This window comes from Oncorhynchus nerka, linkage group LG4 (assembly GCF_034236695.1).
Source record: "Oncorhynchus nerka isolate Pitt River linkage group LG4, Oner_Uvic_2.0, whole genome shotgun sequence".
Lineage (NCBI taxonomy): Eukaryota > Metazoa > Chordata > Actinopteri > Salmoniformes > Salmonidae > Oncorhynchus > Oncorhynchus nerka.
The window spans coordinates 39,358,934-39,503,112 of NC_088399.1; the positions used below are offsets into that span (position 1 = coordinate 39,358,934).

Sequence of the window (144,179 nt, forward strand, 5' to 3'; positions counted from 1 at the left end):
ACTGCAAATAATAATTCAATATACATACAATGAAAAATAATATTTTTAAATGTAGAAATTCAACAGAAGATGGAGCCTGCTGTTAATAAAAATGTCGTTATTTGTTACATTTGAATGTGTGTAAAACCTAGTAGTACTACCTGTTTCTCTGAGAGTGAGGTGGATATATAGCATTTTGCAAAAAAAACATGATTATTTGTCTCTCTGAAATGAAACCATCAAGTGATCGATTTTTAACAAATACGTGTCTGTCATCAAACAACCCCATGCTATGAAAATATCATTTTTAAATGAAATAATAAAAGCAAATTTACCAACATTTCTGAAAATGGAAATATAGCGTAAGGTAATGGAACTCTTCATGTGCTGTAGGATGCTTCTCGGCCTCCATTGGTCAAATAATTAATTCTGATAAACTGTCACCCCGAGATGATACATTTAAATCTGAATTTTAGAACATACATTTTGTTGCACTAAAGCCCAAGTACCTTCAAATGCATTGTATTCCTTGGTCTCATTCTATCTCTTAATTTGTTCAGTTTTGCGACACATTCGAAACTTTATCATGCAGACAACATCACAGTCACATTTTCTTTCATAGAGCAAAACCTAGGATGATTGGACTGTCACCATGACATACACATGTGATAACCAATGAAACACAGCTATGGACTATGTTAAACCAGACATTCATCCTATCTTTTGATTAGAGGATGTTTACAGGCTATCACATTACGGAGGTTTAGCCCAGAGAAAAGAGCACACATAAGAAATGGATGCACTCCTCAGGAGAAAATCAATGCACCCTTAATAACAGATCGTTAGTGACTCTGTAAGGGGAGCGCTTTTAATGTAAACAGCTCACTCTCACCTAAGGATGAAGACCGATATCACACCAGGCTACATGTACAGATATTGGATCTTCATTTTATCACCCTGTTACAGGAGAACTTTCTGGAAATGTTAAACTTGTAGTGTATTTGAGGTTTAAAAAAGGCTTCTGAAGTTTGTATTTTCCACTTAGAAATTTCAGACTGGATTTTCCCCTTAAGAAAAATATATCAACCCCTGCCAAAATGTCTATGAATTATAATCCACATAACAATTCACAGTTTCTGTTGCTGCAGGATTCATTTCCTGCTGTAGAAAGCTGGCTCAAAATAAGATCCTACATCTTCATACTGACCGATTGTCATGATCACCATCACTGATTCAACCGTCTGTATCTGCAGTATTTCTTCTACATGTTTTATAACCCGAAGTAGCAGTAGCAGGATATCCAAAGAGACGGCACAGCGTGATCAGATTCCCTTTTTTGTCTGTGCGTTTGCTTATTTAATGATGTGCGCTCAAAGGGTTAGTATACATGTATGTATTTTGTTTGGACACAGAGTTGTTTAATTCCATAGGGTTTCTAGAGAGCTGACTCCTTTGTTTAAACTTTTTGGAAGTGAACACCATAATTTACTCAGACCCTTAACCGCTCTGTTATGGGTCAATGTGTAGTGGCTAGATTCTAAATAGATACGCCTCTGGATTTGTATACACAATCGCCAGCTCCTGAATGTTCATTTGCTGTGTTTCAGCCTGCTTTTATGACATCTCTAGTTTTGGCTCAAGCACTGTGGCGGCTTGTGGGAAGACTCAATTCTGGTCGATTGCAGTTTAAAACCACAATTTTCTACACCATTTCCAACCAGATGGGTTGTTGTCAGACACTTTCAGTAAAAATATTTTTTCCTCTCTCTCTCTCTCTCTCTCTCTCTCTCTCTCTCTCTCTCTCTCTCTCTCTCTCTGTCCCTCTCTGCAGCCTCTGCCATGCGGCGCCGCTGGCTTATGGTGCCTCTGCTCATGCAGGTGTGGCTGGCAGCATCTCCGTCCCTCAGCGAGCGTCCATGCCCCAAGAGCTGTCGCTGCGATGGGAAAATTGTCTACTGTGAGTCCAGCGGTTTTCGCGATGTGCCCAAGAACCTCTCAGGGGGCTGCCAAGGCCTGTCCTTACGCTACAACAGTCTGGTCAGTCTCAGAGCTGGACAGTTTGTGGGCCTCAACCAGCTCATCTGGCTCTACTTAGACCACAACTACATTGCCTCTGTAGACGTACTGGCCTTCCAAGGCGTCCGAAGGCTCAAGGAGCTGATACTGAGCTCAAACAAGATCACAATGCTCCACAACACCACTTTCCACCCTGTACCCAACCTCCGCAACCTGGACCTGTCTTACAACAAACTGGCGTCTCTGCAGCCGGGCCAGTTCCAGGGCCTCCGCAAGCTCCTCAGCCTGCACATGCGCTCCAACTCCTTGAAAAGCATTCCTGTGCGTCTGTTCCAGGACTGCAGAAACCTGGAGTTCCTGGACCTGGGCTACAACCGCCTGCGCAGCATCACACGCAACGCCTTCTCAGGCCTGCTGAAGCTGACCGAGCTGCACCTGGAGCACAACCAGTTTTCCAAGATAAACTTTTCCCACTTCCCACGCCTCTACAACCTGCGGGCGCTGTACCTGCAGTGGAACCGCATCCGCTCCATGAGCCAGGGCCTGACCTGGACCTGGACCTCCCTGCAGAAGCTGGACCTGTCTGGCAATGATCTGCAAGAGGTGGATGCTACAGTCTACCAATGCTTGCCCAACCTTCAAACACTCAATCTGGATTCCAACAAGCTGACCAACGTGTCCCAGGAGACCGTGTCTGCCTGGATCTCTCTGATCACCATCAGCCTGGCGGGGAACGTGTGGGACTGTGGTCCTGTGGTCTGCCCCCTGGTGGTCTGGCTGAGGAACTTCAAGGGGAACAAGGAGAACAACATGATCTGCGCTGCCCCCAAGGAAGCGCAGGGAGAGAAGGTCATGGATGCTGTTGACACCCACAGTGTGTGTCGGGATAACGCAATCACACCCATCACGGCCAGCGCCCCACCCACACCATCTAATGACCCAGACCAGACAGAGCGCCGCCCAGTCTACCCCACACCACCCACGCAAGGTGGGAAGAGGGGGGAGGGATCCAAAGGAGGCCCTACGTCTCCAGCTGTTACCTCGGTTGTGGCGCCACCACCTGAACAGTTTGAGCCTGTGTCCTTTCACAAGATAGTGGCGGGGAGCGTTGCCCTGTTCTTGTCTGTGGTGATGATCCTGTTGGTGATCTACGTTTCGTGGAAGCGCTATCCCAGCAGTGTCAAGCAGCTGCAGGAGCACTCGGCCGCAGCTCGTAAGCGTCGGAAAAAAGCCAGAGAGACGGAGCGCACGCTGAGTTCCCCACTGCAGGAGTACTATGTGGACTACAAGCCCACCAATTCGGAGGCCATGGACGTGCTTGTCAATGGGACTGGCTCCTGCACCTACACCATCTCAGGCTCCAGGGAATGCGAGGTATGACCCACACCATCCGCCACCCCTCCTAATCAAATCTCTTCCACAGCGAGGCAACCTGAGGTAAATGTTTACTGCTTTTGATTGATATTACATCAGTGGCTTTATTTCCGTATCTCCCCTCTTGGATTGGCTGTAGCTTTGTTTTGGTAAGGAATGGTGTGCTCTTTGTGGGATGTCGCTATCCTTGCCTTGAGTAGTTTTCATTGTGATCAAAGAAGAGTTATGCTATTCACTTACACCCTTGTCTCTGTTAATAAGAGGAAAAACATTATTTGATGTAACATTGTGTTGAAATGCAATACGTACAACCGATTAGATTTCCTATCCTGAATAATTCCACTAGCTTGTTTGTGATAAGTTACAGTTTTTTACCCATGTATTCTGAGAGGTGGATTCAATTGCTTATTTAGGTGCAGTTTTTACCCACCAAAATGTCAAAGGCATTTTTTGTTTGTGTTTATCACATCTCAGTTCTGTTTTCAATTAGCCACTTTGTTTGTGGGGAGATTCATCCCTAGACACTTGGAATGATAATGGACACTGTTGTGACAGCAAGAAGATTCCCTCTCCACTGATGACTTTATCCTACAACTATTATAGCCCAGACTCACAATGGATGCCGGTAAAAAACGTCATACACAGCTTCCTCTGACTAGCTTACCATCTATGCCTCTCTGTCTTCCCTTCATATACCTACAGGTGTACAACAGACACACACACACATATACAAACAAACAAACACACACACACACACATGCATCACAATACATGTACTTCTACAAATATTCATTGTTTAAAACGTCCATAAGGAGTGCCACTGGGAATGTCTGAATTCACTGGACAAATGAATCATTAGACAAACAAAAAGATAAAACACACTGTGGGACAAAGTCCAGTGCTTCTCTTTCTTTTGGAATCACCTTGTTTTTGACAACATAGTAGAATCTCAACAGATAGAAGCTAAGCATACATTTCACGTCATTTAAACGTTTACATTTGCTCCTACTGTTTGTTTTGTCCTCTATGTTGGGTCACCCCCCCCCCCCCCCCAAAAAAAGGTTTGTTTATTTTCAGAACTGTATTTTATAAAGTGTTGTTTTCTTCAGATATCTTGTAAATGGTCTTCAATCAGGTCTGGTTAAACTGGTCTTGGATCAGTGTTTCAAGGCGTAGTATTCTCTGTGTTCACTGTGACCGTTTAGCTCTGATGCTGTTAAAAGTGTCTTTTTGTATTCTGACGTTTGCCTTTGAAGACAGTGTGTTTGTTTGTCTGTCTGGCTGTGGGTTTTATGACTTTGGTGATTTGGCAACACTCGTATGCTTTTTTTATACGCTGTGTTACGCAATACGTTACTCTTACAAGGTAGGGAATTGCTCAAATGGGTCTTCAACAAGTTCAAAGGAAAAGGATACACTAATATTCATCTGCAATTTCAGGTCATTTTTTCCTTGCTTCTTTTGGACAACTCTCATATTTATTCAGGCCTGAAAATGCGACAAGCAAAACCGTGTTTGCTAACAGGATACAAAAAAAAAGAAAAAAAATTGTCTTATGACATCACAGTGTTCCTGAGATAAATGTATGTTTATTTCCCATAAAAAGCCAGATCATTAAGTCAGATTGTTAATGGCTTGAACAGCATCACACCACAAAACACTCTGAGGATTGCCGGTGGCAAAAGAAATTGGTCTGCAATACAGCAGGCAAGCTGAATTTAGATGGTAGTGTCTTTAGTTGACAATTAGGCATGCGGGGGACTTCAAACACTCACCGTTAGTGAGAGAATATCTCTCTCATCCTCCTAATCCTGTATCTTACACACTGCGGTTCTGTGCCGTCGCTTTTCACAATGCCTTTTGATCCTTGCTTAATGAGGGTGTTAGATCACCAATATAGCAATCGGATTACCTGGAAAAGAAGCAAAGACTGCTCTCTTCCTTAACATTTTCCCCAAGGCAACCCAAGTGCATCTTTATTGGTACTCTCCACTTATATATTCCTTACCTAATTTGCTTTCTCTCCTTGTCCCTCTTCCTCATTTTATTATCTCTACAACATCCATTCTTGTTCTCTTCTCCCCGTCTGGCTTGGTGGTTACCATTTTCTCCCTTTATTTCCTTTTAAAATCCACTTTTCAAAGCCTTAAACTTATTTTATTGAAGCTTCTCGACTTATTTTACAACATGATGAGCCACTGGGCTTTTGCATTCATTGCATGTGTTTTAATTGTTTATGCAGTTATGTAGCTGTTTGCTTACACTAGTAGTGCAGGACTTTTTCTCCTCCGGACAAAAATAACCTTGTCAGGTTATTGTGGCTGACAGTGCCATTAGAGTCATCCTGGGCTGGAGGCACGGCAGCCTGAAGAGTTGTGAGACAGGCAGACAGGCAGTTGGCTGGCAGCGAGACAGGCAGAGAGACAGGTAGAACAGTAGACAGCCAGAGAGACAGGTAGAACAGTAGACTGGCAGAGAGACAGGTAGAACAGTAGACAGGCAGAGAGACAGGTAGAACAGTAGACTGGCAGCGAGACAGGCTGAGAGACAGGTAGAACAGTAGACTGGCAGAGAGACAGGTAGAACAGTAGATAGGCAGAGAGACAGGTAGAACAGTAGACTGGCAGCGAGACAGGCTGAGAGACAGGTAGAACAGTAGACTGGCAGCGAGACAGGCAGAGAGACAGGTAGAACAGTAGACTGGCAGCGAGACAGGCTGAGAGACAGGTAGAACAGTAGACTGGCAGAGAGACAGGTAGAACAGTAGACAGGCTGAGAGACAGGTAGAACAGTAGACTGGCAGCGAGACAGGCTGAGAGACAGGTAGAACAGTAGACTGGCAGCGAGACAGGCAGAGAGACAGGTAGAACAGTAGACTGGCAGCGAGACAGGCAGAGAGACAGGTAGAACAGTAGACTGGCAGCGAGACAGGCTGAGAGACAGGTAGAACAGTAGACTGGCAGCGAGACAGGCAGAGAGACAGGTAGAACAGTAGACTGGCAGCGAGACAGGTAGAGAGACAGGTAGAACAGTAGACAGGCAGAGAGACAGGTAGAACAGTAGACTGGCAGCGAGACAGGCTGAGAGACAGGTAGAACAGTAGACTGGCAGCGAGACAGGCAGAGAGACAGGTAGAACAGTAGACTGGCAGCGAGACAGGCTGAGAGACAGGTAGAACAGTAGACTGGCAGAGAGACAGGTAGAACAGTAGACAGGCAGAGAGACAGGTAGAACAGTAGACTGGCAGCAAGACAGGTAGAACAGTAGACAGGGAGAGAGACAGGTAGAACAGTAGACTGGCAGCGAGACAGGCTGAGAGACAGGTAGAACAGTAGACTGGCAGAGAGACAGGCAGAGAGACAGGTAGAACAGTAGACTGGCAGAGAGACAGGTAGAACAGTAGACAGGCAGAGAGACAGTTAGAACAGTAGACTGGCAGCGAGACAGGCTGAGAGACAGGTAGAACAGTAGACTGGCAGCGAGACAGGCAGAGAGACAGGTAGAACAGTAGACTGGCAGCGAGACAGGCTGAGAGACAGGTAGAACAGTAGACTGGCAGCGAGACAGGCAGAGAGACAGGTAGAACAGTAGACTGGCAGCGAGACAGGCAGAGAGACAGGTGAAACCAGGTAAGCTGGAAGGGCAGAATACATAGAAGGTAGGAAACTTGACACACAGACAGGAAAGGCAGTTAGGCAGGCCGAAAAATCAGCAGCCATCCAGACTAGACAGATAGATTGACAGTGCTGGGTCCACACATACACAAAGACAGCTCTCCACAGACAGCTGTCCATCCTGTGATCACCGCCAGCGCAAAGCTTCTTTTTTTTTTGCCAGATCAGAGGTCTTTAAAGAAAAGTCCAGCAGATTGGCATGTTTTCCTCTGTGGCTGGATCAAACTGCAAGGCAAAAGAGGAAACAACAGACAGAATTAAAGGACAGATCCTATCAAACCAATGTCAAATCCTTTTGCCCAATTCAGATCAGTAAGTATGTCTGTAACTTATTGAGGCCAGCTGTGCTGAATTTATCACGATCTGACACACTTTGGCCGCTTTTACACAATTGGGCTGCGTTTACATAGGCATTTACACAGACAGCCCAATTTTTCCACTAATTGGTCTTTGAAATGGGCTGCCTGTGTTAGCACAGGCTAACGTTACTATTCATAGATTCACTTTTGATGAATATATACAGTAGATAAATCCATGGTTTCCTGCTTATGGCGAAAGACACAGAGTGGCTGCGTTTACACAGGCAGCCAAATTCTGATATCTTTTGACCAATCACATCAGATCTTTTCACATTAAGATATTTTTCAGAGCTGATCTGATTGGTCAAAAGACCAATTTGTGAAAGAAAAACATCAGAATTAGGCTGCCTGTGTAAATACAGCCAGCTTCAGAGTTCAAAATACCTTCCTCCTGTGCGTAGGTGTGTGTCTCTGCTTGAGTGCCTGTGCAGGATATGCACACGTGGGCACATACAAGAAACCTTTCGCTCTCCTGCTTGGCTATTCTTAGAGGTCTCATATCTTTGTTTTTTCCACCCTTTTCCTATGCTTCTTCAAGCACACATTATTTTTTAGTGAATTACCTATCTATCATTCGCCCCAGTCAGGCTCCTGCTCTATGGCAAGTACTGCTGCTGCTACTGCTGCTGCATAGACTCTAATGCCATTTGGCTGCCTTCCACTGCAGGAAAATGCATGCCACTCACAATTGATGAGTTCTATTCTCCCTGCAAGGGTATAGTATTCTATCCTCACATGTCCAGTGTGTAGCTTTTTCACATCATAGGAACGGGATAGATTCAGACACACGTTTGAAGTCTCTTACCATCGCAAAAAAACTGTGTTTTCATCAATGTCATGCATCCCCAGGCATTGACTAGCATGGATGTGTGCAAGAGAGAGAGAGAGAGAGAGAGAGAGATGGGGTGGGAGAGGGAGGAAGAGAGAGAGCGGAAGAGAAGGGAGAGAGAGCAACAGAAGGGTGGCGAGAGAGATAAAGGGAGAGGGGGAGAAAGAGAGGGGGGAGAGAGAGACACGCTCACAAACACACATTCTCTAGAGATATGTGGCCTATGAAGCGACCCTGAGGGTGCTCCTTGCATACATGTCATATATTCGAAGGCTGTCTTTCACTATGAAAAATAATGGTGCCTTTTATCAATTGGATTAGCAAGGTAATAAAAGTTTTTTTTTTTTTGCAAAACCGACAATGGATTCATTTGGGATTGATTGTGCCATGAAGCCAGCAAGTACACTTAGGGATCAGAGCCCCACCATCCAACTCATTGATCGCCTCTTGAAATGTGAGGAAGATCATAGATAATGCTGATAATTAAAGAAGGGATACATAATGCAGAATTCCACTCAGGCCTTTTTTACTTGTATTTAATCATGTACTGTATATCATTAGGGGCCGGAAATTACAGTAATGGTACATCAACAACTGGTTAGAAGCAGCTATCTGTAACCAACTTGTGTGGGTGTATGTGGATATTTTCACAATAAGGCTCCATACCCACCAACCTCTATAGGGAGGGAAACTATCCCACAATGCCCCTCTCACAGTGTCATTTGGTACGTACTGATTGTTTTTGCAGCAATGGCCTATCAATCTTGCTTCATTTCCAGTGATTGAGATATAATACCGGCAGCTGTTTAGTCTTTGATGGCAGCGTCTGTAGAGGGTATTGAGTTTGTAGAGTCTGACTCTGAAAGGATGAGGCTTCTGCTTTCTCTTTTCAGACCATTCATCAGGCCATTCACTTTACTATGTCTTATTAAGATGAGTGGACATGTTCCTTTTTGCTCTGGGACGTTCCTATCTAAAGTGGGATGCTTTCCAAAATTTAGCGCAATCAGTGCAAAGGGAGCTGCGCTTTTAATCAGTCCACACCTTCATCTCTCTCTCTCTCTCTCTCTCTCTCTCTCTCTCTCTCTCTCTCTCTCTCTCTCTCTCTCTCTTTCTCTGTCTCTCTCTCTGTCTTCTCTCTCCCTCTCCCTCTGTCTCTCGCTCTCTGTCTCTCTCTCTCTCTCTCTGTCTCTGTCTCTCTGTCTCTCTCTCTCCTCTCTCTCTGTCTCTCTCTCTCCTCTCTCTCTCTCTCTCTCTCTCTCTCTCTCTCTCTCTCTCTCTCTCTCTGTCTGTCTCTCTCTCTCTCTCTCTCTCTCTCTCCCTCTCCCTCTCCCTCTCCCTCTGTCTCTCGCTCTCTGTCTCTCTCGCTCTCGCTCTCGCTCTGTCTCTCTGTCTCTCTGTCTCTCTGTCTCTCTGTCTCTCTGTCTCTCTGTCTCCTCTCTCTCTCTCTCTCTCTCTCTCTCTCTCTATCTCTCTTTCTCTCTCTCTCTTGCAGTCCCATGCATCTAATGCATTTCTGATTTGCTACCGTACCTTCTCAGCGCTGACACAAATGAGCTGGATGGGCTCCCACTTGACAGGGTAGTGAGGTCTCTATGGTCATAATACCTTGAGTTATGCCTTTGCACACTCAATAGTGTAACAAGGTCTATTTGCTAATGGAAACTGTGACTAGTGTGGGTGTCTTTGTGGTTTTGACCCACGGACGTGGCCTAGTGGCAGCTACACTGGCATTTCCATGTCGGAGCAGAGAGATAAACCACCCACCTTCACATTAAAGGATTCGCCTGATAATACTATTTATTTTTCTCTTCTGTTGTTTAAAAATCAAGGCTCACTATTTCCATGTGCACATAATAATGGACATGCTAAGGGCAGTAATCAACAGTCAGTGGACTATCCAGATGTAGGTTAACAAATTGATGTTTTGTACCTTTGACCGCTCTAGATGATGAAAGTGGATTAATCCATGCGGTAGACGGTAGAGATTATAACTGTTGGCTTGAACCTGTTTGTCAGTTGAAGCGTGAATTAGATCACCAGTTTCACAAAAACACCAGCAGACACTTATAGAAATGTTCAGGCTGTTATATCTGCACGTACGCAGACAAACAAAAAAGTCTGAACAGTTTCAAAGTGATTATGTTTACCTGCTCATTAATGCTACTTCAAAGAGGCGATAAGAAGTGGCGTTAGGTGGAAATACATGAGCTGAAAGACTCAACAATTGAAACAAAAGTTGGAAAGGAGACAGGAGAGGGGAGAGGAGCAGAGAGAGGAGCAGAGAGAGGAGCAGAGAGATGCAGAGGTAGAAAGGGAGACAGAGAGAGAGAGAGATGGATGGATAGTCGGAGGGAGAGAGAGGAGAGGGACAGGCTGTACATAGTTCTCACTGACCTGAGAGGCGCAGCCTGTTTGATTTAGTGCCAATCACAGTTTTTAATGACTGCGCGGTGCATCATCATTTATTGGGATTATCATAAACTTGTGCTGGGATCTGGTGCAAGGGCACTTGTGCCTCCCCCTCAAAATGAATTACTCGCTACCAGCCCGGCCGTCAATCAGGGCAGAAATAGCAGACTCCAGCTTTTTTCCACTTTGTTTTTCCTAAACCTTTCCCAGCATCTTGGCCAGGAATGTGATAAATATTCATTCCATCATACTCCACCATGGAGAGTATGGAGTGGACCAAGAATGTTAGATGGAGAAGGGCTGAGGGGGCTTGGCTGTTCTCTGTGTCTTTGTGACCAGTAAAATTAACCTATGGAACACTCAGCATCTCAAAAGCCTTCTCCCTCTGTTTTGAACATGCAGGGTGATCCAAGAGCCATTGAAAGTGTCATCTTGAATGCAGTGGGAGGCTTTATTCAGTCTTTCCAAGTAGGCCATTTTCCTCTCCCTGGCACTTAGCTGCAGGTAGACTAGCGGTTAAGAGCTTTGGGACAGAAGGTCGCTGATTCGAATCCCTGAGCCAGAAAGGTGGAAAAATGTGCTGTTCTGCCCTTGAGCAAGGCAGTTAACCCCCAACAACAACTGCTCCCCAGGCGCTGATGACATCGATTAAGGCAGCCCGGGGGCACCTCTCTGATTCAGAGGGGTTGGGTTAAATACGGAAGACACATTGCGCAGCTGACTAGGTATCCCCTTTTCCCACTTGCATAAACTGGGTTTTGATGAATTGATAATACATTAATTTACTAAGGGTTGGCAGTAGAGGGGGAACAGAGGGGGCAGGATTGTTGAAGAAGCTTTGTGACCCAAGAAGAACTTTCCGAGAGGCCTGAAGTGTCCTTGGAACACTTGAAGTTGGTTGCTTTATGGTTTCCATGTGGTTGATACCATTCCATTCACGCCATTCCAGCAATTACTATGAGCTGTCCTCCCCTCAGCAGCTTCCTGTGATACCCCTTCAGTGCTTAGTGTGTGAGGTCATGACTTCATCTATTTCCTGCCCCTATGATGGGTTCTGGCAGTGTATCTGGTGAGGAGAGAGTATTGCACTAGACGTTTTTCTCCTCGGTTCTCCTCTGAGTCTCAGACAGCCATGCATTTAGTGTTAGCTTGTTTTTCTCCTCAGATTATTGGCCTACAATGTATGTGTCTACCTGGTGTAAAGCTCCCATGGCCCCTGGTGCAGGCCAAGGCATGGCGGCAAACATGCACATTCCAATTGGTCCTGCCTCTCTTTAAATAGTACAAAGCAGTTTATTCAGTTGACGTTCCTATCAGTCCTAGACTATGGCGAAATCATCTATATGAACACAGCTGTGTTTGGGCCAAGGGGACCTGATGGGGGGGGCTGGTGCTGAGCACAGTGGGAGTATGAGAGGCAGGCAGACTCTAAGCCTAATTAATCTAGCCTCCCTTAATTAGCCTATGTCCCCTCTATTATGTTCTTTCTCTCCCATTACCCCTCTCTCTCTCTCTCTCTCGCTCTCTTTCTCTCTCTCTCTCTCTCTCTCTCTCTCTCTCTCTCTCTCTCTCTCTCTCTCCCCTCTGTCTCTGTCTGTCTGTTTTGCCATCCTTTTCCCTGTGAGGATGGTGACAATATGCTACGAGGTGATAAACAAGCTCTTTTCGCTGTGGAGGGCAACTTAAGCGGAGGGTGTAGGTGTATGAGCTGTCGCCTGTGTTGCCACGAGAGAATGAGACAAAAGCCCAGCTGTAGAGCTATGGGTGTTTTGGCCTTGCATTGTTTTGGGGGAGATCTTCGGCGTGTCATTGTGGTCATTGTGTGGCGTGATGGCACCGAGGCCCGAACACTGCACCTCCCGGCATGTTCGTGTCGATTACTAACGCGTCACTTCGGTGGTCCACAGCCCATGCCATTGGTGAACACAGAGAGTGGCCTCCAGCTAGACTGGAACGGCAGGCTGTTGCTGTGGCTCTAGCTGCTGCTGCTGGACCACGCCAGCTATGCTGGGAGGGAAGATGTCGGCATGAATGACATTTCCCTCTCCCAGGCCCGGGCGTTCTGTCTGTGCCGAGCATAATGATGGCTTTAGTCTGTTATTCCACAGCAGCCCTCCCGGACCAATCAGCCTGAGTGTACGTTGACTGCTGATCATGACTAACTGTTGACATTGTCTAGCGACATTCTGCATTTTTTATGAACTTCATGATTAATTGTGATCATGAGCTGGTTTTCTCCTTGTTAAATGTCTTCAGTGGAGTTTGATGCCCTATTAAGGATGTGGATGGAAATGAGACAAGTGTTGATATTTCAAGCTAAAATAAAAACACGATACACAGGTATAGTGCCCACTTTATGCCCGTTTTAACTTGAACGATATCAATATGAACTAATGTATCAACATAGCACTGGATAATATTCATGGTAACAACAGCATTATGATATTAACTTGCATGTCAATGCATTATTACACGTGCTAAATCAATAGCCAGTTCTTCATGGTTCTCATCGAAAGATCAGGCATTAGGAAAAGGTTGCGAGTGTAAATCTTGGCTATTTCTTGGTGTTTAATTGCCTACATGCATCTAAAAGACAGCTCCTAGCCCACCTCTGCCCCATTTGATATATAAAAAAGCCTAGATGAAAAATAGCGCTGAATAGATGATGATAATTAAATGAAGCAGAGGCGATCTACCTCACTGGCAATGGACCCTGATATGATAAATATCTTCAGGGAAGATGTATCCTCTTTTTAATGAAGATGGTCTATTTGCGTATCAAGGTCATCGTCCACTCCCGCTGCATTCCAACAGGACACTCTCTTTCTCTTTCCTCATCGCCCTCTCTTATTTCATCTGTGACCTGTCTTCTCCCTGGGGAAGGCCACATTGGGTTGGGTTATGGGTGATGGAGGAGTGGAGGTAAGGGTCAAGGGAGAGGTTAGAAGTGAAGCTCTCTCTTTGAGTCCTGAAATGTGAACATCTACTTTCTGACTGCCCTTGGCTAATGAGATCCAGGTCTCCTATGTGTTTGATCTCTCGCATGTCAAGTCAGAATCTAATCTAAGTACAGGTGCCACTGAAATGCTTATTAGCTAGTAATTCAACATGTATACCGTAGTAGTTATGTCTATGTTCGTACATGGGAATATTTCTGTTGTGAATACGTTTCAGGTACAACCTTGGACCACCCTTAATATTGGATTGAACAGTGTAATGTCATCCCCGCTACTATTCAGGCTTTGTGAAGTGTTGCCTCGTCAAGCAGAGATGTCCTGTGGTGAAGCATGGTCCTTCAAACATCCTCCTCCGGGCTCACCTGGAGCGAAGACAGGTCAGGATGGAACATATTGAAACACTGCACCTGTACGCTAGAGAACAACGTGTCATGCCAGAAATAGAGCTCTTGCTTTCAGAGGTGTTCCAGAGTTACTTAGTTGAGTTGGTTCGCTCTGGGTGGTCTGTAAAAGCCTTGTGAATTTGCATCTCCCTCTCCTACGCCAGCCTGTAATCCAGGCCTGTTCCCAGGCTGTGTGGGGCTGAGCTCTGCCCCTATGGAGGCTCTATGTGAGGCTCTTTGGCTCTGCGGTCAAGCTGGTGTCAACGGTGGTGACTCACCGTGAAGCGGCTGTAGACTTAACGACCGTAACCCTCAGGCACCACCATAAGTCTCTAGTTGGAGAACTGTCTCGTTCCTTTTCTCTTTCTTTCTCTATGTCTTCTGTACTTCACTCTCGTTCTCTCTCTCTCTCTCTCTCTCTCTCTCTCTCTCTCTCTCTCTCTCTCTCTCTCTCTCTCTCCCTCGGTTCTCCCACGTATTTACTTTTTGATGACTTGCATTTTACTTTGTATCACTGTATTGTGCAATTTCCTCTCGCTCCTCTTGCTCCCTTCTCTGAAACTCATGAACTCAATGCGTTAGTTCCTGTTCTTGCATGTTCCTTGTATTGTGTTGTTAGGTTGGATTAAGCTCTCAGCCTCCCTTCCTCTGCTCTGGTGAACAATTTCTTCCATGTGGTTCTGTTCTGCATGATTTGCAAGGCCTACCTTCTGTTCTGTGTGGGATTCGATTAATACCCCCATCGAGGGGCTCCTGAGTAGTAAAGACTTCACTTGTCATGAGTGCCAGCGGGCCCTCCCCAATGAAATGATCAACTTAAGGCCCATTTTGCCTGTGCCCTCCGCATCCTCAGGAGCCAAAATACTCTCACCCGTATCTCTCTGGGCAAATCACGCACCTCTGTGTGTCCAGATAACGCTTGGCTCTAACCCTGTGAGCAAGTCAATCACCAGTGTTGTTTAGAGCCAATCCTGTACCTAGGTCCTCGATATACAGTATAGCATATTAATTCCACAAATTCATTTCTAATTCAATCCCCTCTCCCTGTAAATGAAATGAAATGAAATTCAAATTCTAAGTCAGTCTTTGAATTCTGAGATACAAGTTCAAATATATATATTTTTAAATCCTACAGTTAATGTTTGATACTAAGTGGATTCATTCCATTAACTAGGACATGTACAAATATTGAATTGCAATTCAATTCAATTCCAAAGATGAAATGTTTCTAAAATTCCAATTCAATTGCCATTCAGACAGTCCAAGCAGTATGATTCTAATTCAATTGCCATTCAGACAGTCCAAGCAGTATGATTCTAATTCAATTGCCATTCAGACAGTCCAAGCAGTATGATTCTAATTCAATTGCCATTCAGACAGTCCAAGCAGTATGATTCTAATTCAATTGCCATTCAGACAGTCCAAGCAGTATAATTCTAATTCAATTCCAATTCCATAATTTAATTCAATGTAAATTCTCCTCTTCATAAGTATATTCAAGAATTGAATTGGAATTGACCCCAACCCTGGCTATAGGGTCTCTCTCTGGCTCTCTGTCTCTCTCTCTCTCTCTCCCTCTCACACACAACTCTCAACACTTTTCCCACCCATTGCTTTGATATAATTCTAATCACAAACAGTTACAGTTACACTCTCCCATTTCTGAAGAGTTCGTTTTATGTCAGTCTTCCATTATCTTTCTCTACACACTCCATTATTTAGGAAGGAATTGTGTGTATGCTTGTGTGCTCATCACGATCAAAGAATGTTGGAAAGTTAATATCCCTCTCGCATGGGAGCTGCGCTATGAAACGACTGTGCTATAAACACCGTCTCCAGGTTTTGTGTCTGATTTTGTTTTAGAGGTCAGAGGAGACACTGAACTTGGTCTAGATAGGGGAGGAGATACACATAATGAAACCCCCAAAAGAAAATGAAGAGTAGAGAGATGGTGCTTGCGACTTAACGGCAGACTGAAAAAGCAAGCCAAGAGACAGTTCTTGTTTCACCTGTCAATGGTGCCGGAGTGCCTGTTACAAAGAGGGCAATTTCACCACGACCTGGGTGTTGCCATGACAACACAGAGTCCTTTCCCTTGTCACGTTTTGCTGTTCCTATAGGGTCTTGAAGTCCTTGCTGGCCCTCGCTGAGCCAACTCGACTGAAGAGTGGAATATGGCCTCCTCGTTCACCCCATGCTTTGAGGATGATTTATTTATTTATTTTTTCATTCTTCTTGTCCCCCCTTCAGCTCATTCTTTTTTTGGTTTGCGTTATATCTTTGTCTAATGAAGCCGCGCCCCTTGATTGCCTTCCAATTTTATCCAACATCACATAATGCCGGAGGGTGTCAATTTATAACCAGGCGAGCTCCGCCCATCTAATGTAATGTTTTTCATCCTTACCAAAGTCAAAACAATCTAGTCATCACCTCTGAATGGCCAGGCTTTGCGAGCTGCCCACTGTGCCAGCAGACGGATGGCAGATAAAAAAATAACAAAGAGTTCACAGATTTAGATCCCAAGGCGGCTGTACCCTTAGGCAAGGTGCTTATGCTGGATCTCCTTAGTGATACTCTTTATCCACAGGCATTATTGGATACTGTGTGAACATTGAAATGACCTATGTGTATTGCATCATCCTACAGAGAATGTGTACGTTATTGTCTAGTGGAAGGCATTATATGTGTTGTGTAATAAACACCTAAATGTTGCCATGTCGCTATAGGTCACTTGACCATCAACACATTGACAATATCCACTAAAGCAGATTGGTATTTAGAAAAGTTGCATATTATACTGGATAAGAGTGTTGAGCACTTCTAAGCAGTGACATGATGAGCCACTCTCTCCCATGACTGTTGAGAGTGTCTAATGCTGACTGGTCTGTAGGCAGGACATTGAGGTGATGTTTGATGTGACCGTCTCTTCATTATGATAGGAGCAGGTGGGCGGCATTCTGGGCTGACTGACTGACTGTCCAAAATGCTCCAGACAACGGAGACATTCTCAGAGTCGTCACAACATATGAGTTACTAGTTTCAAAGTACCCGGGGTAAACATGAGTTAGTGTGTTGAGTTTATCTCTGTAGCAATGGACCCTAGTGTCTTAGATGCACTACCATGGGAGTGTGTCATCATCATGAATTGAACCCCTCAAGGGGCCTATTAAATGGCAACATGTCCATGTACGTTTCATGTGTCAAGTTACAATTGTGGAGACACATGGCTTTGCCTCTGAGTATAGGTGAACCACATAGAAAACATGGGATCCGACATAGGCCTTCAGAATTGGGGTTGGGGTGAAACATTACTCTAAATGAGGGAACATTAGCGCAGTGAGTCCCTCGGTTCAGCGTGATGGGAAGCGCATTAGAAGTGTACATTGATTTTCCCATCATGTGAGGAGTCCAAAGTCCTCCCCAGTCTCCCCCTATTAGCTTTTGGCCCGGGGAGCTCTGTCCATCCCCATCTGCTCATCTGCCTATCAGTGGTCTTCATTCAGTAAAAGAAGGGGACCGATGGAAGAGATAGAAAGAGGGAGTGAGGGATAAGTCTCTGTTTGGCTCTATGGCTGACAGACTTGGCAGAGAAGGGCCAGGGCCAGTAGTGGATGCCCTCCCTGTAACTGTTTATCAATGAAAACACAGTACTTTGTTTCCATACCCACTCTGCCAAGTTGGGATGCAGATTTTTTACCTCTCTCTCTCTCTGAGTTTGTATTTGGGGTGCAGATTTTAGCCTCTCTCTATGAGTTTGTATTTGTGTGTGTCTCTCCTTTGGGCTGTGATGTCACCACAGTGCCCTGGAGGTGAGAGATCCCAGGCCAGATAAGGGTCTTCACTGAAGGGATCCCATCCTAGTCCTCCAGAATCCCAGAAGGCCTTGTCGTCTCGACCAGCCAGAGCCAGATGGACTGTGTGTATGATCGCTGTGTTTTCTTCCCAGTCTCTTCTCCCCCTATTCCCCCTCTATATGAGATATGATGTACTTGGCCTATGTTTTTGGCTAGACGAGATAGGCCCCTCTCAATCACAGCTTATCCGTTCTACTCTAACCCTGTATGAATATAGCCCTTATACATAACTCAAATAGCCCAGAAAAGCCAGTAATGTCAACTGTGAAAAACAGAGTGAGAAATCCATAGTCAGTAGATGTCACATTTCATTTGACATCCAGTTTTCTCCTTCTGAGGTTCGCATCCACTCATTTTTCCATTCTTTCCTTTGTAATTTAATTTGTAAGGGATAGCTGTTATATGCCATCCCGAATGAGTGGCGTCATCCATCCGTAGTAGTGGGCCCGTGCTCCTGAGGAGGCTGAGTCCATGCATGGATGAATGAGTGGCGTCATCCATCCGTAGTAGTGGGCCCGTGCTCCTGAGGAGGCTGAGTCCATGGATGAATGAATGAGTGGCGTCATCCATCCGTAGTAGTGGGCCCGTGCTCCTGAGGAGGCTGAGTCCATGGATGGATGAATGAGTGGCGTCATCCATCCGTAGTAGTGGGCCCGTGCTCCTGAGGAGGCTGAGTCCATGCATGGATGAATGAGTGGCGTCATCCATCCGTAGTAGTGGGCCCGTGCTCCTGAAGAGGCTGAGTCCATGCATGGATGAATGAGTGGCGTCATCCATCCGTAGTAGTGGGCCCGTGCTCCTGAGGAGGCTGAGTTCATGGATGGATGAATGAGTGGCGTCATCCATCCGTAGTAGTGGGCCCGTGCTCCTGAGGAGGCTGAGTCCATGCATGGATGAATGAGTGGCGTCATCCATCCGTAGTAGTGGGCCCGTGCTCCTGAGGAGGCTGAGTCCATGGATGGATGAATGAGTGGCGTCATCCATCCGTAGTAGTGGGCCCGTGCTCCTGAGGAGGCTGAGTCCATGGATGGATGAATGAGTGGCGTCATCCATCCGTAGTAGTGGGCCCGTGCTCCTGAGGAGGCTGAGTCCATGCATGGATGAATGAGATTCTATGCTGTCATGGCTGCTTTGTTGTCCTCCCTCCCTGCCGTTCTCATTGGTATTCCTCTGTCAGGCTTTGTCCTGATGGGTGGTGTAATTACTGTACTAATCCACGGGCAGGCCAGGAAGGTTTGCAGGGGCTTGAGGGCCCGTTGGCCAATGTCCACTAGTGGGGAGGCAGGGAAGTACACTAACCTAACAGCCTTGCTACTCATAGTACAGAGAGCACATCAGATATCTGACACCTCCATGTAAAGACAAGGCATGCATGTGCATGGACACATGCATCAATGCATCAACGCAGACACACACAATACAGATACTAGGAAACGCATATATTCATCCTCACACAGCAGGGTATTTACACACACTGACACAATTAGGAGAGACATAGGAGAGACAGACAGAGATATAGGAGAGACAGAGACAGACAGAGATATAGGAGAGACAGACAGAGATATAGGAGAGACAGAGACATATATAGGAGAGACAGAGAGAGATATAGGAGAGAGAGACAGACAGAGAGATATGAGAGACAGAGAGATATATAGGAGAGACAGACAGAGAGATAGAATATAGAGATAGGAGAGAGAGAGAGATATATAGGGGTGACAGAGTGACAGAGAGATATATATAGGGGTGACCGAGTGACAGAGAGAGAGATATAGGAGAGACAGAGTGACAGTGAGAGCGATATAGAAGAGACAGAGATAGGAGAGAGAGAGAGAGAGAGAGAGAGAGAGAGAGGAATGACAGAGTGACAGAGAGATATATATAGGGGTGACAGAGCGACAGTGAGAGAGATATAGGAGAGACAGAGTGACAGAGAGAGAGATATAGGAGAGACAGAGTGACAGAGAGAGAGATATAGGAGAGACAGAGTGACAGAGAGAGAGATATAGGAGAGACAGAGTGACAGAGAGAGAGATATAGGAGAGACAGAGTGACAGATAGAGAGCGATAGGAGTGACAGAGAGAAAGGGATCTCCATTAGAGTGATGTGTGCTGTGTGTGTTTGCATGGGTGTGTGAGTATATCTAGATCCCCCAGCTTGCAGGTATAGACACTGACCGCAGGAAGGCTTATGTGGCGTGGTGGGGCACTGGAGTGTGCTGTGTGTGTGGTGTTGTGTTGTGCTGTATGTGTGGTTTGCCTGGCAGGTATCTAGCTTGTTGTGTTAAGAGAAAGTGTGAACAAATATCAATAACATCAGTAGCAGTAACAATAACAACAGCCTTCTGCTTGTACATAAAACCCCAGCAGTGGTCCCAGTAGAGATGAGGGGACTGCGTTCAAGAGCATGTGAGTGAGTCATTGGAGGAACATAATAACCACTGACGCCCATTAGCAAGGTGTGAGGTGAGCTTTGGTAAACTGTGAGGGCCCTGGGCTCCCAGCATTGTGGAGGTGTCCACTGCCCAGTTTTGACAGGTTCAAACCTGATGTTCATCTAATGAGCCCCCTGGTAAATGTTGCTGCTGTATCCTCACCTCCATGTCTGTAGGAGGTAGGAGGAAAACGGCTGCTGTAGAAAACCCCCCAGCATATACACATGACAATAACCTGCATAGGTGGTCTCACAAATCCATATTTCAGATATCCCCAATCAGCTTCCTCTTCTCAGGTACTCAGCTCCTCCCCCAGTACACGGGCGTAGTATAGCAATACTCTGTGATGTGAAGGGCTGCAAACTCACTTTGGAATACAGTTTACGCTGTATTTTACCATAAAGACATGTAAGGTAACACTTGTAGGAAGACGCTGCAGTTTCTGGCAGTTTATTTATTTCAAACACATACTGCACTGTAATTGCAGACGAGACAGTCTTGGGTCTACCTGTGGTTTCAGACAAACAATCCATCAGTTATACCCCCGGCCTCTCTTCCTCTTCCTATTCATCTCTCTCTCTCTCTCTCTCTCTCTCTCTCTCTCTCTCTCTCTCTCTCTCTCTCTCTCTCTCTCTCTCTCTCATCATCGTCTGTAATCCATTTGTATATCAAGCAGCATTTCCCTCTCCCTGTCATTCCCCTCTCCACCCTCCTCTCCCTCCACCTCTACCCTCCTCTCCCTCCTCCTCCACACTACCTGCCGTTATGCTTGGAGAGGTTCACTGCGCCACTCCGGCACGACGAGGCCTCCTTCGGCAGAGCTCTAATTCCTTCAGCGCTAGCTCTGTCTCTGTTTGACTGGAGGAAAAGCCACTAAGCCCCTCTCCTGGGGAAAGGGGAGACCAGAGTCTGGGGATTTGAGCCCCCCTTCCCCCCACCCCCTCTGTTTCTCTTCTTTTCTCTCCCACTCTAAGCTGGTTTAGATTCACCGCCATGTTCCATCACGACTAAGCTAAACAAATCCCCCAATATTTCCCTGGAAATTGCCTAGTGGAAGTAGGGGTGGCGAATCAGCTTCTTATTTAAAAAGGACGTTGTTGCAGAGGAGGAGACCACTATAGAGGAATGGGAAGTTAAAATGGTGTATTAATGTGTTTGTTTACCTTTATCTACATGGAGTGTTTCTCACACAGCCCAGATCAGTAGGACTTGCGGTCCTGTAGGCTCAGCAGGGGAGCTGTTGAGAGACAGAGAGAGTGTGTGTGTGTGTGTGTGTGTGTGTGTGTGTGTGTGTGTGTGTGTGTGTGTGTGTGTGTGTGTGTGTGTGTGTACTGTCTACAATAATTTTAATTTAAAACCTTTAGTTTTGCCATTTTATTTACCCAAAGCAGACATTTGTTTGTTTATCCTTTTTGTTAAATACAATCCATGTTTGCGAAACGTTTAAAGTAAACTTTCAAGTAGGTTTTCATAATGTCATACTCACATAATTTCAAAATCACTATAAACTCACATTCTTTGAATTATTTTATTGATCAGTAATCTTAGCCCGAGCAAGTGCTTCTCATCTCTGTGTGCCAGTTCCTGTGTGTTCTCTGTGGTTCTTCACGGTCCTGCACGGTGGATCAGGCGAATGATGGGGCAGCTTGAGTGGGCTCAGCTGGGGGCCATCTCCCAACCCTCTCTCTGCGAAGGCTGGACAGTGGGCAGGCTGAGGCAGCCTAAGGCAGGGACGCCTGCAGCGCGGCCGGAGATAATGGATGACAGGGTGACCAAATATAATATACGGGAGCTAACTGTAAATCAGCTGAGCTGTGGGCTATTGTGGGCTGTGGGTTGAGCCAGGGGGGAAACCAGGCATCACACCCCGGGTCCAGACATGCCGCCACTCCATTTCAGATCGGTCACGCTGGTTGAACCCAGCGGGGTGTCTTTTGGTACTTCTCTTCCTGTTTCATTGATTCCCTCTATGATTGACAGGTATCTGCATTGATTGATGTTTTGCCTCAGACCCTGTTGACAGTGTGGAGAGAGGGTAAGGTACAGGGGCTAATTGACTGTCCTCTGGCTGGACGATGGATGGCTGCGTTCATATGAAACTGCAGACCAGGGAGCGACCGACGACACAATGTAAAATGAATGTTGATTTTTGCACTACACACCCATGAACTGTGGCAGTCTATTCTCACGTTGTCTGTTTCAATAACATACGTGTGAATATGTAGTAGTGACTCATCGGTCCCAAGGTTTAGGGATTTTTGTTAGCCGTTATAAATACTGTCATTGTGACGCTCCATAGGCAGAAATTTGAATTAGACAGGGCCAGGGGGTCTACTAAATAAGGCATTTTGGGCAGTTGAATTATTGAACAAACAGAGATGTATACCTGCAGCAAAACAGCATTGCCTTATGGTCTTTCTGGGCACAGCAGCAGAGGCAGCCATGTATTAAATTGTGTGTTCCAATGCTGTGCTCCAAACTTCCCCACTGCACTGACGTGTTAGATTTTGCTGAACAAAGCTGTGATTTGTAAATAATGGATATGACTTATCTAGCTACCTAAAACAGAAGCTGCCTTAAAGCCCACGACCGATAGACTGGAGAGTTGACTGGAGAGTCCGCTGTGATGGTGAAAGTAGGCCAGTTCCACATGAACTCGTGGAGGGGCAACAACATCTACTGTAATGTATGATTTAATACTCATAAATAAACATGGAGACACACGCTCAGTTATTTAACTATGCACTCTAAAAAATGGTGGGTTGTTTGGATGATCCAACTGCTGGGTTGCATGCATTGGGTCACTTAGTTGGGTTGTTGTCTTTAAAAAAGAGCAAGGTTTGGTTGTTGATGCTGGGTTATTGATGCTGGGTTATTGAGATATGACCCAGCGGGTCAGATCAGAAGACTGGAGTTATGGTTTAGAAGGGGGGTAGCTTTCCGACACTTATTTTTGGCCACCCTTGAGAGTAAATGTTATTTCAGTTAATTTTTTCTGTTGTATTGTTATCGTATGTTCATGTTGAACGCTTTTGGATCTTAAATTATGCTTATACCACAGACAGTTGTTGGCACCTTAATTGGGGAGGATCGGCTCGTGGTAATGGATGGAGCGGAAAAAGTGGAATGGTATCAAATATATCAAACACATGGAAACCATTCGCCGTTGCGGCCATTATTATGAGCCGTCCTCCCCTCAGCAGCCTCCGCTAGCTTACACAAGTGTATGAGTTAATCAAGTGTATGCATATCCAAATGTTGGGATAGTCAACACTTTGTTACCACATGTAAATAATAATGTTATTCGTTGTCATATGTAATGCGCAAAAATATTCAAGAAAATTTGCACGGTACAAAGTTCACAGAAATGACATTTACTCTCACAGGTGGCCAAAAACAACTACCTGAAAAACCATACACCTAATTAGCCACGTCTCCTGGAAATAACCTATGGATTGCATTAAAAAAGACCCAGCTGCTGGGTCAACCCACATGAAAGTGAATAAAAACCCAACTGATGGTTAAATGAAACCATGTTTGCATAATCCAAACAAACCAACATGTTGGGTTATTCATGCAACTCAACTGGCTGTGTCAAAATAACCCAGCGTGTGTTCTGTGCAATATTTACCTAGTGATGGGTTACCAAATAACCCAAATTGGGTTGTTTTTAACAATAATATTTTTGGGTGTGGGTGCAAGCTAAAGTCCACATATTTACGTTTATCTATAATGCACACATACAGCCTAATTTACTGCCAAGGACATTGAGGTTATTTACTCTGTAGATTCTATTTTTTTCCATATACTGTTTTTCCATACACTAACGTTCAAAAGTTTGGGGTCACTTCGAAATGTTCTTGTTTTTGAAAGAAAATAACATCAAATTGATCAGAAATATTGTGTAGACATTATTAATGTTGTAAATGACTATTGTAGCTGGAAACAGCTGTTTTTTTAATGTTTTTTTAATGGGATATCTACATAGGCGTACAGAACAGTACAGAATCAGCAACCATCACTCCTGTGTTCCAATGGCACGTTGTGTTAGCTAATCCAAGTTTATCATTTTAAAAGGCTAATTGATCATTAGAAAACCCTTTTGCAATTATGTTAGTGTAACGGATGTGAAATGGATAGCTTAGTCAGCGGTGCGCACTAAATAGCGTTTCAATCGGTGACGTCACTTGCTCTGAGACCTTGAAGTAGTGGTTCCCCTTGCTCTGCAAGGGTCGCGACTTTTGTGGAGCGATGGGTAAAGATGCTTCGTGGGTGACTGTTGTTGATGTGTGCAGAGGGTCCCTGGTTCGCGCCTGGGTATGGGCGAGGGGACGGTCTAAAGTTATACTGTTACATTAGCACAGCTGAAAACTGTTGTCCTGTTTAAAGAAGCAATAAAACTGGCAATACACATCTATTGTTTTTATCAGTAAAAACGTCCCTACACTTGAAATGTCCCTACACATGATTTAACTGTTGCTATGAAAGGTCATGTGATGAGGTGAACAGCTGACCAACAATAGAATGGTCCTCATCAGCTCTTATGAGTGTCACTTGTCATTGTAATTATCAAGTCAAGAGTGGCAGGACCTTTACTGTAGGGTTTGCATACGGGAAAGTGGCCAGTGTGAAATGTAGATGGACTATTCCATTTTAGTAGATGTGTGGGTGTTCATGTCTGTTTAGGAGGTAAGGTTGATATGGGGGGGGGGGGGGGGTTAGTGGTTACACTGGACTGGAGAAACCCAGAGCTCTGAGCGAGTAGGGTAAATACAGAAATAAATATATAAATAAATAAATAGAGGTCCTGAGATTTAGAGTCAGGCACTGACGTGGGGAACCTAATGAAAGGAGTGTGGTGTTTCTCCAGAGCAAGGGCCCCCGGCCTCGGCATTGACAAGCTGTCCGCATTGCACTGTAATTTAGAGGCCTCCCCCCACAGAGCAGGAGTTATAACATTTCTTTCCCTCCTTCCTTCACTCTCCCATCCCTTACTCTCACCAACCTCCCTCTTTCCTCCCCCACCCACCCACTCACTCCATCACACCCTCTACCTTTTCTTCCTCTGCCGCTCTCAGATTTTCTGCTTACCCATTCCCCCTCATCCCTTACAGTATGTTCCCTTCTCTCTCATTCTCTCACCCATTCTATTTTTTTGCCATCTCTCCAGCTATTTCCCGTCTCCTGCCCTCCCTCCCAATCTCCCCACTCCCAATCTCCCTCTCTCTCCCTCTCATTCAGACTGATCATGACTCACCCCTTGCCTATATTACCCCTCTATATGGCCCATGGCTCCCTAGCTAGGAGCAGCCTACAGTGGGGCCTTTAGGGAGGCCGGCCACAGACACACAGAGCACGGAAGCCTAGCCTGTCACAGCACTAAGGCACGCAGGATATAGCCTCAGAGAACCTGCTCTGATCTGTATAGTATGGAGCCATATACACTATAGAGTATATACAAAAGTATGTGGACAGCCCTTCAAATGAGTGGATTCAGCTATTTCAGCCACACCCGTTGCTGACAGGTGTATAAAATCGAGCATACAGTCATGCAATCTCCATAGATAAACATTGGCAGTTGAATGGCTTGTACTGAAGAGCTCAGTGACTTTAAATGTGGCACTGTCATGGGATGCCACCTTTCCAACAAGTCAGTTTGTCAAATTTCCATGGCCAAGCAGCCGCACACAAGCCTAAGATCACCATGCGCAATGCCAAGCGTCTGCTGGAGTGGTGTAAAGCTTGCCGCCATTGGACTCTGGAGCAGTGGAAACGTGTTCTCTGGAGTGATGAATCACGCTTCCTCATCTGGCAGTCTGATGGAAGAATCTGGGTTTGGCGGATGCCAGGAGAACGCAACCTGCCCGAATGCATAGTGCCAACTGTAAAATTTGGTGGAGAAGGAATAATGGCCTGGGGCTGTTTTTCAGTGAAGGGAAATCTTAACACTACAGCATACAATGACATTCTAGATGTTTCTGTGCTTCCAACTTTGTGGCAACAGTTTGGGGAAGGCCCTTTCCTGTTTCAGCATGACAATGCCCCCGTGCACAAAGCGAGATCCATACAGAAGTGGTTTGTCAAGATCAGTGTGGAAGAACTTGATTGGCCTGCACAGAGCCTGACCTCAACCCCATCAAACATCTTTGGGATGATTTGGAACACCGACTGCGAGCCAGGCCTAATCGACCAACATTAGTGCCCGACCAAACTAAAGCTCTTGTGGCTGAATGGAAGAAAGTCCCCGCAGCAATGTTCCAACATCAAGTGGAAAGCCTTCCCAGAAGAGTGGGAGGTTGTTATAGCAGCAAAAGGGGTCCAACTCCATGATTTTGAAATGAGATGTTGAACGAGCAGGTGTCCACATACTTTGTCATGTAGTGTAGCTGTGTATTTATTAGAGGGAGTCTATATTATTATGTTCAACAGATGTACTGTACTGTATTCTTTGTTTTTATTGTGACTTGTATATGATTTGATTGCAACCCACCATATCCTCAAATAAGAGTGGTTTAGTCTGTTTATAACAAAGAGGGTGTATCCAATCAGAGCCAGTACTTGATCTGATGTCCCAGTAGAGTGGTTACCAGTTTGTTCCTCTATACACGAGTGAGAAACAATTACAGCCAATGAAATAGGCCATCCCTGTGGACATTCAAAAAGTAGTTTATCGCCCATCCAATTTTGCAGAGCCAAATTACACCGTGATCCTGGCCCCCTCGCACAACAGATGCTAGTGATTGGGCTTTAGAAAGAGGCTAAAATCTCAAAAATAGCCGAAGAGTGCTCACCGTACCAAAGGCAAGGCGATATCTCTAGAGGAGGGTCTTTTACCTCATCAATGTAGTTATTTCCCTCCAATTTGGGGAAATTAAGACTGCCTGCTTTAGATGCTAATTTAACGGCTTGGCTCATGATTTCCCTTTTCGACTGGAGCCGTCCTCTTCCCATAAACCTGTCGCTTTGAGTTCACTTCCTGCCCCCACTTAAATCAAAGAAGAACTCTCTACCCACTCTGATAGACACAACAGCCTTCATTAAGTTGGGTTTTAATGACTTCATTCCCCCTCTAATATAAAAGTAAAGAAATAAAACACATCTAAGTAAATGAATGGTTGGAGTCATTATGTAATAGCATGTAAAGCTTTCAAAGCTCGTAATTAGCTACTTTCTCCTCTGGGCTTGGGAAGCAAAAATCAGTGCGTTTAAAGCACGAGAGAGCGCTGGATCCACGCAGTCGCTGACTCAAATGAGGTGCCATGGAGAGAATTGGAGGGTTTGTTTGGTAGAGTTTTGTTAATCCATGTGTGCATCATAGTCCCGTTGCTCATGCGCAAATTAAGGAATAGATTCTATATATTATTTCCTTTGAAATTGGAGTTGATAATGTTTTTTTCAGTCCCATGAAATCGTTTCGATAATTTTTATTCTGCCACAGTCAGTCACGAAAAGCCACGTAAGAAGGATGCAGAAGATTAAGATACATGTATTAGTCAATTGTACACAAAGTCCAACCAAAATTAGATTTTTGCTCTACCCCAACCCCTTCAAAAGACACACATACTGTACATACAGGTTGGAGAGGTTGGAGCAGGGGGCAGCCACACTGGGTGCCCGTGGTTAACTGCCTTGCTCAAGGACACAGAGGCAGGCAATGGCATCTAGGATTTGATAAGAATCCATGACAACTGCAATGAAAAAGCTTCTCAATAGCAATCATGCTCTTTTATGACCTTGACTTCATCTACAGCACCAAGTCCATCTTTTCACTGCATCTGAAATCATCCATTTGAATTCAAACAATAAGGTCTGTTTAGCTGACTGACCGTCCCTGCATGGTTTCTAGGCAACAGGAAAATCCACATTCCAACAGCTATCCCTCTCTCTCTCTCACCCCCCTCCCCCCTCTCTCCCACCATCCCACCCTTAAATACATTCAACTGAGAATTAGTTTTGAAGATGTTTTTCAATACATATATTTTGCTTTGATCAACCTCTGTGATGAAGGGCCCTGAGCATCATCGCCTTTGGCCTGTCTGTGTTTTATGTGTCTCCTTGAAGAGTGATGGAGGGCTTGTCACTGGTGGAGGACAGGTAAGCAGGCTGCCTCACTCCCGCAGAGCAGGGATGGAGGGATGGAGACCGCAGAGGGGGGAGATATATTGAGGTTTAGTTCAGTGTCAGCTAGTCACCACCCCTTTTATATAAATTAAAGAAGGGAGTGAGGTTTGTTAGAGTGAGGTTTGTGTGTGTGTATGTGTGTGTGTGTGTGTGTGAGAGAGAGAGAGAGAGAGAGAGAGAGAGAGAGAGAGATTTATTGGGTGTAATTGGATTGCATGTTTGCATCATGTTCTGTATCTACTATAGTACAAACCCTGTCAATCACTTCTAAAGGTAAATGTTACCAGTCCACTCGTTTCATAGCATTACAGTTACACAACCTCAGTCTCTACAGTAACAGCTTGCAGCACGCAGGCTTGCCTCAGTTAAAGGCAGAGTGCCATTTTCTCTAACAAATAGTGACGAGGAAACTTTACAACCCACTAATTCTTCATTCAGTAGAGCAATTAGAAGTTCAGAATATATAATAGATAACCCTTTTAATACCTAATAGCCATACATTAGCAATTTGCCTTCTCAAAGTGGAATGGAAAGGGTGAGGATAATTACTCTTGAAGTCATGTATGCATTTAAATCATTTTCAATTCAACTGATGATTTATAGCTTTGCATTTTTTATTGAGGGCCATATCAACATTTGTCTTAATTAATACTCTTAAGAAGCAGTCTTTTCTGAACTCCAAAGATCAATGAAGACTTCATAACACATTAAAGCGTTATCGCTCTGGCTTCTGGCTTCTAAAAAAGATTGGATTTTCACAAACGCCTTAATCTATGCTTCCGGAGGAGGAGTTTATGGAATCTTATGAGCTGAGGCTGATCTCAGAAAATAAAATAAAGGTTAAAGAACATATTTTTCAGCACTAGTGTTTAATGGCCTTCTTTTAGGTGGGGGTTTCAAATTTTAAACAAATTGAGGCTTAATCTCAACCCTCAGCCCACATCATCCATTTTCTCTTGTGCTATAATCTGCTTTCAGGAATATTTTTTTTTAAAGCCATTTTAGCCTGATACTACAGTACAGACATGCCTTTAAAAGGTTCAAAGTTCTGCTTTGATGGAGAGGCACCATTTGGGGATTGCAGAATTAGTTGTAGTCAACTGTGGTCTGTCTTGACTTAGTTTTAGTTGATGTGATCCAACGGGGGTGTAGTTCAGAGCGGTCATCCGGGTCGGCCTAGTACTGTACGTTCAAATCCAACTGAGGGTGTAGTTCAGAGCGGTCATCAGGGTCGGCCTAGTACTGTACGTTCAAATCCAACTGAGGGTGTAGTTCAGAGCGGTCATCGGGGTCGGCCTAGTACTGTACGTTCAAATCCAACTGAGGGTGTAGTTCAGAGCGGTCATCGGGGTCGGCCTAGTACTGTACGTTCAAATCCAACTGAGGGTGTAGTTCAGAGCGGTCATCGGGTCGGCCTAGTACTGTACGTTCAAATCCAACTGAGGGTGTAGTTCAGAGCGGTCATCGGGGTCGGCCTAGTACTGTACGTTCAAATCCAACTGAGGGTGTAGTTCAGAGCGGTCATCAGGGTCGGCCTAGTACTGTACGTTCAAGTCCAACTGAGGGTGTAGTTCAGAGCGGTCATCGGGGTCGGCCTAGTACTGTACGTTCAAATCCAATTGAGGGTGTAGTTCAGAGCGGTCATCGGGGTCGGCCTAGTACTGTACGTTCAAATCCAACTGAGGGTGTAGTTCAGAGCGGTCATCGGGGTCGGCCTAGTACTGTACGTTCAAATCCAACTGAGGGTGTAGTTCAGAGCGGTCATCGGGGTCGGCCTAGTACTGTACGTTCAAATCCAACTGAGGGTGTAGTTCAGAGCGGTCATCGGGGTCGGCCTAGTACTGTACGTTCAAATCCAACTGAAACAGTACCACTATATTTCATCCCGTCAATCTGTTCCAGTCAAATTGGACTGGGACACACAGGGAAGCAACATAGGATCTAGTTTAGATAGCGTGACTCATGTATAGGTTGTTATAAGTGAGCATCACAAAAGCATCCCAGTAAGCATCCCAGGACACATATTTCCACACAATGGATTTGACGGAAGAGTAAACACTGTCATGACTTGCCATGAGTTGTCATGACACACCGAACATTATGTCAGAAGACATGCAAACCCAGGCAACAAACTGAGTCAGGAGAGTGAAAGTTCAGTATTGCTGGGTAACCCTATTGGCTATGTAGTCCCTCAGCTTCACCCATCTGGTTATGATGAACTGAGGCTGTAGATACCCCTTGGATGAACCAATGAACATGAATATAGCTGGAGAGTTGAGATATTGGAAACGGTTGATAGTTCCACGTCAGGACATGGACTCTACAAGGTTTCGAAAGCGTTCCACAGGGATGCTGGCCCATGTTGCCTCCAATGCTTCCCACAATTGTTGGCTGGATGTCTTTTGGGTGGTGGACCATTCTTGATACACATGGAAAACTTTTGAGGGCGAAAAACCCAGTAGCATTGCAGTTCTTCACGCGCTCAAACCGGTTCGCCTGGCACCTACTACCATACCCCGTTCAAAGGCACTGAAATATTTTGTCTTTCCCATCATATGCTGCTGCCACTCTGTTCTTTATTCTTACTCTTATTATTATCTATTCTGATGCCTAGTCACTTTATCCTGCCTTTATTTACATACAGTATCTAGCTCAAGTACCTTGTACACCTACCTGCACATTGATTTGGTCCTGGTACTCCCTGCATATAGCTTCATTCTTGTGTATTTTATTCCTATTGTGTTGCTATTTTAACTTTTATTATAATTTTTTTACTCTGCATCGTTGGTAAGTCTACACCTGTTGTATTCGGCACATTTTTACTTGAATTCGCAATGACAGCTCCGGTGACACAGTCCTGTTTCCTACACAGAGCCGTCAACCTCAAGTCCTCCACTAGAGATGCTGCTGCACTCAGCCATCTACGTCACACTACCACTTTCCCACCACCACTGTCACCACACAACTCAACAGTATGACTGCTTGATGAGTGGGAAGAATCTGAAAGGCCTCTTCCCCATGTGGGTTGGCCCATGGGTTCATTCCATTTCATTCTTGGTTGGTGGAGGGGAGCCCCTGGCAGGGTGTGAGAAGACAGAAGAGATGTGTTGCTGCTGCTGGGCCAGCTGTTAATGAAGTGCATGGAGAACGTCAGGGCGTCTGTGTGAGTCTGTATGAGCCTCTCAGAATCATTCCTAGTCAGAGCTGCACTCTAATCCACCAGCTTTATCTGAAGTGGAGTACTACTGTGCTGCACCTCATACCTTCGGTCAAACCAAAGGGAATTTTTTGTCATATACATTCTGCACTCTGATATTATTCACACCCACACTCTGACTCATAGCATAAGCTCACACACAGAGAACATATGGGCATATAGAATAGAACAATAGAATGATATGAGTTTTTAGCTTAATGCCTTTCTCCTCAGGGAGCAGAGAACACTGGGGCCCCAGAACATACAAGTCTTTAATACCTTTCTCTACTACCATTAAAGCCACAAAGCTAATTGCTTTTTTTTTCTTTCATGGAGCATGTGCAGGAAATCAAGCAGGGCAGTTCAATTTTCCCTTTTTCTCCTCATTCCAATATAATGGAAAATTAGAAGAAAGGGAGAGAGACAGAAAAAAAAGATAGGGAGAGGAGAGAGAGAAGTGGAATGAAATAGACAGAGAGAGAAAGCGCAAGACAGAAATAGAGAGAGAGCAGGAGAGAGTAAGAGAGAGAGAGGGAGAGAGAGAGAACGAGAGAGAGGGAGAGAGTAAGAGAGAGGGGGAGAGAGAGAGAGAACGGGAGAGAGAGAGAACGAGAGAGAGAGAGAGAGAGAGAGAACAGACGAAGAGTGAGAAAGATAAAAGGCATATCTGGATAGTTAGGTGAATATCCCTTAGGTTGAGGATTTTCATTTTGAGAAATTTCAGCTGTGCTCTGTGCCTTGTGAAATATATTTAGGATGTTTCTGTTTCATGTGAATGAATAGAGCGTAACATACAAAAGACAGTGTGATCTTCAGAGTGTTTATTAGACACAGAGTAAGAGATAAAAAGTTGGATATGAGCCATAATGTCTTTGTTCTATGTGGGGAAGAGATGTGAGGCTTTGTTTTTCTACTTAGAAATGGAGGAACTCAGCAAATTTCAAGATATCTGTATGATATATCACAAAGGCCGACAACAGTACACAAATAACCACAGACGCACATACACACTCAAGGGAGGGGATTTAAAGAATGGGAAGAGACAATTCAGTGGTGCTCGGGGAAGAAGGAATTGCAGTGGTGAACTTCATGGTACAAATGGATTTGTCAGCAGGAGAGGGAATCGTCTCTACCCAGAGACATGGAGTACAAACAAGGGGGCACAACCCAGACCGCATCCCGGAGCCAACAAATAAATAGCAGAGGCTCAGAGGGATGAGTAAATAGCAGTCTCCTCTGTGTGGAGGGCTCTGTCGGAAAACACTAGTCAGGAAACAGTCATGCAGTGTCATGGACACGTCAGTCAACACTTTAAGCCCTCCAATTAGCCTGTCACTGTGTTTGTATGGTGGAATAGCCTTGACACTTTAAAGCCTGATAAACTGTACTATATGAGCAAAGTATGTGGATACCCGCTTGTCGAACATCTCATTCCAAAATCATGGGCATTAATATGGAATTCCCCTTTGCTGCTATAACAGCCTCCACTCTTCATGGAAGGCTTTCCGCTAGATGTTGGGACATTGCTGCAGGGACTTGCTTCCACTCAGCCACAAGCATTAGTGAGATTGGGCAGTGATGTTGGGTGATTAGGCCTGGTTTGCAGTCCGCATTCCAATTCATCCCAAACGTGTTCGATGGGGTTGAGGTCTGGGATCTGTGCAGGCCAGTCAAGTTCTTCCACACTGATCTTTACAAACCATTTCTGTATGGACCTCGCTTTGTGCACGGGAGCAATGTCATGCTGAAACAGCAAAGGGCCTTTCCCAAACTGTTGCCCCAAAGTTGGATGTACAGAATCATCTAGAATGTCATTGTATGCTGTAGCGTTAAGATTTCCCTTCACTGGATCTAAGGGGCGTAGCTCAAACCATGAAAAACAGCCCCAGAACATTTTTCCTCCCCCACCAAACTTTACAGTTGGCACTATGCATTCGGGCAGTTAGCATTCTCCTGGCATCCGCCAAACCCAGATTCATCAGTCGGACTGCCAGATGGTGAATCGTAATTCATCACTCCAGAGAACGCGTTTCCACTGATCCAGAGTCCAATGGTGTCGAGCTTTACACCACTCCAGCCAACGATTGGCATTGAGCATGGTGATCTTAGGCTTGTGTGCGGCTGCTCGGCCATGGAAACCCATTTCATGAAGCTCCCAACGAACAGTTCTTGTGCTGACGTTGCTCCAGAGGCAATTAGGAACTCGGTAGTGAGTGTTGCAACTGAGGACAGACGATTGTTACTCGCTACGCGTTTCAGCACTCTGTGGTCCCGTTCTGTGAGCTTGTGTGGCCTACCACTTCGTGGCTGAGCTGTTGTTTCTCCTAGACGTTTCCACTTCACAATAACAGACGATTGACCGGGGCTTTTCTAGCAGGGCAGACATTTTACAAACTGATTTGTTCGAAAGGTGGCGTCCTATGACGGTGCCATGTTGAAAGTCACTGAGCTCTTCAGTAAGGCCATTCTACTGACAATGTTTTTCTATGGAGATTGCATGGCTGTGTGCTCAATTTGATACACCTGCCAAATCCACAAATTTGAAGGGGTGTCCATTTATTATTACTTCTTCCATTGACACTGATGAATTTATAAATACCCAAATACAATACGGTATGCTACACTGAGTGTACAAAACATTAGGAACACCTGCTCTTTACATGACGTAGGCTAACCAGGTGAAGCAAAGTGAAAACTATGATATTTTATTGACGTCACCTGTTAAATCCACTTCGATCAGTGTAGATGAAGGGGAGGAGTAAGGTTAAATAAGGATTGTTAAGCCTTGAGACAATTGAGACATGGATTGTGTACACTGAGTGTACAAAACATTAACAACACTGTGTACACTGTTGAGTTGCACCCCCTCATATGGAGTCCACATGGGCCAGCATCCCTGTGGAATGCTTTTGACACCTTGTAGAGTCCATGCCCTGACGAATTGAGGCTGTTCTGAGGGCAAAAGGCCGGTGCAACTCAATATTAGGAGGTGTTCCTAATGTTTTGTACAGTCAGAGCATTTAAAATGACACAGTGGACTGCTGCATCTGACCGTGGTGGCTGTGTAATTATATAAAGTCCATCCTTCTAGTCTACCCCATCCTGTCTTTAAACAGCCTACACAAAGGATGGGTACGGGGGGAGAGATGAGAGACAGAGAGACATGGACGGCGAGAGAAACAGGGGTGTGAAAGAGCAAGAAAGAGAGATGCAGGGAGAGAGAGGGAGAGTTCAGCAGGCCTTGGGCAGCAGCTCAAGGGGGTAGACGAGAATCAAGGACAGCTATCTCCGCCTTCTCTCCATGACTCTGTGCAACCAGGTCAGGACTGGCATTTTAATAAGGCCTTGTGAATACCACTGCTTCATCCCACAGGGAAAGGCCATACAACCACGCACACACACGCAGACACTCAAACACACACACATACAGACAAACAAACACACTCACTCACTCACATACACGCACACACAAAATGTCAGGAGATGTACCCACCCATATCTCTGTTTCATACACATACTCTATAGTCACATAGGCAGGGACACACATACGTAGAGGCCTGACAGAGATGTTTCTGTGGGCTGAAGATTAAATTACTGCTGCGGTGAAACTATAAACGGCAAATGAAGTGGCTGGCAGAGGCTGCCACAAAGGAAGGCCCTCTCCAGCATCCTAATGCCATTCCTGTCCAGGCCCAAGCAGGAGCAGCCCCAGAGGGCAAAGAGGAGCGTACAGGAGTAGAGAGGAGCGGAGCAGACAGCAGGGGAGAGGAGCATACAGGAGTAGAGGGGAGCGTACAGGAGAGGAGAGTAGAGAGGAGCGTACAGGAGTAGAGAGGAGAGGAGCATACAGGAGTAGAGAGGAGCGTACAGGAGAGGAGAGTAGAGAGGAGCATACAGGAGTAGAGAGGAGAGTAGAGAGGAGCGTACAGGAGTAGAGAGGAGAGGAGCATACAGGAGTAGAGAGGAGCGTACAGGAGAGGAGAGTAGAGAGGAGCATACAGGAGTAGAGAGGAGCGTACAGGAGTAGAGAGGAGCGTACAGGAGAGGAGAGTAGAGAGGAGCGTACAGGAGTAGAGAGGAGAGGAGCATACAGGAGTAGAGAGGAGCGTACAGGAGAGGAGAGTAGAGAGGAGCATACAGCAGGGGAGAGGAGCATACAGGAGTAGAGAGGAGCGTACAGGAGAGGAGAGTAGAGAGGAGCGTACAGGAGTAGAGAGGAGCGTACAGGAGAGGAGAGTAGAGAGGAGCGTACAGGAGTAGAGAGGAGCGTACAGGAGAGGAGTAGTAGAGAGGAGCGTACAGGAGTAGAGAGGAGAGGAGCAAACAGCAGGGGAGAGGAGCATACAGGAGTAGAGAGGAGAGGAGAGTAGAGAGGAGCGTACAGGAGAGGAGAGGAGAGTAGAGAGGAACGTACAGGAGTAGAGAGGAGAGGAGCATACAGGAGTAGAGAGGAGAGGAGCATACAGGAGTAGAGAGGAGAGGAGCAAACAGCAGGGGAGAGGAGCGTACAGGAGAGGAGAGGATGGGAGAGTAGAGAGGAGAGGAGCGTACAGGAGAGGAGAGGAGAGTAGAGAGGAGCGTACAGGAGAGGAGAGTAGAGAGGAGCGGAGCGTAAAGCAGGGAGAGGAGCGTACAGGAGAGGAGAGGATGGGAGAGTAGAGAGGAGCGTACAGGAGAGGAGAGTAGAGAGGAGCGTACAGGAGAGGAGAGTAGAGAGGAGAGGAGCGTACAGCAGGGGAGAGGAGCGTACAGGAGAGGATGGGAGAGTAGAGAGGAGCGTACAGCAGGGGAGAGGAGGGAAGACTACAGAAGAGGAGAGGCGTCACATCCCATCAAGCCAAGCAGCTACACAGGCGGGTGACAATGACAAGTAGGAGGGAATCGTGGGATTGCAGTGATTGCAAAACACTGCATTCGAATATGAATTATTCTCTGCCTATAAGCCATAGTGATGCATAGTGATGTGTCATGCAGAGCTAGCTAGTGCCGCAGAGACTGGAGAGAATCTGAACTGATTTAGATAGATGGGAGCTGCTAGCAACTCATTTTGACCAATGCAGATGGAGGTGGACTTGCAATGCACACAGGCACAAACAGTGCAGGCTTAAGTTATTAACCCAATCTCTCTGGGTGGATGCAGTCAAGTAGATCAGTGTGGTTGCAGTCAAGTGTCCTCCTTCCTCGCTCTGTGTTGGATGGTTGAAGTCCCAATTCCTCATTCTCACCCACTCTCTGTGTTTTGGTTTCTCACATTGGTCTGCGGCTCTCCGCTCGGATGCATATATCCCTATTATAATATCATCCTCTACTCATTTTCACTGAGACCACAGGGGATAAAGAGAGGAAGTAAAATGTCATCCACTAGATTATAGAATACACTGACACTTCTCCTCTCCATTGGTCCTCTTTCCTCTTCAGAGAAATATTAAGTTCTTTTTTTTCTCCATTCTGTAACAACAAAATAAATAATGTGTTTGCAGATGAGGCAAGTATAGAAACAGCAGTTGGAGAGGGGACTAACCTAATATGTTGACCTTTTAAGCTGACAAGTGTGTAATGTGATTGCATACACAGAGGCCCGTCGTTTTCTCGAGATTCTTTCTTCAGACTGCAGGATAAGGCCTTGAGCCTTGAGAGGGGGATCATGACGATTTGGATATCTCTCGCCCTTTAAGCAGGCCGGAGATTGAACAGTCCGATGTCAGATTGCAGATACATCTGTTCTGATTAGCTTTGCTGTCTGTGGAAGATTTTCACGTATTTCCTGTTTCTGTTTTAGGATCTCTGTTGCCATCCTCTCTGCAGTGTATGTAATAATAGTTTGCCGGTTGTTTGGTTGAGACGGTGTGTGGAATTGATTTACTTATGATTTACCGTGGTTCAGTGGTGTAAAGTACTTAAGTAAAAATACTTTAAAGTACTACTTAATTCATTTTCGGGGTATCTGTACTTTACTTTACTATTTATATTTTTGACTACTTTTACTTTTACTTCACTACTTTCCTGAAGAAAATATTGTGCTTTTTACTCTATTAATTTTCCTTGACCACCAAAAGTACAAAAGTATTAAACAAAAGTTTAATTTTGAATGCTTAGCAGGACAGGAAAATGGGCCAATTCAAGCACTCAAGAGAACACGTGGTCATCCCTACTGCCTCTGGCCTGGCGGATTCACTAAACACATGCATCTTTTGTAAATACTGTCTGAGTGTTGGAGTGTGCCCCTGGCTATCCATATATTTTAAAAAAAAGCAAATGGTGCTGTCTGCTTTGCTTAATATAAGACATTTTAAATGATTCATACTTTTACTTTTGATACTTAGTAGTATTTTACTGGCTGACTTTCACTTTTATGTGAGTAACTTTCTATTAAGGTATCTATTATTTTAATCAAGTATGACAATTGGGTACTTTTCCCACCACTGCAATGGTTGTATGTGCTTCAACTGCACCTTTGATTTAAAAGCTTCTACCCTTGGCTCACCAAAGGAAATGTGATTAGCCTCTATGTATTCATTTAGTGCGTCATCTCATCATACACCTCCACAAGAGCTTACGGATGCACACACACACACACACACACACACACACACACACACACACACACACACATAAACATTCAACCACACACACACACACACACAGACACACACACACACACACATAAACATTCAACCACACACTCACACACAGAAACACACCATTTATTTATCATCGCCTAGTCCGTCGTCACCATTGGCATTTGACAAGCATAAGGTTTAGAAAAGCCCTAGTACAGTTATATCATTATACATAGTCATTATCAAAAAGGCATTATATGCTTACACCAAACTGTAACTGTCCCAAATAATTATTGACCTTGTTCAAAACCGAATGAATGGATTCATTTGTTCCAGAAAGATCTCTAAGGAGTACCTAGCTATCCCTATTCACTGTACATTTAACCACTGATACAATACAGTATACTGTATTCATGTCTCAGGACACACCTATACATTAAACCACTTTATGTATTAACTCTGACTCGTCCCCTTACATTATTGGGCTCCCAGGTGGCTCGGTGTTCTAATGCACTGCATCTCAGTGCTAGAGGCGTCACTACAGACCATGGTTCGCAACCGTATCGTGATTGGGAGTCCCATAGGGTGGAGCACAATCGTCCCAGCGTCATCCGGGTTTGGCCGGGGTAGGCCGTCATTGTAAATAAGAATTTGTTCTTAACTAACTTGCCTAGTTAAATAAAGGTTCAATAAAAAATAGAAAATAAAACAAACGGCCATTGACAGAGGGGATTTAATGAATTAATTTAATGAATTCATAGCTGACTCAGTGCGATCGATACTTGGTCCCCCCGCGGAGCCCTCTACTCACCGTGCCTGCAGGAGCAGGAGAGAGAGATGAGAAGAGAGAGGGGTAAAGGGAGAGGCAGCTGAGAGGAGATGAATGAGAAGAGGGGTTTGAAGAAGAAAACAAGTGGGGAAATGAGACCAAGGAAATGAAAGGGTGACGAGGAGAGACGGGGAGAGGAGTAGTAGTTAACCACCCCTATGACCGATGGGGGTTATACTCTGGGATGTTCTATAGATCCCGGGGGATCCTCACAGATAACACAGGATCCTATTTGCCTGGAAAATAAGATCTTATTTGAACTTAGTGCCATAAACAATAAGGCTTTCAAGACACATGGCCCTATTCAATCTAAGCCGAATATAAATAATACTCCAAGGGGTAATTTGTGAGTTATAATGTTGTCTTATACCATAAACCCTGTTTTAATTGATCGCTTGAATCCAAACATGCACAGTACATGAACATTCTCACAGTACTCTGAAGAGCATTATTTGTTTCTTATTCCCCCAGAAACACAGTAAATGGTTTGAAGAGAACCGGGGCCAGAGTTTATGGAAAATACTGAGGAAGATCAGCATCTCAAGGCTCCATGCCCTAAATGCATTCCCTTTCTCTAAATACAGTGTTGTTATGGGGAACGGGGATCCTTCCACTGATGCGATATACATCCCTTGGCGGTTTGCATCAAATTGTCTAGATGTATATCAAACGATGGTCAACAGAAAGTCAATCCTATGAGCCTAATCCACATTTTCCTCATGACTTTTAGCTTTACTAAACGTTGACCACAGAGCCATGGTGTAGAAACATGAGGTCAGTATATTGCTGAGATATGCTGAGGCCAAAGCTTCCTTCCAGTGGGGGCTGGTGAGCCTGGTCAAGGTTACAACTCCCTGCTCCATTTGACGCAAGTCTGCAGTGGAGCGAGGGTTCATCGTGATGATGGTTGTCATGTAATGCTGTTCTCTCTGGTTTATCCCTCTATCCAACTCTCTCTCTCTCTTTACCCCTTCTAGCCCACCCAACCCACTACCTCGTCTCCGTCTTTTTGCCGAGGCGAGGAGATCTGTTTTAGCTGTCGTGTCACACTAGTGTCTGCGTGTGTGATGGATGTTACTATATGCAGGTTTACATTCGCTTTTGTTTAAGGCGCACGGCATGGCTCTGTCTCGTCGTCGCCCCCCCCCTGCCTGTCACCCGTCTCACCATCACCGTGTTTACGTCTGCCTGCATTACCAAGTCTATTCCTCCCTCTTTTTATCTCGTCCTCTTCAGCCCACAACCTCCCCATGTTTTGCTTCCTTGCCCTCTTTCTTTTCACTTTGTTTCCCTCTATCTCTCTGTACTCTCCTTTACAGTGTCCTCTTTTCGTACTTCTCTCAGCCCTCCGTTTCAGTCATGCAACCAATAACAAACCTGAAATGTTGTGTTCACTGCATGTGAGAAAATAAAGCATGATTTAGGCTTTCTATTGAAAGTGTACTTTGTAGAATTTCTGAAGGCCTTTGCTTTTAACATGCCATTCACTTCCTTCCATACCTTACTGCATCTTTGCATTTAGACAAGGGCGTTGTAATGTAATGATGCTACTACTCTCCCTCTTTCTCTCTCCATCCTACATCTCCCTCCCCCTCATTCTCTTTCTCCCTGCAGCCCCCTTTCACTTAGCAGACTAATCACACTCTGTGCCAATGACAAAGTGTTGAAATTGTGTTATGCTAAAAAGGAAGAGGAAGGAAAAAGCAGTCATTTTTGGAAAAGTTTCCGTAATGGGCCACTGATTGATTGACAGGCTCGTTCTCTGCCTCCTCTGAGTGACAAGTCCACAGTCGCCGCGGCGACTTGGGAAATGAGAGTGGAATTACAATACCAACCCCGTCACCTCCTCAGGGGACAGGAGAAAAGGAAAATACAATCACTCTCCATCAAACACACTCTCTCTCTCATCCACACACACACACACACACATGCACACACACATGCGCTCATGCACACAGACACACATTCGGGCTCTCCATTTTGCACCTCACGTCAGTGAAGAAAGAAAAACATGCACACACACGTACACACACTCTGCCGCAGCATTTGTACCTGCTATTTTACCGCTGCCTCCATCTGGCTTTAATCTGTCGTGTTACATGATGTCCAAAGCACCTATTATGGAAATTCAACAAAGGGCATGTGCAATTGAATGCCTCAGCGTAGGAAATAACTGAATGCTGCTTTTTGGCAGTGAACCTCAAGCTCGTGAGTCAAGACTGGTTTTATTCACTTTGCGGAAGAAAGCTTCCGTACACTTAGAGTCCATGTGAATTCAGATTTATTGTGCGAAGCACAGTGAGAGGCTGCATAACAGGCCAGAGTGTATAGGTGCAATTATAAACCAGGTGGTTCGAGCCCTGAATGCTGATTGGCTGAAAGCCTTGGTATATATCAGACCATATACCACTGGTATGACCAAAGATGACCTTTTGCTGTTCTAATTACGTTGGTAACCCGTTTATAATAGCAATACGGCACCTTGAGCCAAATTACCACACCGAATGGCTATATGCGTCGTGCATAAGAACGGCCCTTAGCCGTGGTACATTGGCCATATACCACACCCCCTCAGGCCTTATTGCTTAATTATAGCACAGAACATACAGGTGCATGCCTATGTGTCTGGGTGGGTGGGCATGTCTACACACGTGAGTGTATGTGTTGAGGTGGAAGCACTCTTTGTTTTCTCAGGAGATTAGTCTGACCCTGGCCTGTAGAAAGGGGACAGCATCCACACAATTCATCTTACCCCAAATGAACCAGTAGCCACCAACAGCACTGCCATTGGCCAAGCTCAACACCACACCACCTTCTTCCTCTATACCACATGTCTTCGGTCCTCGCGATCATTACCAGGCCTGGGTAATAGGATGCTAGGATAGATTAAGGTCTAAGAGGGGACATTTTCCATTAAAACACTTCTATTACGTGTGTTTTACATGCAGACAGCCAGTGTTCCAGCTTGCGTTTGCTCTGCGTTTATTGCCACCATTCACCTCATTCCAGCCTTCTTTTTACTGCTCAATGTGCTAGTGGGGGTGTTTACGAGTTTATAAAGACTCAGAACGCATCATCACACTTTTAGAAATCCAGGTATGAAACCGCCCCTACGCCCACGACCCCATCCCACCACCGCCGCTTCACACCCATTTAACCTTGTTAAACCCTTTAAAGCGGGCCGTTCAAGGGCTGTTACACGCCACAGTAATCCCTAACAGGAGATTCATTTCCTGTGCCATTAAAGGCAAAAGGTTTACATCAGCCCTATATAGTTTTCAGAGCCCTTGGATCCATTGTGGTGGTGTTTGTGGAGGCTGTGGCCTGAAGGGGGAAGAGTCAGAGGCACAGAGGCAACCAGGCTGAGGCTGCTTAGAGATGTAGGCAGAATACGTGGCAGTGGATAATGTTAGCAGTAGCCCAGGTTGTAGTAGTATCAGCAGAACACAAAAAGAGGCCAGGTGGTTAGGCCTGTAGGATAGCAGGGGACATGGCACTGAGGGCAAAGGAGACATCCAGCTCCATGTCTTTAAGTTTGAAGAGGGAAGCAGCTGGGGCACTGCCACTCGGATAAATTCTATTGAAGGTGTGCATGAAGGGAGGCAGGTGGCTGGTGGCTGGCCATTCACAAGTGGCTCAAAGGCAATCAGCTCTGTGGCTTTGTGTGAACGCGTGTATTTATAGTTGGTGGAAGGGAATCAGTTGGAGGATGGAATTTGGAGTGACGCTTTCTAGAGGGTTGGAGTCCTGCTGGTTTGGATTGGATGGTATTGTACAATGGGCTTTGCAGAAATGATTTGAAAAGCCCCCACTGTGTTAGAATAGGGCTTTAGTTTTGAGTTGAGAGCCTTTTTTAAAATAATTCCGTCCTGAGAATTGACGACTTTGAAATCCAGGTAATCTTTGCAATATCATACGCCCATGGTTGAGGGGAAATTAGTTTCCAATCCAAGACCACAGTATACTTCTCTTTCATTGCATTCAGCAAAACCAACTGTCCCGGAGAGAATAAATACTGGTTTAGCTGTCCAACTCGATGAATAAGGAGTGTGAGTCTCTTTTACATGCTGTTTAGGAGTATAATGTAAGAGTAAAAGGGAAAAGTGATGGTTTCACCTAGAGATGTACTCCTACACACTCCCAGCACGCAATCTGTTTTCCAGGTAAAGCTCCTGACATTTCATCATCGTAAAAAACAGAGACACATCTTCTTAAAAGCAGCAACAACAGAGGAGGCTAGCATGAGAGCACAGTCAAATAGCACTTTGTAATGGTACCCCACGATTTCGCTATCTTAACAAGCCACATTGATTATTCCCCTTCCCCTCTCTCTCCACCCCCTAATTCCATATCCCACTCACTTTCACCTCCTATCGCAGGCAGCTATATTTTAAACTGTGTTGCTTCCCAGTGCTAATGCATTTACTATCAGTGGCTAATTAGAACTGCGAGATCGCTTTGGCAAAACATCTGTTCCACTCTAAACAGGCAGGGTTGGCTTGAAGCGATTGCGTTAAGTGACATTAAGTACTGATCAAACGATGCTGGCTGGTCAATGGCGGTAAACGCCACTGACTGCTCTAGGAGTGTGTGCCCTGAATGGTAATACATCCACAAACAACACACACACCATCCCATTACCCATCATCCACCAGCAGAATCCAACGACCGCCTGTCTTTTCGACCTTTTTCTTTTTTCGACTTCTGTCTTCCACTATCAAATCCAACTGGCTGTTGCACTTATCGGTCCCGCTTTAAATTATGTTCAGCTTATAATGCCTTCATAAGCACTACGTAAATGTATTACAAAGCATCTATAACTATTTCATGCTTTATAAAGGGTTCATAAATGTGGCATAACTATGTGTCATAATCACCAATGTCAGATGTGACATAACCCACTATGTCGAATATGAAATAAACATGTGTTTTATATTTATTATTATTTTATTTTTATTTATTTTTTCCACCTTTATTTAACCAGGTAGGCCAGTTGAGAACAAGTTCTCATTTACAACTGCGCCCTGGCCATAAAGCAGAGCAGAGTTACACATGGGATAAACAAACGTACAGTCAATAACACAATATACATTCTATATACAGTGTTTGCAAATGTAGAAAGATTAGGGAGGTAAGGCAATAAATAGGCCATAGTGGTGAAATAATTACAATTTAGCATTAACACTGGAGTGATAGATGTGCAGAAGATGAATGTGCAAGTAGAGATACTGGAGTGCAAAGGAGAGAAAAAATTATAAATGGGGATGAGGTAGTTGGGTGAGCTATTTACAGATGGGCTGTTTACAGGTGCAATGATCGGTAAGCTGCTCTGATAGCTGATGCTTAAAGTTAGTGAGGGAGCTATAAGCTTAAGTAATTTTTGCAATTCGTTCCAGTCATTGGCAGCAGAGAACTGGAAGGAAAGGCGGCCAAAGGAGGAGTTGGCTTTGGGGATGACCAGTGAAATATACCTGCTGGAGCGCGTGCTACGGGTGGGTGCTGCTGTGGTGACTAGAGATTTGAGATAAGGTGGGGCTTTACCTAGCAAAGACTTATAGATGATCTGGAGCCAGTGGGTTTGGCGACGACTATGAAGCGAGGCCCAGCCAACGAGAGCATACAGGTCGCAGTGGTTGGTGGTATATGGGGCTTTGGTGACAAAACGGATGGCACTGTGATAGACTACATCCAATTTGCTGTGTAGAGTGTTGGAGGCTATTTTGTAAATGACATCGCCGAAGTCAAGGATCGGTAGGATAATCAGTTTTATGAGGGTATGTTTGGCGGCATAAGTGAAGGATGCTTTGTTGCGAAATAGGAAGCCGATTCTAGATTTAATTTAGGATTGGATTGTAGTTGTCCACATATTCACATAGTCAGAACCGTCCAGAGTAGTGATGCTAGACGGGCGGGTATGGGCAGCGATCGGTTGAAGAGCATGCATTTAGTTTTACTTGCATTTAAGAGCAGTTGGAGGCCACGGAAGGAGTGTTGTATGGCATTGAAGCTTGTCTGTAGGTTTGTTAACACAGTGTCCAAAGAAGGGCCATATGTATACAGAATGGTTGTCATCATTGTAACAGGCTGTAATCAAGCCCTGGTCTCAAGCATGGGAACAGAAGAGGAATACCTGGTGCAGTAGTCGAAGGTTGGACTCCAAGTCATCTTGGTTCTGCCACACACACACACAAATGCATTTAAATACCTTTCACACCCTACAGTATCCTGTGGTTCTCACGAGAGAACCTTCATAAATCAGCAGAACGTTAATAACCTATTTATTGACTCTTTGTGTAGTGTCCTGTACTACGTAGTTTGAAGTGAGAGACCTTCGGACATTCATAACACATCCACAAAGACTCTTATATCCCATGATGCTGTAGCCTTTGGTCATTCATAACACATACATAAAGAATGATGTAAACACAAATGCAATGGCAATGCAGTTACATTGAATAGAGCAGCTTGTCCCTGACCTGGAGGACTAATGGTTCTTGCCTCTCTTGTTGTTCTTTTACCCCTTTTTCATGGTATCAAATTGGTAGTTACAGTCTTGTCTCATCGCTGCAACTCCCGTACGGACTCAGGAGAGGCGAAGGTCAAGAGCCATGCGTCCTCCAAAGCCCGACCCAACCAAGCTCCACTGCTTCTTGACACAATGCCCACTTAACCCAGAAGCCAGCCACACCAATTTGTCGGAGGAAACACTGTACACCTGGCGACTGTGTCAACGTGCATGCGCCCAGCCCACCACAGGAGTCACTAGAGCACGATGGGACAAGAACATCCCTGCCGGCCAAACACTCCCCTAACCCAGACGACACTGGGCCAATTGTGCACCGCCCTGCGACAGAGCCTGGACTTGAACTAGGATCTCTAGTGGCACAGCTAGCAACTGTGATGCAGTGCCTTAGACCACTGCGCCACTCAGGAGGCCCTGTTGGTTCTCAGGAGGCCCTGTTAGGAAATGCCTTTGTCACACCATCTGGATAAAGGCATTTCTGTCCTGCGCCAGAAACTCTAAATGGGAAGAAGACTCCATTCAATTCGTATTATTATATTCCTCTTTAATTAATTTACAAATGTACATGATTTGACTATGAGACGTGGCTGTGTCTAGAGGGATTTTGTAGATTTTAGCTGAGCCTGCTACCTTGCTAAACTTTGGATAGCTAGAAATTGCTGTGAAGTCACTGAAATTATATGAAATAACAATTGAGGTAGCAACAGTATGTCATCTAACTCAACACTTACTGTAACTACTACAAACTGTTGTCATGATTCAAAGGAGAGAGACTTTTTTATTTCTTCAAACAATCATTCTTTAATATCGATTAATTATTGCAATAATGAAGCTGGTCGATCCCACACTCTGAAGTGTGATGCCGAGAGCTCAAATAAGCAGGGTTAGGTTACCACTCTTTATAGTCCTCCTGCGTTTCTGTGACAAAGAAAAGATATGTAGAATTATACAAAAGTACATTGTGATATCAAGCAACAGACAGCAAGGTGTACATTGTGCCAGGTTTCTGTCTCTAGGTCATTTACTGCTTGTTTATACAGGGTTAGCTTCTCAGTTTCGGACCCCTTAACACACATATGCTAGTCATTCAATGGAATGTAGGCTGTAGGTTCTATCACCAAGCCATCATAAATCAATTGTCAGCCCCAAGCCCCAGAGGCCCAACTCAGTCCCACAGACACAGATGACAGAGTACTCATCAAAGCTATCCGATGCATAAACAGTATTATAACATAATCTTGTCATTTTTCTACCATACTGTACTGAACAAAAATATAAACACAACGTGTAAAGTATTGGTCCCATGTTTCATGATCTGAAATAAAATATCCCAGAAATCTTCCATGTGCACAAAAAGCTAATTTCTCTCATTGTGTGCACAAATGTGTTTACATCCCTGTTAGTGAGCATTTCTCTTTTGTCAAGATCCACCAGATGGGTGTGGCAAATCAAGAAGCTGATTACAGTTTTGTCACATGACACAATACCACAGTGTGCAATTGGCATGCTGACTTTAGGAATGTCCAACAGGTCTGTTGCCAGATAATGTAATGTTCATTTCTCTACCATAAGCCGCCTGTTTTCTGTAGTGCAGTAAGCGCACATGGGATGTTGTTTTAGAGAATTTAGCAGTATATCCAACCGGCCACACAACCGCAGACCATGTAACCACACCAGCCCAGGGCCTCCACATCCGGCTTCTTCACATGCGGGATCGTCTGAGACCAGCCCCCTGGGCAGCTGATGAAACTGAGGAGTATTTCTGTCTGTAATAAAGCCATTTTGTGGGGAAAAACTCATTCTGAATGGCTAGGCCTGACTCCCCAGTGGGTCCCAGGTATTGTATGGAATACTCAGTAGGATCTGTAGAATGTATATATGGTGTCATTTCATGGGGCTCTGAATAATACGAAGTGCTGCTGGCATTTTACTCCACCCATTACATTGCCGGCCGAATCACATCCCATGTGCGCTTACTGCATTACAGAAAACACGCTAACCAAACAACAAGGCATGCTCACCGAATAAAAGGGCAACTACAGTCAAAATCTATGTTTCTTAGATTTTTTTCCAGACCTCAAAAAGTCATCTCCTGATGTGGTTTAAGCATTGCTATTAACACAGAAATTCCAATGTATTTATTTTTCTTATAAAAAAAAGTGTGAATAAATTATTGGGACAGCTGAAAAGTGGAAAAACAAAACCAAGAAAATGGAATTAAAAATCAAAAACAAAACAGAAGTAAGCAAAAATTTTAACTGATTTTAAAAGGCCCTACCATGTTTTAGTTGTGCATGACTGCACTTTAGAGTTTGTGTCATCCTGCAACTCAGTATTTTGGGGAAGGTTGAGGTCAAGTCCAATATTGACTATGCACCCAAGAGGGAAAGCGGTTGGGCCATCCTGGAAATGTTTTAGTAAAATATAATATAATACAGTATAGAAAATTTAGCAGAGGCTTTTAGCCAAAGCAACTCAGTCATGCATGAATAAATTTCTACGTATGCAATGCGCTACCAAGATGCATGACATGGTTGTAAATGCTTTGTGAAGACTCAATTTAATATGATTTATAAGGCCTTTATTAAGCAGTGCTTATAAACAACATGTTTATATCATATTTGACTTAGTGGGTTATGTCACATTTGACATCGGTGGTTATGTCACACAGTTAGGCCACATTTATGATCCCTTTATAAAGCATGACATACGGTTATATATGATTTGTAACACATTTATGTAGTGTTTATGAAGGCTTTATGAAGCCTTTTTAAGCTGCACAGAATTTAAAGCGGGATCCATTTGTTGTTTAATAATTTATTTTATGGCACAATGTAAGCCGATAAAGAGGATTAATGTTGTATTAAACACTTTGTGCATGATTTGGACATATAAAATGACAGGTTCTACATAACACATTATATCTGTTTATCTGAATTACTCCTTAAATGGAAAAACTTAGAATTGTTACAAAGTTGCGTTAGCTTTGTAAGTCCGTATCTGCAGATGCAGCAGCATTGGCTGTAGTGGCTTTTCTCCTTGTTAACTAGGGCGTCCATTTATCTACAGACAAAATGGAGGGAGAGGAAAGAGAGAGAGAGAAATTGAAATGATTATTTTTAAAGTCAGAAAAAGGACATAAAAGAGCCTTGAGAGGGAGGTGAATTGAAAGTGTGGCGCAGGATAGTTAAGAAGACTGATAGCATGTTCCTTAACTAGGTCAGAGAGAGCAAGCATAGAGATCGGACTTACCTTAAAAGAGCATTCGTTAGCCTCATAGAGAACACTTCAAACTTTACAGAGCACTCTTGATAGTCGGCTCAGGAGCCCCGTAACGATAGGAATCAAAGGAAGTAGGGAGAGGGGATGTGGAGTCACAGGACTCAAAGTTGACAAATTGCCCACGCCAGCAACCTCACCAGGGTTATACGACATGATGGACGACACCAGTCAATGCTGTGGCCACAACGCTAGGCTAGACAGTAGGCTACACAGTGCTTTTCTGGACAGCATTACTGCCTCTTTCGACTTCGAATGTAATCATACACTTGTGACACAGGAATGCCTCTTGTGAACATGTTGAATACATAGACAAAATTATCTGAAGAATCTTTCCATAGCTGTGAGGTTGTATGTTGAGTAATGGTCTCTGTGCATAGGGGAGCATTAGTCCAATGGCCTCTGAGTTGCCTCAGCTTCCAGAGAAGCGTTGAGAAACAAAATCAATATTTGATACATATGATTATCCGTTCAGATAACTTTGCCTCTACAGAGCGCCTGGAAGCTAGCTTTATGCCCTTTGTTTGATAATAAAAACTAGAGACCATTTTGTCAATATATATGGAGTCCATGCCAAGTTTACTAGCCTTACAATGGTCCTTAATTTAAACTTAATGGGTTTGGCTTGGCCAGATGAATCTCGCTAAGGTTTCTGTTTCAAATCATTTTCTCTTTTCTACTCTAGACATTTTAGTTTTTCCTTCTTCCCTTTACCATCTGTCATCTTTCTGGCTCCCCATTCCTTTCACTTACTTATTTCTAGTCTATATTTTTGTTGTCGTTCGTCCTCACATCTAGTCCAAAAAGGAATTCTCACCAGTTATATTGAGTAAAGCATTGGTGTGCCTTGCTGAACTAAGAGCTTTTAAGATGTCAAAAGGAAATGTAGCGAATGGAAAATAAGGAAACTCCTTGGCCTCTTTGGGTTTTCAACTGGAATAGCGTCGTTTTTTTGTAGAATGCTGGATGACTGACATTGACAGCACTATGACCTTTCTCTGTTCTCTCAGAGGGTAGTTATTAGCAGACACCTGCATTGTCCACTCAGGTGTGTACATAGCATTTTAAGCCTATATGAGCAGAGCCTCTGAGACACACCCATGGCCACACACAGTACATGCATGCACTACATACATGACACATCATTTATTCACATCACTTGTCATCCATTTCCATCTACACATTTAACTGTCTTTGTATGTTTTACTCTTCGGTGACTTGACCAGGTGTGTCTGCCTGTGAAATTGCCGCAGCAGCAGGGTAGCATCTTGGCCTATTATTCTCTGTGTGCCTCATAAATGGATCCCACTCTATTCTTAGGTGTGGAAGGACATTTGTTATTATGAAAATAAGTAAGTTGTCTCATATACAATGTCACTTTGCTCAAGCAATATTTTAAACCGTTAATAAACATTTGGATTTTAATTGTATCATTTTATGTGTCTGTTATAAGAAGATGTGGAGAGTGGCTGTGGTGTATGTCCATGCTCCGACTGTGTTGTCTGCCGACTCTGTCTGCTGTTGCTATGGACAGCACAACACGTAGAGCCTATCTCAGCCTGGTGTCATAGACTAGACATAACATAGTAAACGTTGATCCGAGACACCCAAATTAGTATGATATGTTACGTTTGATATGGTTATATAAGACAGAAGGTTACAAAAGCAAAAGGAGGGTAGTAGGTTGGGGTGGTTGGGTATAACGTGAACATTGGGCAAACCAAAGATTCTGTGTTTGAATCTCATCACAGACAACTTTGGCATTTTAGCTAATTAGCAACTTTGAAACTACTTACTACTTTTTAGCTACTTTGAAACTACTTAGCATGTTAGCTAACCCTTCCCCTAACCATATCCCTAACCTAGCTAATGTTAGCCACAACAAGTTGTAATTTGTAATATATCATACATTTTGCTAAATTTGTAACATGTCATAACATTTGTAACATTTGTAACACAAATTGTAATTTGTAACATATCATATGAAATGGGTGATGGACATCACATATTAATACCATACAAAATGTAACATATCATACTAAATGGAGTGTTATGGATTTACATACAGAATAATACCAAATGCTCTGAGACCAGGTTGCCATTCTGAATGCGTCCTCTCCTATGGAGCAGGATGAGAGCGGTTATCAGATGTAGTTGAACGCATTGGAGTATTACCCTCTCATAGATTCAGACAGAATAAGACGTCTGCCAAACTGCTTAGAGAGTCACTTCTCTCTCTGGTACTTCACAGGAGATTGGAAGCTATTTGATGCCTAGATTGGTACGGTTATGAAGTTACTGTTGTCAAGCTCTTATCAGAGCATTGTAGTGAAATGGGTTACAGTTGTACGATTAAGTCATTCACAGAGGCAACTGAGGTTAAGGGGCTAGGGGAAAAGCACTCTGGCAGGTTTGGTTCTATAAGTAAGTAAAGGACTCAAACTCTGTTGTTCAGGTTATAAAGTCACAAAGGCTAGAGGTTAATGAAATATTCCTTTATTCAGGAAAAACAAACATTAATAATAGTGTCTAGTGGTGGTGCTAAAGGCCATTTACAAAAAAAAGTGTGCATGAGTGTTGCATGATTTGGGCATGAGTCAATGAGCTACGGGCTTCTCTTCTTCATCAAAGTGTTAATGATTCAACTAAGTACCTCTCACGTGCATGACTTGCGTGTAAATGATTCAACTATGTTCTCCTACACGCAGTACTGTACTCACTAATCACAGTGTGATTAAACTCTTCTCTTAAATTCACTTGACATTATCGTTGTTATAAAAAGTGGCTCGTTGTTATACCTGTGTTATTAGTGTTGTTAAGGTAATTCTCTTCTGGACCCGTGGCTCTGCTTTTTCAAAAGATGTCCTTCAGTCGACCATATGCTAATGAAGTTCATTTTGCAAATCAACCTGCAGGCTTTGACGCTCTCCTCCCTCCATTTCGTGTGCTTTGTTTGTTTGTTTGCCTTGTTTTTGTCAGCGTCTTTGGTGAGATGTTTCCTGGAGCTTTCTCTTTTTTTCTCACCTCCTATTTCCCCAGACATTGCGGCTGTAAATAGCTTTACCTTTCCCAGATGCAAAGTCCTTCCTGCGTCTTTTCCCTCTCCACATTCCACCCTTTCATCCGGGACTTTAGTTCTCTCTCTTCACACCCCAATGTCAACTCTGCAGATGGGACGGATTGATTCAGGTGTGATGTTAATAATCCCCCACTGCCATTTCCATGGTGTCGCCAATAAGCTAGCTTCATTCTTTTATTCTTCCCAAATCAGCCTGCATAAGGCATCTTGTTTTCTTTGTCCCTAGTCAATTGCTCAGTCTTCATCTTATAGAAAAGACATAAATCAATGTTAAATGTGTCCTTGGGCAGAATATTACAACTAGCTGCAGTAGAGAATATCTGTTTTGTCCCGTGCTACAGGCCATCTACAAGCTAAAACAACCCATCTTGCCGGGTCTACAGTACATAACATCTTGTGTCCCTCCCTAGCAACCCAAGTGTGTTTGTTTATATCCTCCTCCCTGTGACCCCTTCACAAAAATGCCATGTGACATATTAGAAGGAGGAGCTAGATGGTGAAATCAACAGTAGGTACAGTAATAAATCCTCTCAGTGATTGCTCTAACCACCACAGTGTTTTCACTGCCGGTGACAGGCAACATGACGCGTTGTGACAGATGTCATAAGTCATCATTGTCGGCCGTTGTGAGATGTTATGCATCTTTAATGATGTTTCCGTCAGGCTTCATGAAACCCAATGTCGCTCGCTCTACCACAATGTCTCTCCAAAACAGATACAACATCCCTTCCATGCTGAGCAAAAGCTGCAGGTCTGGAACTAAAGGAACATCCCATCCGGAAGAGCTATTAGAGCAGACCCCGGAGCCACCTGGGAACAGAAAGGCATGGCAGTGCTCCTCAAATAAGATTCAAATGGAGGTCATCTCACAGGGGGAAGTTAAGCAGAGAAGATGTATGTTGTCTGCTCTAAGAGCCTGAGGACCTGGCTTATAATAAATGAAGCTAGTGATGTTAGATCTTACAATAAACCTTGCTACCCCAACTTCTCCTTCTCTCTCTCTCTCATCTTCGTCCAGCTAGTTGTTATTCCACTGTGGTAGGTTGTGTCTGTAGTGCTCCGTCATAGATATTTAGGTCTTATATCTGATACAGGCATAGGGTGACTAAACTTAACATGTTTAATTTTTCGTCTTTTAAATCAACTCATTGATATTCAAACTCAGTCTCCTTCAAAACAGCAAAGCCCTCTAGTATCTCACACATACCCACCAGTGTCTGGTTCACTCTGGCTAAATGCCAATCTCCAACACTCCCACCCTCTGTGTTCAGGGTGATGTCTCACACTGTGCCACGTTACCCACGGTTACCCCGCTCCATGTCCGGCGGTGGGCGTGAAAACCCATGGTGCGATCGTCCACAGTGTATCCTTTTCCACATGGTTTCTGCCGAGCCGCTGAGACATAATCCCATGCCTTCCTCACCAGGGCACTGCGAGCGCTGACACTCCTGCCAAACAGCCCAGAAGGGGGGGGGGAAAGGACGACAAGGGAAAGTAATTCTCTTTGAGAATGAACTAGCTTCTGAACTCGCTGAGCAAATATCAGCTGCCAAAAAATCACAAAAATGTAATGCAGCCTAATGAATGGGAATAGAGAACGAGGGACTGGCATATACAAACACAGGCCGTCTGAATTATTCCATTAGAAAATGGTCGATGTTCATTTGGACTGTAATTAGGGCCTCTCTTCCAAAGACATGCTGAAGTGATTGATAGTCATGTTGGATATGCTCTTTCATCCTGTCTCGCATTCTTTGCAGGTTTTTCTCTTGTCCTCTCTTTCATTCTACTCCTCCTCCCCCCATCGTCCCTTTCATTATGATTCAACCAACAGAATGGCTGGAGGTTGAATCTTCTGAACAGGAAACACAATTACCGTAAACTCAAGGTACGGTACACCTCTCCAAAGAAAGTGTGAAGTGGCAGTGGAGGATGTGTCTTGTCATGCTGGCAGCATGCCCAAACATGTTTGACTTAACACCGTGTTTGTCTGTAAAAGGGATAGTGAAAGTGAGAGTAGGAAAGACCGTATGAGAGCATTTGTCTGTGCACTGTGTCAACTATGTATCAGTGTATGGTGGGGAATAGGAAGACTGAGGCAGAGAAACTTGACAGTATAGTAGTCGCCCTGGCAGGCGTGAGGAATCCTACAGCATCGGCAGCTCCTGCAGTAATTACTTAATATCAGTCCTCCCATGGCCTGGCAGATGACAGCACAGGTGTGGAGTGTGTCCCCTGTCGAGTCAAGCTGCAAGGCCCACACACACGCCAGTCATCATGAGCTCATTGACAGTCAGGCCATACAAACAGATTCACATGGACACTCACACATGCATAGATACATATGTGTGTTCACTGTCCTTATGTGAGTCATGTTCAGCTCTTCGGCATATAGGGCATGGTGCGACACGCTGCCTCCCAGGCACTGAGACTTGTCGCAATTGGCTACCATCAGTCAAAGACTTGTAAACACACACACACAGATTCTGTAAACCACACACTCTCAGAGCCATCACTTGAGAGTGGAGTGGATAGAAGTGAGGGCCAGTGATTGGGATATGCCTTGGCATCAGTCTGATCTGATGTCACCCCAGCTGTCCAGAACACAGCAGACGTCCAGCTGATGCTTCTCCTGCTGCCGCATGGCACAGCGCTCAGGCACAGGGTCACAGGCCTCCATCCCCTGCATTTCATTAACCTCCCTCCTGACTCACCACACTGCAATCGTACATGGGTATACAAGGAGCTGTTGTGTGGTCAGCAACCTGAAGAGGGCACCTTTCCCCTTTGTCACATACAGTACAACAAAGTCATGCTGCATAGATCTCAGAACTGCACCTTCAGTTCAGGAAGTAGAATAGAAACATCACAATGACCATTTTTGACCCCTAACAATTTAATAAGATTAGTATGCTTTTTTAAATATGCTTTATTTAACGATTGAGGTTGAAATTAATAAGACATCTGTCCCATAGACATCAATAAGCATCGAACTATCAACAACCAGCTGTCATCATCAGAGTCAGACCAATTGCTCCCGGTCTTAAATGAGTCGCGAAAGAGACGTCAGCCTCACAGAGCATCAGTGATAAGAGACACATAGTTAGTACGACCCTGTTCGGTCTCCAATCCCTCAAACACCCTATTAGATCAGTGTTGCTGCTTAATTGACTTGGCCCCAACCGGAATAACTCCTCTGTGTTTCTGCGACCAAAGCTGCTTGTCAGTGTCATGAGTGCGCCCGTGAGACCTCGGGATGTAACAATGTTCCCAGACAATTCCTCTCCCGAGTCTTTATTGTTCCAGGGAGCTGACTCCCATTCCCAGCGCAGCAGAGCCATTGGCAGAAGAGGAAACATTTGGATGATTAAAGGGATTTGGTGCGCTGTGTCATGTTCCTCTAATCTCTCAGTCAGATAAAGGATTAGAGGTTTGCCATGTCATACTCCCTTAATCTGCCGGGATGGGATGATGTCTACATGAGGAGCCCCTGCCCCAACCCGGTATAGCCGCCCACGCCGCCTTCCCAGCAGCCCTGCTGCCCCCTGACGAGAGGCAGTGGCAGATTGACCCAGTCAACCATGTCCCACTACAGTGGAGGGCCACAAGCTACCAACTGTCACAGAGCATCTCAGTCTAGAGCATTTATCTCAGCCAGCCATGTGCCGATGTTAATATAATAGCAATGTTCGTCAAAACTGATAAAAGGTGAAAAATACAGTTCAAATAAAACAGCTGCATAATGGAGTAAGATACTCAACCATTTCTGTATTTTAATAAAGCCATCAAATATTGACTATTATAGCACATAAACAATTGTATAATGAGAGACAGAAAATCTATGGAATAGTCCCGACATTTTGGTGGGACTTCAGGTATTCGATTGAATGTCAAATATTACATTTTTCTTCTTCAAAATGCTACGTGCCAGCGTTTTTAAACCATATATGGCACTCTTCCTGACAGGCTGCTGACTTCCTGACATGCCACCCCCAGGTGGTGAGGGTAAGTAGCAACACATCTGCCACGCGGATCCTCAATACTGGAGCTCCCCAGGGGTGCGTGCTCAGTCCCCTCCTGTACTTCCTGTTCACCCACGACTGCATGGCCAGGCACGACTCCAACACCATCATTAAGTTTGCTGATGACACAACAGTGGTAGGCCTGATCACCGAGAATGGTGGTGCCAGAATAACAACCTATCCCTCAACGTAACCAAGACTAAGGAGATGATTGTGGAATACAGGAAAAGGAACACAGAGCACGTCCCCATTCTTATTGACGGGGCTGTAGTGGAGCAAGTTGAGAGCTTCAAATTCCTTGGTGTCCACATCAATAACAAACTAGATTGGTCCAAACACACCGAGACAGTCGTGAAGAGGGCCTATTCCCCCTCAGGAAACTAAGAAGGTTTGGCATGGGTCCTGAGATCCTCAAAAGGTTCTACAGCTACAACATCGAGAGCCTGGTAAGGCAATGGTAAGGCAATTGCTCGGAAGGCAAGGCACTTCAGAGGGAAGTGCGTACGGCCCAGTACCTCACTGAGGCAAAGGTGCCTGCCATCCAGGACCTCTACACCAGGCGGTGTCAGAGGAAAGCGATACAAATTGTCAAAGACACCAGCCACCCCAGTCATAGACTGTTCTCTCTACTACCGCATGGCAAGCAGGACCGGAGTGCCTAGCACAAAAAGGCTTCTCAACAGTTTTTACCCCCAAGCCATAAGACTCCTGAACAGGTAACCAAATGATTATCCGGACTATCTGCATTGTGTGCCCCCCCCAACCCCTCTTTTACGCTGCTGCTACTCTCTGTTTATCTTATATGCATAGTCACTTTAACTATACATTTATGTACATACTACCTAAATTGGCCCGACCAACCAGTGCTCCCGCACATTGGCTAACCGGGCTATCTGCATTGTGTCCCACCACCCGCCAACCCCTCTTTATACGCTTCTGCTACTCTCTGTTCATCATATATGCATAGTCACTTTAATGATACCTACATGTACATACTACCTCAATAAGCCTAACTAACAGGTGTCTGTATATAGCCTTGCTACTCTTTTTTCAAATTTACTGTTGTTTTATTTCTTTACTTAACTACACACACACACACACATATACCTTTTTTCCCCACACCATTGGTTAGAGCCTGTAAGTAAGCATTTCACTGTAACGTCTACACCTGTTGTATTCGGCGCACGTGACAAATAAACTTTGATTTAATTTGGTGTGATTTGACTTGATTTTTATGTGTTTTGTTATTATATAAACAGTTTTGGGGACCAACTTTTTATTTTGTTTAGTCTTTTTTTGGGGGGTACAGGTACAAATAACAATTGTTCAAAGAGAACCCCAATCCATCCTCCCCAGTACCCATCCACCGCATCCTCCCACCCCGCTCTGAAACCATGCCTCCTATCTCTGCCTAGTAATGTGTATGTATCTTTCAAATCTTGGAATGTTTTCAAACTGTTAGTGTCCATGATATCGGTAGGGGTACGGATTCCACATTTGGACCATTGGGGGATGCAAAAGGCCGCCCTCCAGATTGCAAGTCATTATTGTGAAATATTGGAGTCTGGGCATGCCATTTTGATTCCCAATTACATTGTTTGAAAATATTGCTTCAAATAGAAATTGTGTGAGCAATTAATAGGACCAAAGCGTAGTTTACACTGTTTAAGGGATATATCAGTGAAGACCACCTCTTCCAGGGAAATAGGATACATCATATGTATCTCTATATTTAGCAAGGGGGCAGAAGAAAAATGTCTACACCAATTTTAGGTTGGGGTGAAGTGCTAGTGCCTGGAAATACAATTTTAAGTTGGTACGGGTAGTCCTCCTATGTCTTTCCCTCTTTGTAAATGTTTTCATTTTATCTGGGATCGTTTACCTTGCCATATGCATTTTGAAACCACGCTATGATTTTTATCCTAGTAGCCAGAAGGGGGAGCCATGGGAAGCATTGCTCTGCACATTTATTCATTTTGACAATAGTTATTCTGACGGTTAACGCAACTGGGATATTATTCAATTTACTGAGGTCAGATTGAATTGATTTGAGAATTCTGTTAAAGTTTCTGGCAATGGTTTTAACTAAGGAAGAAAATATACTGTATCTACTCCCAAATACAGGTATTTAAAATGGGAAACGGTTGGCTGGAATGGAAAGCTGCCTATTTACCTATTTGCTGAACAAACACCCGACCCAGCACACCCCTCTTCCATTACACACATCTGCAGCATACAGAGTGACATTTATCACAACCAATCAGGAGGTATGGAGATACCGAGGGCCAACGGCACAGAGGCTAGCAAGTAAAAAGTAGTCCATCAGGGTCTTGAGAGGCAGTAGGGCTGATTTGTTTATATACATTTTACAACTTGGGTTTAAGCTGAAAATATCTATGTTTTTCTATCATATAACAACTAATTTGCATATGCTGTACACATGGGCATAATGAAGGAAAATAGCATGAAATTACTCTCTATCCAAACAGCTCTTTCTAAGGTACCACCCCAAAGATAATGTTTTATTACATACATGCAGTGCCTTCAGAAAGTTTTCTGTTGTTGTGTTATAGCCTGAATTTAAAATGGATTGAATTGAGATTGTGTCACTGGCCTACACACAATACCCCACTATGTCAAAGTGGAATATATACAGTATATATTTTTTATTAATGAAAAATAAAAAGTGGAAAGTCAGTAAGTATTCAACCCCTTTGTTATGGCAAGCCTAAATAAGTTCAGGAGTGCAAATTTGCTTAACAAGTCACATGATAAGTTGCATGGAGTCACTCTGAGTGCAATAATAGTTTTTAAATAATATGCTTTTTTAATAGCTACCTCATCTCTGTACCCCACACATACAATTATCTGTAAGAAACCTCATTCGAGCAGGGAAATTCAAACACATATTCAACCACAAAAACCAGGGAGGTTTTCCAATGCCTCGCAAAGAAGGAGACCTACAGTATTGGTAGATAAAATAAACAAAAACAAAAAATAGACAATGAATATCCCTTTGAGCATGGTGGAGTTATTCATTACACTTTGGATGGTGTATCAATACACTCAGTCACTACAAAGATAGAGGCTAACTCAGTTGCCGGAGAGGAAGGATACCGCTCAGGGATTTCACCATGAGGCCAATGATGGCTTTAAAACAGTTAGAGTTTAATGGCTGTGATAGGAGAAAACTGAGGATGGATCAAGAACATTGTAGTTACTCCACAAAACTAACCTACTGTAATTGATTGAGTGAAAAGAAGGATGCCTGTACAGAATCCAAAATATTCCAAAACATGTTTGCATCAAGGCACTAAAGTAATACTGCAAATAATGTGGGAAAGCAATACACTTTTTGTCCTGAATACAAAGTGTTATGTTTTGGGGCAAATCCAATACAACACATAACTGAGTACCACCTTTCATATTTTGAAGCATAGTGGTGGCTGCATCATGTTATGGCTATGCTTGTAATTGTTAAGGACTGGGGAGTTTTTCAGGATAAAAAAATGTACAGAATGGAGCTAAGCACAAGCTAAATACTAGATGATAACCTGGTTCAGTCTGCTTTCCACCAGACACTGGAATAATTCACCTTTCATCAGGACAATAACCTAAAACCCAAGGCCAAATCTACACTGGAGTTGCTTACCAAGAAGACAGTGAATTATCCCGAGTGGCCGAGTTACAGTTTTTACTTAAATCTGCTTGAAAATCTATATGGCAAGACATGAAAATGGTTGTCTAGCAATGATCAACAATCAATTTGACAAAGCTTGAAGAATTTTGAAAAGAATACTGGGAATAACGAATAATTGTACAATCCAGGTGTGCAAAACTCTTAGAGACTTACCCAGAAAGACTCTGTAATCGCTGCCAAAGGTGATTCTAACATGTATTGACTCAGAGGTGTGAATTCGTATGTAAATTAGCTATTTCTGTATTTCATGTTCAATATATTTAAAAACATTTCTAAAAACATATTTTCACTTTGTCATTATGGGGTATTGTGCTGGATTTTTGAAAATGAATTTTGATTTCAGGCTGTAACAACAACATTTGAATAAGTTAAGGGGTATGAAAATGTCCTGAAGACACTCTATTTATCTGGCAGTAGGGGAAAGCAACAACAAAACAGTTGCACAATTGAATTAGATATGTGGATTCTTCGTGTCGGCTTTCTTTTCTGAGTGGCAACTTTGTTTACATTATCATCTAATCAAACATCAAAAACGGTATAGCCCACGATGGTGAACACTTACTCTCAGTACTAAGTATACCGTTTTCTCTTCTCTGTTGTCATGTAGTTGTCATGTCAGTGCGTTTAATCCCCATCAATATATCAACTTTTATCAACACCTAGGTCAAATCCTTTTAGTCCCAAGTCTACGATTTCTGACGATACCCTCATCCTCGTGAGACATTATTTCACACTTTTCCCCAATAGTAAAAATCCACGAGGTAACAGGTAACAGTATGAATATTGTATGTTTCTATTTTGAAAGAAATCAGTGAAGTGACAATTAGTTGAGAAATGGATGATTCACTTCAACAAATGAATGAAAGCTAAAGAGAGATGTATTCACAGGTGGGCATGGTTTGAGCCTTGCTATACACAATAAGGCCTCTGAGGTTTGAATTGATGTATTTGCACTTGTTGTCAATCTCCTGGGAAATGCCTACTCTTTCATATGTAAATGAGCACCGGTGTTAAAGACAGTGCGTTTTTATAAGGCCCCAGAAATATGCACCTGGATTTTTCACTTATACTCTTCATTTGTAGAGGATCATGCTATCTATTTCCCCAGATAATGAGTTTCTTTTACAGTGTGGGAGGTGTGTGGGGGTGCAATGAGGTACCACATTGTTGCCGGGCTCATTATAAGCAGCGGAATGAGGATATGCGGATGGAAAGAGAAGAGTTGCGTATATGTGGGGGGAATTAAGAGTTCTGTATTCCAGGGACACATACTTTAGAGCCTAACAGATTTGTCATCCTTAATATCTGACAAAATTCACATTCACACCTGCCATCCGCACCACCATGCTTGTCTCACATTAGCTTGTGAGATGTGGAATATATTGAAGTTTGGATATTGCAATTATACTATTAGGAAAGGTGAAAAGAGAAACAGTGTGTTCCTTGCAGATTTATCCATGGCCTGGATAGCAGGAATAGCAAGGGGTCGCTTTGACTCGGCACTTGAGAGAAAGTGACACCTGTCTTTAGCTAGCTGTCTTCATGCAAATAACAAAGAGCAAAAAGGTACAAAGGGGCCAGAGAGGCACTGTCGACGGGCACCCAACAATAGTCCTGTCACCTCCCTGAAAAGAGCAGACAGCCTAGGGGCCTGGTGACATCTCAAGAGGAAATGTCAGGGGGAAAATAATTTGTCCCTCTATTTTGTGAGGAAGGTGAACAATACACTTGCTCTCGATAGCAAAGGGGAATGGAAAATCACTGGCAGGTCTACGTGGAGATTTTCTTTCATACCTCCTTGACATGACATTTTTATTCACTGGTCTTGGAGGATGCACCGAATCAGGGGGAAAAGACAGGAAACAAACCAGCCCGTGAGAATATCCTTTGGAAAAGTGTAAAATGTAACATTTTACAACCCAGCTCAGAGGTCTGCTCATCAGCTCGCTGCGTTTTGAGGCAGGATTCTATTAGGATTCTAATTCTAAGGGCAGCTGTAAATACTCCTGTGAGCGGCTGCAACAGAAAGCTGCATTACCTGTTTGCTAAACAAACACTCGACCCGGCACACCCCTCTTCCATTACACACATCTGCAGCATACAGAGTGACAGTTACCATAACCAATCAGGAGGTATGGAGACACTGAGGGCCAACGGCACAGAGGCTAGCAAATTAGTAGTGATGGTCAAGGTTGCTGCTCTACTGTTAGTCACTGAAATCAATGCACCAGTTGCTGTACAAGCCATCAAGTCACCCTGTACGTCATGTTCTTACGCTGTAATACCAGCTCCGTAGGCACTAGGAAGCTGTTGTTGACGAGTACTAAAATGACCCAAGGATATAAAAAACACATCTTTTTGAAAACATAATGATTCAGGCAATCAAGCGCCTGTTCATATCAGATGCTTACATTAAGCACCTCTCCTTTTATATACCCCTAAAAGGCATGGTGATGTAGGCAGGTAATGTAGCCAGGCACAGAGCATATGGGATCCAGCGCATGTGTCACCTATTGATGTTTCTCTTAATGCCAAATTAAGCCATTAACACCCTTCACAGGACCTGAAATCCAACACAAGCAATTACTGCTGAGCAGGAGAGGAAGACCTCAGAGAGCCTCCACATCTAGACTGCCTCACACACTTATCCATGTCTGCTGTCTCTCTCCCTGTGTGTGTGTGTGTGTGTGTGTGTGTGTGTGTGTGTGTGTGTGTGTGTGTGTGTGTGTGTGTGTGTGTGTGTGTGTGTGTGTGTGTGTGTGTGTGTGTGTGTGTGTGTGTGTGTGTGTGTGCGTGTGTGTGTGTGCGTGCGTGCGTGCTTGCGTGAGTGCGTGCTTGTGTGCGTGCATTTGTGTGTGTAATTGGGAGGTGCAGTGCTGTTAGACAGCATTTAAAGCCTTGTCATTTATTTGCTTGTATTTATACCTGAGGGGTTCACAATGGAAGGAGGGATTAACTACTTGTTTCATTGCTAGCTGACCCCATTCTGATTACTTGTAGACAGTGGATGGAAGCTGTGATACTTAGCGTGCAAACAGTCTTTGTATAAGTTAAATGAAATGTTAAATCAGTATACATACTCTATATACTGTATAACATTTTGTTTAATTTTAAAAGTATGCATGGGACTTAAGACGCAGCTTTATAACAGAGGTTCAAAGTTCAGAGGTCCATGTGTTGTAGATAGGTCTGTTATGGTGACCATATTACCGCCACACCGGCGGTCACGAGTCATGATGGCAGTTAAATTCCACTTGACCGTTTTGTCAGGGTAATTAGGCTTCTCCAAGCTTTGATGCTGCTGATGGTCATTAGTAGCCTACCAAACTTGCTAACTGCCTGGTACTCAGCACTCTATTGTCCCTTTAATCACTCAATGCAAATGTTATCAGAAATCTAATCAAACACTTCATAAGAGCCCATGAGCTTAGGCTATGCAATTGCGTGAGAAAATAGTTTGGATGGCCTCTATTAAAAAGAGGAGCTTTCTATAGGCTAGGCCTACTATTTATGAACTTTACTAATATTAAGCACATTGCTTCACTTTACAACAGGAGTATAGGCTACCTGGCTGGCATGTAAATGAACCATGGGGAAAGCGTCCTCCATTCGCTTTTTAAGTGCATATATGACACATATCTTTTCCCCTTGCTCCTGTTCAGAGACAGGTGCATGATAATGGTCCATTCTACATCAAAACTAATTTCACACATATTATTTAATATGTGTAAAGACAACATTCAATTAAGAGTAGCTGATGGGTGACAATATTAGCCTATCACTTGTGGATGATGTGTTATCACTTGTGAATGATGCTCAGCTTGTGCAGTAAGGCGAGGAACAGCACATGCCTTTCTGTTGTGACTTTTTCAAATCATAGTCGCACACCTCATGTAGCCTAGCAATAAGGCCTATATGTTATGATAAGGTCTGTATCACAACTAAAGTGGCCAAATACTTCCTTAAAATGAAGCATATTCATCCGCTTTACAAAGGGTGTAGAGCCTAACTGGCACACATAAGCAGCGAGTGAGTTTCAAGTTTGGGAAAGATCATTTTCACCATAAAAACGCACATTCTTAATAAAGCATTACATGCATAATCGCATTTGCCTTCACTTTCGAGAACATTGTTTTTCCACTAATTGATTGCATTTTGGAACATTCGGCTTACACTGCCGTGTCCGCATTGCTGCGCTTATAATGTTAAGAAATAGCCTAATAGTTGATGAACATTTTTAAGCTAAACGTTCTGATCTGTTGCATCAGCCTCATTGCTTTTAAAAGGTTATTTGATGTGAGTGGTTGTATTAATTTGGATCTATCACATCCTACAACAGTCCCAGAGTAGGTTTGGAATATGTATTTATTGCACGGAAGGACAAGTTGACCAATAGCATAAGTCAACTTTTGTACCATGGGGGATAGTAGATTGGCATAGGCTAGTGCTTATGCTGTTCGCTAGGCCTATTGATCTTGTTGGCAGACGAAATGTAGGCTAAATGTGGACATTTCTAACCTCTTCAATATGTGCCTTGGAATTCCATAAGTGCATAAGTGCAAGAGGTATCCTACTTCTTATCTGAAATGGCTGTGAGATGGACCTGATCACGTGATGGGAAGTGGCTGAGAGAGACACGTGAGTGAGAAGTGCTTCAGAACAGGGCAGCTTGGAGAAGGGAATTATAATTATTATATTCAGCCCAAGGGCACAACGGCCCACAACGGCCACACAAGGTGGATTTGAGGCCTGGTGTGGATATTATCAAGTGCTTGTCAAATTATGAATGAGAGACAGGAAGTGTGTGCAGCTTGTGACTTTTTTCAAATACCTTCATGAGTCCCTTCATGCAGCCTTAGAATGTATTAAATATTGAATATATAGCCCAACGTTTGTATCATAACTGAAGTTGAATAAATAACTTTAAATTAAACATATAGGAGGACCAGTTTCTTTGTTAACCGCTCAACACAAAATATCCGCATGAACGCACTTCTTTTGAAAGTTATGTATATTTTATTAACCTATGTTCAATTGTATTCTTCATACTATAAAAAAAAAAAAAAGAATTCCACAGAGTTCTAAGCTAATCTTGTCTGTTAAATGAACAAGTGTAGCCCACAGCCATATGACGTAGCCAGATCAGGGCCTAACATAAGGACAACTCAGAGTGTGCTATTCTGTTATTCTGAAATAGGCTACATTTTCTTCATATCGTGTTTCTTTAGACCTGTCTAAAATAAATAATGGATTTAATGTGACAGTGTAGGCTATATTAAATTGATTTATTAGATTTTTTTAAATGTAGATGTTCCAAAGGACTGCATCAGTGGCTTGTAGGCTATACGGCTGGTTGCCGGACAGAGTTCAAGTCTATTTCTGTCTGTGTTGTTGCACTGCGTTTTGGGCTCTGTCCTCAGCATGATTACAGCCATGGCTGGCTTGTGTTGGACAGCAGCTATGGCGGCAGCTGCCAGGGCTTATAGCAGGCAGCCTATTCTCTTCAGTCTAATGAAAGCCACATCACCTACCTGCACCAACTCAGCACACCGAGCGTCATCCCTATGCCAATAAAACATAAGGTGGCATCACTATGTACAAATGTTATGCTGTCCCTGCAACTAAGACAACATTATTATGTGCATATCATTCACTAAGAAGTGATACTGATGTATTCTCTTCATCTCTCACCCTGTAATATTGTTATCTTTTTTTATACCAGGGGATAGAACCGGTTCAGGGAACAGAACAGAAAACCGAGGAACAGAATCAGAACCAAGAACGAAAGTACTGTTCCAGAATGGAACCGATTATTAATGTTCTTTTACGTTCCGGGCATTTTTTTCCAGTCACACAAAAGGACTCAACAAAGCTGCTATGCAAAGTCCTCACTCTGTCACTCAGAAACTTATTCCAGTGCCTGCCAGCTGCAAATCTTTGCCAGTGTGTGCGTAGGCTACCTGCCCCTTCCCCTCTGAAGCATAGTATAGTAGTTTACTGACGTTACAAGCATGATTCAGATATTATGGAGAGAGATTTCTACTTAGAAAAGAATGGATTAACCTTTACAATGCCAGTTAAGGATGCTATAGTTATCACGTATTACGTTGGATTTATTGAGTAGGAAAATGTAAGATTTGTTTTTATTTTAATTCTGGTGCCGCTCTGCACACACAAGCTTGTTGGCTAGCTAGGTCCAGAAAGATTGCCTTTCAAGACGTTTCCTCTTAATGTCTCCTCCCTACATGGCATCTTAACCATTTCAATTCCAATTTATCTCAGAGAACTAATAGGATGTCCAGCTTGTACAAAATGAACAGCAACCAGATTATTTTGTCTCACCTGTCCGTATATTGCTGCAGTGCTCACTGATCCGTATCTTAAGGCTTCTAAACGTTTTCCCTATGTGAGACAGACCACAAGGAAATTTCAACATGTAAATAGCATTGGTGGACATGCAGGTAATCAGGCCCTTGATCTTAAATCTTTGTCCTGTGCTGGGATGGGTAAATGAATTGCATTTGTATGTGAAGATGCATTGAGCACTTTGGCCATATTTGTAATTACCCTCCAGAACCTTGTCCAAGAAAGTTTCCCTTTTCTCTGGTGGGTAATCAGATTTAACTACAATGTCTCTCACGTTGAGTCTTTTAAAGACCATACATGGGGGATATTTAAAAATGGGTTTCAATTGTGGGTCAGTATCAACAATGTACCAGTGCTTCCTGATAATGTCCTTAAATGCCTTCCCCAATGGTGAGTATTGGGTGAAGCATGAGGGGACATGTTCTGCTTTTTCTTAAACTTTTGGTTGAAGGCTTTCTTTACACTGTGTGTAACGTCTGCTTCCAACTCACACTCTCAAACACGTAGATCCCCTGAACGCAGCTCACTCTCCAGATCACAATCACCTGAATTCTGATCACACACCTGTATGTCATTATCACGCACTATTTAGTTCAGTTCTTTGCACCCCATCATTGAGAGGTATTGTTTGTTTTGGGACACTTCTATTCTGAGCTCTGTTTTGTCCATAATTTACTCCTCCCGTGTATGATTGTTTTTGCCTGCCTCACTAACGACGCCTTTTGTCTATTCCCTGCCTGTACTTTAGCCTGTCGGATTTCCTGTTACCATCTATTTCCTGATCTCCCGGACAACGTTACTAGCCTTTTCCCTGCCTGTACTGTTGCCTTTTTGGACCCCCTGTGTATGACCTTCTGCCTGCCCCTGGACCCAGCTACCTGCCTCCTCCCTTCGTCCTTTACAATAAACACCTGCTGCGCCCTGCGCTTGAAACAAGCTCTGTCTCCCATCATGTTCATTACGCTGTGTTAGTCCTTCAAAACGATCATTGGCATGTTTTACCCAATTTTCTTTGTACCCCCTTTCCTTAAACCTTTGTGTGAGGTCCGTGGTCTGTTCCTGATAAGAAGCATCAGAGCTGCATATTCTTCTGATGTGACTGAATTGACTTTTAATAAGTGGACGTGGATGAAAGCTGTCACCTAAGGAGGGTATTCCTGTCTATAGGTTTCCTATAGAGATCTGTAGAGAGGGAGGTTGTGTCCTTAATAACCATCACATCAAGAAAACTGATTTGTGATTGGTCATAGTTAATGGTGAAATGGTGTTCATTCATAGAGTTTTGGTAAACATGGAATTCCAAAAGTTCTTCTTGGGTCCCTGTATAGATCACGAAAATGTCATCCAAATATCTCAGAATTTGGATGATATTGGAGAGAAAAGGTTAAGGTCTGGATTCAGCACCACCTGTTTTCAAACATTCCTAGATATAGGTTAACATAATTAGGAGCCACAGTGCTCCCCATCGCTGCCCCTTTGGTCTGGAGGAAAAAGTATTCTCTGAAGAGAAAATAGTTTAGGTTAGTACCAGTTCAGTCAAGTCCACAATACAATTGGTGCTGGGTAGAGCATTAGGGGGATGTTCATTGAAGTAGAACTTGAAGGCCTGTAGGCCGCCCTGATGGGGGATGTTAGTATATAGACTGGTAACATCAAAAGCACACAGAATATACTTTTCAGGTATATGGTCCACAGATTTCAAAGGTAAGAAAATCAATACAGTCTCTAGTATACGTGGGGAGGGAGATCGCCCAGGGTTTCACAAAATAGTCTACTAAGGTAGAGATATTCTGTCAGAGATCCATTACTACTCACAATGGGCCTGCCTGGTATCGGTGGTGTCATGCTCTTGTGAATTTTATGTAGAGCATATATGTCAGGTGTGGTTGGGCAGTCAACTTTCATATACTCATATTCTGTCTTTGTAATTTCCCTTTCATTCAACTTTTTTTTAAACATTTTTTACAATTTATCATGGATCTGAGACTTGAATTGATTAGTAGGGTCCTTTGGGAGACTTTTGTCAAATTCATCACCACTAATTTGTCTCAGAATCTCATTTTCATAGTCTGCTGCATTTAGTATCACTATTGCACCTCCTTTGTCGGCAGGTTTTATAATGATACCGGAGTCATTTTTCGGTTCCATAAGAGATTCTTTCTCTGCTTTGGCCATATTGTGGAATAACTTGTATTCTTTTTTTCTTAGCCAGGAGATTATGCACATCTTTCTCAACTAGGCGGCAATATGTTTCAAGAAAGGGATTTCCTTTGGGTTGTAAAAATGTATTTTCCCTTGTTATGTCCTCAGGGCATTGTCATTCAGGTTATCAATGGGGAAATCATTAGCACTATTTCCTGTCTGGTTACTAATATCGTTCAATATATTAACATCTGCAGGTACATAGGCAGCAAGCCCATTACCAATAAACCCAGTCAATCTCAAACTGCAAAAAAACTTTTGAAAGTCTATAACTGCATCAAAGTCATTGGCCTGTGATGTTGGGACAAATGATAGTCCCTTACCTAGGCCAGATGAACATGTATCAGATTGTTGGACAAGTTCATTACCATATCCGTGTATGTAGCGGGAACTTTGGGTGTTGCCGTCTTCCTACATAGTCCTCTCCTGCATTTCTTGTGGGGAAGCAGGGTGGACGGTGGTTGTGATGATGGCCTAGTCGATGACGTCGTCCGTCGGGATTCCCCCCAAAAATAGACGCCCCGGCTCTAGATTGGTCACTGGAGTCAGATGTGAGGGATTTGGTTAAGCGCCACATTAGTGGCCCTCTAGGATTACGGCTGGGCTGGCGTTTACCCTTCCAGCGTTCTCGTGTGGGGAGTGCCAATTGGCTGTCTCCGGCCATCCCTCCAGAAATATTCCTTCTGCTCCTTGTAGTCCGAAAGTATCACGCTCAAACTTTTTCCGCTTGTTTGTCTTTGTCTCCTCCGCAAGTTTATCACGAATATTTTCCACACTGGTCATGCATTCAGCTCAAAGAGTTCAATATTGGTTTCATCAGACCAGAGAATCTTGTTTCTCATGGTCTGAGTCCTTTAGCTGCCTTTTGGTAAACTCCAAGTGGGCTGTCATGTGCCTTTTACTGAAGAGTGGCTTCCATCTGGCCACTCTACCATAAAGGTCTGAATGCTTGAGTGCTGCAGAGATGGTTGTACTTCTGGAAGGTTCTCCCATCTCCACAGAGGAACTCTGGAGCTCTGTCAGAGAGAGTGGTGGTCCCTTGTGGGGCCCCCATGTTGAGGATCAGTGTGGCGGAGGTGTTAATGCCTACCTTCACCACCTGGTATCGGCCTGTCAGGACCCAGTTGCACATGATGGGGTTCAGACCCAGGGCCCCGAGCTTAGTATTGTGTGTGTGCGTGTCCTTGTGTGCGTCCTTGCATGCGTGCATGCATGTAGCCTATGTAGCAACGGTGGGCCCAGGCTCTCCTGATCTTGCCATGGGCTGGCTGCCTGGGTGTGAGGATGCAGTGATGCTGTCGCCCATTGTTCTGAGATAATGTCATAACGGGGGGGACAGCTGGCAGCTTCGTTTCCTGTCGGCGCACATTTTCTGCCACATCAATAATGAGCACCTCAGCCCAGCCATGATGGCCACGGCTCACTGCTCACATGGCTCCATACTCTCACTCTCTCTTTCTTTGTCTGTTCTTTCTCTATCTTTCTCTTTATGTTATTTCCTCTATCGCTCTTCATCTCTCGCTCTATTTCTTTCTGCCAATCCCTTTCTCTCGCTGTCTGAATGTTTTTTGGGGGGGTGAATATCCTCTTTCCTTACTTTTGTCTGCATTCCTCTGTCTTATTTAAAAGAAAATCCTTTGTATATGCTAAATGAAGTATAAAATGATCAGAACGTTCATTGAGAAGACACTGTTCCTTATTTTCCTTTTAGTTTGACGTGACAAAGACACTTGAGGGACTGTGTCATATCAGTAAGGAGTGAAGCACATATCTGCACATCCCCTTTAGTTCCCCATTGATGAACCTGTTTGCAGTGAAGTGTTGAGCGTTGTGGTGTTTCGTTGTACGGGCTTTAGATTGAGACAAACAGTCATCATGAGCACAGGTAGACATTGCTAAGGAAATAAAGGAAATTGGTGATGTCGGGCAGGCGCGGAGGGGTGGGGGGTTGGCCCTGGGGACTGATGGATGGCGTGACGGCGTGACACTCAGATGCAGCTGGGGATTTCATGAAGTCGCAGCAAAAGCTCAGTGGCACGTCACCGTAACTGGCTTTGAAAGACTGGGATTGACACTGCCTGTGGGCTGCCAGACACAGAGAGCGAGAGAGAGAGAGAGAGAGAGAGAGACTGCTGAGCCTCACCGTATGTTAGCCTCACAGAGAGTGGAAAGGCTGGTTAGTAATTCAGTCACTTCAGTTCCTCCCAATTGAAATCACGATGAAAAACCCCATCAACGCTCACTTGACAATCCACGTCACTGGTCCTAACGACAGTTCATTTATGGTGTGTCGATTACTCTATAGGCTCAACATGCAAGCTGGCAAAGCATGCGTTCCTACATGAAAAGATACTACAGTTTAGTACTACACAGTGGCGTAGTACAGTTTCACGGACCCCCCCACTCAAGGTTCGAGCAAGGCCCCCCCCCCCTGCCTTGGAGGGGTGTGTGCTACGCCAGTGAAACTACAGTACTTACTATAGAATACTGTAGTAAACTGTTGTATACTGTAGAATATTATGCTGCACACCGTAGTATACATCTATCATGTGTAGTACTAACTATAGAATGTTGTAGTATACTGTAAATTACTATAGTAAATACTACAGTATAGTAAAAACCACAAAAACACTACAGTCAATAGTACAGTAATGTTCGCAAAAGCACTACAGTCCGCAAAAACACTACAGTTAACACTACAGTCTGCAAAAACACTACAGTCTGCAAAACACTACAGTCTTCAAAAACACTACAGTTAACACTACAGTCTGCAAAACACTACAGTCTTCAAAAACACTACAGTTAACACTACAGTCTGCAAAAACACTAGTTAACACTACAGTCTGCAAAAACACTAGTTAACACTACAGTTAACACTACAGTTAACACTACAGACTAGTTAACACTACAGACTGCAACAGACTGCAAAAACACTACAGTTAACACTACAGTCTGCAAAAACACTACAGTCTGCAAAAACACTACAGTTAACACTACAGTCTGCAAAAACACTAGTTAACACTACAGTCTGCAAAACACTACAGTCTGCAAAAACACTAGTTAACACTACAGTCTGCAAAAACACTACAGTTAACACTACAGTCTGCAAAACACTATAGTTAACACTACAGTCTGCAAAACACTACAGTCTGCAAAAAGACTACATTTATTACTATAGTGTGTACTACCATATTTCATTTGCATATACCCTGCCCATTCCCCTCCCCCATATTCCAATTTGTACCACCCATAAGTGAGAAACTTACATGTCAAATACAGACCATACAGTACATATAAATATATGGATGAGCAATGACTGAGCGGCATAGGCAAGATGTAATAGATGGTATAAAATACAGTATATACATATGAGATGAGTATGTAAGATATGTAAACATTATTAGTGGCATTTTTAAAGTGACTAGTGATCCATTTATTAAAGTAGCCAATGATTTTGAGTCTGTATGTTGATTTTGAGTATGTATGTCTGTGTTAGTGATGGCTGTTTAACAGTCTGATGGCCTTGAGATAGAAGCTGTTTTTCAGTCTCTCAGTCCCAGCTTTGATGCATCTGTACTGACCTCACCTTCTGGATGGTAGCGGGGTGAACAGGCAGTAGCTTGGGTGGTTGTTGTCCTGGTGTCCTGGAGGGCAGGTAGTTTTCCTCCGTTGATGCGTTGTGCAGACTGCACCACCCTCTGGATAGCCTTACCAGGCAGTGATGCAGCCACACAGGATGCTCTCAATTGTGCATCTGTAAAAGTTTGTGAGGGTTTTAGGTGACAAGCCAAATTTCTTCAGCCTCCTGAGGTTAAAGAGGCGCTGTTGCACCTTCTTCACCATACTGTCTGTGTGGGTGGACCATTTCAGTTTGTCCGTGATGTGTACGCCGAGGAACTTTACACCTTCTCCACTGCTGTCCCATTGATGTGGATAGGGGGCTGCTCCCTCTTCTGTTTCCTGAAGTCCACGATCATCTCCTTTGTTTTGTTGATGTTGAGTGAGAGGTTGTTTTCCAGACACCACTCTCTGAGTGCCTTCACCTCCTCCCTGTAGGCTGTCACATTGTTGTTGGTAATCAAGCCCACTACTGTTGTGTCGTGACAAGGGCACGAAAATGCCTCTTCCCCCTCAGAAAGTTAAAAAGATTTGGCATGGGCCCTCAGATCCTTAAACAGTTCTACAACTGCATGATTGAGAGCATCTTGACTGGCTGCATCGCTGCTTGTATGGCAACTGGACTCCTGAGTGGCGCAGTGGTCTAAGGCACTGCATATCAGTGCAAGAGGCGTCACTACAGACACCCTGGTTTGAATCCAGGCTGTATCACATCCGGCCGTGATTGGGAGTGCCATAGGGTGGCACACAATTGGGCTGGGGTAGGCCGTCATTTTAAATAAGAATTTGTTCTTAACTGACTTGCCTAGTTAAATAAAGGTTTAATAAATGTATTATAAAGAATAAGAAACTGCTTGGCATCCAACCGCATTGCGTTACAGAGAGTGGTGCGGTCAGCCCAGTACATAAGTATAGCCAAGCTCCCTGCCATCCAGGACCTCTATTCCAGGCGGTGTCAGAGGAATGCCCTAAAAATGGTTAAAGACTCCAGCCACCCAAGTCATAGAATGTTCTCTCTGCTACCGCATTGCAAGCGGTACCAATGCACCAAGTCAGGAACCAACAGGACCCTGAACAGCTTCTACCCTCAAGCCATAAGACTGCTAAATAGTTAGTCTACGTAGCTATTTGGTTAACTTTAACTATCTGCATAGACCCCTTTTTGCACGAACTGTTTTGACTCATCACATACACTGCTGCTACTGTTCTACTGTCTGTCACTTTATTCCTAGTTATATGTACATGCCTACCTCAATTACCTCGTATCCCTGCACATTGACTTGGTACTGGTACCACTTGTATATATATATATATAAGTTATCATTACTCATTATGTATCTATTACTACTTTTATTATTACGTGTTTTACTTTTCTATTACTTCTCAATTTTCTTTCTCTTTGCATTGTTGGGACGGGCCGTAAGTAAGCATTTCACTGTTATTCCTGTTGTTTACCAAGCATGTGACATGTGATAAAAAATATATACATTTGATTTGATTCAGTATTTTTTCATGTAGTTTGTTTACGATACAGATATCAGTATCAAAGCAATATACAAAAAGGAAACCGTTCGCACATTCGGCTTGCAGCATAATGATATTGTTCTGCTATTGTTCTCCCCCTAGCCTGTAACAGAACACTAATTTCAGCTCACCTCTTACTGCTGAGTGACTTCTGTTCTGCAGCCGCGGAACTCTTGGCACCACACAGTCTTGGGCACAGACTTCTCTGATTAGGCCTGCACCTTGAGTCACAGTTAAATTAAAATGATTATAGAGTCAGCCTTGAAAACCGTCTGGAGAAGCCATTCAATTATGCACCAATCAGCCCTGCTTTTAGCCAAGCTGATTTGGGCCTGGCCCCACTAGCAGGAAGTATAGAAGCCAGTAGACACATACCCCTTTCATCTAACAAAGAGTTTCCCTGCTTCTCTGGCACTGCTATTGTTAGTGTGGATGGTTTAGGGCATTCAACTCTTACCCTACAAGGTCCGGAGCCTGCTGGGTTTCTGTTCTACCTGATACTTAATTTCACCCACCTGATGTCCCAGGTCTAAATCAGTCCCTGGTTAGAGGGGAATAATAAAGAAACACAGTGGAACTGGCTCTGAGGTCCAGAGTTGAGTTTGAGGGGTTTAGGGCATTTTACAGTACAACTGTACAAGGCCATTTTGAATTGTGGTTGGACAGAAAAACACAGCAAACTACTCTGAAGATTAACAAGATGGCGCTGGAGAACAAGGCTGACGTTTTACATATTCCTAACCAATTGTGTTTTTTTGATCATTTCTTTGCGTTGTTTGTAACTTTTTTTTAAACGTATTTTGTACTTAATGTTGCTGCTACCGTCTCTTATGACCGAAAATAACTTCTGGACATTAGAACTGTGATTACTCACTACGGACTGGCAGAATCCTTTTTTTACTTTAACGAGTCCAAACGAGCCCGATGTGAATGATATACTGCTTTCCCGGGAACAGGCCCAGATCCCCGTCATTTGCGTGAAGAGAGGGCAGACTGCCTTCTGAGAATTCGTAGGCGAACCAAATAAACCCCCACTTCCTTCCATTCAAACATTCAACCTTTGGAAAATAAAATCGATGACCTACGCAGAAGATTAAACTACCAATTGGACATTCAAAACTGTAATATCTTGTGCTTCACGGAGTCGTGGCTGAACGACGACATTATCAACATACAGCTGGCTGGTTATACACTGTATCGACAGGATAGAACAGCGGCGTCTGGTAAGACAAGGGACGGCGGACTATGTATTTTTGTAAATAACAGCTGGTGTGCAATATCTAAGGAAGTCTCAAGGTTTTCCTCGCTTGAGGTAGAGTATCTCATTATAAGCTGTAGACCACACTATCTACCTAGAGAGTTTTCATCTGTATTTTTCGTAGCTGTCAACATACCACCACAGACTGATGCTGGCACTAAGACCGCAGTGAATGAGCTGTATTCTGCCATAAGCAAACAGGAAAATGCTCACTCAGAGTTGGTGCTCCTAGGAGCCGGAGACTTTGATGCAGGGAAACTTAAATCCCTCTTACCAAATTTCTATCAGCATGTTAAATGTGCAACCAAAGGGGGAAAAACTCTGGGCCACCTTTACTCCACACACAGAGGCACATACAAAGCTCTCCCTCGCCCTGCATTTGGCAAATCTGATCATAATTCTATCCTCCTGATTCTTGCTTACAAGCAAAAATTCAAGCAGGAAGCACCAGTGACTCGATCAATAAAAAAGTGGTCAGATGAAGCAGATGCTAAGATGCTATGAATTACAGGCAACATCCGCACTGAGCAAAAGGCTAGCGCTGCCGCTTTCAAGGAGCGGGACTCTAACCCAGAAGCTGATAAGAAATCCTGCTATGCTCTCAGACGCACCATCAAACAGGCAAAGCGTCAATACAGGACTAAGATTGAATCATACTACACCAGCTCTCACGCTTGTTGTATGTGGCAGGGCTTGCAAACCATTACACACTACAAAGGGAAGCACAGTCAAGAGTTTCCCAGTGACACAAGCCTACCAGATGAGCTAAACTACTTCTATGCTCCCTTCGAGGCAAATAACATTGAAACATGCATGAGAGCATCAGCTGTTCCGGAAGACTGTGTGATCATGCTCTCTGCAGGTGATGTGAGTAAGACCTTTAAACAGGTCAACATTCACAAGGCTGCAGGGCCAGACGGATTACCAGGATGTGTACTGCGAGCATGCACTGACCAACTGGCAAGTGTCTTCACTGACATTTTCAACCTCTCCCTGTCCGAGTCTGTAATACCAACATGTTTTAAGCAGACCACCATAGTCCCTGTGCCCAAGAACACTACCCACCCGTAGCACTCACGTCTGTAGCCATGAAGTGCTTTGAAAGGCTGGTCATGACTCACATCAACACCATTATCCTAGAAACCCTAGACTCACTCCAATTTGCATACTGCCCTAACAGATCCACAGATGATGCCCTCTCTATTGTACTCCACACTGCCCTTTCCCACATGGACAAAATGAACACCTATGTGAGAAAGCTATTCATTGACTATAACTGTGTTCATCACCATAGTGCCCACAAAGCTCATCAATAAGCTAAGGACCCTGGGACTAAACCCCTCCCCCTGCAACTGGATCCTGGACTTCCTGACGGGCCACCCCCATGGTGGTAAGGGTAGGTAAAAACACATCTGCCTCGCTGATCCTCAACACAGGGGCCGATCAGGGTGCGTGCTCAGTCCCTTCTTGTACTCCCTGTTCACTCATGGCTACATGGCCAGGCACGACTCCAACACCATCATTAAGTTTGCCGATGACACAAACATCGGCAACATTTTTATGTTGGTTGTTGATCACTGACAACACCGAGACAGCCTATAGGGAGGTGGTCAGACACCTGGCCATGTGGTACAACAACCTCTCCCACAACATGATCAAGATTGTGATTGCGGACTACAGGAAAAAGAGGAACGAGCATTCTCATCGACGGGGATGTAGTGGAGCAGGTTGAGAGCTTCAAGTTCCTTGGTGTCCACATCACCAACAAACTAAGCACACCAAGACAGTCATGAAGAAGGCACGACAAAACCTATTCCCCCTCAGGAGACTGAAAAGATTTGGCATGGGTCCTCAGATCCTCAAAAGGTTCTACAGCTGCACTATCGAGAGCATCACCGCCTGGTATGGCAACCGCTCGGCCTCCGACCGCAAGGCACTACAGAGGGGAGTGCGTACGGCCCAGTTCATCACTGGGGCCAAGCTTCCGCCCATCCAGGACCTCTATACCAGGCGGTGTCAGAGGAAGGCCCTAAAAATGGTCAAAAACTCCAATCACCCTAATCATAGACTGTTGTCTCTGATAACGCACGGCAAACGGTACCAAAGCTCCAAGTCAAGGTCCAAGAGGCTTCTAAAACAGCTTCTACCCCCCCCCCACCCCCCACCACCACCACTTTTTACACCACTGCTACTCTCTGTTGTTATCATCTATGCATAGTCACTTTAATAACTCTACCTACATGTACATATTACCTCAACTACCCGGCACAATGACTCTGTGCCGGTATCCCCCTGTATAAAGTCTCGCTATTGTTATTTTACTGCTGCTCTTTAATTACTTGTTACATTTATTTATTATTCATATTTTTATGTTGGTTGTTGGAATTGTTGGTTAGGGGCTCGTCAGTAAGCATTTCCATGTAAGGTCTACACCTGTTGTTGTCACATTCTGACCTTTATTTCCTTTGTTTTGTCGTTATTTAGTATGGTCAGGGCGTGAGTTGGGGTGGGCAGTCTATGTTTGTTTTTCTATGATTTTGGGATTTCTATGTTTCGGCCTAGTATGTTCTCAATCAGAGGCAGGTGTCATTAGTTGTCTCTGATTGAGAATCATACTTAGGTAGCCTGGGTTTCACCGTTTATTTGTGGGTGATTGTCTATGTTAGTTGCTTGTGTCAGCACAGTTCTTATGATAGCTTCACGGTCGTTATTTGTTTATTGTTTTTGTACAGTTTACTTCGTGTTTTTCGTCATCTATTAAATGATGTATTCACACCACACTGCGCTTTGGTCCGCTTCTTACGACTATCGTGACAGTTGTATTCGGCGCTTGTGACTAACACAAATTTGATTTGATTCCATTTTTGATTTGATAAGACGTAGGATCTTAATGGCGATATTACATTTGATCAAACCTGTCTCATAGGTGTTTATCCAGTATAAGACTGACCATAGCTAATCTGCTAGGAAATATCATAGCATTCACCTTGATACATGTACCAAACAGTGCTTGTTAGAAGGAAAAAAATGACATTCTAAAATAGGCCTAGTGTGACACACAGGAACAGTTGTGTCCTTTCAGACATCTGACTTGCTGTGAATAAACAGTGATAATGACTCCTTCCCCTGTGAGCCTTCCTCATTGACTCCAAATAGGACACAACAGCCACAAAGGAGGTGCATCAACTTAGCATAATGGAAGTAAAAGGCAACTTTAGCTCCACGATAGGAGCAGGACAACGAGACAATTTGTAAGGGCTATAATGAGAAAACACGTATAGAATATTTTTCTATTCTACCTCCAGCTGAACTTCACAAGGCATGCGCAGCCTGCTGATTATAGTCTCACTGTCCTGCCACTTAAAATATCATGACGTCTTATGACATTTATTGTTATGTTTACAACAATATATTATGGCACTGTTATGATGTATAATTGAAGTGTTTTATAACTAAGCATCCCCTCTGTGAGATAGTTTTGAACCAGTCATTGTCAGTTGAGGCCTGTTTCGATTTGACAGTAGCACTTCTCCAGTAACAGGTAGTGTGATGTTCACAGTGTAATAATATATTCAGATCACTTATACCAGGGAGCACACTGGATTACTGTGATTCCAGGCGTCCTTTAATATCAGCCTTTTCTTATTATATAGACAGTGCTGCTTCGGGTTACCTCAAGGAAGTCATTTAGCACGTCAGACAGTCTACCTGAGGTATCACAGACACCGGGAAACAGCAATTACAGCAACAGGGGAGAACCACCGGCCCACTTTTAAGTCGAAACTGAAAGTGAATGAATCCTACATGATTGGAAGGGAGGAGTAAGGATAAGAGTAGCACCACTGTATATCTCTCCTTCTCATCCTCCCCAGAGAATGCTCTGTGCAGTGAGGCATTCAGACATGTCAAGAGTTTTGTGTGATTGATCCAGAAGAGAGAATCCATAGCCGGTAAGACTGAATCAGCATCAGCCCGTTGTGAAGTCTTACTTAACTATACATCTTAATAGAAAGATGTATAGTTATGGTTATATTCTTTTTCTCTAAGCATTTCACTGTTAGGCTACACCTGTTATTTACGAAGCATGTGATCATCACATCAGAGAATATCAAACAGGGCTGTACTGTTGGCTGTGGTAAGGACTTGGTCGAAAAACAGATGTATCTTAGCCTCAATAACTGCCTTGGTATTGATCTGACACAGACAGGGCTGTACCGTAGAGGCTGTGGACGTGGTGAGAGACGCTGTCAGTCAGATGTGTACAGTGCCTTCAGAAAGTTTTCACACCCCTTGACTTTTTCCACATTGTGTTGTGTTACAGCCTGAATTTAAAATGGATTAAATTGAGAAGTTGTGTCACTGGCCTATACACAATATCCATAATGTCAATGTGGAATTATGTTTTTGACATTTTTGCAAATTAATTACAAATGAAACATCGAAGTCAAGTATTATAATAATAAGTATTATTATTAAGTATTATTGAGTCAATATACAAATACAACATGTATTGACTCAGGGGTGTGAATACATATATTTCTGTATTTCTGTATTTCATATTTTTGTATTTCATATTCAATGCATTTGCAAAAAAACACATTCTCACTTTGTCATTATGGTGTATTGTGTGTAAATGGGTGAGATAGAAAATGTATATAATCCATTTCGAATTCAGGTTGTAACACAATTAATGTGGAATAAGTCAAGGGGTATGAATACTTTCTGAAGGCACTGTATGTGTAGAAGAGGAATCCAATCTCCAGGGTCTCCAAACTCTCAATTTTCAGAAGAATTCAGATCTTCAGATATTTTACAATTGAAGAATTCCCAGTTCTTGTCCTCATATTCCAATATTCACTTCATCTGATATCGTATTCCAAGTATTCACAGGGATTGGGTGGGTTGTGTGTGTGCATGTTGCTATACAGCCAGCAAGGTTGTTGTTGGAAACAAGGCCATTGATTACCAATTTGTGAAAACATCTTTCTGAGTATGTGCCTGCGTGTGCACGTGTGTGTTTAGTATGTAGTATTTTACTAGGGTCCCCAATTACCCCCTTCCTGGGGTCCAAACAGGAAACAAAACACACCAAATAGAATATATATATAATATACATAAACCTACATAATACAATATACACTGCTCAAAAAAATAAAGAATTAAAAAATAAACACTTAAACAACACAATGTAACTCCAAGTCAATCACACTTCTGTGAAATCAAACTGTCCACTTAGAAAGCAACACTGATTGACAATAAATTTCACATGCATTTACATTTACATTTAAGTCGTTTAGCAGACGCTCTTATCCAGAGCGACTTACAAATTGGTGCGTTCACCTTAAGACATCCAGTGGAACAGCCACTTTACAATAGTGCATCTAAATCTTTTAAGGGGGGTGAGAAGGATTACTTTATCCTATCCTAGGTATTCCTGAAAGAGGTGGGGTTTCAGGTGTCTCCGGAAGGTGGTGATTGACTCCGCTGTCCTGGCGTCGTGAGGGAGTTTGTTCCACCATTGGGGGGCCAGAGCAGCGAACAGTTTTGACTGGGCTGCGCGGGAACTGTACTTCCTCAGTGGTAGGGAGGCGAGCAGGCCAGAGGTGGATGAACGCAGTGCCCTTGTTTGGGTGTAGGGCCTGATCAGAGCCTGGAGGTACTGAGGTGCCGTTCCCCTCACAGCTCCGTAGGCAAGCACCATGGTCTTGTAGCGGATGCGAGCTTCAACTGGAAGCCAGTGGAGAGAGCGGAGGAGCGGGGTGACGTGAGAGAACTTGGGAAGGTTGAACACCAGACGGGCTGCGGCGTTCTGGATGAGTTGTATATTGTACATGCTGTTGAGCAAATGGAATAGACAACAGGTGGAAATTATAGGCAATTAGCAAGACACCCCCAATAAAGGAGTGGTTCTTGCAGGTGGTGACCACACACCACTTCTCAGTTCCTATGCTTCCTGGCTGATGTTTTGGTCACTTTTGAATGCTGGCGGTGCTTTCACTCTAGTGGTAGCATGAGACGGAGTCTACAACCCACACAAGTTGCTCAGGTAGTGCAGCCCAGGATGGCACATCAATGCGAGCTGTGGCAAGAAGGTTTGCTGTGTCTGTCAGCGTGTCCAGAGCATGGAGGCGCTACCAGAAGACAGGCCAGTACATCAGGAGACGTGGAGGAGGCCGTAGGAGGGCAACAAACCAGCAGCAGGACCGCTACCGCCGCCTTTGTGCAAGGAGGAGCAGGAGGAGCACTGCCTGCAAAATGACCTCCAGCAGGACACAAATGTGCATGTGTCTGCTCAAACGGTCAGAAACAGACTCCATGAGGGTGGTTTGAGGGCCCAACGTCCACAGGTGGGGGTTGTGCTTACAGCCCAACACCGTGCAGGACGTTTGGCATTTGCCAGAGAACACCAAGATTGGCAAATTCGCCACTGGCGCCCTGTGCTCTTCACAGATGAAAGCAGGTTCACACTGAGCACATGTGACAGACGTGACAGAGTCTGGAGACGCCGTGGAGAACGTTCTGCTGCCTGCAACATCCTCCAGCATGACTGGTTTGGCGGTGGGTCAGTCATGGTGTGGGGTGACATTTCTTTGGGGGGCCACACAGCCCTCCATGTGCTCACCAGAGGTAGCCTGACTGCCATTAGGTACCGAGATGAGATCCTCAGTCCCCTTGTGAGACCATATGCTTGTGCGGTTGGCCCTGGGTTCCTCCTAATGCAAGACAATGCTAGACCTCATGTGGCTGGAGTGTGTCAGCAGTTCCTGCAAGAGGAAGGCATTGATGCTATGGACTGGCCCGCCCGTTCCCCAGACCTGAATCCAATTGAGCACATCTGGGACATCATGTCTCGCTCCATCCACCAACGTCACGTTGCACCACAGACTGTCCAGGAGTTGGCGGATGCTTTAGTCCAGGTCTGTGAGGAGATCCCTCAGGAGACCATCCGCCACCTCATCAGGAGCATTCCCAGGCGTTGTAGGGAGGTCATACAGGCACATGGAGGCCACACACACTACTGAGCCTCATTTTGACTTGTTTTAAGGACATTACATCAAAGTTGGATCAGCCTGTAGTGTGGTTTTCCACTTTAATTTTGAGTGTGACTCCAAATCCAGACCTCCATGGGTTGATCAATTTGATTTCCATTGATAATTTTTGTGTGATTTTGTTGTCAACACATTCAACTATGTAAAGAAAAAAGTATTTAATAAGAATATTTCATTCATTCAGATCTAGGATGTGTTATTTTAGTGTTCCCTTTATTTTTTTGAGCAGTGTGTAATACAATGCAAATTACAATACCAAATATATACAAATGTCTGTGTGTCTCTTCACAGTCCCTGTTGTGCAGTAAGGTGTTCTTTTTTCAGTTTTTTTCAATCTGGTTTTATTGCTAGCTTGAGTTACCTCCGCTACAAGACCATGGTGCTTGCCTACGGAGCTGTGAGGGGAACGGCACCTCAGTACCTCCAGGCTCTGATCAGGCCCTACACCCAAACAAGGGCACTGCGTTCATCCACCTCTGGCCTGCTCGCCTCCCTACCACTGAGGAAGTACAGTTCCCGCTCAGCCCAGTCAAAACTGTTCGCTGCTCTGGCCCCCCAATGGTGGAACAAACTCCCTCACGACGCCAGGACAGCGGAGTCAATCACCACCTTCCGGAGACACCTGAAACCCCACCTCTTTAAGGAATACCTAGGATAGGATAAAGTAATCCTTCTCACCCCCCCCCCCCTTAAAAGACCTAGATGCACTATTGTAAAGTGGCTGTTCCACTGGATGTCATAAGGTGAAAGCACCAATTTGTAAGTCGCTCTGGATAAGAGCGTCTGCTAAATGACTTAAATGTAAATGTTACCTGGGGTGGCAGAGAGTTCCATGTAATCACAGCTCCATTTAATACTGTGCATTTCCCAGCCTCTGTTCTGGACCTGGGACCTGTGAAGAGACCTCTGGTTGCATGTCTTGTGTGGTACCGATTAGTGTCCGAACTGCTTGAACAGACAGTTCGGTACCTTCAACACATGAACACCTCGCACAAAGACCAATAGTGAGGAGAAATTGACATGCATGTCATTGACATTTGCCCTCCGTGTTCATCTAAGTGCAATATGTGCAGCACTGTTCTGGACCAACGGAAATTTGCCTTGGTCCTTCTTTGCCACACATGACTGCACAACTGGGCAGTCGTCCAGGTGTGACAAACCTAGGGCCTGTAGGACCTGTCTGGTTGATTGAGACGTCAAGAAAGCAGAGCAACGCCTTATCATGGACAGACCTCTTACCATTTTAGCAACCATTGAGTCTATATGTTTTGACCATGACAGCTTGCTATCTTGGGTTACACCCAGCAGTTTAGTCTTCTAAACTTGCTCAATCACCACATTATTCAATAATATATCTAGATGAGGTTTAGGGTTGAGTGTGTGATTTATCCCAAAAACTATGTTTTTACTTTTTGAGATATTTCCAGCCTAATGCTAGTTACCCATTCTAAAACTGACTGAAGCTCTATGTTAAGGGTGTCAGTTATTCATTTTACTGTTGTAGCCGGCATGTATACTGTTGAGGCTTTTTTCAAGGTCTGTGGAAGGTCATTAGTAAAAACAGAAACAATAATGACCCAAGCCGGCTACCCTGCGGTACACCACAGTCAACCAAATTTGCATTAGATAGGCTTCAATTAAAGAAAACCCTCTGTGTTCTATTAGATAGGTAATTCTCAATCATGATAAGGCAGAGGGTGTAAATCCATAACACCTACGTTTTTTCAGCAATAGGCTATGATCAATGATATCAAAAGCAGCACGGAAGTCTAACAAAACAGCTCACACAATCTTCTTATTCTCAATTTCTTTCAGCAAATCATTAGTAATTTGTGTTAGTGTCAAGCATGTTGTGTGTCCTTCCCTATAAGCATGCTCAATTTTCTTTCTATAAAATAACATTGTATTTGATCAAACACCATTTAAAAATGTTTTTTGCTAAGCATCGGTAACAGGCTGATTGGTCGTCTGTTTGAACCATTAACGGGTGCTTTACTATTCTTGGGCAGCAGAATGACCTTTGCCTCCCCCCAGGCCTGAGGGCACACACCATCCTCTAGGCTTAAACTGAAGATGTGGCAAACAGGAGTCGCAATGTATTCCACTACTAACCTCGGCATTTTACCATTCCGGTTGTCTGTGCCAGGTGACTTGTCCTTATTAATAGATAGCAAAATGTATTTACCTCTTTTACACCAACTTTTTGGAACTCAAAACTACTGATATGTTGTTATGTGAATTTACTGTTATGAGCAAGTATTACGTATATTAATATATCTAGGATTTTTGTTATTTGTGTGTGAGTAGGTGATGTCCCTGTGGGTGCAATAATTTCTAAAGGCCATTGTAAATATTGTTGTGCTGTCAACAATAGCATCCACCAAGAGCCACCTAATGAAATATTTATCAGGGATTTGAGGATCCAAGCTGTTTTAATTACCATTTGCAAAGCAGGCATCTAACCACGTTTAGTAGAGAAACACTGGTCTTGTCACTCAGTATTTGCATGTGTCTCTGTGTGCACCTGTGCTGCTGGGTGCATGTTGTGTTGTTGTTATCTGTGTGCACGTTTCAAAGAGCAAGCAAGTGATTGAGAGCAAGCGAAACAGAGAGACAGAGAGAAAGAGAAATTGTTAGGAAAAGTTTATAGGGGAAGCAGCTGTGCCATTTCCGTCTCTTGCAGTGCTGCATCAAGGTCTAGGAATGTGCCAAGTCGTTACACTAATTACCTGGCCCTACACTGTCTGAATCGTGCCTAGCTTCCTGCCTAGCAGTCCTAACCTGTATCCATTACCTCTGATTGATATTCAGTTCTGTGATGCACCAGCCTCAGAGGTGCAGCCTGGTCAAGGTTTCTCAGTGAAATGTTCTCTTTGATTGTGAAGAGTGATCACGATGTACGCTGCGTGTATGAAAACAACATATCTCTTTAGGGGCTGTTTCCAACAACCTGGATTCTTTTTCCCCCATCACTTTAGCCCACATGGTTAATTATTTTTTACAGTTTAAAACGTACACCCCCTCATTAATTCAGCAGTCCACAATCTATCATAATTACTACCAAATAAGTGGTTGTTGCTTTAATTAAAATTAGTGGCTGTGATGCTCACTCATTAGAATACGCAGTATCACACACACACTCACGCAAACACACACATAAACACACACTTAATCACATAAAGAAAACAGTCAAACTAAGCGATGGCACACTCAAATAAGCTACCCAGCATTGCACCGAGGCTGCTTCTCACACTGCTGTACCTTCTCGCTAATGCAATCACACAAAGAGTGGTGGGCGAGGAGAGAGGAGCGGCATTACACCACACTATAATTACAGCCTGACATTTCACAGCAAACTCCCCTTTTCAGCTGTGTAAGCCCTAAATGAAATTCTATTGAAACGGGAAATCAACTTTATGAGTAAAACCCCTTTGTCCAGATAGCATTTTTGTGCTGTTGAACCTGCTGCACCTGTATTATATATATACCTTCCTTTGTTTGGTACTTACAGTACAAGAAAAATAACTCCCAGTGCTTTTACTGTCTTAGAGCGATACGGCCGAGGAGGATGAGATCATGAGGAAATTGAGTGACCTCATAGTGCTGCCTACCATTTAGAGATGCATCTCTTACCTATATCATGTTTATTTCTATTACAAGCAAATACCTTTGGAGAAAGGACAATACAAGTGAGTCAGAGAGTGGGCGAGAAAGGCAGAGACAGTGACAGAGATAGCTAGGTAAGTTAAAATGTTATGTACATTAGAGAGTGGGAGAGACAGGAAGAGACAGGGACGGAGATAGCTAGGTAAGTTAAAGTTCGGTATAATAGAGAGTGGGAGAGACAGGAAGAGACAGGGACGGAGATAGCTAGGTAAGTTAAAGTTCTGTATATTAGAGAGTGGGAGAGACAGGAAGAGACAGGGACGGAGATAGCTAAGTAAGTTAAAGTTCTGTATATTAGAGAGTGGGAGAGACAGGAAGAGACAGGGACGGAGATAGCTAGCTAAGTTAAAGCTCTGTATATTTTTATTTTATTTTTTATTTCACCTTTATTTAACCAGGTAGGCAAGTTGATAACAAGTTCTCATTTATAATTGCAACCTGGCCACAGAGTTACACATGGAGTAAACAAACATACAGTCAATAATACAGTAGAAAAATAAGTCTATATACAATGTGAGCAAGTGAGGTGAGATAAGGGCAGTAAAAGCAAAAAAGGCCATGGTGGCAAAGTAAATACAATATAGCAAGTAAAACACTGGAATGGTTGATTTGCAGTAGAAGAATGTGCAAAGTAGAGATAGAAATAATGTGGTGCAAAGGAGCAAAATAAATAAATAAATACAGTAGGGAAAGAGGTAGTTGTTTGGGCTAAATTATAGATGGGCTATGTACAGGTGCAGTAATCTGTGAGCTGCTCTGACAGCTGGTGCTTAAAGCTAGTGAGGGAGATAAGTGTTTCCAGTTTCAGAGATTTTTGTAGTTCGTTCCAGTATTGGCAGCAGAGAACTGGAAGGAGAGGCGGCCAAAGGAAGAATTGGCTTTGGGGGTGACTAGAGAGATATACCTTCTGGAGGGCGTGCTACTGGTGGGTGCTGCTATGGTGACCAGCGAGCTGAGATAAGGGGGGACTTTCCCTAGCAGGGTCTTGTAGATGACCTGGAGCCAGTGGGTTTGGCGATGAGTATGAAGTGAGGGCCAGCCAACGAGAGCGTACAGGTCGCAGTGGTGGGTAGTATATGGGGCTTTGTTGACAAAACGATGGCACTGTGATAGACTGCATCCAATTTATTGAGTAGGGTATTGGAGGCTATTTTGTAAATGACATCGCCGAAGTCGAGGATTGGTAGGATGGTCAGTTTTACAAGGGTATGTTTGGCAGCATGAATGAAGGATGCTTTGTTGCGAAATAGGAAGCCAATTCTAGATTTAACTTTGGATTGGAGATGTTTGATGTGAGTCTGGAAGGAGAGTTTACAGTCTAACCCTAGGTATTTGTAGTTGTCCACATATTCAGAGCCGTCCAGAGTAGTGATGTTGGACAGGTGGGCAGGTGCAGGCAGCGATCGGTTGAAGAGCATGCATTTAGTTTTACTTGTATTTAAGAGCAATTGGAGGCCACGGAAGGAGAATTGTATGACATTGAAGCTCGCCTGAAGGGTTGTTTACACAGTGTCCAAAGAAGGGCCAGAAGTATACAGAATGGTGTCGTCTGCGTAGAGGTGTATCAAAGACTCACCAGCAGCAAGAGCGACATCATTGATGTATACAGAGAAGAGAGTCGGTCCAAGAATTGAACCCTGTGGCACCCCCACAGAGACTACCAGAGGCCCAGATAACAGACCCTCCGATTTGACACACTGAACTCTATCAGAGAAGTAGTTGGTGAACCAGGTGAGGCAATAATTTGAGAAACCAAGGCTGTCGAGTCTGCCGATGAGGATGTGGTGATTGACAGAGTCGAAAGCCTTGGCCAGATCAATGAATACGGCTGCACAGTATTGTTTCTTATCGATGGCGGTTAAAATGTCGTTTAGGACCTTGAGCGTGGCTGAGGTGCACCCATGACCAGCTCTGAAACCAGATTGCATAGCGGAGAAGGTATGGTGGGATTCGAAATGATCAGTAATCTGTTTGTTGACTTGGCTTTCGAAGACCTTAGAAAGGCAGGGTAGGATAGATATAGGTCTGTAGCAGTTTTGGTCAAGAGTGTCCCCCCCTTTGAAGAGGGGGATGACCGCAGCTGCTTCCAATCTTTGGGAATCTCAGACGACACGAAAGAGAGGTTGAACAGGCTAGTAATAGGGGTGGCAACAATTTCGGCAGATAATTTTAGAAAGAAAGGGCCCAGATTGTCTAGCCCGGCTGATTTGTAGGGTTCCAGATTTTGCAGCTCTTTCAGAACATCAGCTGACTGTATTTGGGAGAAGGAGAAATGGGGAAGGCTTGGGCGAGTTGCTGTGGGGGGTGCAGTGCTGTTAACCGGGGTAGGGGTAGCCAGGTCGAAAGCATGGCCAGCCGTAGAAAAATGCTTATTGAAATTCTCAATTATAGTTGATTTATCGGTGGTGACAGTGTTTCCTATCTTCAGTGCAGTCGGCAGCTGGGAGGTGTTCTTATTCTCCATGGACTTTACAGTTTCCCAGAACTTTTTAGAGTTTGTGTTGCAGGAAGCAAATTTCTTCTTGAAAAAGCTAGCCTTGGCTTTTCTAACTGCCTGTGTATATTGGTTTCTAGCTTCCCTGAAAAGTTGCATATCACGGCGGCTGTTCGATGCTAATGCAGAATGCCATAGGTTGTTTTTGTGTCGGTTAAGGGCAGTCAGGTCTGGAGAGAACCAAGGGCTATATCTGTTCCGGGTTCTAAATTTCTTGAATGGGGCAAGCTTATTTAAGATGGTGAGGAAGGCAATTTTTTTAAATAACCAGGCATCCTCTACTGACGGGATGAGATCAATATCCTTCCAGGATACCCCGGCCAGGTCGATTAGAAAGGCCTGCTCGCTGAAGTGTTTCAGGGAGCGTTTGACAGTGATAAGTGGAGGTCGTTTGACCGCTGACCCATTACGGAGCAGGCAATGAGGCAGTGATCGCTGAGATCTTGGTAGCAGAGGTGTATTTAGAGGGCAAGTTGGTTAGGATGATATCTATGAGGGTGCCCGTGTTTACGGCTTTGGGGTGGTACCTGGTAGTTTCATTGATAATTTGTGTGAGATTGAGGGCATCAAGCTTAGATTGTAGGATGACTGGGGTGTTAAGCATGTTCCAGTTTAGGTCGCCTAGCAGCACGAGCTTTGAAGATATATGGGGGGCAATCAGTTCACATATGGTGTCCAGAGCACAGCTGGGGGCAGAGGGTGGTCTATAGCAGGCGGCAACAGTGAGAGACTTGTTTATATTTAAAGAGTGGGAGAGACAGGAAGAGACAGGGACGGAGATAGCTAGGTAAGTTAAAGTTCTGTATATTAGAGAGTGGGAGAGACAGGAAGAGACAGGGACAGAGATAGCTAGCTAAGTTAAAGTTCTGTATATTAGAGAGTGGGAGAGACAGGAAGAGACAGGGACAGAGATAGCTAGGTAAGTTAAAGTTCTGTATTTTAGAGAGTGGGAGAGACAGGAAGAGACAGGGATGGAGATAGCTAGGTAAGTTAAAGTTCTGTATATTGGGATGGCGGTCACCTAGGTCATCCTGACATGTCTTATTAGTCAGGTCTTTAGCCTGTACAACGTCAGGCTCACTCCTTCCCAATATCTCTGATTAAATTCAGACAGACACAGCCTAGCGTCGAGCCAAGACTGGCCACACAGTCCTTATTTTGCCCTGTGGTCATCACTTGGACAGAGCACCCAGGGTTCAGGCCAAGTAATCTGGAAAGTTTAAATTCACAAAGAATAGCAGAAAAATATTAAACAAATGGTATCCCTTTGACACAAATAACACCTCACCATAACTTCCTTTAAACCCGTTTTTCTTTTTATCTTTTTAGACAGGGTAGCCTAGTGGTTAGAGTGTTGGACTACTAACCGGAAGGTTGCAAGTTCAAACCCCCAAGCTGACAAGGTACAAATCTGTTGTTCTGCCCCTGAACAGGCAGTTAACCCACTGTTCCTAAGCCATCATTGAAAATAAGAAATTGTTCTTAACTGACTTGCCTAGTTAAATAAAGGTAAAAAAATAATTGCACTTGTTTAATAAGAGTGAATGTTCTAGCAGTTGTGGTTTGAGTGTTTGCATTAGTCAGACTGTGTAGAGGACAGCTTTTTACTCATTATTACAGTATGTATTTTCGGTCAACCCGGCATTACCATGATGAACTATAGATGACTCACTCTAGAACTTATAGCCCCATGCTGACTTAGACTAAATGAAAGCCATGTGAAGTACCTACAAGGACACCCTGTTGTCTTTTTACATTAATTCTCATCCCATTTGTTTGAGTTAACTGAATAAGCCCCATCCTTATTCATGGGGGACACTTGTGATGATTTGAATGAGCAAACACACTAAGCCTTTCTATTGAATAAAAAACAACAACATATAAGAGTCTACGGACAGATTCCCTAATGAATGAATCTAAGGTCGTTGACCCCTGTGTCAGTGCAGGACAGTGCAGACACAGATTTATCCTTGAGCGATGCAAGGAACTGTGGACTAAAAGAGCAGTACATGAAATGTCACGACAGAATCTCTTGTTCCCACTCTGAGTGGAGAAGCAAGTGTTTTATATTCCCAGTAGCAGCTACAGAGCCTGTCAAACTCTGAGAGGTTCGAGTTGTTGGCCATTTTAGCCGTACTACTTTTCCATGCAGCCGCAGAAACGCAGCAGAGAAATCAACAGCAGTGGTAATAATGCTCTGTGTTGAATGTGAAAGACTAGGGCATGGAGTACAAGAGAAAAACTTGGGAATGCAGTACAGGGGGACCCGTGTTGAGCATTGACTAACATTTCAAGGCCCATTTGCTGTGATCTGTCCTTAGAACCTCCTCTAGTGTCTGTACAGCTGAGGACACCGTGCATCAACGGTGGGCAGATGCTGGTGCGTGAAGGGGGCAGCGAACATTTGATTTAGCTCTGTATGTGTGTGTGTATGTCAATGCGTGTGTGTGTGTGTGTGTGTGTGTGCTTATATGTGGAGTGAAGCCGGTTAATTTGTGTGGTGTCAGAGACCTGTAATCAATACTGCAGTGCACATAAAGGGAGTGGTGTGCATTAAGGAATTAGCAGGAGGGTAACAGCTTGTTTAGAGAAACACTTAGATTTAAATACACACATGTGGATAACACACCTGGATAACACACCCATAAAGGAAAACTCTGCCCCACTTCCAGGGCTATCTGCCAAATTATGACTGAGGACAGAGGGTGTCAGAGCTCTGTAGACAGGGCCAAAAGCCTGGGTGAAGAGTTTTGTGACAAAGCTGACTCGGTAGCTCTGGTCACAAACGCGCATTAACTCCCCTTATAAGCTGTTTAGGGAGTTCATGTTTCCCCACATACTTTATGTAGTAATTCATTTATCCTAAATATATATACTTTTGTCAGTATCATGGGTATTTACTGTGCGCAAGGCTATTTATGTGTAGTGGAAATGTTTGGTCAAGTTGCATTGTGACGTATTTCAGTTTCACATTTAAATGCAGTAATTTACCACTTTGCAATCCTCCCAGTGGATGTGATGTTTAGGTGCACATGAGCACTTGCTACACTGACAAGAAAAGTGTGTTTATTTAAATATTGTAATGCATCCTGTGTTTGAAGTTCGCGTTTCTCGAAGCTTCATGTCTTGTCTGTCATGTCCGGGCAAAATGGGTGCGTGGCTCCATAAGGAGCACGTTTTCCCACCTGTTGGCCTGCAGAACTATTATTATGAAATGTGTATTCATTCATGGAAAGTATTCTCACTTTGAGGATAAGCTAGGAATGTTTCAGATGTTTATTTAGAAGGAATATGTAAATGTGGGTATAATGTAGATGTCTGTTACATGATTTGATATGCCATATTTGGGTAAAGAGCTCCATGGTTAATGGTTTGGTCCATAGGGAAGGGCCATAGATATAAAGGTACCTGTTTCACCTATGAGCAGGAGTTATGTTCAGCTCTGGTATGTGAGCTGGAGTTATGTTCAGCTCTGATGTTGGAGTTATGTTCAGCTCTGGTGTGAGCTGGAGTTATGTTCAGCTCTGGTGTGAGCTGGAGTTATGTTCAGCTCTGGTGTGAGCTGGAGTTATGTTCAGCTCTGGTATGTGAGCTGGAGTTATGTTCAGCTCTGAGCTGGAGTTATGTTCAGCTCTGTGAGCTGGAGTTATGTTCAGCTCTGGTATTGAGCTGGAGTTATGTTCAGCTCTGGTATGTGAGCTGGAGTTATGTTCAGCTGGTATGTGAGCTGGGAGTTATGTTCAGCTCTGGTATGTGAGCAGGAGTTATGTTCAGCTCTGGTATGTGAGCTGGAGTTATGTTCAGCTCTGGTATGTGAGCTGGAGTTATGTTCAGCTCTGGTATGTGAGCTGGAGTTATGGTGTGAGCTGGAGTTATGTTCAGCTCTGGTATGTGAGCTGGAGTTATGTTCAGCTCTGGTATGTGAGCTGGAGTTATGTTCAGCTCTGGTATGTGAGCTGGAGTTATGTTCAGCTCTGGTATGTGAGCTGGAGTTATGTTCAGCTCTGGTATGTGAGCTGGAGTTATGTTCAGCTCTGGTATGTGAGCTGGAGTTATGTTCAGCTCTGGTGAGCTGGAGTTATGTTCAGCTCTGGTATGTGAGCTGGAGTTATGTTCAGCTGAGCTGGAGTGTGAGCTGGAGTTATGTTCAGCTCTGGTATGTGAGCTGGAGTTATGTTCAGCTCTGGTATGTGAGCTGGAGTTATGTTCAGCTCTGGTATGTGAGCTGGAGTTATGTTCAGCTCTGGTATGAGCTGAGCAGGAGTTATGGAGTTATGTTCAGCTCTGGTATGTGAGCTGGAGTTATGTTCAGCTCTGGTATGTGAGCTGGAGTTATGTTCAGCTCTGGTATGTGAGCTGGAGTTATGTTCAGCTCTGGTATGTGAGCTGGAGTTATGTTCAGCTCTGGTATGTGAGCTGGAGTTATGTTCAGCTCTGGTATGTGAGCTGGAGTTATGTTCAGCTCTGGTATGTGAGCTGTATGTGAGCTGGAGTTATGTTCAGCTCTGGTATGTGAGCTGGAGTTATGTTCAGCTCTGGTATGTGAGTTCAGCTCTGCTGGAGTTATGTTCAGCTCTGGTATGTGAGCTGGAGTTATGTTCAGCTCTGGTATGTGAGCTGGAGTTATGTTCAGCTCTGGTATGTGAGCTGGAGTTATGTTCAGCTCTGGTATGTGAGCTGGAGTTATGTTCAGCTCTGGTATGTGAGCTGGAGTTATGTTCAGCTCTGGTATGTGAGCTGGAGTTATGTTCAGCTCTGGTATGTGAGCTGGAGTTATGTTCAGCTCTGGTATGTGAGCTGGAGTTATGTTCAGCTCTGGTATGTGAGCTGGAGTTATGTTCAGTATGTGAGCTGGAGTTATGTTCAGCTCTGTATGTGAGCAGGAGTTATGTTCAGCTCTGGTATGTGAGCTGGAGTTATGTTCAGCTCTGGTATGTGAGCTGGAGTTATGTTCAGCTCTGGTATGTGAGCTGGAGTTATGTTCAGCTCTGGTATGTGAGCTGGAGTTATGTTCAGCTCTGTATGTGAGCTGGAGTTATGTTCAGCTCTGGTATGGAGCTGGAGTTATGTTCAGCTCTGGTATGTGAGCTGGAGTTATGTTCAGCTCTGGTATGTGAGCTGGAGTTATGTTCAGCTCTGGTATGTGAGCTGGAGTTATGTTCAGCTCTGGTATGTGAGCTGGAGTTATGTTCAGCTCTGGTATGTGAGCTGGAGTTATGTTCAGCTCTGGTATGTGAGCTGGAGTTATGTTCAGCTCTGGTATGTGAGCTGGAGTTATGTTCAGCTCTGGTATGTGAGCTGGAGTTATGTTCAGCTCTGGTATGTGAGCTGGAGTTATGTTCAGCTCTGGTATGTGAGCTGGAGTTATGTTCAGCTCTGGTATGTGAGCTGGAGTTATGTTCAGCTCTGGTATGTGAGCTGGAGTTATGTTCAGCTCTGGTATGTGAGCTGGAGTTATGTTCAGCTCTGGTATGTGAGCTGGAGTTAGCTCTGGTATGTGAGCTGGAGTTATGTTGTTGTGAGCTGGAGTTATGTTCAGCTCTGGCTGGAGTTATGTTCAGCTCTGGTATGTGAGCTGGAGTTATGTTCAGCTCTGGTATGTGAGCTGGAGTTATGTTCAGCTCTGGTATGTGAGCTGGAGTTATGTTCAGCTCTGGTATGTGAGCTGGAGTTATGTTCAGCTCTGGTATGTGAGCTGGAGTTATGTTCAGCTCTGGTATGTGAGCTGGAGTTATGTTCAGCTCTGGTATGTGAGCTGGAGTTATGTTCAGCTCTGGTATGTGAGCTGGAGTTATGTTCAGCTCTGGTATGTGAGCTGGAGTTATGTTCAGCTCTGGTATGTGAGCTGGAGTTATGTTCAGCTCTGGAGTTATGTTCAGTATGTTATGTTCAGCTCTGGTATGTGAGCTGGAGTTATGTTCAGCTCTGGTATGTGAGCTGGAGTTATGTTCAGCTCTGGTATGTGAGCTGGAGTTATGTTCAGCTCTGGTATGTGAGCTGGAGTTATGTTCAGCTCTGGTATGTGAGCTGGAGTTATGTTCAGCTCTGGTATGTGAGCTGGAGTTATGTTCAGCTCTGTATGTGAGCTGGAGTTATGTTCAGCTCTGGAGTTATGTTCAGTGTGAGCTGGAGTTATTCAGCTCTGGTATGTGAGCTGGAGTTATGTTCAGCTCTGGTATGTGAGCTGGAGTTATGTTCAGCTCTGGTATGTGAGCTGGAGTTATGTTCAGCTCTGGATGTGAGCTGGAGTTTGGTATGTGAGCTGGAGTTATGTTCAGCTCTGGTATGTGAGCTGGAGTTATGTTCAGCTCTGGTATGTGAGCTGGAGTTATGTTCAGCTCTGGTATGTGAGCTGGAGTTATGTTCAGCTCTGTATGTGAGCTGGAGTTATGTTCAGCTCTGGTATGTGAGCTGGAGTTATGTTCAGCTCTGGTATGTGAGCTGGAGTTATGTTCAGCTCTGGTATGTGAGCTGGAGTTATGTTCAGCTCTGGTATGTGAGCTGGAGTTGGTTCAGCTCTGTGAGCTGGAGTTATGTTCAGCTCTGGTATGTGAGCTGGAGTTATGTTCAGCTCTGGTATGTGAGCTGGAGTTATGTTCAGCTCTGTGAGCTGGAGTTATGTTCAGCTCTGGTATGTGAGCTGGAGCAGCTCTGGTATGTGAGCTGGAGTTATGTTCAGCTCTGGTATGTGAGCTGGAGTTATGTTCAGCTCTGGTATGTGAGCTGGAGTTATGTTCAGCTCTGGTATGTGAGCTGGAGTTATGTTCAGCTCTGGTATGTGAGCTGGAGTTATGTTCAGCTCTGGTATGTGAGCTGGAGTTATGTTCAGCTCTGGTGTGTGAGCTGGAGTTATGTTATGTGAGCTGGAGTTATGTTCAGCTCTGGTATGTGAGCTGGAGTTATGTTCAGCTCTGGTATGTGAGCTGGTTATGTTGCTCTGGTATGTGAGCTGGAGTTATGTTCAGCTCTGGTATGTGAGCTGGAGTTATGTTCAGCTCTGGTGAGCTGGAGTTATGTTCAGCTCTGGTATGTGAGCTGGAGTTATGTTCAGCTCTGGTATGTGAGCTGGAGTTATGTTCAGCTCTGGTATGTGAGCTGGAGTTATGTTCAGCTCTGGTATGTGAGCTGGAGTTATGTTCAGCTCTGGAGCTGGAGTTATGTTCAGCTCTGGATGTGAGCTGGAGTTATGTTCAGCTCTGGTATGTGAGCTGGAGTTATGTTCAGCTCTGGTATGTGAGCTGGAGTTATGTTCAGCTCTGGTATGTGAGCTGGAGTTATGTTCAGCTCTGGTATGTGAGCTGGAGTTATGTTCAGCTCTGTATGTATGTCAGCTCTGTATGTGAGCTGGAGTTATGTTCAGCTCTGGTATGTGAGCTGGAGTTATGTTCAGCTCTGGTATGTGAGCTGGAGTTATGTTCAGCTCTGGTATGTGAGCTGGAGTTATGTTCAGCTCTGGTGTGTGAGCTGGAGTTATGTTCTGGTATGTGAGCTGGAGTTATGTTCAGCTCTGGTATGTGAGCTGGAGTTATGTTCAGCTCTGGTATGTGAGCTGGAGTTATGTTCAGCTCTGGTATGTGAGCAGGAGTTATGTTCAGCTCTGTTATGTTCAGCTCTGTGAGCTGGAGTTATGTTCAGCTCTGTGAGCTGGAGTTATGTTCAGCTCTGGTATGTGAGCTGGAGTTATGTTCAGCTCTGGTATGTGAGCTGGAGTTATGTTCAGCTCTGGTGTGTGAGCTGGAGTTATGTTCAGCTCTGGTATGTGAGCTGGAGTTATGTTCAGCTCTGGTATGTGAGCTGGAGTTATGTTCAGCTCTGGTATGTGAGCTGGAGTTATGTTCAGCTCAGCTGTGAGCTGGAGTTATGTTCAGTGAGCTGGAGTTATGTTCAGCTCTGGTATGTGAGCTGGAGTTATGTTCAGCTCTGGTATGTGAGCTGGAGTTATGTTCAGCTCTGGTATGTGAGCTGGAGTTATGTTCAGCTCTGGTATGTGAGCTGGAGTTATGTTCAGCTCTGGTATGTGAGCTGGAGTTATGTTCAGCTCTGGTATGTGAGCTGGAGTTATGTTCAGCTCTGGTATGTGAGCTGGAGTTATGAGCTCTGGAGCTGGAGTTATGTTCAGCTCTGGTATGTGAGCAGGAGTTATGTTCAGCTCTGGTATGTGAGCTGGAGTTATGTTCAGCTCTGGTATGTGAGCTGGAGTTATGTTCAGCTCTGGTATGTGAGCTGGAGTTATGTTCAGCTCTGGTATGTGAGCTGGAGTTATGTTCAGCTCTGGTATGTGAGCTGGAGTTATGTTCAGCTCTGGTATGTGAGCTGAGCTGGAGTTATGTTCAGCTCTGTATGTGAGCTGGAGTTATGTTCAGCTCTGGTGTGTGAGGAGTTATGTTCAGCTCTGGTATGTGAGCTGGAGTTATGTTCAGCTCTGGTATGTGAGCTGGAGTTATGTTCAGCTCTGGTATGTGAGCTGGAGTTATGTTCAGCTCTGGTATGTGAGCTGGAGTTATGTTCAGCTCTGGTATGTGAGCTGGAGTTATGTTCAGCTCTGGTATGTGAGCTGGAGTTATGTTCAGCTCTGGTATGTGAGCTGGAGTTATGTTCAGCTCTGGTATGTGAGCTGGAGTTATGTTCAGCTCTGGTATGTGAGCTGGAGTTATGTTCAGCTCTGGTATGTGAGCTGGAGTTATGTTCAGCTCTGGTATGTGAGCTGGAGTTATGTTCAGCTCTATGTGAGCTGGAGTTATGTTCAGCTCTGGTATGTGAGCTGGAGTTATGTTCAGCTCTGGTATGTGAGCAGGAGTTATGTTCAGCTCTGGTATGTGAGCTGGAGTTATGTTCAGCTCTGGTATGTGAGCTGGAGTTATGTTCAGCTCTGGTATGTGAGCTGTTCAGCTCTGGTATGTGAGCTGGAGTTATGTTCAGCTCTGGTGTGTGAGCTGGAGTTATGTTCAGCTCTGGTGAGCTGTGTTCAGCTCTGGTATGTGAGCTGGAGTTATGTTCAGCTCTGGTATGTGAGCTGGAGTTATGTTCAGCTCTGTTATGTTCAGCTCTGGTGAGCTGGAGTTATGAGCTGGTAGTTATGTTCAGCTCTGGTATGTGAGCTGTTATGTTCAGCTGAGCTGGAGTTATGTTCAGCTCTGTTGAGCTGGAGTTATGTTCAGCTCTGTGAGCTGGAGTTATGTTCAGCTCTGGTATGTGAGCTGGAGTTATGTTCAGCTCTGGTATGTGAGCTGGAGTTATGAGCTCTGGAGTTATGTTCAGCTCTGGTATGTGAGCTGGAGTTATGTTCAGCTCTGGTATGTGAGCTGGAGTTATGTTCAGCTCTGGTGTGTGAGCTGGAGTTATGTTCAGCTCTGGTATGTGAGCTGGAGTTATGTTCAGCTCTGGTGTGTGAGCTGGAGTTATGTTCAGCTCTGGTATGTGAGCTGGAGTTATGTTCAGCTCTGGTATGTGAGCTGGAGTTATGTTCAGCTCTGGTATGTGAGCTGGAGTTATGTTCAGCTCTGGTATGTGAGCTGGAGTTATGTTCAGCTCTGGTGTGTGAGCTGCGTGGGGAGGCTGTCCATAGCCTGGTATACCCCAATCTGCTATAGTTGGTTTGGTATGTGGTAGGCCTGATTGAGGCTTAGGTTTTCGATTCAAACCTGTATTTTGAGAGTCTGTTCATTTTGTAAATATTCATTGGATTTTGTCATTCACCTGGAACTACCTTCACTGGACACTATTTTGCACCTGATACAGCTGTCTCCTGCTAATTACTGCCCTTAAGGTTGTCCCAACATCCGGTCCTTACGAAAAGCTTAGTCATTTGTTAGACTGTTGGGTTTGTTTTACAGCAGATGATGATTGCTTACGGAATGGAATAGGAATGCCAGAATGTTCACTTCACTCACTTAGCTAGCACGGACACACACACATACACGGGCACACACACATACTAACCGGTGCACCCACACATTGACTCTGTACCGGCACCCCCCTGTATGTATTGTTATTTTTATTTTTACTTGTTACTTTTATCGCTTAATCTTATCCGTATTTTTTGAAACTACACTGTCGGTAAGTAAGCAATTCACTGTAAGGTCTACTATACCTGTTGTATTCGGCGCATGTGACTAATAAAATTTGCTATGATTTGATACACACAAACATACACACAAACACACACACACACACACACACACACACACGCACACACACGCACACACAAACACACAGATGCAAATGGCCACACGGTAATGGACTGTACGTACATGGATTGCAGCTGCTTTCCTCTGGGGTCATGCTTTGTTTTTGTAAATGTAATGATGTTTGGCTAAACTTCCCCTCAGACACCGTCTGTTTTTCTGGGGCTGAAAACCTGTCTGGTGGGCTCCATGTCATGGATGCCCCCAGTGCAATATCTGTGCCATCTAAACCCGCACACAAGGAAAGGACAACATTAATGTTGCAGACTGACGCACCTACACAGTGACACACACACACACACACACTGGGTGTACGAAACATTAAGGACAGCTTCTCATTCCATGACAGACCAGGTGAATCCAGGTGAAAGCTTTGAGGCTGTTTTGAAGGCAAAAGGGGGTGGTGCAACTCAATATTAGGAAGGTGTTCTTAATGTTTTGTACACTCAGTGTATAGGCCACACATATAGCCATGTTATTTGTCTCGTTATTGTTATTCGTGATTCAATGTGTATTTATTCCTTGTGTCATTATTTATATTTTAATGTCACTTTTTTTTAAAATCTTTAACTCTGCAAAAGGACCCGTATGTAAGCATTTCACTGTTGGTCTTTACCTGTAGTTTACGAAGCATGTGGCAATTTTTTATTTATTTTATTGGATATATTTAGGCCTACAGTTCAGCACACACACACACACACACACACACACACACACACACACACACACACACACACACACACACACACACAAAGAGAGGGAGATCACTCACATTGCAAACACATTATGAAAACAGAGCTTTACCCCTGATAGCATTATAAGTACCTTACCCAATCAGCACTCTGGAACACAATTATTTCTATTCCATATAATCAGAGTAAGTGAAGTATTTTCATGACAAGTGAATTACATTTAATTAAATATAGATATCACATTGAAATAAATTATGGTAATGTCTTTCCACACAGTATTCTTTTTTAGCAGCTGCAAATGACAGTGCGTTTCCGGTCACTGTGCACACTGCTATCCGTAATGAGTAGCAGGCATGTGCGATGGATACACTTCTCTGAATGTGACCTTCCACAGCACAGAGAATCAATGGTGCTGATTCACTCTCACATCCTGGTTCCTAAGAGACTACCTGGAAACATACTGTAAGGTCATATTGCAAATGCACGAGTATGGGTCCGCTCTCCATCTTTCCCCTTTGCTATAGTATCCTAGTGCCCAGACAGACAGACGAGGCGGAGCTGAGAGGATCAAAGTGAAAGTGTTTCGGCGAAGCGGTCCAAGGGAACCATTTGCATTGTCTTTGCCCGAGGCACTGTCACTGTTATAAATATTAACCAATGGGGACATTTTTCTCTCTTTGGAGACAAACAAAAAGAACAATGTAAGCCAATTAAGCTGGTTCATCACACCAAGCGCATCAGTCTGAGATTTACACCTAATTCCATTCCACTCCTCTTTGAGGAGACAATTCAATCACACAACGCTGAGGCCAGAGAGTGCTGTGGAGTTGCTGCTAGACCGCCAGGTGTGTGTTAACAGGTTCTCTCTCTCTCTCTCTCTCTCTCTCTCTCTCTCTCTCTCTCTCTGTCTCTCTCTCTGACACACACACACACACACACATTCCTAGCATTCTGGGCAGATTTATGCCCTGGCACTTCGACAGAATCCACTGAAACAGTTAGGAGTTAATATCCGTTAATTAATCATAAGAGGGAGGGGTGTGTGGGGGGAGGGGGGAGGAGGGAGGAGAGACTCAGAGAGAGGGGGGAGTAATCCGCTGAGTGCACATAATGTAATGAGTATAGGTCTAGCTTAATGGAGTCCATTTGAGAGAGGGGGGAGGGACAGATTTGTGAAAAGAGGTCATACTTTCTCTGTAGTCTGTACAGTTCGTTTGTTTTCTGTATTTATTGACATAGGCCAGTCTGTTCCCAGTCAGACTAGTCAGGAATTGGAACCTATGCCTTAACATGGTTGGGGTCAATTCCATTTCAATTCCAGTCAATTCAGGAAGTAGTCTGAAATTCCAATTCTCTTCAGTGCTTTTCAATGAGGAAATTGGCATTTTGTTTACTTTCTGAATTGACTGGAATTACAATGGAATTGGCCCCAACCCTGCTCATTAGACACCAAATCAAGTCAATATAGCTCAGTGGGACTATATGTTCTGTATCTGTCTGATCTCTTTAACTTTGCGCACGACTACTTTGATTGTTATTCCACACTAAGGGACTATTCTGCCTGTGGTAACTCAACTATCTGAATGACTGATCTTGCTCAACTGACTGGGTCCATGACTTCTACTCTTGTATAAACCTTGAATCCATGTTACCCAAAGAGGAGGCTCATTTTGTTTTTGCTCTGTCAGCCAACAGACTAGAGAACTTATAGGGCTGAATTGATGCAGTGTCCTCCCAGACAAGACAGCACCCTTGGAATTATTTATCTCTCTCTCTGTTTTCTTTCTTAGCTTCCTGTTTGTTTTGTTTGTTTCTTGTCACAGCCGCCATTGTAAGATCTGATCGTCTATCATCGCTGTCAGGCACATGTGTTTAATTCCAGACGACTGCCATCTCTCACTGTTGTTTCTGGGCACCTTTCAACCTCCACTAATTGGCCTTTGTTAAGGCAGTGAACTCAGGCAGTGAGTTGGGGAAAACGCTGGAAGTCCCTCATCTGTTTGTTTGGCACTGTGCTCCGGTTGGGGAGGGAATGGGAGACTTGACACAACACCAAATGTGACGAGTGCTTCTGGCACTGACACAAGTGACATGGTGATGGAGCGAGCATAGTGATTTTGAGTTATGTCATTGTACTTGAATGAGGGGAGAATGCTGTAACAGCAGTGAACATCCTGTGTCTGTGTCTGATTTTGTATCATTTGTGGTTGTCTAGACCCTGCTTCAGTTTACACTGATCCTCTCTTTTATGTACGACATATTTATGTATGTGGACGTCTGCATGTCTATTTGAAAATAGAAATCAGCATGGTGTACACCGTATAATAAGACAGATGCTACGCTCACATTGGGTAAAAAGACATCTAGCAAAAGCTATTGTGTTTCTACCCACATTTGCAAAGAAAATGTTGTGATCCATTTAATAAACACAAGAGACCAGCAAAATGGATAATGGATAAGGGTGTGGCAGTAGCAGGAACAGTGGCACCCGGTACTTTCACACAAATATATGGTAAATAATACAAGCAACTTCAATTGTTAATGTCTCTGAACAGGGAAAAAAAACATCACCGGATTTGCACGGAAATAAATTACGTAGGATGAAGAACCAATACTCAAAGTGCAGCTCCATACTACTTGTCAGACAGTTGTTGGGGTGGGATTGGCATAGTGTGTGGGGTGTTCGTGGGTGGCATGGTGTGTGGGGTGTTTGTGGGTGGCATGGTGTGTGGGGTGTTTGTGGGTGGCATAGTGTGTGGGGTGTTTGTGGGTGGCATGGTGTGTGGGGTGTTTGTGGGTGGCATGGTGTGTGGGGTGTTTGTGGGTGGCATGGTGTGTGGGTTGTTCGTGGGTGGCATGGTGTGTGAGGTGTTCGTGGGTGGCATGGTGTGTGGGGTGTTCGTGGGTGGCATGGTGTGTGGGGTGTTCGTGGGTGGCATGGTGTGTGGGGTGTTCGTGGGTGGCATGGTGTGTGGGGTGTTTGTGGGTGGCATGGTGTGTGGGTTGTTCGTGGGTGGCATGGTGTGTGAGGTGTTCGTGGGTGGCATGGTGTGTGGGGTGTTCGTGGGTGGCATGGTGTGTGGGGTGTTCGTGGGTGGCATGGTGTGTGGGTTGTTCGTGGGTGGCATGGTGTGTGAGGTGTTCGTGGGTGGCATGGTGTGTGGGGTGTTCGTGGGTGGCATGGTGTGTGGGGTGTTCGTCCATATTGTTGAACTTCCCAATTCACCTCTTTGTTGACAATGTTTTGATCCGAAACGGATCTTCCTCATGTCTTTCTCAATAGTCCAAATCAGATGTTGGGTACTATACTGATATGTAATGTAAATATATAATAAATATAATTGAATGTAAATCCTTTTAATTAAAAGGGCCAATTTGGGTACAATCAATTAGCTTAATTTCCCAGAGATCAAATTAAATGTCAGCAAAATAATTTTGCTCATCTATTCTGTTTTTAACTACAGAAAAGATTTCAGAATAATCTGAGATGGTGTCATGGCTTGCTGAAATTACATAGAACGATAAGTGACTGTGATATGTGGTTGTTCCAGCTAGCTGTCTTAAGATGAATGCACTAACTGTAAATCACTCTGGATAAGAGAGTCTGCTAAATGACTCAAATGTAAATGAATGACTCATTTAGGGAATTGATACACATTGTTATTGTTTTCTGACAAACGACTCACTGTTTGACAAAAATATTTGTTTGAATTGTAGATATTATTATAATTATTCATGATTATTTGTTCCCAACTGCTTGTTGATATCTAGAGTGCTCAGAGCTCTCAACAAAAAATAGAAGCATTTGAGATTGACATCTCTGATGTTTTTTTCTCTCTGCCCCTCCTCTCCCATCTAATTTCTCCCATATCTCTCTCTCTCTCCCTCTGCCATTCTCAATCCCTGCGTCATCCTCCCTCCCCCTCCCTCCCTCCCTCCCCCCTCTTCTAAACAGGCCCCGCACCAGATGGGCGCCCTAACGTACTACCGGTATGAGCAGCCTATCGTGGACTACTGCCAAGCCCATCAGCCCCTGCGGCTCAACATGGGCTACGAGGGCCCCCCACAGGGCCTGGAGGAGCTGGGGCCACGCGAGAGGGCCACCATACAGACTGTAGCGCTGCCCACTGTGCCCTCTGCCACCATGGGGGTGAGGGCCAGGCCCCGCTCACCGCCCTCTATCCTTAGAGTCCCATCCGAGGGCACCGGTGGTCCCTTCCCTCCCCCAGAGCGCACCACCACGCTCACCTTTGGACGCTAACAGCTGGAGCGATAGGCTGTCAGTTGAGGCAGGGTGGGGATGCCACAGATCCACCATGACTCTTGAATAGAGGGCGATGGAGCGGAGTGGTTCTTTGGGGCCTTTTTTAGCACATTGGCATGGGAAGCCACAAGGGGGCGGAGGTGAGGAGAAGAAAACAAAAAAATATAAATTTACATGGCTAGATGCCTTTGGCATCTGGCACCCGGAATGTGACCATTATGAAGGCTGATGCATCCTGGGAGTTCTGCTATCATCTCTCTTTATTTTTCCAAACACTTCAAAGTGGCCCTCCTGCTCCCCTCCTCCTGGCTCTTGGGAAACTTGAAACGTGATGCAACATGCATGACACGTTAACATTAACATCGCTTTGGTTACAGCTCTGGCCCATACAGCGACAACATTGTAGGGTGCCTGCACCAGGGATTGGATAATGACAGTTCTTTCACGCTGTGTTTGGAGTGAAAAAGGAATGTGCAATAAACAAGGTTTCTGGAGGAAAATGAAATGAGGGAGATATAAAGAAAGAGAAACATCATGATACAAAATCATGTTTACCAGAGCTCAAAGGCTTTCTGTTATTCCCATTCAAATTGCCAGTCAGCGGCCATAATGCTATCTAATGGGAATCATTATTTCATTAAAACGAGCTAATTTTTCTGAACAGGAGAATGACGTGGCGAGGGAGAAGAAGTGGAGCATTGTATGATTTCCATGGAGGTCACAGTCTCGTGCTAAGTTCTATTCATGTGCTCATGTCATACCAAAGATGTGTTATTTTAGATGTACATACTAGCATTTGTTTTCTTTATACTTTTTGTTTCTGAAAACATTCAAACTGGTACACATTAAATACACGCTTTGGATGGTTTACTTTTTTATAAATGTACGTCTGCCACCTGTATACAGACGTGTACAACCAAACCACATGATATCGTCTACGCAGGCTGCCGAGGCCTGTGTCTGTAAATGGTTGCGGAGCCTACTCCGTTTGCCAAGTTGTCATTACAAAAAGATCATTTGATGTAGTCCGATCTATAGGTAAAATATAGCAAGCATGTGTAATGGCTTGTCGAGATTTGGCAGCTGGCTGGAATTGGCCCACCATGTATTATACTCTCTATGATCCGGGGAATTCGTGGGTTGATATCTATCTCATTAAATCCTTTAAATGGAATAGCTGGAAGTGAAGTATTAGGGCAGAATGAAGCTCTTTAAAATGCCAATGCTTTGCGATGCTCAGTTTGATCAAATTGGGCAAAGCAGTTAACAAGGATGTCTGCAGGTCCTTCGAGGGACGTCAACTGAAGGTTGAATCTCTTACCACCTGTAAAGGCCTAGCAAGCCATTTTACATATTTGATTTCTCAAAGCAATGCTTCATTTTCTTGTAACTGTTTGTGAGGTGACCGGTAGGTTGGTATTCTGGTGGGTTGGTGATGTACTGCTCCTGTGCTGCCCACTACTCCCTCAGAGACAGTGCAGACACAGAGCCCAGTGCCTCGTGGGGGCTTGTTGGACTGGCTGACACGTTGATGTTCCTTCGACCTCCAGATGAACTCACTGACTGTGGTGAACTGCCACTGGGGATGGATATTGCCTGTTAACAACACAGCCATTTGCCAGCCAGTGTGCCTGACAGTGTTCGGACTCTAACCAGATGAATGTGGACACTCTCTCTGTCACCCATGGCCACTATTGGACATCCTTAACCATTGATTGATGGAGTTGATGATGGACTTGAACATTTGTTGTGGTTGCTTTCAACCGGCATCCCCCACCCTCCAATACTCCCCATGTCCAAATAACAACATGCTATGGTCATTTTTGTATCTGTCTGGATAATTGTCTGTGGTCATCACTGGCCTGCCACAGGAGAAGGTAAGGGCCGGGATATGGATTTGAAAGGGGGGGGGATATGCTTTTGTGATGTTTCTTGACCTGGGAGCAAAAGTGACACTTTTTGAGATGATCAAAGATGTCAAGAAATTCTATAAAATACTCAATCAAAAGGACAAAATCCATCTGGACTTATGTGTCTTGTAAATATAGAAAAAGTTACATATTTCACTTCTTCTGAAACACAAACTGCTTGTGGCCAGAAGAGGAGCCTTATCCACGAACCAGTGTGAGAAAGGGAGTCTGTCCTGAAGATGGCTTTGGGAGGGAGGTGATGATTCCCACCATTTGCTCTGCTCTCCTTGTTTTAATGATGAATATGTTTCTAACTGCTCCCACATCCCTCCATCACATCCCTCCATCCCATCCCTCCATCACATCCCTCCATCACATCCCTCCATCCCGTCCCTCCATCACATCCCTCCATCACATCCCTCCATCCCATCCCTCCATCACATCCCTCCATCACGTCCCTCCATCACGTCCCTCCATCACATCCCTCCATCACGTCCCTCCATCACATCCCTCCATCACGTCCCTCCATCACGTCCCTCCACCACGTCCCTCCATCATGTCCCTCCATCACGTCCCTCCATCATGTCCCTCCATCATGTCCCTCCACCACGTCCCTCCATCACGTCCCTCCATCATGTCCCTCCACCACGTCCCTCCATCACATCCCTCCATCACGTCCCTCCATCACGTCCCTCCACCACGTCCCTCCATCATGTCCCTCCATCACGTCCCTCCATCATGTCCCTCCATCATGTCCCTCCACCACGTCCCTCCATCACGTCCCTCCATCATGTCCCTCCACCACGTCCCTCCATCATGTCCCTCCATCACGTCCCTCCATCATGTCCCTCCATCACATCCCTCCATCACGTCCCTCCATCACATCCCTCCATCACGTCCCTCCATCACATCCCTCCATCACGTCCCTCCATCATGTCCCTCCACCACGTCCCTCCATCATGTCCCTCCACCACGTCCCTCCATCATGTCCCTCCACCACGTCCCTCCATCATGTCCCTCCATCATGTCCCTCCATCACGTCCCTCCATCACGTCCCTCCACCAAGTCACCATTCTTGCAGAGATAGTCTATCACTGAGGTTATTACTCATTTCTCATGGTCACACCCCCTACCAGAACCACACATGACAGGGACATTGGAAGCCCTAACATAATGATTTGAAGTGTCAATAATTTGAAGTGTTTGGCCTGTAGTAGAGTATTTTTCATAACAAGCTTCAAATAAGCCGCGGTTGCTATTATTATTACTTCATTCTCACCCCCATGTTCTTTGTACAAGTCATTCTTTCGACACAAGTTATTTTGAAAAGTTTTTTGTTGTGCCATGATAACTTTTTTTTTCATTTAATAATTTACCAACCCCTAAGCAAACACAGAAATAATGCTCTTATAATGATATCATGATCTAGAGTTTTTTTCAGATATGCCCCACATATTACATAAAAACTGTCGGTTTACTCAAAATGGTTTCTGACTGCAGTACTGGTTTGAGTTTAAATTGTAATAAATGTTGAGCAAATGTCTCACTCTAAGTTATATCAACATCTTGCCTTACTCTTTATAACTCCCCTGCCCCCTGCCATCTCCCTGGCCTGGATCTCATAACTCCCCTGCCATCTCCCTGGCCTGGATCTCATAACTCCCCTGCCATCTCCCTGGCCTGGATCTCATAACTCCCCTGCCATCTCCCTGGCCTGGATCTCATAACTCCCCTGCCATCTCCCTGGCCTGGATCTCTTAACTCCCCTGCCATCTCCCTGGCCTGGATCTCATCACTCCCCTGCCATCTCCCTGGCCTGGATCTCATAACTCCCCTGCCATCTCCCTGGCCTGGATCTCATAACTCTCCAGCCATCTCCCTGGCCTGGATCTCATAACTCCCCTGCCCCCTACCATCTCCCTGGCCTGGATCTCATAACTCCCCTGCCATCTCCCTGGCCTGGATCTCATAACTCCCCTGCCATCGCCCTGGCTTGGATCTCATACCTCCCCTGCCCCCTGCCATCTCCCTGGCCTGGATCTGATACCTCCCCTGCCATCTCCCTGGCCTGGATCTCTTAACTCCCCTGCCATCTCCCTGGCCTGGATCTGATACCTCCCCTGCCCCTGCCATCAACCTGGCCTGGATCCCTCCCCTTCCCCTGCCATTTCCCTGGCCTGGATCTGATACCTCTCCTGCCCCCTGCCATCTCCCTGGCCTGGATCTGATACCTCCCCTGCCATCTCCCTGGCCTGGATCTCTTAACTCCCCTGCCATCTCCCTGGCCTGGATCTGATACCTCCCCTGCCCCTGCCATCAACCTGGCCTGGATCTGATACCTCCCCTTCCCCTGCCATTTCCCTGGCCTGGATCTGATACCTCCCCTGCCCCCTGCCATCTCCCTGGCCTGGATCTGATACCTCCCCTGCCATCTCCCTGGGCTGGATCTCTTAACTCCCCTGCCATCTCCCTGGCCTGGATCTGATACCTCCCCTTCCCCTGCCATTTCCCTGGCCTGGATCTGATACCTCCCCTGCCCCCTGCCATCTCCCTGGCCTGGATCATCATGTCCCTGGCCTGGATCTCTTAACTCCCCTGCCATCTCCCTGGCCTGGATCTGATACCTCCCCTGCCCCCTGTCCCCTGCCATCTCAACCTGGCCTGGATCTGATACCTCCCTGCCCCCTGCCATCTCCCTGGCCTGGATCTCTTAACTCCCCTGTCATCAACCTGGCCCACCTCCCCTGCCCCCTGCCATCAACCTGGCCTGGATCTGATACCTCACCTGCCCCCTGCCATCAACCTGGCCTGGATCTGATACCTCCCCTGCCCCCTGCCATCTCCCTGGCCACCCTGCCCCCTGTCATCAACCTGGCCTGGATCTGATACCTCCCCTGGCCATCAACCTGGCCTGGATCTGATACCTCCCTGCCCCCTGCCATCTCCCTGGCCTGGCCATCTACCCTGCCCCCCTGGCCTGGATCTGATACCTCCCCTGCCCCCTGCCATCAACCTGGCCTGGATCTGATACCTACCCTGCCCTCCCTGCCATCTCCCTGGCCTGGATCTGATACCTACCCTGCCCCCTGTCATCAACCTGGCCATACCTCCCCTGCCCCCTGCCATCAACCTGGCCTGGATCTGATACCTCCCTGCCCCCTGCCATCAACCTGGCCCTGATACCTACCCTGCCCCCTGTCATCAACCTGGCCTGGATCTGATACCTCCCTGCCCCCTGTCATCAACCTGACCTGGATCTGATACCTCCCCTGCCCCCTGCCATCAACCTGGCCTGGATCTCATAACTCCCCTGCCATCTCCCTGGCCTGGATCTCATAACTCCCCTGCCATCTCCCTGGCCTGGATCCCCTGCCATCTCCCTGGCCTATCTCTCCCCTGCCATCTCCCTGGCCTGGATCTCATAACTCCCCTGCCATCTCCCTGGCCTGGATCTCTCCAGCCATCTCCCTGGCCTGGACTCTGCCCCCTACCATCTCCCTGGCCTACCTCCCCTGCCATCTCCCTGGCCATTAACTCCCTGGCCTGGATCTGATACCTCCCCTGCCCCCTGCCATCTCCCTGGCCTGGATCTGATACCTCCCCTGCCATCTCCCTGGCCTGGATCTCTTAACTCCCCTGCCATCTCCCTGGCCTGGATCTGATACCTCCCCTGCCCCCTGCCATCTCCCTGGCCTGGATCTGATACCTCCCCTGCCATCTCCCTGGCCTGGATCTCTTAACTCCCCTGCCATCTCCCTGGCCTGGATCTGATACCTCCCCTGCCCCTGCCATCAACCTGGCCTGGATCTGATACCTCCCCTTCCCCTGCCATTTCCCTGGCCTGGATCTGATACCTCTCCTGCCCCCTGCCATCTCCCTGGCCTGGATCTGAACCTCCCCTGCCATCTCCCTGGCCTGGATCTTAACTCCCCTGCCATCTCCCTGGCCTGGATCTGATACCTCCCCTGCCCCTGCCATCAACCTGGCCTGGATCTGATACCTCCCCTTCCCCTGCCCCCTGGCCTGGATCATCCCAATCTCCCTGGCCTGGATCTGATACCTCCCCTGCCATCTCCCTGGCCTGGATCTCTTAACTCCCCTGCCATCTCCCTGGCCTGGATCTGATACCTCCCCTTCCCCTGCCATTTCCCTGGCCTGGATCTGATACCTCCCCTGCCCCCTGCCATCTCCCTGGCCTGGATCTGATACCTCCCCTGCCATCTCCCTGGCCTGGATCTCTTAACTCCCCTGCCATCTCCCTGGCCATCTCACCTCCCCTGGTCATCAACCTGAACTGGATCTGATACCTCCCCTGCCCCCTGCCATCAACCTGGCCTGGATCTGATACCTCCCCTGCCCCCTGCCATCTCCCTGGCCTGGATCTCTTAACTCCCCTGCCATCTCCCTGGCCTGGATCTGCTACCTCCCCTGCCCCCTGTCATCACCTGACCAACCTGGTCATCAACCTGGCCTGGATCTGATACCTCCCCTGCCCCTGCCATCAACCTGGCCTGGATCTGATACCTCACCTGCCCCCTGCCATCAACCTGGCCTGGATCTGATACCTCCCCTGCCCCTGCCATCTCCCTGGCCTGGATCTGATACCTACCCTGCCCCCTGTCATCAACCTGGCCTGGATCTGATACCTCCCCTGCCCCTGCCATCAACCTGGCCTGGATCTGATACCTCCCCTGCCCCCTGCCATCAACCTGGCCTGGCCCCCTGTCATCAACCTGACCTGGATCTGATACCTCCCCTGCCCCCTGCCATCAACCTGGCCTGGATCTGATACCTACCCTGCCCCCTGTCATCAACCTGGCCTGGATCTGATACCTCCCCTGCCCCCTGCCATCTCCCTGGCCTGGATCTGATACCTACCCTGCCCCCTGTCATCAACCTGGCCTGGATCTGATACCTCCCCTGCCCCCTGCCATCAACCTGGCCTGGATCTGATACCTCCCCTGCCCCCTGCCATCAACCTGGCCTGGATCTGATACCTCCCCTGCCCCCTGTCATCAACCTGGCCTGGATCTGATACCACCCTGCCCCTGTCATCAACCTGACCTGGATCTGATACCTCCCCTGCCCCCTGCCATCAACCTGGCCTGGATCTGATACCTCCCCTGCCCCCTGCCATCAACCTGGCCTGGATCTGATACCTCCCCTGCCCCCTGTCATCAACCTGACCTGGATCTGCTACCTCCCCTGCCCCCTGCCATCAACCTGGCCTGGATCTGATACCTCCCCTGCCCCCTGCCATCAACCTGGCCTGGATCTGATACCTCCCCTGCCCCCTGCCATCTCCCTGGCCTGGATCTCATGTCTGTTTTTGGTTGCTTTGGTGAACCTGTTTTTATAACATTCAAATTATTTCCCGCATGCTGACTATTAGGGAAACCACATCCTGATATGAGGGTGTGCACTGAACTAGAAACAGAAAGTATGGAGAATCTTTCCTGTTTGACATGCCCTAGAACCACAAAGACATGTTTTCACACATACACACACACACACTGGTCACTTTGTTTTCTCTCAAGCAAGCTGTTCACTGAGCCCTCCATAGCCATTCCTCTCCAGAGTAGATTGCTCTAGCACAATGGGCCCTCCATTCTCCATGCAGTCTGTATGCATATTGCATAGAGAGAGGCTTTTGTTGGATGAGGTTATACCCCAGAGAGAGGCTTTCCTCTTCTATCCTGGTAATACGTTTCTAGACCAGTCTTCATTATTTAGTTTTCTTCATCAATATGTTTCCTTGAGCAGTAATCTCTTAACAGCAGTCCAACAGCGTTCAAAGCGATTTCACCCCAATATGTAATTGGAAGGTGAAATTAACACATTGTGATCACAATTAAATTAGTGGCTAATAAGTAATCGGTTTACCATTGTCTACATCCATGATCAGCACTAACTAGTCTTTTGGCCCATTTTTCTTATGCCGTACTGTATGGGGGCTTTAAGCACCGGGACTGAACTTCAGGAACATCTGTGCTAACCCAGATTTCATCTGCTTTGTTTCTTTTGGTTCTGTTTTCCCCTCTACCCCCACCCTCTGAGTCTGGGCTCAAATCCCTGCTGGGAACAGATTTTGCTGAAGGGGGGCTGAATGAAGGTCTGAAGTGTTGCAGGGAAGCCTTTCATATTTCCTTGTTTATGCTCAGAGGAATGGTTAAATGCAAATCGCTAGGGGGAATGGGGAGGGGGGGAGAACAGAAATTAAGGAAAGGGGTAAGAACAAGGGGATTGTACTGTATTTGGTTAAAACAAAGGTTCCGTGTCCCATGCACACCAGGGGATGCTATCCTAACACCTTGCTACACATTGATAGTAAACATGTAGGAGGCAGCACACAGACACCTGCCTATCTCTTAAACCCTTCCACACCTTGGCTGTGTGCAGTCTTATCACGCCTGGTGCACATGGCTGAGGATGCAGTGAGCGGTCTCATCATTGTACTCTGCAACTTCCCCACAGGGCCTAACATCTGCTGCTGATGTACCATGGCTTTTGTTGCCCAGGTTCCGTCACTGCTGGTGCACACCAAGTTTGTGGTGTCTTAAACCTGGCCCATCTCACCATGGCTCCGGGCTCTGCAGCACCTCAGCCTCCCTGCCATCAACACAACACATCCCCCATCCAGTTCACCTGAGGCCAACCACAGAGCTTCAATGGCTTCTAAGTGATCAATAGATTTGAAAAATGTATTCCCAGCCAGATGTGGTTTTGGGTCGTCTTTTCTAGTCCCTCCCATCCATCTCCGAGACCAACACTGGGGTGTTATACAGTTACAGTAGAGGGCCTCTATAGGGCCCAGAGCATGTGGAGACCTGAGGCACACAGGACAGTAGGAGGAGCTCTTACATCCCTGTAATTCCCCTGAATCAATGTCCCATTACGGATGTTCAGGCCAGTCTTTTACCTCCCTATTGATTTCTATTGTTCCATGCTGTTACATATTAGTTGTAAGTCTTTAACTTTAATCCCCATTGTCTTGACCCTGGTTTGTAACCATCGCTTATGCCAAAGGGCCGAGTAAAATCTAAAAATAACCATTAAGCTCTGTCAGAGAAACAGGTGATATTTTAGTCTGACAAAGCATGTTTACGCCCCTAATTGGATTTCTGTTAACAGAAAACAAGGAACACTACTTTCATATAGACTCCATGTTACTGCCACAGTCAATGTAGAGATGTGAACGTATAGTAAAACTGACAGAAAACAATATTATCATATTATTTTTCTCCTTGCCTGCTCCAAGCTTCTCCACACTCTCCCATCCCACCAATATCCTCTTATTCTTTCCATGGGAATTCCTGCTTTTCCCTCTCATCCATCTCCTAAGGAGGGCATTGATTTCTGTGGGATGTAAATATACGCTGCATTGTTTTCTTCTGTAGTTGGTTTGTTGTTGTTTGGGTTTTTATATTTTATTTTTATGTACTCAGACCTAAAGCGGTTTTGTGGAGACCTGGTCCAAACGCAAAATATGGCTCTTTCGTTGAGTATATTATTGTCAGAAAATGTTTTGTAAAAATTTTGATGACGAAATCTAAAATAAATACATTTAAAGATTAAAACGTTCACCTCGTTGTTCCTCTGTTCTAGTTGTTGATACCTTACCCTAACCCACCAATTATGGTCTCTGAATATTATTGTGCCGTACAGTAGCTCAACAGGTATTGTATATGTAGTTAAACATATTCTGAAGCAGCAGAAAAACTCATAATTTCAGAGAAGCAATTAGGAAATATCAACTACAAATATTAAAACTGATTATGTGAGAAGAAAATAAGCACATTTTCATAAATACTAAGCTTAGTCTCTGTTAGAGGAATTTAATTCCTTTATGTTCATTAACCAATTCAATTATAACAAAGCAAATCACTTTGTCCGTTTCTAAGAATTTGTAAGGTTCTTATTTGCATGAAATAGACAAAGATCAGTCTCAAAATGAATCAATAACGTTTATTCCCGAGAGCTCGGATCATAATCACATGTACATTAGTTTATATATCACACATAGCGTCATAGCGTCCTGAATGTCCCTCCTCCTCTCCGACAAGGACAAAGCTGATTCAAAAGTCCATTCCAACACACACATATTGCTTATCATATGCTACTGCAAGCCTAACGATTTCTCCCCACCTTGGGTGTTATCGGTTTCACAGTGGTCACAAGTTGTCTGTTAACACTTCCTCTTTGCCTATGTAGAAACATTATTTGTTAGACAGGGTAGAATTATGTTAGTTACAATCCTGCATCAAATGTATACATTATTTAGTCATTATTCATACAATCCTATAACAGTCTCTCATTTCTGTAATCCCTTCGGGCAATATAGTACTGTCAGTGCATATACGTACACACGTCAACATATCAGCATGTTGGAAGAATACGACAGCACTGTTTACAGTCCAGCTTGCAGTTGCTTTCATGGCAAGAGGCATGACATCTTTTGCCTCTCAATCCAATGATTATATACCCTCAGAGGATATGTTAAGTATGGAGCAATTACATCATTCATAGAAGTGGCGATTTATTTTTTTGCCATGCAAAAGCAGTTAAGACATTATCGTCAGAATGAAGACATAACCATGTAAACAGGTGTTAGTCATACATTGGCAACACTTTAAAACAACTCATGGTTCCTTATAACAGCCTACAACAGACTCTAAAAGGTTCGAAAGCATTCCACAGGGATGCTGGCCCATGTTGACTCCAATGCTTCCCACAGTTGTGTCAAGTTGGCTGGATATCCTTAGGGCAGTGGACCATTATTGATACACACAGGAAACTGTTGAGCATAAAAATAACACAAACCGGTGCTCTTGACAAAAAACGGTGCTCCTGGCACCAACAGTACTACCATACCCCATTCAAAGACACATAAATATTTTGTCTTGCCCATTCACCCTCTGAACGGCACACATACACAATCCATGTCTCACTTGTCTCAAAGGTTAAAAATCCTTCTTTAACCTGTCTCCTCCTCTTTATCTACACTTATTGAAGTGGATTTAAAAAGTGACATCAATAAGGGATCATAGCACTCACCTGGATTCACCTGGTCAGTCTGTCATGGAAAGAGCATGTGTTCTTAATGTTTAGATACTCAGTGTATGTAGGCCTACTTACAGTACAAATCTTTTCAAGTCACCATAGATGTTAATCAAGTGATGCACCAGTCTGTTTGGCCTTCAAATATCCACACAAACTAATCAAAATGCTTTTGATACAAACTGATTTATTTCCAGTTATGTTTTGAGATGTATGCCTGATCATAATGAAACCATGCTCTGGAAATGGCCTCCAAAAGAAAGAAGTCAGTTAATTCCTAGCACTGCACATACTTTGTAAACCCCAAAACATAAAAGGGTATTATTGTGCAGCTGTCCGCCAGGTCAGCCTCTCTTACCTGACTGCACACAGCTCCCTAGTTTTAATCTGGAGCAAATGGCACACAGCTTGGGGCTGATTGGTCAGATGCCTCCTCTGTATTCCGACAGTGATTTTCTCCTGACCTTTACTGCTGTGTGATGCTGCCCATGGTTTCACTGAGAGGCAAACAACAAGAGGAGGAGAAAGAGAAAGAGAAAAGTGCTGGGGCGGGGAGTTGAGTGGATGGGGATGCTCTCTTGAATACATTGTGATTTATTATGTTGTCCAAGTATTACAAAGCTGGCAATGCAGTCAATTATTCTATTGCAGCATGGTAACATCCGGTCAAGTAATGGATTTTATGTGCAGGGAGAGAGGAATCTATTTGACATGTCATTGTTCTCAGAGGACCTGATGAGGGCCACCATCTCAGTACAGTCTGAACCTCATGTTTTGGGAGCTGACTTCCCTAGAACAACCCCGTAGTATTACCCTACTTGAGCAATAGAAGACGGGCTCATCTCCCTGTTCCTTTTGGCAGATTCCTCCACCGTCCCATGTCCTCTCACTGACCCTATGTTCACACACGCACAAACTAATACATAGGAGTTTGGCCACCAGCTCCGTTTTCGTCCAGGTCAACATTTAATATTACTGAGTGTTCAGTGTTTTTTTATTGTCTCGCTTTTTCCTCCCTCGCTTCTCTCCGGATGTTTACCATATGCAAATGTTTTTTCGTAATTGCCTTAGAGGATTCTCGGTGGTGAATAATACAGGATTACGGTATGCTTACCAGTATGAAATATTACTGCAGTACATAATGGATTATAGACTCAGGAGGTAAGAGTTCAAATATCCATGATGGTGTTAAGGGAGAATATGGTGAGATGGCAGAAAAACATCTCATGCAAACCAATAATATGTCATGGACTGTGTAGAACTGAATAATATAAATAGATTTAATACTAACAACCACAAAGTCAATAGCAATTATTTTTGTTGACAACAAGTCACTCACCAAGGAATTCACATTTTACATACAGCAAAACATGGCATATTATAAGGCCTAGATTCAATCAGATCTGCCATTACCCGTGATAACCAACAACTGCGTAGCATATAATTGTTTCTGTTAAGCGTTGTTTAGAGATGTAACTGTGTTGGAGTGGCTCCCTACATTATACCTATTGGGGTCATTGCCATTGGATGCACAGAGTTGCATTAGTAGAAATCGAACACTGGAATGTGAGATGCAATCTACACCTTGATTAGGCTGATAGAAATCCTTATTGTTTTGTTTAATTATATTACATTTGAGAGTCATTATTTCTATATAGCCTACACTTTCTCATTCTAAACTTCTAATGTGGGTGAGACGGGTGTGGCTTCGTGACAATGACCACAAGAGCAGCCGCTCACCGGTTTGACAGCTCCAGCTCAGTTACACCTCCAACATAGCCTAAGCAAAAACTATTTTATGCTATGCAGTTGCTGGTCATCATGGGTTAAGGCAGATCTGATTCCATCTAGCCCCTAATGACATCAAAACACCTGAGTGGCAGTGGGCATTAAATGAACAGAAAGCAGGCAGAAGGAAACCCTGTTTGGTAACGTTAGTCTTTCAAGTGTATTTCCATTTCTTTCCCCCAATTTATATCAACATGTCCAAACGCCATGTCAGCATGTGACTGACTATTTTGTTTCTAATCTTACCATGCTATTTTATGTGGGGGGTTTTATGTAAAAAAGCATTTAGTTGGGGTAATGACAGGCACCCTGCCACCAGCAACAGAGCACTGCAGAAAGCTTAGACAAGCCACTAATTTATCAGCATAATAGGGCAAATTTATCAAGGCACATTGGTCTCTGCAGGGCATGGATTTGAGCTGGCAGGGGTCTAATGGCTGAAGGGGGGGGGGGGGGGAATATTTATCAAGATGGCGTGAGATGACCACAGAAGAGGAAGGATACATAACCTTCAACCTCCAGCTACTGCAGAGCTGGGAGAGAGAAGGATTATGGGAGATACAGGGAAGCAGACTGTTGTACCCGGGTATTATTTGGCTTTGGTCCCTGGGAGGAGAGCAGATGACAGTTAGAAGATTCATTTATATATGTTTGATCTTTGCCTTTGAGGAAAAGGATTGAAACCCTATGGATAAATTGTAGTGTATATTGGGCCATGGGTTTGCTGTAAATCATTATGGTAAGTAGCTATCAGTGGTGGAAAAGGAACCCAATTGTCATACTTGAGTAAAAGTAAAGATACCTTAACAGAAAATGACTCAATTAATTGTGAAAGTCACCCTGTAAAATCCTACTTGAGTAGAAATCTAAAAGCAGGAATTATGGCTGCAGTAACTGGCGCTGGTGCAGAGGGCTGTGTTTTTGATGAATAAACCCTGGTTACTTCAAGTTGTGTATTTACAGTCTTTTATGTATTGTGTTGTTATCAATTCCATTTTGAATGTTAGTCATTTATAGTCTCATTTGTTAAATAGTCTACAGAAACAAATTAACAAAATGTAGGCCAATTCCATATTTGCAGTCCACATTAATTGCATGGCTTTTGTTAAACATAGCATTCACACTGATATAGACCTACTGTAAAATGAATTAAAAAGCAAGATTATACTCACTATTGACAATACCTAAAAAGACAGTGATTAATCCTAATCAAATTAGAATAAAACAAAACAACAGTTAAATAGAGTAAACGCTAAATACAGTTACAGATACCATAATTGCTCCCCGTGGGCATATAATACTAGGCCTAAAACAACATAGACTATGGAGGGTTTACGCATATCCAAACTTTTCCTATGAGCTGGAAATTAGATCCAATATTAAGAGAATGTCCACTCACCGTTATAATGCTCCCACATATAATGTTTATAAACCTAATGGAACCATCTTACAGAGGCTACATCACCGCTACTTTTAATGTAATCTCAACTGCAATCTAGGACCTGCTTTTGCTATTAGATGAAACACAGCGATAACACATTCAGGAAAACTCCACCCCAAATCTATATTTTGGTATTTACAATCTTATGATGCTATTGCATCATATGACAATGTGTTTGCTAACTGAAACTGGCAATATTGGCACACGTATTTTAAGGACACACCTCAAATATTTCCACCTCTCCCGCCTCAGCGCAAGCAAGCTGATGTTAGACAGGTAAATGACCAATCCTGGCGCAAAGGTTGGAAAAAAGAAGAGCGCTGGCTTTTACAAGTCGAAACTGTCAACGAGTTTGCATTTGACACTTAACACCAGACGAAAATAGAGCCCTGAGCTACAGAGAAGCATATTTTCAACCAACCTGTACATATACTTTGACCATTAAATTCCTTCAAAGATAACTATCCGGTAAGTAATCATTTTTACTTTTTTGATATCCTTCCTCCCAGACACAACTTCCGTCTCTAACTTTATATGTGGCAATCTGTAAGGTCAGGAGTCTAAACCCTTTAGTCCACAATCTGTTTGAGCCAGAGAGCTCAACATTACTCCTCCTTGGCAATAACAACAGCAAAATAGGAAAAAAAGCCGTTTGAGATACAGATATTAAACAGGAAAAAAATGATGTTCTGCCTTTCGTCTTTGAAAATGTGCGGTGTGTTATTTTTAGTTAGCACTTGTTTACATCAAGGCGGCTGTCTCCTAAAGAGATGCATCACACCACAGCGATGAGAGCAACAAGCATAAACCAGCACCTGTCACTCTGTCCTTTGTGGATTTGCAACAGTGATGGGTCGTTCCATGAAATTACTCCATTTTGTGTCCCTTTGATATTTTAAGTAGAAATTGTGCACCAAAATGTAATTTTAAAACCCTGTTATATTAAATGATTTGCCATAATATAGAGAATAACTCTGTTACATGAACTTAACTCTCATTTTTATATGGTGAAATTATTCATAAAAAAACCCATAAAGAAACATTGAACATCTAATAGTAAAATAATAGTTCAAAAAGCAGGTGAGCTGGTTCTACACTTTTTGGCCATTTTCTAGTGTTTTGTGGTGGAAAACTGTACGGGTCGAGAATAACATGTCAATCCTGTTGCCCATAGATAGACAGGCTAGAAATGTTTAAACAACTGAAATGTTTTGGGGAATCTTGCATTCAATTGAACCTTCCTGTTGCACACAACAAGCTTCCATTTCTCCTGTCACACGGATATTTATGGCTGATTTCAAATGAAATCGTCAACGCTTTACTTTATTTGGCACTTAACAGGCACTTACTATAGTCATTTTGTTATTTAACCTCTTGAGATGGGAAAACATGTTTTTTAGGAAGTTGAACATGTTCTCTTTATGAAATAATGTTAAAATGATGTGAACGACCCCAATAGAGTATCATCTTGAGGCATGGCTTGTCCTAGGCTACACTGAGCTCCCAATTGATTTGTCCTGTTCAAAAACACATACAGTAGTTTTAGAACAATATTTAATAGCATAAACTCAACCTACGCCTGGTCATAGAAAATAGGTATTACACTTGTATCTAGGTTTATTGTATTCCTAGAGAAACTATATAATGTAGTGGAACACAGAATAGCTTGAGTAGCATCTCTGAATACATTTTGTGAATCATTTATACTAGTATTCTAACTGAGGCAATAACTCCCTTACTGGAGCAACGGAGGAACTCAACAGAGAACTGAGATACAAATCCATAATGCCCTCGCTTGGATAACACTCCTTCTGGTAGCTCCATGAAAGAACACAGAATGTGATGCTCTGCTGGTAGCACACTGTTCCTTAAGGGACTTATTCAGACTTAGGAAATGTACACCTTTCCTGCACGTCTTCCCTACGCACTACTCAGTATTTGATATTCAGAGTTACCTTATTCTGTTGTGTAATACATTTCATTCAACTGCTAAAAATCCTCCCACTTACTGGCCAATAACTATTCTTGTGGAGTTTTCATTCAATAGGGTTTTCAGTTCATTTATCTTAAGCCATCTCTTTAAATACGGTGTCCTTTGTAGTTCAAATTTTGTTGACAAACTCACTAGAACGAGTTCAGAATATTAGGGAACAATGAAAGAAAGCCATCTATTTTATTTCTTTAACCTTTATTTAACTAGGCAAGTCAGTTAAGAACAAATTCTTATTTACAAAGACGGCTTACCTCGGCCAAACACGGACGACACTGGACCGATTGTACACAACCCTATGGGACTCCCAATCACGGCCAGATGTGATTCAGCCTGGATTCGAACCAGGGACTGTAGTGACACCTCTTGCACTGAGATGCAGTTCTTTAGACCGATGCGCCACTCGGGAGCCCCCATATAAATACAGTACCAGTCAAAAGTTTGGACACACCTACTCATTCCAGGTTTTATCTTTATTTTTACTATTTTCTACATTGTAGAATAATAGTGAAGACATCAAAACTATGAAATAACACATATGGAATCATGTAGTAACCCAAAAAGTGTTAAACAAATCAAAGTGTATTTTATATTTGAGATTCTTCAAATATTATTTCATAGTTTTGATGTCTTCACTATTATTCTATAATGTAGAAAAAAATACTCTGATCTTGTCAATTATTTAGGTTTAGGAAAGTACATATGAATCATAAAAAACAGGTTTGGAGAGCCTTTACATACTAAATATATAGAAGAATCAATAATACAGTGGTTTGTTTCATCCTTAAAGGCACCATATTCAGTTCTTAAATTCATGTTAATTTTGGAAGATTAGTGTACATATAATTATAATAGGGAGAATAGTCTACGATAGTAGACTATATCTTCATCTATTGCCTGCACTAATCATCCTGTTCAAATTGTTATGGTTTGGTCTGCACTCCGTTCCATAACGATGTAGCTCTTTCCTGCAGTCAATGACCAAAAACGCCCTCTTCGGCCTCATGGGTGTAATGTCAATATTTTTCATCATTTCATCATTTGAAAAAAAAAAACTAAAATGTGGTGTACAGGTTTATTCTTTTGTTAATGTCCATAACCATGTGTGTGAGGTGTATACTTTCGTTTCAAAGTAGATTTGTTTAAGACTACCAAGAATCACTCTGTGTGACCCTGATTTAGCCCACTGCAATAAAAGGTTAATTAGCCTACATGTCATTTTTTTTTACGTTGTCAACTGTTATTAATGATCCTCACAGCAACAGCCACACGGCAGTGACGGCGTTAACAGGGGAAGCAAATGAAGGTAAACGAAACAATGTAACTAAATGGAATGATAATGTAGACGTTACCAACTGAGGGGAACTAACAGTAAATTGTCAGTTGAATATGTGTGGTTATTAAGCCAACTGACGGTCGATATTGATAGAGGCTAATATTTAACATGATAGAAAAAGGAGACAGAGAAGGTCAGGGTAGCCTATCATTAAGACATTGGAGAGTGCCCATCCCTCCAAGTTAAAAGGCCATACAATTTAAATAATGACAAATAATTTCATAAACTTTACTGTAGGAAAGTTGATATGTTGATATGCTTCCGTTTGCTGATTTATGACTGGTTTTATATTTGTCTCCAGCGATTATAAGGTCAAATATATGTCAAACAAGTGTGATTTATATTTACAGTTTCCTTATCCAAATGGCTTGTTCATTTACCTAGCTCTTACCAATAGCTCTTATCAATTAGTAAATGATAGTGCATGGAGAATGGTGTTATTTCTATTGGAAAAAGTAAAGTAGATGATGTTCCACTTAGGACCGGTAGGTTGGCTAGACCTTATTCATAGTTTCCTAACGTGTAAAGGTGGTGGAGATATTAGGGAATTAAGTCAAGGTCAGAATAGGGCGTGTCTATAGACACACCTCTGCCACACCTTCACACATTTGATCTCAACCAATAGCTGGTGAATAGCATTTCATTTGCATAATCATGTATTTACTTTGATGAAGCCAAGCAGGCATCAGGCTTTTACTTACAAGCTTTCCCAAGGTGTCCCTAAGTGTGTTCAAAGAAATCTGCCTGCCTAGTACCTACACAGTGCTATAACACTAACTCCCAGAAGGAAAAGACGGATGCAGAGACAGCCTGTGAAGGTGAGTATTAAAACGTGGGTTCTCTACTTCTTTACAAAGAGCTAAGAAAAAAAATGTATCAAGCAAACCTTGATGCTTCAGTGGCAAACAACCACATCAGTGTCATCACGTAATGAAAAGCTTTGTAAAGTTGTAACAGCCTTGCTCACAAACAATAAGACAAACAAACTGGTTCAAAGCAGAATAGAAAAGTAGAAAACACTATTTGTTCATTCGCTTTAAAGATGGTTAAACAGAATATATTAGTAGAAGGAACCTGTACCGACAGACATTATTTGATTTGATTTAACCTTCATTTATTCTAGCATGTTCATCTTGTTTTACATTTTATTTTATTTTAGTCTCTGGGTAGCAGCAGAAACACTCAGACAGAGTACAGAGGAAATGAGATATCTGACAGTTTGAATATTAGGTCTTGTCAAAAACACATAGCTGTCCTTTAAATATGTGCTGTGATGAGTCATCGTCGGCCAGAAAGTTGTCTTGGCCACTGCAACTGAGAAGTGAGACAATGTGTTTGTGTGACAGGGAGTGGAGAAAGACTAAGAGAAAGACTCATTTAGTTTACGTTGATTTCCAACATCAGTCTTTAGAACAAGGGTAGGCAACTAGATTCAGCCATGGCATGATTTTTGTTGGAGTGGATGGTTAGGTGGCTGGAATTTAATTATAATAACTTGTAGACTGCAAGTGGACCACAACTAAGCCCAAAAAAAGAGATTGTATTAGAAAATAACATAATTTCATACCTTGATTACATTGCCACACGATCACAGATTGCTGTTGAAATGGTGCAAAATTGCACAGAGACTCGCATTTACATAAGCAAACATTGATCACATTGCTCTACAACATGGCAACAGCTGCTAAATAACCTGTCAACATTTCAGTAATGCCAAATGCTATAATCACAAAGACTTGTTAATTCTGTTTAACCCATCAATAGGACTGAGGGGGAAACCATGAGCTCTTTCTGCACATCTTCATGGGAATACTTGGTGAACATATTTCCTAAATGTATATATATTTTTTGAATTAATTCATGGTGGTTTTAGTCTTTTTTTTTATACCAAAAACTAAAATACACATTTATTTATTTTATGTGTACTGTGAGTATATTATAATACACACAAAGCTAAATGGACATCAAACCAGGCTCCAGTTCCAAACCAATGTTTTTATCAAATTGTTGTGCATATCTCTGTTTCATGTAGGTGTAGATGTCTTCTGAAGGAGAGATAGAGAGGATGCATTCCAGGCACGAGATACCTGCCTCCACCCAATTGCGGGATCAGTGTCTTAATTACTGCCTGTAATCAGCCAGCGGAAAACAGATCTTCTCGCTCATTACATGAAATGCTAGTGTCACAATAGACTTTCCATGGCAACAACTGTTATGGCTATGCCAAATGAAAAGTCAATTTCCCTCGATGGGGAAAATTCCACTGTAACTTGAAACAGCCCAGCATTGGGGGGAAGAGAGGGAGAGGAGAGGTAGCTAGAGCAAAATAAAACAAATTGCCAAATTGCTTTGAGATGAAGCTGACACAAAAAAATGTAGAAACACTTTGGGTGGATGTGTCCTGTCTGTTTACTTACGTTTCAGGAGTGACAGTTTAGTTTCTCCATCAGTAGAGGCCTGAGGCTAGGAAAGGGATGTGTAGGCTACAAACACTTACCACCAGAGGTGATGCGATGAAGGGAATGAACTGAACACAGGTTGGCGTGTGCGGTTAAGGGAATGAACTGAACACAGGTTGGCGTGTTGAACACAGGTTGGCGTGTGCGGTTAAGGGAATGAACTGAACACAGGTTGGCGTGTGCGGTTAAGGGCATGAACTGAACACAGGTTGGCGTGTGCGGTTAAGGGCATGAACAGAACACAGGTTGGCGTGTGCGGTTAAGGGAATGAACTGAACACAGGTTGGCGTGTGCAGTTAAGGGAATGAACTGAACACAGGTTGGCGTGTGCGGTTAAGGGAATGAACTGAACACAGGTTGGCGTGTGCGGTTAAGGGAATGAACTGAACACAGGTTGGCGTGTGCTGTTAAGGGAATGAACTGAACACAGGTTGGCGTGTGCGGTTAAGGTCATGAACAGAACACAGGTTGGCGTGTGCGGTTAAGGGCATGAACTGAACACAGGTTGGCGTGTGCGGTTAAGGGCATGAACTGAACACAGGTTGGCGTGTGCGGTTAAGGGCATGTTTCTGTTCCTCACACGTGTGGCCTCTGATGCCTAGTTTCTTGATGTAGAACAGGCTGCTGTCCACAGGCAACCTCAAAGGCTATAGAAGCCATTTACAAGGTGCTGTAGTCATGACCAGCCTGTTGCCGTGGTCCTATTATCCACCTTAGCAACATCTCCACGCCCACGCTGCACAGAGACAACAGAGAACACTCACCCAGGACATGATGCCACCGCAACCTCCGCCGCCGTGCCAAGCCACACAGTTAACCCTTAAGAGTCGATTGACGCACCCGTCCGTCAACATAATAAAATAATCCCCATCAATCCACCACATCCGCCTAGGTCGGCCTTCCGAAAGTGCATTGTTCGTCAGACCAGGAGACGTCCAGATAATCGGTCTTCTCGTGAAAACGTCTGTAGTATCCGAACGGCCATTAGTTTGGCCTACAAACTACAATCACCACTCTATGAACAAATGACTCTCACAAATACAATGGTGTTCTCCGTTTTGCTCTACGACCCCCGCAAGTCCCACAGGACCAGACTGAAGACGGCGCCATCAATGTGCCAACTTCTGTCTGTAGCGTCCGGACCACTTGGGCTACAAACTAATATGACCCTTTTCCAACGTCATACACATTTAAGGGTTAATTACCCTCTCTTTCTTGCCGTGGCACCTAAATGAAATATCCAACCAACTGTATTCAGTCGCTGTAACATTCATCCTCCTTCACTTCCATCAAGAAATCAAACAGTCAAACATTTATCTTTTCTTGTCAACATTTGACTGCCATCACAACATGAATTACAGCAATTCTAAAACACGCAGTCTGTTGTCCTTTTGACGATCTATTACTTGTCAGTGGGAGAAAAGAAGAAACCCTGCAATGTACAGTTTGGAAACATGAAATTGATGTCTTTGATTGCTGTGGGAGCAGTAATGTGTGCACACAAAGCATGAAGATGTGTCCTTGTGATTCTCTTGGTGAAGTACATAGAATATATTAGGCTCCAAGCACTGTTCAATTTACTGTGAACATAGATGTTTAGGCACAAAATAATAAATACATTTTGCAAATTGAAAAATCATGGGAGGAAGTGCAAGTGGATGAACAAAAATGTTACCATTTTTTTTCAATGAAATTTTTAGACCAAAAGCAATTAACGTCTCATTGTAAATGCTGCACAAAACCATCTTTCTCCCATGAGCAAAGCATTTCCCCATCCTCTCCCACACGACTTCACAATTCTAAGTCATACAGTGGAGAGGAAAATATCTGAACAAACTTTACCTTCAGGGTCAGGTAAACATGCAGAGGCCCTAGAGATATAACGAAGGGTCAACGTGTGTTTTCCCCTCTTAAACATGGTTCTTGTGGATTTGGGTAATTAGTTGCAGACAGGTGTTAATTAGCCCTGGCGAGGGGGTGATTCAAGGATTGGTTGGGTTCTGATCCATCCTCATATGTCTCTAGGAGCTCTATGCTTCTTTGATCTTCCCTGCAGGGCTGAACGCGCCACAGCGCTTGTCATTTCCAATTAGGATGTTAAACAGATCTCCCAAAGATATCCTGAATCAGGTGGGATGAACAGGGGAGACCACACATCTATAAAGAGCTAGGGGGGGTTTGCACACATTTTCTCTTTCAGCTGTCCGACTGTAGCTCGCGGTTGGAGAGACACAGGAGCACCATGGTAAAGAAGTGGAAGCAAAGACAAAGAGGCCCGGAAACATTCTTCATCTGGGTTGGAATATCTGAGAGCAGCCATTTTTTTTGTCATCATTCCTATGACAGCATTTAAAAGGAACATGCCTAATAAAGTTGTGCATGTCTGCTTTGTCATCTGCCCTTGATAGATAATTCAATGCATCCTATTAAAATGAGTTTTAAGGAAGAAAATCATCAAAGCCCTCTCCCGACCTTGGGAATAGCAATAGCATACCTTTGTACTGAGTTGGATTTGTTGAAACTGACATGCACATTGCTTCTTTCCCTGAATATAGATTCCAGTCAGACTTTAGCTCAAGATCAGCACTGAGATGTGGATAAGATTTCCAATATATCTCTATGGAGATAGAAGTTTGGCATCATCTTGGGAGCTTATTATGAAAATAGATCTAAAGATGATTATTATTCGAAACATACATTTTATCTTCTGCAGTGCTTTGACATATCCCTGCTGCATCATGGTTCTAGCATTTCTTTCTCATAATTCTTCCTATAGTCTAAGGCTGTAATGTAAAAATCCCAAAGGGCCCATTACGTTAAAAATTAAACTGTGATTTATGAAAAAAAACGACGTCATGAGAATCGGGGCCTGGAAATGGATTAGACGCTACAGCATTTCACCTGTGTCTCATTTTGATCCCCACAGAGACTCACGCCATGTTCCTCACTGCAGCATTTGCAACAGTGAATCATGTAAGTGCCTTTGTTTTGTAAGTGATGAAGGATAGGTAGGGAGAGGGCAATTTCTCTGAATCGCGTGCAAATGGAGAATAATGGAGGATTAAAAGAGTAGAATTTGCATATGAACAAGCCATTCACTTCTGGGAAATGCTTGCCTTGAAACGCTAATGTGTGAATGCTCAGTGCCTTGTGTTGGAAGAAGTGCAGAAAGAGCTCATGGTTTCCCCCTCATTGAGGTCCTATTGATGGGTTTAAACAGAATTAACAAGTCTTTGTGATTATAGCATTTGGCATTACTGAAATGTTGACAGGTTATTTAACAGCTGTTGCCATGCTGTGGAGTAATGTGATCAATGTTTGCTTATGTAAATACGAGTCTCTGTGCGATTCTGCACCATTTCAACAGCAAAATTATATTAACAATTCACATAGGAAAGAACAAAATAACAGGGCTAGAAACACAAATGTCCTATTTAGCACTGCTAGGGTAATAAACGACTATGTATTGTACTGTATGGAGAATGTGGCTATATTCAGCTGCATAATCACAACGTTTGAGACACAAAGGAAACGAGAGAGGATGAGAGAAGAAGGGAGAGAGAGAAAGAGAAAGCATGGTTGGATAAGAGAGGGAAAATCCATCAGATATAGAGACATGTCACTCATGAGACAAAATCAGACAGCTTTATTTCCAGAGAGAGAGAGAATGAACAGGAGAAAGAGGAAGCAAGAGAGGCTGGTCATAGAGAGAGGGAGAGGGATAGACGAAGGTTTGAAAAGAACGTGGGGTGCAGACAGACAGAGAGAGAGAGGAAAAGAAAGAGAGAGAGAGTGACAGTGAGAGAGGTTGCCAAGACTACTGCAGAATGTTGAAAGAGAAGAAATTACACAAGAGAACAGAAAAAAATAACAAATTGCTTGAAAACAACTCAAGTTCTCGGTTACATATTTGAAGCAAATACTTTCAATCATGAACAGGACACTGAGGTCCGGATCAATATGCAAAAATAGAGAAAATCAGAAAGGGGGAAAATACATTTTTCATGGCACTGTATTACCTTGTGTGTGGCACAAACACAAGCTCTCATGAAGTTTTCTTCTCTGTCAAACGAATCACTTCAAAAAGTTAGACACCTTCGCACATTCGCCTACTACAAAATCATTAAATTATCCAAACAGTGCACCAGCCAATGAATGAAAGGAAAGAGACATCTCTTACAAAGGACCAAAATGTGTAATGACATTCAACGATTGTCATTAGGTCTACAGTCTTGAAGCCTGAAATAATTGGTGTGTCTTGCTGACAAATGTACCTTTTGTCAAAAAGAAAAGTCGGGACACCTGAAAAAGGGCTGAAATCCGGGACGCAAATACAGCTGTATCTGTCCGGAGGTCATAGGCGCAGGAAACTGTAAGGGCCCAGTTGAAACAATGTTGCTAGGGAAAGATCAAGACAGATTGAGAGAGAGGCAGACAGGCAGAGTAGAGATATGAATGCGATGAAAGAACCTGAACCAACTGCCACCAGTTTAAACTATGACAGAAAGGTGCTGGTTAATTTGGAATAAGCTTTAATTTTCATATTTACCACTGTATCAGTACAAAATTGCATTTTAAACAAATAGGACAACAAATAGTAATTTGCAACTCCCTATGGTCCCACCATACTATACTCCCTGCTATGTGATGGCTTATTATGTGACTGCTTTGCCATTTAATGACCCCTCTCTCTCAAACAAGGCCTGTGAGTCTGAGGAGGCTACAGGATCTGTGTCCCCCCGCGGGACGGTTGAGTTAACGTAGGCTAATGTGATTAGCATGAGGTTGAAAATAACAAAAAACATTTCCCAGGACATACATGTTGTCACGCCCTGGTCTATGTATTTTGTGTTTTTCTTCATGTATTGGGTCAGGCCAGGGTGTGGCATGGAGTTTTTGTATTGTGGTGTGTTTTGTCTGGGGGTTTTGGTGTGTATGTTAGTGGGATTGTAGCTTAGTAGGGTGTTCTAGGAAAGTCTATGGCTGTCTGGAGTGGTTCTCAATCAGAGGCAGGTGGTTATCGTTGTCTCTGATTGGGAACCATATTTAGGCAGCCATATTCTTTGGTTGTATTGTGGGTGATTGTCCTGAGTGTCTTGATGTCCGTGTTAGATGTTAGTTGACACATGTATAGGCTGTTTTCGGTTTTCGTTTCGTTTCGTTTATTGTTTTGTAGTGTTGTTTAGATTCGTGTTACGTTTGTTTATTAAAACATGAATCGCAATCGACACGCTGCGTTTTGGTCCGACTCTCCTTCACCATTAGAAAGCCGTTACACATGTAGACATATCTGATATGGACAGAAAGCTTAAATTAGTGTTAATCTAAGTGCATGATCCAATTTACAGTAGCTATTACAGTGAAATAATACCATGATATTGTTTGAGGAGAGTGCACAATTATGAACTTAAAAATGTATTAATAAACCAATTAGGCACATTTGGGCTGTGTTGATACAACATTTTGACCAGATATGCAATGGTTCATTGGATCAGTCTAAAACGTTGCACATACACTGCTACCATCTAGTGGCCAAAATCTAAATTATGCCTGGGCTGGAATAATGCATTATGGCCTTTCTCCTGCACTTCAAAGATGATGGTACAAAAAAAATACAACAAAACGCATGTTTTTTCATTGTATTATCTTTTACCAGATTTAATTTGTTATATTATCCTACATTAATTTCACATTTCCACAAACTTCAAAGTGTTTCCGTTCAAATGGTATCAAGAATATGCATATCTTTGCTTCAGGGCCTGAGCTACAGGCATTTGGGTATGTCATTTTAGGCGGAAATTGAAAAAAAGGGTCCGATCCTTAAGAGGTTTTTAAGTGAATGCAAAAGCCATTTTGGTTAAGTTAAGCAGCTATTCAAGCACCATCTCAGATCATTGGCACTTTCTACCTAGGATGGCGCCCGCCTCAGAGCATGCATGCTCTGACACCCGTCTTCCGGAGTGGTCATGGCAACCTGAAGGCTTTTTTCAATAATTTTTCTTAGCAGAAACAATTATGCCAAGATCCACTTCTAAAACCAAATCATCATGATGCATCGTGTTCTTGGAAATAATAAGTAGCAAGGCTACCATTCAATGGAGGAAATCGAAAAGCATGCTGTCACGCCTAAAGTACTGTTGAATAGTTTTGATAACAGAGGACCAGGAAAGAGCTTATTTCTACCACTCACATCACACAAATCATCTAATTGAGTTCGGCTGGAATGTTCTCGATGCAAAACACTCAATATTTCCCTCTACAAAAAACCTTTCAATGATATGACATGAGTGTATATGAATGGAGACTATCCTCAGAACCCGAAATAATGTCCCATGGGCTGAATTCCAAGTGCTTTATAGGCAGGGCTGGGTCAGTTACTTTTTCAATGTAATCCATTACAGTTCCTAGTAACCTGTCAAATATTGTAATCAGTAACGTAACTTTTGGATTACCCAAACTCAGTAACGTAATCTGATTACAATCCGTTACCTTTAGATTACTTTCCCCTTAAGAGACATTAGAAGAAGACAAAAATGTATGTTACCAATTGAACGACATGTATTACAGGTTAAATCAATGTTAAAGTTTACATATCTGGCCATATATAGATGTAAAATTGTACTTTATGGGCTGGTTATGTAGGCTTCTTCTAAACCCATCGCTTTCTACTACATATAATAATACGATTAAATGATATCTTTACATTAAAATCCAAAGTCTATCAGAATTCCAGTCATTCCAATAACTGTTATACCCCTTGATCTTCAAGAATAGGACTTGGAAATATAGATTAGCCAAATTGTTTTAACTGAGCATCAAAGCTAAGGACTTATTAGCCAGCCCTACTCTATTGTTTATGATTTTGTTATCATAAGGGACTGATTGGGCTCATTGATTTGAGTTGAAAAATAAATGCTGCGCTCATGGAATGGCATGCTTTGATCAATAATAAGTGATATCTGTATCGCAATAGACTACACCACTGCTGTCATCCTTACCTCCAAGCGTTTATTCAAGTTGGATCTTTGGATGCCGACAGCAGTCGCGCCATTGGAAGACATAGCTTGGACTGTAGCCTACAAAAGCCTATTCCTGCTCTTTTCCCGCGATCCATCAAGCACACATAGTGGTCTCTGATTTATGGTCAGACTCGCTCAGGTCAAATAAATGTTGATTTGAATGCCATTGAGAAAACAGAGGTGTCAAATATTTTTGGGGGCAAACTTCCTTTCTGAATTTAAATGTAATCCTCGAGGTAATCATCTAGTTTTCAAAAGTATCTGTAATCTGATTACAATATTTTTGCTGGTAACGTAACGTAACGTATTACAATTACAATTTTTTTGCAATCCCTTGCATGTAACGGATGACAAAAAAACTACTCCCCAACCTTTTTATAGGCATAGAGAATCTCTCTCTCTCTCTCAGCTGACCTGAGGATGAAAATGACATGGATTCCGCTATACCGTTCTCCCTCCCTCCCTCCTCTCTATAAGCAGCGGAAATCAAAGAGTGCTGAGCCAGGGAAAAAAAGATGCCATCAATCTCCACTTGTCCCTAACAGTCACGTTTTCCAGACAGAGTTACACAGCACTCAGAGATGCAGTTTTCTTCTCCCTTTCCAAGCTGTAAATAGTGCTCCTGTAGCAACCTTCTCATGCTATCTACCCCTTTCTATTTAAACACACACTATTTACCAAGGGAGGACTCATACAGTGGGCCTATCTTTACATAACCCCCATGTGTGTATTCCACTGTGTATGACTCATCTTATATGACATAATAGAATCCACGTGGAGATTTGGAAATGTATTAATACATTCCAGTTGCTGAATCGCATATGTGAGGAATTTTATATGAGTAAAGATTTACTTTTTTTGCAGTCTCTCCAAAGTTGGAATAAATCAGTGGTCATTATTCTAATACGATAGTCTACAAAGCAGATGTTAGCCTCTCCGATAGGCTTAATAATCTTCTGCATCCCCCTTTTCCCCCCTGCTTGGATAATGCTATTTCAGATATTTTTTATGATGATCTTTCTAAGTATATGAAGTGTATTTTGCAGCACTCCCTGCTCCAGCCTAAAGCCCTGAAGGATCAACAACATTATTGTCGGCCGGGAGAACAAATTCCCTGATTTAATCCCTGGAGTGGTTTTTATAGACCGACAGAGACACACTCCACCTGACATGAAGGATGTGAGAGAGACCCCTGGTTTTAGAACCTCACACAGAAACTGACTGACCTGCCTGGAGCGTATCTGGTAAACAAGACCGCAGGGCTTCTGTTGCCCTTGTCCTGACCCCAGGCTGCTTCCGTGTAAGCCGCCAACACATCAGTTATACTGCTGTTGACCTCGGCCCAGGTGGGCTAGACTTAACAGATCATGACTCCCCTCTCTGCTTGGGCCCTATCATGTGTTCTGAGTGCCTGGCTGGGTGAACTCTCCCAGACTGATGCATCGTAGCTTCCTCCTTCCTGTCGTCGGTGTCATAATGACAACACCTGTGTCACATGGCAGGATTGTCCAGGATGGTGTATGTTGCTCTTAGATGATGTAGCATCAGGAGTCTACCGAGCAGAACATTACAAGTCCAGCATAACTATGGTCTGTTGGGCATCTGAAATATCCCCCTCACTCTGTGGCCTGAGGCGGGGTGAGAAACAGTTGCTTTGTGTAGGTGTTCCTGTCATGGTATGACTGGAGCTGGCTGAGGCACGTCTTGTGTTTACAGAGTTTCTCAGTACTTTCCACATAATAGCACATACTGTACATAGGTGACAAAAGCCAGTTAGTTGGAGGAGCAATATCTATTTGAATAAAAATAGCCCATCTCAATATTCATGGAACAGCTACAGTATGTAGCGTAGAGACAGTATATCAACCAATTTAGAAAGACTAGCAGGGGTCTAATGGTATTCTCAAGTCACATTAATACTCTATGAACACAGTTCAAGGTGTGAAAAAAATGAAACATCACTTTCCGATGTCCTTGTTTCCTCAAGTTGTTAAAAGACTGAAGATACTCAAAGGGCATTGCTTTACTCGGTGTAAGCACAGAGAAGCCGTGTTTTTGCAACAATGTGTGAAAAGCTCACAGCCAACTCTTCGTCTCCAAGGCCCTCCTCTCGTCTCCCTCGTTGTGTGCTTCAACGGCAAAGCTTTTACTGTATCGACACCCAAGGAACAGTGAGAGGACCGAGCAGAGAGAAATCACATGTGAAGTGAGCTATTTGAGGTGGGAGACCAACTACAGCCATTATTATGGGTCGTGAGCATCTGGAGGGCATGTGAGAGTGGTGGTAGGAGCGAGAGAGAGAGAGAGAGAGAGAGAGAGAGAGAGAGAAAGGTTGGCACTGGCCCTCTGCAACCTCTGTTGCAAATCATGATGCAATAAGCGAAGTAGCTCCCTTTTCTAAATGAGAATATAGACAAATGACGGATAGCGATAATCTGAGAAGTCAGCAGAGCACGTCGAACGTCTCAGTGCCCACACAGCCATGTTAAAACACTGGGAGGTAATAGATGGGGAGGGAACCAGGGAACCGCATTGGATGTAAAAATGTAAAAAATAGCCAGGACGGCATTAGCATCGCTCCAGTATTCCAAACAGAGCAACGACACCGAAGGCATGCCACAGCCGCTGAGCTTAAATACAGTATACATATACACCTGAAAACTAGAGGACTGGGCTGAGAGAAAATGTCTTCACTGCAGCTCTGTTCGAATACCAACCATGCCATGTAGGACTGTGGGCCAACATTGCGTGTGAGGCTAGAAAAAAAGGAAAGATTAGATGTATCCCTCTCAGAGCCTATCCATACAACAGAACTCCAAAGATCTTTAACCAGTACACATTCCCTCACCTTGGTATGACCGGGCCATATGTACTGTGTGGTTCCAGACAGTTTAAGCCATGTCAGCTGCCCTAAATAATGCCATCACCTTAACAAGCAGGCATCAGCAGTGCAGTGGGGGAGGATTAACCATTGTTCGGCTGGCTGCTTGTTGTCTCTCCTGTTGAAGGGCAGATGGAAATTGCTTGGGGGAAAAAATGATTTCATCACCAATGTCAATATTAATATGAATCACCCAGAAAGCAATTGTGTGAACAAAACATAGCCCAGGGTTGACGAGGCAAAAAGACACGTGTACACCTATGCACATGCACGAATGCACACACGCACACACACACACACAGCAATCTGGATCAAGCCAAGTATGATTTTTTGCAGGGATAAAGGTCATTTAAGGCCTAAAACTGCAATAGTTGTGAGCGAACTCCATGGAAATAGTTTAGGGCAGACAGAGATAGGCCATATCCAATAGGGCATATACAGTGCATTCAGAAAGTATTCAGACCCCTTGATTTTTCCACATTTTGGTTCATTACAGCATTATTCTAAAATGGATTGAATTGTCTTTTTCCCTCATCAATCTACACACAATATCCAGAATAGCCTTTAATAACAAACCAAAAACAGGTTTTTAGATATTTTTTCAAATTTAATACAAATAAAAACTGAAATATTACATTTACATAAGTATTCAGACCCTTTACTCAGTACTTTGTTACAGCCTCAAATCTTATTGTGTATGACGTAACAAGCTTGGCACACCTGTATTTGGGGAATTTCTCCCATTTTTCTCTGCAGATCCTCTCAAGCTCTGTCAGGTTGGACGGGGGCGTTGCTGGACAGCAATTTTCGGGTCTTTCCAGAGATGTTGGATTGGGTTCAAGTCCGGGCTCTGTCTGGGCCACTCAAGGACGTTAAGAGACTTGTCCCAAAGCCACTCCTGTGATGTCTTGGCTGTGTAATTAAGGTCATTGTCCTGTTGGAAGGTGAAACTTCTGAGCGCTCTCAAGCAGGTTTTCATCAAGGATCTCTCTTTACTTTGCTGATGGTGCTAGGTTTTCTCCAGATGTGACGCTTAGCATTCAGGCCAAAGAGTTCAATCTTGGTTTCATCAGACCAGAGAATCTTGTTTCTCATGGTCTGAGAGTCTTTAGGGAACTTTTGGCAAACTCCAAGCGGGCTGTCATGTGCCTTTTACTGAGGAGTGGCTTCCGCCTGATTGGTGGAGCGCTGTAGAGATGATTGTCCTTCTGAAAGGTTCTCCCATCTCCACAGAAGAACTCTGGAGCTCTGTCGGAGTGACCTTCGGGTTCTTGGTCACCTCCCTGACGAATGCCCTTCTCCACCGATTGCTCAGTTTGGCTGGGCGGCCAGCTCTAGGAAGAGTATTGGATGTTCCAAACTTCTTCCATTTAAGAATGATGGAGGCCTCTGTGTTCTTAGGGACCTTCAATGCTGCAGAAATGTTTCGGTACCCTTCCCCAGATCTGTGTGTCAACACAATCCTGTTTCTGAGCTCTACGGACAATTCCTTCGACCTTATGGCTTGGTTTTTGCTCTGACATGCACTGTCAACTGTGGGACCTTATAAAGACAGCAGTCTGACTTTCCAAATCATGTCCAATCAATACATTTAGTACAGGAGGACTCCAATCAAGTTGTAGAAACAACATAATGATGATCAATGGAAACAGGATGCATCTGAGCTCAATTTCGAGTCTCATAGCAAAGGCTATAAAATATTTAATTTTTAAATTTTTAATAAAATAGCAAACATTACTGAAAACTTGTTTTCACTTCGTCATTATGGGGTATTGTGTGTAGATTGATGTTTTAGAATAAGGTTGTAGTGTAACAGAATGTGGAAGAAAGAGGTCTGAGGTCTGAGTACTTTTAGTATGCACTGTACCTTTAACCTGTGTGTCAGTGAAAGTCATGACCTCTCCAAACAAATATTGCCAGAAAAGCTTCAACAGTTTTTGTCTCAATTGCCTTTTGAACTTCAGTTGCCTTTGGTGTGGTTGGAGGGTTTAACACATTATGTTTACGGTGTACAACGTATCAACCTTGGCCCACTCATCATTATACTACATTTCATGAACCAAACTATTGACTCTCACGACTGCAAACTGATTATGAGTGTGCTAAAACATACCAGTATTCTATATTCTATACAAACAGTCTATATACACTGAGTGTATAAAACATTAAACATTAACGACATCTGTTCTTTCCATTAAATAGTCTGACCAGTGAAAGCTATGATCCCTTAATGATGTCACTTGTTAAATCAAATCAAACTTTATTTGTCACATGCGCTGAATACAACAAGTGTAGACTTTACCGTGAAATGCTTACTTACAAGCCCTTAATTAACCAACAGCGCAGTTCAAGAAGAGTTAAGAAAACATTTACCAAGTAGACTAAAATAAAAAGTAATAATAAAAAGTAACACAATAAGAATAACAATAACGAGGCTATATACAGGGGGCACCGGTACCGAGTCAGTGTGCGGTGGTACAGGTTAGTTGAGGTAATTTGTACATGTAGCTGGGGGTGAAGTGACTATGCCTAGATTATAAACAGCGAGTAGCAGCAATGTACAAAAGGGAGGGGGGGGGGGGGGGGTCAATGTAAATTGTCCGGTGATGATTTTATTAATTGTTCAGCAGTCTTATAGCTTGGAGGGTAGAAGCTGTTGAGGAGCCTTTTGTTCCTAGACTTGGCACTCCGTGGCGATTTTATTAATTGTTCAGCAGTCTTATGGCTTGGGGGTGGAAGCTGTTGCGGAGCCTTTTGGTCCTAAACTTGGTACTCCGGTACCGCTTGCTGTGCCGTAGCAGAGAAAACAGTCATTAACTTGGGTGACTGGAGCCTCTGACAATTTTATGGGCTTTCCTCTGACACCACCTATTGTATAGGTCCTGGATGGCAGGAAGCTTGGCCCCAGTGATGTACTGGACCGTTCGCACTACCCTCTGTAGCGCCTTACAGTCAGATGCCAAGCAGTTGCCATACCAGGCGGTGATGCAACTGTTCAGGATGCTCTCGATGGTGCAGCTGTAGAACCTTTTGAAGATCTGGGGACCATTGTCAAATCTTTTCAGTCTCCAGAGGGTAAAATGTGTTGTCGTGCCCTCTTCACAACTGTCTTGGTATGTTTGGACCTTGATAGTTTGTTGGTGATTTAGACACCAAGGAACTTGAAACTCTCGACCCGCTCAACTACAGCCCCATCGATGGTAATGTGGGCCTATTCGGCTAGCCTTTTCCTGTAGTTCACAATCAGATCCTATGTCTTGCTCACATTGAGGAAGAGGTTGTTGTCCTGTCACAACACTGCCATTTCTCTGACCTCCTCCCTATAGGCAGTCTCATTGTTGTTTGTGATCAGGCCTACCACTGATGTGTCGTCAGCAAACTTAATGATGGTGTTGGAGTTGTGTTTGTCCACGCAGTCGTGGGTGAACAGGGAATACAGTGTTAAGGATCAGTGTTGCCTACTCTTACCACCTGGGGGAGGTCCGTTAGGATGTCCAGGATCCAGTTTTAGAGGGAGGTGTTAAGTCCGGGAGTCCTTAGCTTAGGGATGAGCTTCGTGGGCACTATGGTGGGCACTAATGCTGAACTGTAGTCAATGAACAGCATTCTCACATAGGTGTTGCTTTTGTTCAGGTGAGAAAGGGCAAAGTGGAGTGCGATTGAGATTGCATCATCTGTGGATCTGTTGGGGCGGTATGCGAATTGGAGTGGGTCTAGGGTGTCTGGAAGGATGCTGTTGATGTGAGTCATGACCAGTCTTTCAAAGCACTTCATGGCTACTGATGTGAGTGCCACGAAGCGGTAATCATTTAGGCAGGTTACCTTTGCTTCCTTGGGCACAGGGACTATGGTGGTCTGCTTGACACATGTAGGTATTACAGATTCGGTCAGGGAGAGGTTGAAAATGTCAGTGAAGACACTTGACAGTTGGTCCGCGCATGTTTAAAGGTTTTGTTCACATCGGCTACCTCCAGATTTATCACACAGTCATCCAGTGCTTTCGTGCATGCTTCAGTGTTGCTTGCCTCGAAGCGAGCATAAAAGGCATTTAGCTCGTCTGGTAAGCTCGCGTCACTGGGCAGCTCGCGTCTGGGTTTCCCTTTGAAAACCATCATATTTTTTTAGCCCTGCCACATCCGACGAGCGTCAGAGCCGGTGTAGTAGGATTCAATCTTAATGTTTTATTGACGCTTTGCTTGTTTAATGGTTCATAGCATGATATCTCATTAGCGTCCGGAGTAGTCTCCCGCTCCTTGAAAGCGGCAGCTCTAGCCCAGCTCTAGCTCTAGCTTGAGGCGGATGTTGCCTGTAATCCATGGCTTCTGGTTGGGGTATGTACATACAGTCACTGTGGGGACGACATCGTCGATGCACTTATTGATGAAGCTAATGACTGAGGTGGTGTACTCCTCAATGCCATTGGATGAATCCCGGAACATATTTCAGTCTGTGCTAGTAAAACAGTCCTGTAGTGTGGCATCTGTGTCATCTGACCACTTCTGTATTGAGCGAGTCACTGGTACTTTCTGCTTTAGATTTTGCCTTTAAGCAGGAATCAGGAGGATATAATTATGGTCAGATTTGCAAAATGGAGGGCGGGGGAGAGCTTTGAGTGCATCTCTGTGTGTGGAGTAAAGGTGGTCTAGGATATTTTTTTCTCTGGTTGCACATGTGACATGCTGGAAAAAATAGGTAAAACTGATTTAAGTTTGCCTGCATTAAAGTCCCCGGCCACTAGGAGCGCCACTTCTGGGTGAGCATTTTCTTCTTTGCTTTTATGGCCTTATAGACTTGGATGAGAGCGGTCTTAGTGTCAACTTCGTTCTGTGGTAGTAAATAGACGGCTACGAATGATATAGATGATAACTCTTTTGGTAGATATTGTGGTCTACAGCTTATCATAAGGTACATTACCTCAGGCGAGTAATACCTTGAGACTTATTTAATATTAGACATCGCGCAACAGCTGTTATTGACAAATAGACACACACCCCACCCCCCTCGTCTTACCAGAGTTAGCGTCTCTGTTCTGCCGGTGCATGGAATATCCCGCTAGCTCTATATTGTCCGTATCGTCGTTCAGCCACGTTTCGGTGAAACATAAGATGTTACAGTTTTTGAGATCCCGTTGGTAGGATGATCTTAATCGTAGGTCATCAATTTTATTCTCCAATGATTGCAAGTTAATAAGAAGAACGGATGGCAGTGAGAGTTTACTCACTCGCTTACGGATTCTCAGAAGGCTGCCCGATCTGCGGCCCCTTTTCCTGTGTCTTTTCTTCACGCCAAAGGCATGGATCTGCGCCTGTTCCAGTGAAAACAGGATATCCTTCTCGTCAGACTCGTTAAAGGAAAAAGTTTCTTCCAATCCGCAGTGAGTAATCGCTGTTCTCATGTCCAGAAGTTATTTTTGGTCATAAGAGACAGTAGCAGCAACATTATGTACACAATAAATTTAAAAAATAATAAGTTACAAAACGCAAAAAAAAAAAAAAATAGCACAATTGGTTGGGAGAATGTAAAATGTCAGCCATGTTCTTCAGCACCATCTTAAGACAGGTCCTCTTCAATCAGTGTAGATGAAGGGGAGGAGAAAGGTTAAAGAATGATTTTTAAGCTCTGAGACAGTTGGGACATGGATTGTGTATGTGTGCAATTGAGAGGATGAATAGGCATGACAAAAGACTTAAGTGCCTTTGACCGGGCTATGGTAATAGGTGCCAGGCGGTTACCACCGATTTGTGTCAAGAACTGCAACGCTGCTGGGTTTTCACACTCAACAGTTTCCCGTGTGTATCAAGAATGCTCCACCACCCAAAGGACATGTAGCCAATTTTACATAACTGTGGGAAGCATTGGAGTCAACATGGGCCAGTATCCCTGTAGAACGCTTTTGACACCTTTTAGGGGCCATCCTCAAACGAATTCAGGCTGTTCTGGGGGCAAAAGGGAAGTGGAGGGGGTGCAAATCAATATTAGGAAGGTGTCCTTAATGTTTTATACACTCAATGTATCCAAACAGTGAAGGGGTTTCCAGGACCTGGTATAAAACACCATTGTTCCAGTGCTGGAAGAAAGCATGTTTGAATTCATGCCTTTGTTTTCTCTGCTGTAGACATTTTATATCTTGTGCATCCAGAGGGAGAAAAAGATCTAATGCATCGGACCATTGCCATTGCTTGTTCCAGTACATGGCCATTGATATGTACAGTAGAGGAGCTGGTGAAAGCACAGAGTGTTCTGATAATATGCATCTAATTACCCCCTGGCTGTTGCTGTGGTAAGCGGACAGGGAGGTGGCATTATCTCCAAAGTTCTATGGCAGATGGCAGGATGTCTGAGAGGACTGCTTAGGAGAGAGGGAGCGAGGGAGGGAGGGAGAGAGATAGATGGAGGGATGCATAATCACCATCTGACTCTTCCTCCCCTATCTCCTCTCCTCTCCTCTTCTCGCGTCTTAAAGGATCCATCAGTAAGTTCAAATCGATTCAGCAGTCTGTGGCACATTAAAATGCAAGTCGTCCGAATCCATTCATTCATTGGACAAACGGAGGGCCTCTCAATATTCTGACCGGGGTCAGGCCAGAGTATGAGTCAGTGTGGAAGAGAGGTGAGGAAAGAAGAGGGGTTCTTCCATTTTAATGTGCAGAGAGAACAATTACACCTGCTGCAGAATGACCTTTCCCTGACTTTTCATTACTCATCATCTCCCTACTCTCTGTGCTGCTGTACTATAACTTACAAGTAGAATTCAGAGTAACAGTTTTATCATAGCTACTCTTCTTCACATCACCACCCATGTCCACCGACATTGATTACTGCAGATAATGACATATTATCTGGGTAGGAGATGCTGCTTATGTAATATAACCACCATACTTTCGTACAGTAGCAGTAAACCAGGGATGGGCAACTTTGATGGTGGCCACAAACAATCTGAACTCATCATGAAGGGCAGAAGTTGCTCGTGGGTCTGCATACCTATATCCATACTGACACATGCAGTCAGAGCCCCGCACTAGCCTTTTGGGTGCCCCATGCAAAATTTTGTTGGGGGGCCCCACTGACCTTGCGAGCAAAACATTTTAGCGGCCCCCATCTTGACAGTGTTGAGAAAGGGTAGCCGTTTGCTGCAATTCAACACGTTTTGCCGTGGGGTGGAGAGAAGATATTGCAATTTTATAACAAATGTTATGCAATACTATTCCTTTTTCTATGGAGCAGAGGGAAAATGTTGCAGTGGAGAGAAAATGTTGCAGGTCATTTCATGTCATCATTTTTGGGTGGGGGGGGATATTGATCCCGGGGCCAACAAAAGGGGAGCCACCAGTTGCCTTTCCCTTCAGTAAACAATATTACTCTACTCCTGCTCTCTTTTTCAAGTGTAAATCATTTTTTGAAAAATGATATTACATTTTTCTCCTTGTAATAACAAATTCAATACTGTATTGCTTCAACCAGTGGTGTAAGGTACTTAAGTAAAAATATTGGAAAGTACTACTTAAGTAGTTTTTGGGGTTATCTGTACATTACTTTACTATTTATATTTTTGACAACTTTTACTTTACTTCAATACAGTCCTGAAGAAAATTAAATACTTTTTACTCCATACATTTTCCCTGATGCCCAAATGTACTAGTTGCATTTTGAATGCTTAGCAGGACAGGAAAATGGTCAAATTCACACACTTATCAAGAGAATATCCCTGGTCATCCCTACCGCCTCTGATCTGACAGACTCACATACTTGTTTGTAAATGATGTCCGAGTGTTGGAGTGTGCCCCTGGCTATCCATAAAATAAAATAAACAAGAAAATGATGCCGTCTGGTTTTCTTAATATAAGGAATTTGAAATTATTTACACTTTTACTTTTGATACTTAAGTATATTTGAGCAATTACACTTACTTTTGATACTTTAGTATATTTCAAACCAAATACTTTTAGACTTTTACTCAAGTAGTATTTTACTGGGTGACTTTTACTTTAACTTGAGTCATTTTCTATTAAGGTCATCTTTACTTTTACTCAAGTATGAGATTTGTGTACTTTTGTATACTGGCTTCAACACAACAATTGTGACCATCAAAGCAGCCGTAAATTAACCTTCGTAATGTCTCTGAATCTCTGAATCTCCTCTCATTTATTATCTCTCTTTAATTGTATCTCTCTTCTATTCTCTCTATTTTTCCATATGTCTTTCATAACATTCTTGAAAGCAAACGGGGAGTGGTGCTGATGGGCAGAATAATCCCCCCCCCCCCCACACACACACTATTTCTGGTTATTGTTGTTATTAGTTAGATGTCTTTCTCTTTCCCTTTTCCTCTCGTCTGTCAACCAGCGCTGTGCCTGCAGGACACCAGAGAGGAGGACTGGCATCCTCTATGAGGAGGAAGCAGCCATTTCCCTCACGCTCCACTACCCACAAGCCCCCAGGGGACCACAAGGAGAGGGGAAGGTGGAGGTTGACAGCCTCCAAACACTCTGATTTCACACGTATCATGTGAGCACACATACACACATGCATGTGCGCATGCACACTTGACACACAGGCAAGCACACACACATGCATGCACACACATACACACAAGCACACGCAGAACATGCAAAGAACATTCTGCATTTTACATTCGGAGGAATGAAGCCTGACTAATGCTCGGATGAAGCCTGACCAATGCTCAATGCATTTTTGCTTATTTTTAGTTATTTTATGTCTAGTCCAGTTCCTTACATAATCTAGTTTGAACCCTAACTTATTCCATGAACATTAAGCCAACCTCACAGATTGATAGTGTGTCATGTTTCGCAAGGAAGACATGTTGTGAACAAGTGAACAGATCGCTGTAGCCCATCACAGCATGTTGCCCCTTTGGTTCTCATTGCTGTGATTCTGGTGTATAAAATATGATGACAAATGGTCTAGTAAGGATTAATATGGTTCGGAACACATTGGCAGAGATGTAGGATCCTCTTTAATATCCAATTATGGAATCCAGATTAAAGATATGGATACATACATGGAGGAACATTCTCCAGGAGAGACTAACTAAGTATTTGCAACATTACCTGTTTCTTTTTAGTTATACCGTTATATTCCTTTAAATATCCCAACTAGCCCATGGTTTGTTACCTGGAAACAGAGTTGGTGGTGTATATGTAATAACATAGAATCAGGGCTGGAAAATGCAACATTACCTGTTTGTCTTTAGTTATACCGTTATATCCCTCCCGAATAACAGACAAAACATGACATATGTCCTTGTATAGTGACACTAAGGGCTCTGTTCAATCCGCATTGCGGAAGTTCAGCATTACAGCGTGGAATTTGACATTGAGTTGAAATTGAAAGGAAATGTTCCCGCATTAGCACAGACTGCATTCACAGTAAACCTACATATGTCAGTTCAATCAGAAATGACCTTTACATTTCTATCACACAACCTGAAACGCTTCAACTGTACAGATTGAATAGAGCCCTAAATTGCTATGACATGACAAACAGCCCAGTTGACAATCAGAGGGTTTTTTATTGACAAAAAATATCTGCGCAAGATATGATTAATGATGGATATAGATGTAACAAGTGACATTTGGAGACATGCTCTAACAAAAAGGGAAAAGACTGCTCAAGGATGAATTCTTGATTATGGGAGAACGGCCTAAAATGACACAGTGAAAGTTGAATCCCCCCTCATATTTTCTTGAGTTCAAACCCAAAATGTAGGAAGAGTTAAGCAAGCTAATTATTTCTATGTGTAGGCTCTTTGCATTAGCCTAGACATACAGCAAAACAAAATATTTCTTAACTCTTCCTCAGTATTGGTCATTTATTTTGTGTTTATCAAGAAAATAGTGGTGACTTAACTTTCACTGGGTTTTACCCCATTCTCCTGTGCGTCATCAATAACTTTTCTTTGATCAGTCGTTTTCCTTTTAGCTACAGCATGTCACCGAATGTCACTTCTCACATCTTGTGCATATGTTTATTTGCCAATAAAGAAACCTCTGATTGTGAAATGGCTTTGTTTGTCACTTGAGCACTTCAAGACAGTATTATATCACAGACATTTTGGATTTGGAGGAAACTCCACTCCATGGCCATGTTGACACCTGCTTGTCGAACATCTCATTCCAAAATCATGGGCATTAATATCGAGTTGGTCCCCCGTTTGCTGCTTTCACACCCTTCACTCATCTGCAAGGCTTTCCACTAGATGTTGGAGCATTGCTGCGAGGACTTGCTTCAATTCAGCCATGAGCATTATTGACGTCGGGCACTGATGATAAGGCCTGGCTCGCAGTCAGCACTCCAATTCATCCCAAAGGTGTTCGATGGGGTTGAGGTCAGGGCTCTGTGCAGGCCAGTCAAGTTCTTTCACACCGATTTCGACAAACCCTTTCTGTATGGATCTCGCTTGGTGCACGGGGGCATTGTCATGCTGAAACAGTACAGGGCCTTTCCCAAACTGTTGCCATAATGTTGGAAGCACAGATTTGTCTAGAATGTCATTGAATGCTGTAGCATTAAGATTTCCCTTCACTGGAACTAAGGGGCCTAGCTCGAACCATGAAAACCAACCCCAGACCTTCATTCCTCATCCAGAAAACTTTACAGTTGGCACTATGCATTCAGGCAGGTAGAGTTCTCCTGGCGTCTGCCAAACCCAGATTCGTCAGTCGGACTGCCAGGTGATGTCTCGTGATTCATCACTCCTGAGAAAGCGTTTTCCACTGCTCCAGAGTCCAACGGTGGCGAGCTTTACACCACTCCAGCCGACGCTTGGCATTGCGCATGGTGATCTTAGGCTCGGCCACGGAAACCCATTTCATGAAGCTCCCGACTAACAGTTCTTGTGCGGATATTGCTTAGAGGCAGTTTGGAACTCGGTAGTGAGTGTTGAAACCGAGGACAGACGATTGTTATGCGTTACGCACTTCAGTACTCGTGGTCCCGTTCTGTGATCTTGTGTGGCCTACCACTTCATGGCTGAGCCGTTGTGGCACCTAGACGTTTGCTCTTCACAATAACAGCACTTACAGTTGACCGGGACAGCTCTAGCAGGGCAGAAATTAGAATAACTGAATTGTTGGAAACGTTGCCTATGACGGTGCCATGTTGAAAGTCACTGAGTTCTTCAGTACGGTCCATTCTACTGCCAATGTTTATCTATGGAGATTGCATGGTTGTGTGCTCGATTTTATAGACCTGTCAACAACGGGTGTGTCTGAATTAGCCAAATCCACTCATTTGAAGGTGTAACCACGTACTTTTGTAGTGTATCTTGGTAACTTTGGTAACTACTAGCTCCAGGACGTAGAGCAGGAGAGGGGATAGTGTCTCTTTCGCCTCCAAACATCTTACAGAAGAGAAGGCACATGGTGGACATCCCTCTGTTTCCCC

The 144,179-nt window shown here is 44.0% G+C and overlaps 1 protein-coding gene across 1 annotated transcript; it reads left to right on the forward strand.

Annotated features, from left to right (window-relative positions):
* Positions 1 to 1,818: 1,818 nt before the first annotated feature.
* On the forward strand, positions 1,819 to 103,453 carry LOC115123797 (leucine-rich repeat transmembrane neuronal protein 4). Its single transcript, XM_029653156.2, has 2 exons — positions 1,819 to 3,369; positions 102,587 to 103,453. Exons 1-2 carry the CDS (start codon positions 1,819 to 1,821, stop codon positions 102,890 to 102,892), a joined length of 1,857 nt encoding a protein of 618 aa, XP_029509016.2. The 3' UTR covers positions 102,893 to 103,453.
* The last annotated feature ends 40,726 nt before the right edge of the window (positions 103,454 to 144,179 follow it).

What these genes read in the sequence shown, in the direction of transcription:
- LOC115123797 (XM_029653156.2), top strand. Translation starts at nt 1,819, where the DNA reads ATGCGGCGCCGCTGGCTTATGGTGCCTCTGCTCATGCAGGTGTGGCTG. An exon ending in CAGGCTCCAGGGAATGCGAG is followed by an intron (nt 3,370 to 102,586) that starts GTATGACCCACA and finishes TCTTCTAAACAG; the next exon opens with GCCCCGCACCAGATGGGCGC.